Source organism: Eleginops maclovinus, chromosome 18 (assembly GCF_036324505.1).
Source record: "Eleginops maclovinus isolate JMC-PN-2008 ecotype Puerto Natales chromosome 18, JC_Emac_rtc_rv5, whole genome shotgun sequence".
Taxonomy (NCBI): domain Eukaryota; kingdom Metazoa; phylum Chordata; class Actinopteri; order Perciformes; family Eleginopidae; genus Eleginops; species Eleginops maclovinus.
Genome location: NC_086366.1, coordinates 11878064 through 12020926, shown reverse-complemented (window position 1 = coordinate 12020926; position 142863 = coordinate 11878064). Strand labels below are relative to the sequence as shown.

General features: G+C 40.5%; 9 protein-coding genes, 1 long non-coding RNA gene and 2 other non-coding genes across 14 annotated transcripts; 4 read left to right on the top strand and 8 right to left on the bottom strand.

The window, feature by feature from the left end:
• Positions 1-21193: 21193 nt before the first annotated feature.
• On the bottom strand, positions 21194-25486 carry c1qtnf5 (C1q and TNF related 5). Its single transcript, XM_063906267.1, has 3 exons — positions 25385-25486; positions 22761-23005; positions 21194-22101 (listed from the first exon to the last, which is right to left on the bottom strand). The coding sequence occupies exons 2-3, from the start codon at positions 22990-22992 to the stop codon at positions 21581-21583; spliced, it is 753 nt and encodes a 250-aa protein (XP_063762337.1). The 5' UTR covers positions 22993-23005; positions 25385-25486; the 3' UTR covers positions 21194-21580.
• A 2794-nt stretch (positions 25487-28280) lies between these two features.
• kmt2a (lysine (K)-specific methyltransferase 2A) lies at positions 28281-65086 on the bottom strand. The gene is given in 36 exon segments (XM_063906433.1): positions 28281-32815; positions 32920-33049; positions 33249-33329; positions 33494-33601; positions 33950-34124; positions 34210-34284; positions 34508-34734; positions 34818-34889; positions 35676-38177; positions 38406-41034; positions 41156-41302; positions 41423-41583; positions 41744-41822; positions 41917-42028; positions 42177-42335; positions 42418-42555; positions 42640-42734; positions 42831-43045; positions 44944-45014; positions 45633-45743; positions 45995-46171; positions 46437-46621; positions 46803-46916; positions 47757-47877; positions 48180-48278; positions 49358-49504; positions 49626-49862; positions 50006-50079; positions 50183-50735; positions 50737-50926; positions 51056-51284; positions 52170-52347; positions 52940-53622; positions 53625-56261; positions 56369-56441; positions 64841-65086. Coding segments are annotated over 36 exon segments (13506 nt in total). The 3' UTR covers positions 28281-32539.
• Positions 65087-67083: 1997 nt separating this feature from the next.
• Positions 67084-80033, bottom strand: ube4a (ubiquitination factor E4A (UFD2 homolog, yeast)). Of its 3 annotated transcripts, none has more exons than XM_063907209.1 (20): positions 79948-80033; positions 78574-78737; positions 78221-78397; positions 75347-75459; positions 75057-75209; positions 74771-74930; positions 74479-74681; positions 74127-74318; positions 73709-74042; positions 73410-73536; positions 72943-73250; positions 72299-72431; positions 71976-72166; positions 71654-71754; positions 70937-71050; positions 70449-70623; positions 70166-70346; positions 69888-70035; positions 69129-69286; positions 67084-68926 (listed from the first exon to the last, which is right to left on the bottom strand). In XM_063907209.1, the coding sequence occupies exons 2-20, from the start codon at positions 78695-78697 to the stop codon at positions 68791-68793; spliced, it is 3228 nt and encodes a 1075-aa protein (XP_063763279.1). In that variant the 5' UTR covers positions 78698-78737; positions 79948-80033; the 3' UTR covers positions 67084-68790. The 3 variants fall into 3 exon arrangements, with proteins under 3 accessions (XP_063763279.1, XP_063763280.1, XP_063763281.1); XM_063907210.1 differs by lacking the exon at positions 79948-80033 and adding an exon at positions 79711-79859; XM_063907211.1 differs by lacking the exon at positions 79948-80033 and adding an exon at positions 79536-79653.
• Positions 80034-81553: 1520 nt separating this feature from the next.
• Positions 81554-96325, bottom strand: si:ch211-235m3.5 (BICD family-like cargo adapter 1). Its single transcript, XM_063907836.1, has 10 exons — positions 95825-96325; positions 94132-94347; positions 88772-88891; positions 87857-88003; positions 87195-87377; positions 85629-85793; positions 84535-84612; positions 83849-83961; positions 83419-83539; positions 81554-82575 (listed from the first exon to the last, which is right to left on the bottom strand). Exons 1-10 carry the CDS (start codon positions 96068-96070, stop codon positions 82366-82368), a joined length of 1599 nt encoding a protein of 532 aa, XP_063763906.1. The 5' UTR covers positions 96071-96325; the 3' UTR covers positions 81554-82365.
• A 3294-nt stretch (positions 96326-99619) lies between these two features.
• im:7138535 (uncharacterized protein LOC797998 homolog) lies at positions 99620-102380 on the top strand. The gene is made up of 8 exons (XM_063906324.1): positions 99620-99788; positions 99890-99996; positions 100549-100674; positions 100788-101038; positions 101126-101206; positions 101299-101415; positions 101672-101818; positions 101919-102380. The coding sequence occupies exons 1-8, from the start codon at positions 99745-99747 to the stop codon at positions 102069-102071; spliced, it is 1026 nt and encodes a 341-aa protein (XP_063762394.1). The 5' UTR covers positions 99620-99744; the 3' UTR covers positions 102072-102380.
• Positions 102381-102683: 303 nt separating this feature from the next.
• chchd2 (coiled-coil-helix-coiled-coil-helix domain containing 2) lies at positions 102684-106075 on the top strand. The gene is made up of 4 exons (XM_063907870.1): positions 102684-102877; positions 103747-104029; positions 104571-104769; positions 105729-106075. Exons 1-4 carry the CDS (start codon positions 102834-102836, stop codon positions 105737-105739), a joined length of 537 nt encoding a protein of 178 aa, XP_063763940.1. The 5' UTR covers positions 102684-102833; the 3' UTR covers positions 105740-106075.
• Positions 106076-106260: 185 nt separating this feature from the next.
• On the top strand, positions 106261-115310 carry LOC134880704 (phosphorylase b kinase gamma catalytic chain, skeletal muscle/heart isoform-like). Its single transcript, XM_063907732.1, has 10 exons — positions 106261-106520; positions 107272-107411; positions 108974-109152; positions 109347-109401; positions 109488-109553; positions 109659-109822; positions 111030-111120; positions 113317-113470; positions 113557-113682; positions 114230-115310. The coding sequence occupies exons 2-10, from the start codon at positions 107329-107331 to the stop codon at positions 114494-114496; spliced, it is 1185 nt and encodes a 394-aa protein (XP_063763802.1). The 5' UTR covers positions 106261-106520; positions 107272-107328; the 3' UTR covers positions 114497-115310.
• A 318-nt stretch (positions 115311-115628) lies between these two features.
• Positions 115629-117567, bottom strand: LOC134880705 (uncharacterized). Its single transcript, XR_010167958.1, has 5 exons — positions 117383-117567; positions 116964-117036; positions 116644-116704; positions 116273-116385; positions 115629-115930 (listed from the first exon to the last, which is right to left on the bottom strand). It is a non-coding gene; the product is annotated as an uncharacterized LOC134880705 (long non-coding RNA).
• LOC134880865 (small nucleolar RNA SNORA15) lies at positions 116093-116229 on the bottom strand. The gene has a single exon (XR_010167978.1). It is a non-coding gene; the product is annotated as a small nucleolar RNA SNORA15 (small nucleolar RNA).
• Positions 116465-116601, bottom strand: LOC134880864 (small nucleolar RNA SNORA15). The gene has a single exon (XR_010167977.1). It is a non-coding gene; the product is annotated as a small nucleolar RNA SNORA15 (small nucleolar RNA).
• A 962-nt stretch (positions 117568-118529) lies between the features above and the next one.
• psph (phosphoserine phosphatase) lies at positions 118530-122514 on the top strand. The gene is made up of 6 exons (XM_063907006.1): positions 118530-118664; positions 119413-119556; positions 119680-119814; positions 120590-120735; positions 120958-121106; positions 121205-122514. The coding sequence occupies exons 1-6, from the start codon at positions 118621-118623 to the stop codon at positions 121313-121315; spliced, it is 729 nt and encodes a 242-aa protein (XP_063763076.1). The 5' UTR covers positions 118530-118620; the 3' UTR covers positions 121316-122514.
• Positions 121736-128706, bottom strand: LOC134880221 (protein NipSnap homolog 2-like). Its single transcript, XM_063907005.1, has 10 exons — positions 128564-128706; positions 127392-127531; positions 127267-127312; positions 126793-126887; positions 126151-126221; positions 125889-126029; positions 124746-124777; positions 123516-123610; positions 123161-123244; positions 121736-122797 (listed from the first exon to the last, which is right to left on the bottom strand). The coding sequence occupies exons 1-10, from the start codon at positions 128653-128655 to the stop codon at positions 122733-122735; spliced, it is 861 nt and encodes a 286-aa protein (XP_063763075.1). The 5' UTR covers positions 128656-128706; the 3' UTR covers positions 121736-122732.
• Between the last annotated feature and the right edge of the window lie 14157 nt (positions 128707-142863).

Sequence of the window (142863 nt, the reverse complement as noted above, 5' to 3'; positions counted from 1 at the left end):
ACGGAGGAGGATCAGCTAATCGAACTATCCACTGACAGTACGTTCAGACACATATATGACACAAAACCACTCACCCAGTTCTGGATCTCTTGCCAGAAAGACTTTCCGCAATTGGCAGGAAAAGCCATGATGAGCCTTTTGCCCTTTGCCACAACCTATCTTTGCGAAAGTGGATTTCCCTCACTGACTTACTTGAAAAACAAATACAGGTCAAGGCTGCAGCCTGAGGCCCTCTGCCTGACAACCTCCATCCATCCAAGGCTGGATCAGCTGTGTGCTGCTCATCAGGGTCAGACATCTCACTGATGTGAGAGTACGTGTGCCATCCACAGATGGTTTGAGGATTCATTGTCCCATCTACATGCATGTTTAGTGTTAAAATCTCATAGCTCAGTGTTTGTTTATAAATGACAGTGGCACAGCCACTCTGCACCTTGCACTTGTTTAAAGTTCAAACTTTTATTGTGATTTATTTTAATAGCCCTGTGTTGTGTGCAAGATATATGTTCATAAATGGCAGTGGTACGGCCACACTGTACCTTGCACTTGTTTAAAATAAAAACATGAATATATTAACCTGTGTATTATTTGAATAGCTTAGTATTGAATGTACAATAACAGTATCTATGTTTACACACTGCACTAGGCCCCGTTTAATATAAAACACAATTGTATGCCATATTAATAGTAGGGGGTCCCTGCTCCAACTCTCCATCAGTTTGGGGGTCCCTGGCCTGAAAAACGTTGAAGACCCCTGCTGTAGAGGGATTCTTCTACAGAAACTCAGAAGAAGCATATCAGGGGGCTTTAAAGGTCCTGGAAGAGAGGTACGGAAACCCCTTCATTGTGCAAAGGGCCTTTAGAGACAAGCTCATGAAATGGCCCAAAGTTGGTACCTGTGATCCTGCTGCACTTCGAGAGTTTGCTGACTTCCTGAGAGGAGGCGTGGAGGCAATGCCTCATGTGAAAGGATTGGCCATCTTGGACGACTTTGAAGAGAACCACAAGCTGCTGAAGAAATTACCGGACTGCATCACACGAAGATGGAGCAGAGTCGTCTGTGAAAGGTTAGACGAATCTGGGGATTACCCAAGCTTCTCCTGTTTCACAAGGTTCATCAAAAAGGAAGCTCGGATAGCCTGTAACCCTGTCGTCTCTCCACTTCTGATCCAGGCCACAGACGACAGGCAGCCCAAGAGAGCTAGAGCACTTCACAGGAACACTAAAGGGAACAATCCCACGGAAAGGGTCGAGAAAGCGTTGAGCACCAAGTCAAGGCCACCTTGTCCTATCTGCAAGGATGAAACGCACAACGTCGCAAGGTGCCCCAGCTTTGCAGCAAAATCTCTGGAAGACAAGAAGGCCTTCATACGGGAAAATAATTTGTGCTACGGATGTTTGAGAAAGGGACACAGCAGTAAGGATTGCAGAACACGACACACCTGTGGCACATGCGACAGACGTCACCCCACCTGCCTACATGAAGAGAGAGAGAACCGATCTGTGGAAGCAAAAGAGAAACAGTCCACTTCCACAGATAAAGGCACTAGTCAGGAGGAGATCAAAGTGACGTCCCACGCAGTGACGCAGCGCGCCTCTGCCACATCAAGCATCGTCCCTGTTTTCATGTCATCTGCAAGTGTACCCCAGAAAGAAGTCCTAACATATCGTCACCTTCTTAAAATAATCTCCTAAGTCACTTTTTCAGATTGTTCAGGAAACACAAAAAACTGAACCATTTGTTGAATATATGATATTTACCAACAATTTGAATCAAAACAGTTATAACAACAGATGTCTATTGACATACAAACAACAAGGTCAGTCAAACATGGAACATGACAGAAATAAGTGACTTAGGCAAATTTTTTCGAACATGCCTTTGTGACTTAGGCAATTTTAAACCTTCTACTCTGTCAGGAATAAAGCATAACTGACAAACTAACTAAACATAATGCTGAGGAGGCATGTGCATTTCTTCACTTCTCCTTCCAGCTCTTCTTTGCTGGGTTCTTGACTGATGCCTATTAGTGTGGCAAATTGTCAAAGAAGTGATGATACTCGACAGGCATGATGGGTTTCATTGACTGGAGGTCCTGGAATTTTCTCTCCTTGATTGGCAGAGCACATGGAAACAATCATATCCATGCCATTGGCCCATTTGGCACCTGTACCCTTTGTGGCAGTTCTTCCCACACAGAGGCTTCTGAGAAGGACAGTTTGAAATGGACCTTGCCTTCACTGCTAAACTGAAGAGCCCGCAAGTCATGCACAGTCGGGTCTCCAGCTTTTTTGCCTGGTCTGATGCTACAGAAGTAGGTTCCATTCAGTTTCAGGAACTCATCGTGCTTGAGCACTTTCACATGGTAAGGTGATGGCCTGATTCTTGCAGTCTGGAATATAATGACATAGTCTCTTGGGGTGAAGATATCTGCAACTATTTTGCGTTCAATAGCATGCTGTCACACTCCATTTGTGTATGACCTGCAACAAGGTATTTCTGTGTTATTAGTACCCCATATTTCCTTGCAAGCTCAGAGTATGCATTCGCCACACATGCATTGCGATTCTGATAACCACAACCGTCGCTCTACACTATGATCTCCTTGAGTTCTGGATGGCCTTTGATCACACCTTCAAAATGATGATACTGAAGATGTGCAAATACCCCGCTACACAGGTCACCTTCTGATTCGTCCCAAACATAGCAGTAGCCTTCCTTTGATCTCAAGTTGAAAGGGGTAAAGTTATGGACCTGCAGTTTTGTTCTGTAATACAGGCTGCTGGCTTGGGTTTTTGGACACAGTAGCACAGCTTGCAAGTCCATTGTCCAAACGGACTTCTCTTCATTAGCATAATCCTTGTCGCAGGATTTCTCTTGCCTCGCTTCATCCTTCTTGGTGACATGTGCGTCATATTCAGCCTTACTGATATTCCCATGTTTGATTCATCATTTGATATCTCCTCTTCATGGTGTGGATGTGGATCATCCATGGGAGCTGATGCTGCATCATTATCAACATGCTGCATCATCTCTTTAATGAAGGTCTCATTGTCATCCTCAGTTAGATGAGGACAGACTAGTGTCATCATTGTCAAGTGCATCTCCTACCAAAAAGGAAAAAAAAATATTTAAACCCTTCAAAAATGTGTGATCATTCTGAGAAACATGAACTGCCTTGTGGTCAATTGTATTAAGCTACATCTAGGAGTCACAAAATGGTTTGCAAGTTGCCTCTAGACACAGCAGAACAGGCATACTATAATACCAGTCAAATCATGTTATGATTACTCATATTATGTTTAACTGAAATTTTCATTAGTTAAAAGCACAAAAGTAAAGAGGGTCCTTTGTGATTTTTTTCTAGATTGTAGATTACAATACAGTATTGAAATATTTCTTAATTAGATGATGTACTGTGGAGAAAATTAGACAAAAAACAATACTGTTTGTTCAAATATTGTTTGATAAGACATAAAAGAGTTAACAGAAAGCTTATCACTTGTAAAAGCCATAGATTCTGGAGCCTTTCCACTTTTTGTGCTTTTAGCTAATTCCTAGCTTTTTAGCTAGTTCCTAGCTTAACTGATTTTAACTAAAAAGACTGAATAAAAACATGAAACATCTTAACCTACCAATATGGGAAGAGCCCTGAATCATGTAAATAACTTCAGCATCTGTGTAGAATTGTCTTCTTCTTGTATCAGCCGCCATCTTGAAAAGCTTGTAAAATTGCCTAAGTCACATTGTCTTGTGACTTAGGCAAAATAAAACTGCCTAAGTCGCACTCTTGACATAGGCAATTATACTAAAGGGATAGAATGGCATGATCTGTTTAACTGAGGATGTAGGCAATTTTACCAGAGGTGGCCAGCATCATGAGGAGATGATTTAGGCAAAAAAAACATTTTTGTAAAGAAATGACGATATGCTCTTGTGGATACGCAGAGCGATTTGACATTCGTCTTGGAAGACCCACTCGAAGAGCTGAACGTAGAGAGTAAACCAGTACAGCTCAAACTGAGCACCATGACAGCTGTTGACACACCCATAGCAAGTAAAAGTGTCCACGGCCTACAAGTTCTACAGGACTACAGTCTGAAAAACAGATTCAGCTACGCCAAGCCTACACTCGTGACTTCATCCCAGTCGACAAGTCCTACATCCCGACTTTCAAAAAAGCGCTGCAGTGGCCTCATCTAAAGCATCTAGCAAACAAACTTCCACTGCTGATGGACTGTGAAGTGGGACTGTTAATCGGAAGTGACTGCCCACTGGTGTTAGCCCCCCTGGAAGTCGTCACAGGAGGTGAAAATGATCCATTCGCCCAGAGAACGGAACTCGGCTGGAGCATCGTAGGCTCATCCAACCCACATCTGGATCGCCAGGGAAACCAGAGGTACGTCCATCGAGTGACAGTGAAAGAAATACCAGCGCCATCAACCACTGATGTGCTGAAGGTCTTGGAATCAGACTTTAATGAAAGGAAGTATGCAGACAAAGACAATTCCTGAGTGACAACATAACTCAAAAGGAAGATGGACACTATGAAATGCCCCTCCCTTTCCAGAGCACAGAGCCTCCTCTGCTGCCAAACAATAAGAAGCTGGCTACAGTTCGACTGCAGCACCTAAAGAAAAGATTGAAGAATAACGAGCAGTATAAAGAACAGTACAAGGCCTTCATGAAGGATATGATAAAGAAAGGCGATGCAGAGCCAGCCTCTCCTGCGACAGGAGAGCAGACTACGTGGTACATACCACACCACGGGGTATTCCACCCCAAGAAGCCAGAGAAGCTAAGAGTCGTCTTTGACTGTTCAGCGAAGTTCCGTGGTCTCTCACTAAACGATACGCTGCTAACAGGTCCGGACCTGATCAACTCCCTCCTTGGAGTGCTCTGTCGTTTCAGGAAAGAAACCGTAGCCATCATATGCGACATCAAGAAAATGTGCCATCAGTTTTATGTTTCTCCTGAACTGCGGAACTACTTACGGTTTCTCTGGTGGGAGGATGGAGACCTCGAAGCAGAGCCTCAAGAGTATCAAATGGCTGTCCACCTTTTCGGCGCGGCTTCGTCACCCGGATGTGCCAACTTCGGTCTGAAGTATTTGGCACGCCAACATAAAGAAGAGTACCCATCAGCGTCAGCCTTCGTCGAAAGGAACTTCTAGGTGGATGATGGACTTATCAGCGTCCCCTCCGTAGAAGAAGCAAAGGAGCTGGTTGCTGAAACACGAGAGTTGTGCAAGAGAGGATGTCTGCGTCTACACAAGTTCAACTCAAACGAAAGGTCAGTTCTGGACTCTGTGGACCCAAATGAGAGAGCAGTCACATCTGAACCCCTCAATCTCGATCTAAATGCAACTCCAGCGGAACGTGCTCTCGGTATCCAATGGTCCCTCGAACATGACACCTTCAGCTTCAACGTGAACCTACAGACCAAGCCCTCCACACGTCGCGGCATCCTATCAGTTATTGCTTCTTTGTACGATCCAGTCGGACTTGTGGCTCCGTTTATCCTAACTGGAAAGTACATCCTTCAGGAGCTATGCCGTCGAGGCATCGGATGGGATGACCCACTCCCCGAAGACTTAAGCCCACGGTGGGAGAAATGGAAGAGCGGCCTACAAAGGCTGAAGGAAGTCACAATACCGAGATGCTACCAACCACAAGGCTTCTGCAAAACTGTCACAAGGGAACTTCACCACTTCTCGGATGCCAGCAATATAGGATATGGCTCGTGCTCCTATCTGAGAAGCAAGAACGAAGATGGTAAAGTTCACTGCAGTCTTGTGATGGCAAAGGCTAGAGTTGCACCTACAAAACTCACAAGCATTCCAAGATTAGAACTTTCAGCAGCGGTGGTCGCTGCAAGATCAAGTGTCATGCTGAGAAACGAGCTCGAAATGCCGATCCATGGAGAGTTTTTCTGGACTGACTCCCAAGTTGTCCTGGCTTACATCAACAATGAAGCAAGAAGATTTCATGTCTTCGTTGCCAATCGTGTGCAAATGATCAGAGAACACACCAACCCCAGCCAGTGGCACTACATAGACACAACAGAAAACCCTGCTGACCACGCGTTGAGAGGTCTCAATGCAGCAGACATCTCCTCAACGAACTGGCTACCAGGACCCAAGTTCCTGTGGCAACAAGAAATACATTCAGAGTCTCACCTCACTCCAGAGTTGCTCGTCGGTGATCCTGAGGTCAAGTCAACGCAGGTGTTTGCAACCAAAGTTGAACCTTCCCAACCAAACATTCTTACCCGTCTGAATCGATTCTCCTCCTGGTCAAAACTCCTGAAAGTCGTTGCAAGAATCAAGAGGCTGAATTCAAAGCAAACCCATTCCGGCAAACCTGTGAGCGTGGAAGAACGCGAGAGAGCTGCCGAATCAGTGATGAGGCTTGCACAAGAAGAAGCGTTCTCCCAAGAGATGAAGACACTTCAAAAGGGAGAAAGTCTTCAAAACTCTAGCCCTCTGTTTCGCTTGGATCCCATCTTAGAAGGAGGTGCACTTCGTGTCGGCGGGAGACTGGATCGGTCATCCCTAAGCCTAGAAGTCAAACACCCCTTGATTCTACCCGAAGAAGGACATATTACCAAGCTGATCTTGACCCACTGCCACGAGAATATCTGTCACCAAGGACGAAATCAAACTCTAACAGAACTTAGAGCCAATGGGTTTTGGGTCATTGGTGGAAGTAAATCAGTTGCTAAACTGATACACAGATGTGTGAAGTGCAGAAGACGCAGTCGGCCAGCAGAAGAACAACGCATGGCTGAGCTTCCTAAAGAGCGCATAGAAGTCTCTGCTCCCTTCAGATACTGCGGCATCGATTGCTTCGGCCCATTCATCACAAAGAAAAGCCCGCAAAGAGCAAAAGCGGTATGGCTTAATCTTCACCTGTCTCGCCTCTCGAGCTGTACACATTGAGATGCTTGAGGACTTATCCACAGATGCATTTATCAATGCCTTAAGATGCTTCATCAGTCTCAGAGGAGCCGTTCGTCAACTCCATTGCGATCAAGGAACCAATTTCGTGGGAGCTAGAAATGAGTTTGAAAAGGCACTGAAGCAATGTGACACCAAAACGATCGAGAGCTTCCTCACAGAAGAGCAATGTGAGTTCATCTTCAATGCTCCCTCAGCAAGTCACGCTGGCGGCGCCTGGGAGCGCCAGATTCGGACCGTTCGTAATGTCCTAAATGCCACACTCCATCAATACCCAGGCAGACTCGACGACTCTTCCCTTCAAACTCTGTTCTATGAAGCTATGGCCATTGTGAACAGCCGTCCGTTAACTGTAAACGGGGTGAATGATCCTACCTCACTCGAGCCATTAACTCCGAACCATCTCATACTGATGAAGTCCAAGATTGCCCTTCCACCGCCTGGCAAATTTGAGAAGGAGGATGTCTATTCAACTAAAAGGTGGCGAAGAGTCCAGTACCTCGTCGAACAGTTCTGGAGCCGATGGAAGAGAGAATATCTCATGAACATCTCCACACGGCAACAGTGGCACACGACTCGGCGCAACATTAAGGTAGATGACTTAGTCATTATAAAGGAAGAAACCCCTAGAAATCAGTGGCACCTGTACGACGGAGTATTAGGGCCACATATGAAGAAAAAAAATATTTTTGCCGTGACGAGATTAAAGTCGACACGGCGACTTTAAAGTCAACATGTCGACATTAAACTCGAAATGTCGAGAATAAAGTTGAAATGTCATGTCGACTTTAATCTCGACATGTCGAGATTAAACTCGAAATATCGAGAATATAGTTGAAATTAGTTGGGAGACATAGCAACCGCTCCCACAGGTCCTGCACTGAATCCGAAATGGCTTGTGTAGATCATTTGGTCAAATTATACTTCCGAATTGGATTTAACAATAAAGAGATCCTCGCTGTTTTAGCGCAGAACCACAGTGTGGTGATTAGTGTAAGAACGCTGAAAAGGTTGTGCAGAAAACTTCGTCTGTTCAGGAGGAGGAATCATACAAACCTGGAAGAAGTGGCAGCGTTCTTGCAAACTGAGCTGGCTGGAACTGGGCAGACGCAAGGATACAGATGGTTGCACCTCCGTGCAATACATAAGGTTATGTTGTGCCGCAAAATACAGTAAGACAATTGATTAAATTGCTGGATCCTGAGGGTGTGGAGCAAAGGCGTGCCCGGCGTCTGAGGCGCAGGCAATATCGTAGCAAAGGTCCGAATGCACTCTGGCATATGGATGGGTACGATAAACTGAAGCCATACGGCATTGCCATCAGTGGTTGCATTGACGGTTTTAGTCGCTATATTGTTTGGCTGGAGGCATACACCACTAACAATGACCCCAGGGTTATTGCCGACTACTTCGTGTCATCCGCTGCACGCTTGGGAGGATGCCCGGAGCGTATGCGTGCTGACAGAGGGACGGAAAATGGACACGTCGAAAACATGCTCATCTTCCTGCGCAGGAATCACTCAGACTCTTTTGCGAGAGACCAAAGTTTCCTTTATGGCCGCAGCACTGCAAACCAGCGGATTGAATCCTGGTGGGGGATCTTGAGAAGACAGAGCATACAGTTTTGGATCGACCTCTTCCGAACCCTTCAGCGCGACGGGCACTTCTCGGGTGATTTCTTGGACAAGAGTCTGATCCAATTCTGCTTCTTAAATCTTGTTTAGGTGAGCACGAACACTTTGCCCACACAATTCCACCAACCCCCCACAACACAACAACGCTACAACAATACTGTGACGTGGGCAACATATAAACTAATGCTGATTGGCTCTCTTGTGTTTGTTTGTGTGTGTGTGCGTGCGTCAGCTCTTTCTGATTGCTGCCTATGCAGTTGCTGCGCCTATAATTTGGCAGCTTTTGGGTCTCCTTCATGTTGTTATATCTTATTTTCATCTCAACTTCTTTTTGCTTCAAGTTTGTTTTTTCATATATTTTGTTTTAATGCAGGCTGAACTGGATGAAGTCGTGCAAACCTGGAATTCACACAAGTTGACAGTAAAGGCAGGCCAGGGTGTGACTGGAGGTCGCCCTATTTTGATGTACACTCTCCCACAGATTTATGGTGGTGAGGACCATCTCAAGACAATTGACATGGAAGAGCTGGCCCTTTGTAAGGAGGACTGCACCCCCAAAAGGCAATACCCATGCGATGAGACTGTATTTGAGCTCTGCTGTTTTCTAATGCAGGAAAATGGATGGGATGCTCCAAGAGATGCATTTTTAGCTGCTGAACTGTACACTTCATTGAGAACAGAAATACATTTGAATATTTAAGGGTGGGTCATAATTTCTGCACCATGGAGGGTTGTTGATAGGCTTTGTTATATTATGAGAAATGGCATCCACCAGAGAACAGTCTCAGTTTTATTATATCCTTTATTTAATGCATGCCATATGAATTTTTAGAACAAATTAAACAAAAACGAACCCCCTCAAGTATAGTATTGTAAAATCAGTAACTGCCTAACCCTAACCGTTGAGTGAATCTTGCCCTTTGTATCAGTTTTGACTGTGAAATTATTAACTTGTTGACCTACCACCCATTCAGCACAGAGCAGCTGCTGGAATAGGAAATAAAGGAACTACAATTTTGTACTAGCATTGTCTCCTCCTGATATCAACACCTCATACCCATTAACTTAAGGTACAGATAAAAAAAACAACTCAGATGAAATTGATGAACTTTAATATGAAATCATGAACATGACTACACATGAGCATTTGTAATAACTTGATCACCAATTAATAAAAGTGCGTATATGCCTGTGGTGAATAGAAAAGACAAATTGGTACAAAATTATACATTTCTATAAAATCACAAAAATAAAAAAGCAAATCCTGTGTTTGTTTGGCTACCTCAAAATCCATTTTGGTCAACACATATTTCAGAGAAAATGTAGCTTATTCAAATGCAGTAACTCAAATGGACATGTGCAATTACTGTAACAGTCATGAACAACACTACTTGTGAGAAACTCTAGCTCATTAAAACTTTTCAATACAAAAATACATCATCTTCAAAGCAGCACCTCAAATGTAAACAAGTAACATAGTTCATGAACACAACATACTGTACTTGTGAGAAACTGTAGCTTATCAAAACATTTCAATACAAAAATATATCCTCTTCAAAGCAGTACATCAAATGTAAAAAAGCAAATATTGTAAATAAAATAGTTCACAAAAACTGTATTTGAAGTGGCCTATACAGAGAATTTGAGAAATATCATAACATCAGATAACTGCACAATGTATTGACCTGTTAGATACTCTATGAAAACAGGGGACTTGAAGACAAACTACCTTTAAATGGCTTTGAAAGTGGAAGAACAATAGCACTGCTTTTTTTTTGTGTCAGTGAAGAATAACCCGTGGTCCTTATGTACATTTTGGAAATAGCATAGGCACAATCTTGTCTGAGGTGCCACATATTGGGCTACACTATGTCCATCACCCAGACATTGCTCTTGAGGACGTCATTGAATTCAGCACGAAAGACTGGGAAACTTTCATAGGAGTCAGATAGCTCTAGGAACATTCCACATGTCCGAGCAACTGGCCGTCTTGTGAAATCAGACATCACTGTAAACTCAACAGTGAGACAGTCAGACACAATCAGATTGGATCCTGTGCAGAATCTCAGAAACTTACAGAGTTCTTCTTCATCCAGTTCTCTGATATACCTTCGCAGATGATGTTCCACCTCTTTTTGCTTTGCTGTCATATCTGCTGGGAACTTCAACAGCTTCAACACCTTCTTAGTTGTTGCTTTAAGATCAGCATACATCTGTGTTAGCTTCTCATAATTCAGAGAGATGTTTGGAGTTGTGATTTCCCTCCAACAATCAATAACAAACATCGGCTTTTGCACAAGTTCTTTGTGGGCAATTTCTGTCAGGATTGTTGGAAGATTGTCGGCTGAGATTCTTCTTCTGCATTCATAGTTGTCAAGAGTCTCCACAAGGTCATCCATTTCAACAGACGAGAAATCCTGTAAAGCTTGCTTGAGGATCTCTCGGTCTTGACCGCTGACAAACTGCAGAAAGCTTTCTGTCAGGTCACTGTACACAGCTCCAAATAGCATCTCCTCCACAAAAGCAGATGCAAGCTTGATAGGAAGGTAGTGGCAATCTTGGTATCCTCTCACAAAAATTCTGCCGATGGCTTTCCAGGTTTCAGCATTGAAATCATGTCTGATAAAGGGTACTTTAATTGTTGTTCCCAGTGTGCAACGATCATAGAAATCTAGCCAAAAAGCACTTAGGACATCTCTTAGAACTCCTGACCCAACGCCAGCTTCCTCTTTTTTATCTGGAAGAATTCTCTTCACTACCAGTGGTCTGGTCAGAGTGTCTGGGTCAGAAAATGCTTGAATCATGTCATTGAGGGAATTTGAATAGTGGATAGTTATTGTTTTTGCTGGAGTTGTGTGGTCAGGTGTTTCGACTTCATAAATCAGTGTGTCATTCAAATCGAATTCAGCATCTGGTTGTGGGCCAAATGTAATTTCGGGATCAGAGATATATGGGTTATCTGATACTAAGACATAGCTTTGCAGAAGAACATCCTCCTGTAATACTTCTGGTAGAAGAAAATTGATCTCTGACAGCACTGGGATGTCTGTGTTGACTGAGTGATTAGCAGTTGAACCATCTGTGGTACCTGGGTGAGGACGACTAACCTGGTCTTCTTCTGAGCAACTGGACACCAGAGACGGGGATTCGCTGTCTGAAACTTCAATAATTTCATTTTGGCCCTCACATTTGCCTTCTGAATCATAGGTAGAGGCGTCTTCATCTGAGTGTGGTTTAGGCCGAGTGGCAATATAGAAACGCAGCTTGGCTAGTTTGACAGTGTCGTATATTGCAGCAATTGAGACATGATCAGTGAAAGGGTTTTGTTTGAAATCCCACACATCAAATGTAAAGTCTGATTCGGGGCCTTTATTTGAAATGCCATTAGGGAAAAAAAGGTTTTTCCCCTCTTTCAGGATTTCATTGTATCCACCACTGATGTCCATCACAACCTTTCTAGTGCCCCCTCCTTGTTTTGCTCTAACCTGTTTAGCTTCACCATCCTCTTTGTTGATCCAACCTATCTCCACGCTGCGTTTAGTTGTCCTTTTTACCGGTCTGGATGTTGTAGGCATCTTCCCATCGTCTTTGGTTTCCTTTTCACTGTTGCTGGCTTCCTCGTCTGTTTCTTTGGATTCTGTCTTTAGCTTCATTTTCTTCCTGAGCTTTTCAAATAGACCCATTTTTCGCTTTGAGAGAGGGGCTTGATTTTTGCAAAAATTAAAAAGTGCAATTCTGTCTCCATATGAAGGAATATATTTGGCCAAAGCTGCATCATCCATAAGCATGACAACGTCTTTGTCAATCTGTGGAGCAAAGAACAACAATGATAAGGGTAAAATATCACATCACTTCAGTATTTTCATGCATGTTCCCTTGAAATACAAAAATGCAATATAAGATAAATAAGATAATAAGGTTCAACTTTATTGTCATTGCACAGAGTACAAGTACTAGGACAACGAAATGCGGTCTCTGCATTTGACCCATCCTAGTGTTAGGAGCAGTGGGCTGCCATTATGTACGGCGCCCGGGGAGCAGTGTAGGTAATCAGTGTCTTGCTCAGGGACACCACGGTGGCACTTGGTCTTTCGGGGACTTGAACTGGTGACCTTCCAGTTCCCAGGCCAAGCCCCTATGGACTTCGCCACCACCGCCACCAATATAGTGACTTCAACAAGCAATTCACAGGGACACTTAGTATTTACTGTCTACAAACTAAAATATAATTCATGGAATTGAGCAAACCTCAGCAAGTAAACTATGGGGAGCACCTGTTCCCAAGCTTTGAGTGAGGAGAGGCCCACAGTCTCAGACTTTGTAAATCCATGTAGGCCCATTATCAAATTACTAGCCTAGAAAGGTGTACATACAAGCTACTAAACCCTTGTGGTAAAAAAAAGCTACTATGTTACAAATGCAGCTCTCCTTTCAATTAGACAGGAGTGCTTGAATTTGAACTTTTGCGGTTCACAAGTTCTTCTTCATCTCTTGATGAAGAAATGCACTGATGGGTCTTGAAAAAGGCAGCCACATATTGACATGCAAGTAGTTAAACTAGGGTTATATGTAGACTACAAAAGTCATGGACACCAGTGCTATCTGCTGAACTCTCATTTAATAATAATAGCATAATTCTACATCTGAGAAAGTGAGGACAAAGCATGTGTAGCATGTGAGCGTGAGATAATGGTCATAGGCTACACATTCAGGCCTATTTAAGTGTAGCGCCCCAATGCCGCTTCTCATTAAAGAAAACGTTTTAACTAACTTAATAATTCCCAGGACAGGTAGACATTGTTTTAACATTACTAATATTTTAAAGTCAAATTTTAAACATTATGAATTTGCATTTTAATTGAAATCAAAGAAAATAAAAACATGAATTTACACCCAAAATCCCATTGGGCTACAAGTCCAAATTGTGTCGAGGTTACTGTACTACAGAAATACATATCATTCATCATTTCACCAGGTGAATCAAGGAGTTAAATTATGCTCCAGATGCACAGATGATGGATTAACCTAGCCTAATGGTTAAGACATAGGCCTATTAATCAAACAAAAAGTTATAGGGTCTACATGGGTGGATAACGATTTGCAACCATTTTACTTTTTACCATGTTTCACCGACGCTTTGCATCGAATTAATGGAAGTAATAGCCTTGACTAAAAGAGGACTATTCGTGGATGCTTCAGTGGAACGCCAGCCAGCTTAATACTCAGAAAACGTCTTTAAACATCTCAGATGACGTTCAATGCAATGGATTTATCAGGGTTACAAGAAGGGTAGGATACGTAATTTAATTGTGAACTGTTGTTGAGCTCTGCCAATGTGTGATCAAGCTAGGCTCATGGGAGATGCATGGCATTACATTAGAAGTCCACACTCGATGCAACGACTGGCACTGAGTGATTTATGAACTTTATGCGAAAATAAAAACATTATTTACGATAGCGTATGGCTGATATGCTATGAAATGCTTTGTTTAATACGGAGTAGTTTACTATGTGTTGGCTAGCCAAGTAGCCTATACTAGGCTACGTCGTCCTAGCTAGCTAAATTAAGCAGGCTACGGTAACTTTTACGATACCCCCTTATCAATATCCCAAAAATGACAATTACTATTTTTCGACCAAAGATGAAGTTGCGGCATTTTGTCTTTATTAGGAATGAGGAGTCACGTGCCGATTCGGCCATGTTGGCAGCAGACGCTATTCTATGTCTATGGGCAAGCTAGCCATGATAGGTCTCGCTAGCATGTTAATGAGGCTAGCTAGCTGCCTCTCATAGAAATATACACCGGCATCCTGCCAACATGGCGGGGCTCAACAACTATGACGACAACTCCTCATTCCTATATCAGGGATCACAACTTACCTTCTCCTTCCATTAGTGAGAGGGCTTCTTGGGGGACACCCCGGCCTCGTAGAAAAGCTGTCACGCTGACTGACATTCTTTCAAGTCCAAAAACTGCGCGGATGGTAAAAGAAAGAGACTTTACGTCATTGATCTTGTAAACTACCGCTTCCAGTGAAAATACAGAGCAGCACATAGACATGGAGCAGCACGTCTGACTTACCTTCACATAAAGATGTTCCACCGATAGGCCAACCATGCGTGACTCAAACTGCACCTGTGGAGCGGTTGCTTTCTCTCTGAATAGTTTTCAGTGTCAATTGACATAAAGTCGAGATTATTCTCGACATGTCGAGATTAAACTCGACATAACATTTCAACTTTATTCTCGACATTTCGAGTTTAATGTCGACATGTTGACTTTAAAGTCGCGGTGTCGACTTTAATCTCGTCACGGCAAAAATATTTTTTTTCTTCATATGTGGCCCTAATACTCCGTCGTATATTTATCCCCTCCTTATGACATAGGCTACCTTTTCTTAGTTATTACGTAGTACTCACCTGCACATTTCTAGAAAGACTGATACAGACATAGGACTCAAGTGTGAGCCGTTCAGTCAGGTTGATCCATGTCTTCACACTTCATAACATGAGTGGTGGGAGTGTAAATGACCACTAGCAGTGTTTTATTTGGATTATTATTTTCTGTGCTTTATCTCATGAGACCTTTATTTTGACATCGGGTTGTCCGCAGGATGGACTAGTCTCAACGCGCCCACGCTCGTTCACTTAAAAACAGAAGAAGGCACGTTACGTAAGACGATACGTGTGTAGAGCCAGAGACCGAAAATATAATTGTAATTAGTACCTAAAGTGTTTTTTGTGAACTGTTATACCACTTTGTTTGTTTAACAGCATTCCTGGTCACCCCTTTTTAGTCGGTGCTTGATTTGTTTGACAGTGGTACTTTGAGTAGTTCGTAGAGTCGCTAGCGCGCTCACTCACGTCTAAGTTGAGATAATGGCGGCAGCCTTCCCTGGATCCCCCCTTTAGCCCCCTTTGATACGCGGAGCGAGGTATGTAATTCATGTAATGTGTTATTTCATACAAATGCATTTCTTGCGTTTGTGTAAATAATAATGAGATTCATTTCATGTAATTGTTGTTGCCTGCTATTGCCGTTGTCAATGTGTGACGCTAGCATGCTAAAGCACATTTGTCTAAGGACTATTTTGTATGCGGCTAAATTGCCTTTGTTATTTTCCTTTCAGTTTTCACAGTGTTGGTGCTATGCACACTCATCTGAATTAAAAGTACACCCGTATGGAAACACTCCAAGCCTGTTTATTCAACATTGAGGGGCCGCTACACCCACATTTCCAAGATGCATTCACAAACATATTTTACTAATGCTCAGCTTTGGCCGCTCGCTGCATCTTTTACCAAATTTGGTTTTTCTCATGACGTCCACACAGGCTACTTTATGCCCCGGGGGGATTTCCTATGTTGAGGGCGATGCAGATTTTTACAACTGGAGTACAGTGGTAAGTATTTATATAGGGGCTTGACACACAAGATTGCAGATTCCTTTCTCTAGTCGACGCTGCATGTGAAAGCAGAGATAATGCAAATGTTGAGTCCAGGGATCAACTTTCATGTGTTGCATTTGTGAAGATAAAGGGGTTTTTAGGGGGGCTTCAGCAGGGGTTAGAGGAATGGGCCCCTTATAGTCACATAGGACCACTTCCACCACCATATGAGTATTCTCCAGAGCCTTGTGGTTTACATCTTCAATCCCGTTCCCAATGTCCTCTCTAAAAATATCCCCTGCTTCATACCAGACTTCTGCTGAGATAAGACAATGCGCTCAATGACACTAATCTGCAATATATTTTGAAATAATAGAGAGATTTTAGCTAAGTTGTGAGCAATAAGGGCATCTTTTAATTGTTGTTGATCCTCTGATTTACAGGTAATGACGTCATGTATGTCTCGTTAGGAAAGAGGAAATCTTATCTTAATATCTGAGAGGTGTGCACGGGTCTTAACTTGACGACCACAAACTAAACTCTCATTAGCGATTAGGAAACAAATCAAGAGGTTGTTTATTGTCTCCTGATCCCAGAGTCCAGCCTCAGCACTGTTTACGTGTTTGTTGTAAGAGAGGCTGGTGTTAACAGAGGATAGGAAGTTTAATGTCAGGGGAAGAGCAGGGAGGGGTAAACCAAGGAGAGCTTTACACTCCAGGGATTCGACCTCTTCATTTAGACTCCCTTGCTGGAAACAGTGTGGGAAAATGTCAGACTCCAGTGAACTCTTCCCTTTCTCACTCAGGCTCTACTTTTTATGTTTACGATCTCTGTCCCTGAGTATTTATTTCTCCTTCATCTCTAAACTGTTTGCTTTACTCCTGGTGTCTTAATGAGTGGGAAAAAATCTTCAAAACCAGAGGGGTTCATGCCATCATAACAGTGAGCATCTACCATGCTTAAGTGTCAAAGATGGTGAATTTACACAAGTTTCAAACAGTCGCCCTGACCTCTAACCTCCCTTAAGGGGCTCGCAAACCATAAGAGAATCTGGGTTAAAGTTTCTATTTCTGAAGCCTGACATTACATGACATGATGCAAAGACAAACGCTCAATAAAGAAAACAAATGCATAAATAGAGGATAAAGCAAAAAGGAGAAGACAAAATAGGGAGGAAATGATGTTGTCAGAGTGAGATAGTAAACACCAGTGTGACAGTAATGTGAAGAGATAAAGAAGGGGAGAAAGGGAGCTCATTAGCCCCGGCCAGCACCCAACTCTGACTGCAGCGTAATCAAGAGGTTTGCTGTAATTAATCCAGATAATCCTGACAGTTTTGAACAAATGCAGGATGTTATGTATGTGTTTCACTGTGATTAAAGCTGGATGATAGCCATTAGGTTAATGGGTCGATTATAAGAGCCCCCAGTGGTACTTGAACCTTCACCTTCGGACTGAGAGGGAGAGAGATTAGAATCAGTGAAATGTGCCACTGTTTCAACACAGGAAGAACGATGGCGAGGGCTAAACGAGTACTTAAACTTAACTCTAAATTATACTCACTGATTTAAATAGAGTCCCTATCAAAGGTTTTCAGGTTGTATCTTGTTTTTAACAAAGCAACATGCAACTTAATTCAAATCTAGTCTATAAAGCCCAATGGGACAAGAAAATAAAACAGTGGAAAATACAAATGAAATTCACAGCAGCAGAGGAAACAGATGTGTTTCAGCACTAGTTTCTTCAGTGTTTCTGAGACAATTGTGGGTGTGACCTCTCTTCATCCTCTTTCCTTTTGTTGTATATCATTCATTCAAAGGCGATTTAATGTGGCTTTTTAAAACCAACATTAGAAAGCAACGTTTGAAATGTTATTCACACGGATTATAAAGTCACCTACCGTTCATAGAGTATGCCTAAATAATCATTGTTAATAGATCATTGGTTTGAGAAGTCACATATTTAGTTAAATGAAGATCATCTGGGTAAGAAGATTTTGTATACATTCCCCTGCATTTGGTACTTGAGTCTGTACTGTGGGAAAACCAAACCATGACATCAATACTTTATATGTGTACTGTTTCACTCAAGAAGAATGAAAAAGAAAGTTGCCCAACAAAAGAAACAGCTTTTTTTTAGCTGTTTTAATTATCTTAGTAACTATGTGCCGTATAAGAGGCCGGAAAAACACCTTCTGAATACGAGAACACTTCAATGACACTCCGCAAAGGCTGATGTTTTCCTTTTAAAATTCATATCAGAGATGACCTTATAAGGGAAACAAAGTTTAAATAATAACACTTGTGCAAGTATTTGTTTAGTACAATACTTAAGTAAAAATGTATTCCTATGACAATTTGTTATCTCAAATTCCAATCGCAACAAAAACATGCAAAAGTTATCAGTCATAGTAAGGATGCGATTACATACTTTTTAAGTCTTGAGTACCTCCTCAGGATTGTGAAAACTAGTATGTATTATGATAATGATTGAGAATATATCAAAGTTTAAACATATATGAAACAATCCTCAACATGTAATGCAAAGTCACAGTCGTACTGTAGTTCTAATGAAACCCTTTCTCGGTTGAATTAAGTTATTCATATTGCATGTAGATCTGCTGACAGTTAGAAAATCCATTACGTATTCACGGCTTTTAAAGTAAAGTGCCCACCAGCTTTCATACATTTATAATACAGAGAAAAGTGCACAGTGAATCAGTTTAATTTACACATGTGGTTTAATTTGATGACAATTATTCATCTGGTTTAGCTTTTACCCATTTTAGTAATAATAAACCAATAAAATAATAAATAAAGTGGATTTTGTCCTCTTAAATGCCACTTATTGGTCAGTTAAGGCCTTAAAATGATCAGTTAATCAAGTACACATATATTTCTTATTCCCATACATTTTGTGTTGATCTCTTGAGAGCAGCTGTTTTTGATGTTTAACATCTGAACTGGAAAGAAAACCATTTCTTGCCCTAGCTTGTAAATTGAGATGAATGACATTATGAATAATAAATAATAGAGCTCATTTGTAGCCAAAAGGTGTTGATCTAATAATATCCCAATGTGTTACATTCCTGGGTGACTTCTTTCTGACTCACAGCCAGTGTTGCTCTCATCACAAAGGCACCTCAGGGCTCACAGGCTTTGCTTACAGATGGGTGAAATGATCTGTCCTGCCCACGCATGTGAAGCACAGAGTGATGATAGATGATCCTCCTCTGATGTCCCTGCAGACACTCAGCTGTTGCAGTGATCCACCACTGCCTCCTGCTGGTCAAAGCAGGGCTTCCAATTACAGCTGAACAATCTGATGGCGGTCATGCCAAAAACAGAGGGATAAATAGTTGGTAAAAGCATATTGCTTATTGTTTGTAGTTGTATGTCTCCCTGTGTTTATCACAAACGTTTCGGCTCTAGTTTTTTTTTTTGTTTGTTCTCTTATTGAGTACGATGATGTCGTGTAGTGTTTCCTGTATTGTGATGGTTTTTGCAACCTGAAAGAAGATGTTTACCGTGAGAAATTACACGTTTACACTGAATGTCTTTCAATTTGATTTCTAATCATTGAATCTAATTTAGTACTAAACCATTTGTGGTGATTGTAACAAAAGTGCAGTTTATTTTAATAAGCCTACATGAGACGCATGAAGGGGAGACAAATCTAAATGGCGTGTTGAATCCCATGTTTTCTGACCAAGGCAGCCATCAATCAACTGACTGGGTTGTCTTAATTCTACTTTTCTTTTCTTTTTTTGGTATGCAGGCACTCCAGATACCCACACACATTTGTTTTCATAATTGGGCCCCCTTTGAACATAAAGGTTCCACCAGCATGTCATTAGCTTAGCTTAGCCTACCAAATAGGGGAGACAATAAAATAGTTCAAAAATAAAGAACTCGTATCTTGCTTGACCTAAAAACATTGTGCAGGGTTATAAAGGTACACACAATTCAACTTCAATCAATTATTAAGAAGAAAAAAGTACAGAATCTTTGAGGCATCTTCACAGCCAGTAAATTATATTTGACAGTGGATTGCCATGAATATGTTGTATGCTCACTTGTGTCTCACTATTTCCCTTACCTGCAGCATTAAAGCTTTAATCCAGACATATAACTCTTGCCCTCCTTCATCGCTGACACTGCTGACCAATGAGAGCTCAATATTTAAGCAGGTTTTGTCACTGCTTAGCCATCAGCTTCCAGCAGAGCGATTCACAGGCCGGGAAATTATGGAAATAACTGAGGGGAAGATTGATTAACTCCCAGCTTCACTCATTCTACCCGAGAAGGAAAGTTATGAGGACATAGTCGACACCTAATTATGTGTAGTATTCTCAGGGAGTGAAGGGAAAAATAACATTTCCTCATGAGGGAAGCAGCATACTGGACAAACACAGAAAGACTTTCCTAGGTTTCCATCTTGTCAGTGTTTACCTTCTAGAATAAACAAGCCCGACTCAAGAAAGATGTCAGGAGACACACTGAGAGACTCAGCTCAGTAAACTGGGAAACTAAAACATGTTATTATTATTTTAAGATATCACCAAGAAGATAGAAATGACTTACATGAAGCAGCTCTCGGTGTTGAAGTGAAGCTGGAGACGCTGACAGCGTTTGGTGAAACCATTAGGCTGAGTTTAAAGTGTAAATCCAGTGGAAATAATGATTCTCCGGGCTTTTTCATCATGGTATTTACTTTGATCGTGCTTTGCCTTTGGAAAAGAAACCAGGGAGTTGGATGTATCGGATCAGATTTAAAATATTATAATTATTGGACTTAATATGTTTGTAAAAATCAGCACCACCTCAAACCCCAAGTGCAACAGTAAAATGCCTTTCCCACAAAGAAAGTGTAGCTATTTCTTAATATATCACCAAAAGGGAACATTTTTCTCCAGAAAAACTACTTTCATTTTTAAGCTACAGGCTTATACCGAGTATCTGATAATGTATCTCTACATAAACTTAAGTAGGGATTCGCAGGACTTGTATTTTTACACTGTTTCATTACTTTTAATATGGTAAAGGATCTGAGTTCCTTTTCTCCAAACTACATGTCATGTAATAAAACAGATGTGTGCACAGGCAGGCAGTAAATATAAAGTTAAACAATTGAATCTCATATTGTAGATCTCTCTTACTATCAGTCTAAAGTGTGCATTGGTATTTATGGTAAAACAAATATATAAGTCACTTTTAGAAACACAATGATTTTTATGTTTGTTGTGCAGATACTGAGTGCAATACAAAACATAAAAGCGGTTTAAACTTGTAGGCTGTTTTTGGCTGGAGGCCATTGTCAAACATCTGTTACAAGATTGAAGTGATACAGCAGTTTCAAGGCTGCAGATTAAGAACAGTCACTGAATAAACAGCGCATATGCCTCAGACTTCACCAGTAAGGCATATGCCGTTAAAGTAACAAAGTTTGGAGTGTTTTATACTTATTACACAAATACAGATGTACCAAGTCACTGCCTATCCAGAACTATTCAATTAGAAAACTGAAAAAGGAAAATAAAAGCCAGGTTGTGTCATTTCCCAAAGTAGAATATGACTTTGTTTTGTTCATAGGCACGTGTCATGCAAACACAGCAGAGTTTTTCCAGTCTGAGTACACCAGGAAGCCAGTGAAGGTGCTGTCTGTCTTTGTGCTGGAGTACAATCCATTGTACTCCGAGAGAGCCATCTGGATCCACACCTGGTCCCCAGGGATGAGGTGGAGCAGGGAGCCGCCCGACAGAGACGCCGGTTTAGGCCAGTTGCCATAGAACTGAAAATAAGATGCGACAGTGTGTGCATTCTTCATCAGATCAAACTGCAAGCTGGCTCGGTACACTGTGGCGTGGACTGCAAAGTAGTAAACTCCTGGCACTTTGCAGGTGAAGCGTCCCGTCTCCGTGTTGTAGTCGCCCTGTTCATTGATCACGACCTGGTCAAAGTGGACCACATTGCCCACAGTGAGAGGTAAAGCGTGACCCTCAGAGACTTTAACAGTAAAGGCTGATTTTGGGGCCACTGCACACTGTCCTGCCTGACCCCTCTCCCCCTTTTCTCCAGTGTCACCTCTGTCCCCAGCCAGGCCTCGCACTCCTGTCTGACCTGGAGGAGCACAGACATCAGAATCAAGGGAATACGCATCACATAACAGAGGTTTGACCAAGTCACAAGAAGTGCTCTCAATTTCGATGTCAAGACAGACAAGTCCCAATTCCTAAACATTGAGTTTTAAATCCTTAACAAGTCACAAAGCACTTAAATAAGCTTTTGAAAGAAGTTTGTCCTTCTTGTTCAGTGTAGTAGTAACCATATGGTTAAATGACATTGAAGCTTTTGATACGACATGAGACCTCTTAAAACAGAAACTGCTAAATATCTATAACAATATTCAGGTAAAATGAGAAAAGCACTAAAATCCTATAAAAAGAGGTAGGTATTTTTGGCACAGTGTAGTTATAATGGTTAGTATGGACTGAGTCAATGGTTCACATGAAAGGGAAGCTGTTGAAAAAAAGGAGACTTTAATTAAAAAAAAATCCCTTCATTCAAAATGAAGGGAGGTTAATTAAATTGTGTACCCTTGTTTTAATGTTCTGACTTAGGGGAAATGATCAGGTCTTAAGCCTCAAGTCCAAGTGAAGTCACAGGTCATTGGTGTAAAAGTCTAAGTCAAGTTACAGGTCTTTACATTTGTGACTTCAGTCAGACTGGAGTCCACACCTCTGTTACACACTTGCACATAAATAAATAAAATAAAGCACCTGGGTCTCCAATGTCCCCTTTCTGTCCCTTCTCCCCAGAAGCAGCATCTCTCCCGTCCCTCCCATCTCTCCCTGGCTGACCCGGACTGCCATGGGCTCCAGGAGAGCCGGGGATACCGGGGTGACCAGTGCACAAACTGGGAGGGATCTTGTTGTCTTCTAACTGGTTGGAGAGATGAATATGGAGGAGAAGGAGGGAGTGCAACAAAGGCAACAGCCGGAGCGAGGACATTGCAGGGTTAGGGCTGAGGGACAAAAGAGAAAAAGGGTTTAGACTTGCAAAGATAAAGGAAACATGATGGTTTACAAACAAGTCTGTGGAAGAGAAACACCAAAGTTTAGAATGTACGACATACAATGGGAAAATAAGTATGTGTTTAAGCTAAAGAGCACCACAAATGGCACTATAAACATCACCTCAAATCCACTTCATCAGTTCACAGAAGCTGGGAAAGCACATGTAAATATTGAAATGGCAGCGTACTTAATCACACTGAAATTAGAGTTTATCCACATAATTTAAGGACTCAGTTTACCTCTTTGTGTCAATCACTCTGTGGCATAGGATTACAAAACCTATATTTCAGATGCAGTAAAGGAAATGGATCAAATGAATGTAAATTATTATAATACTATCTCATATAGTTTTCATGAAATGCCTGGGGCAGAAGGAGGTCAACGTGAAACTGGAGTTACTTTATTATATTACTGAGCCGGCATTACTCATTATATTTCAGTACTGCCAAAACTCATAGGAAACCAGTAATTTAAAACAGATGACTTGTGAAAGTGTCTTTCTCCACTCAGGTATCTTAATCAAGTCTATCAGCTTTAAAAATATTAAAAAACACTTCTAATTGAAGATTATTACTAGGATTTCACTGTAAAACACTGACATGGACTTTATGTTTGTTATCACAGGTATATTTGTGTCTTCCTGTGATAAAAGGTTGAGAGTTATGATAGTGATGACAGCATGCTCTGTTTCAGGGAAGCCTTTGGCGGGATGTGATGGGCAGAAAAATTCAATAAAATAGACCAGAAATGGAATTCAATTCAACCAAAATAGATTTTTCCATCATTCATACGGCCAAATGTGTTTTACTTTTTACGTCAGAAACTCATTCTTTTAAAATGATGTAGAACGTTATCCCACTATATTACACATTGGTGTAATTGCAGAGTACAAAGTTGAGAGTTAATACAGTTTTCTATAACTGACATTATGAAATATGTCAAAAAAGAGGATAAAACAATGCTTTTTATGTCTTTAAAAACAAATCAGGGCACTCTTGGTTTCTAAGCAGCAGATTTCACTGGTAAAAATGTGATGTGATGTTGAATACCAGACAGAGTTCTCAGAAACAGTTACACATAAAAGTTTACATAAGTATCCTTAAATAGTCTCTCTTTCCATCTGCTTCTGTTTCCTGTTTGTGTATCATCAATTCCCAGATGAATCAGACAGTAAGAGACATGAACTGCAGTGTTACCTAACCTGTATCTAATCAGTATCTGGTTTCACAGCCCCTTCAGTATTTTCCTGCATGGATTTTGTTTATCTCGCCTTCACTGTGGCCCTGTCCGGCCGACTGTCTGGCAGCAAGGCCGGCGTCATAGGACCATAAAGAGAACTGATGAGCTGAGCAGGAGCTCACAGCTGTCTGGTACCAGCTCTCTCATGGACTCCATGTTTATGGTTAAAACCCACTGTTTGCGGTCTTTGACAATCATGAGAGCAGTAAAGAGTGTTTTGTCATCTATCTGGAGGTCCACTTATTGGTATTGAGAGGCTACAACCACAACAGCTGCAACATAATAGAGAGAGGCAGGAGGAGAGCAACAAGAAACAGAAAGAAACAATAAGAAAAAAAAGAAGGGAGAAAGAAATGCATGTCAGCGTTCCTGGCAGAAAAAGAGAGCAGACAGAGGACAAATACTGGAGAGTCTGAACAGCTGTCTGCAACGACTGCTTTACACAATTGGAAGCATAAATGTATGCAGAAAACAAACAACAGATACATTTATGTTTAGGTGGAAGACAGTAGGAACTGTAGTAGGTCATCCTATTGTCTGTATTCAATGTAGATTTAAGATGAGCTCTTTAATCAGTTATGACTTTGTTTTATTATTTTTTTACTTTGTACCACCTGGAAGTTGGGTGTTTACTTGAGTACTGTATTGTCCAATTTTTAAGCCATTTATTTAGTTTTTAAACAACACATTTCAGAGAAATTGTACTTTTTACTCACCCATTTAACTCGCAGCTTTAGTGGCCTGCATACAGTATTGAGATTCTTAGATTATAATAAGGGCTCATGAATAGGATGGATTGTTTTAAGAAACAATTCAATGCAAACGTGTACAAAAGGAGTGCTTCTTCCTCTGCTGGCTTAATGTTTTAAACATTATGCAGCAGTCAGTCTACACTGCGCAATGATGCACTTTCTGGTAATTTAGTTCTTACTGGTTGCTCTGAGGGAAGGCAAAAAGATGCCAGTACTTCTGTTACCAACATTAAAGCCTTCAGGCATATCTCAACTCTGCACATGTGTAGATCAGATGTGAGCCCAGAAATGCCAACATAATAATACCTCAGGCAGATATAACAAAATCGGACTTACCAGATGATGTAGTGTGAAGTCTTAGGGAGCTGCTGCTGAAGTGTGAGAGTCCAGGAGAGCAGTGAAAGTAGTCCCTCCCTCCTCGACTCTGGCTGGGAAAAACTGGAAGGAATGGTAATGAAATCCAATTAGAAACTGGGGTGGGTGGGAAAGGAGGAATTGAGGGTGGAGGAGAGAAAACAGGGTGGAAACAGAGGAAAATATGTGATGGTAATCCAGCACAAATAGAAGAGAAAGCTCTGAAACAAACGTGTTACAAAATCAATATGAGAAGGGGATAAGGAGGTGATGTTTAGGAAATTGCCTTTGCATACCATTGTTTGAGAAACTCTCCAAGACTTAACCACAGAAAGTTCAGAGGGCTGTGGTCAGAAAAAGGAAAATGTTCCCAATGCTAAACACAGCTGAGAAAGAGCTTGCTTTGTAACAAACTGTAATGTAAAAGTAAGACTGTGAGGGATGAATACAGATATATACAAAAGACAAACAGACACAATCACATGTTCTTCTCTCCCTGTGTTTTTCTTAATCTGACTACAGGATGAGGCAGTTTGCTTCTTCAAGATAACATTTTACTTTACTATCAGTCTTCCACTCAGGCAAGTCTTTTTGACAGTAATCCTCTACTCCGTGAAATCCTTCAGTGGCCGTGTTAAATTGATAAAGCCGGAGCTCTTAATATCTTTTTGGCAAGGAAGCCAAACTTGAGCTGTTAAATTCAGCGGCTCCCTTCAATTCAGGCCAATGAAAACATGTTTCGACTGTGATCGCACAGCAGTGACCCAAAGCAAACCAAAACTGTGCCAAACCCGTCAAATCTCTGAGGAAGAATAGAATGCGGACAATAAATGGGATGAACTCTTGTGTAGTAATTTACAGGGGGCAGACATTACGTGTGGGTAAGTAAATTACAATTGACTTATTGCATGTTTGTTTTTACATTACATCCAGCTATCCCTTTTTTGAGGACAGCCTTGGTCAGCTTACACTTTGGTCCAGAAAAAAATATCTGAAACTCTTTTATGGAGTAAATAAAAGACATTTGTGGTTCTTAAAGAATGAATATGTATTGATCCCCTGATTTAAGCATCACCATGAGGTTGGCATTGGTGGTTTAAGTGGTTAGTGAAATTTCTCTACTACTATTTCATGGATACAGACATTTTTGTTGTTTTTAGGATCAATTAAAACACTTATGTTGGTCCCATATTCTTTCATGTACAGCCATCATGTAGAAAAAAGGAATTTTAAAAGCAGCAGTTATTTATGTTTTGCACTAATTGGCAAATGTAAGCATGCTAACACACTTAATTAAGATAAACACGCTGAACATTATATTTGGTTAACTTTAGCATGTTAGCATTGACACTGTGAGTGTGTTGGTATCATGATGTTAGCATTTAGCTCAAATCTAGCCTCAGAGCCACAACACTTTATTCAGTAAGTTTACACTTATGACTTAACTGTCATTAATTATCCGTCTAATTATTCTGCTAGGTAAATTGGACTGAAACACCATGTGGTATTTGAGAAGCTTGGTGAAGGAACAAGGTAGTTTGCATATACTGCCAAAGTGTGGGCAGTATAAGATGTTGCATGGATTTATATGAGGCTTGTAAATCACAGAAAAAACTTCAAAACTAAAAAACGTTATCTTTTCTCAGGGGAGCAACGTCTTAGGGGTGGATGTCCGAGCTGTGGTTATAGTTTAGAAACTACACAGTAAATCATTGCATTTACATCAATTCATCTTTAAGTGTTATTGAGACATCCTGTATTGAGGCAATTTGAACTCTATAATATTGTGAAAATGAGCACACACCCTACAGTTTGTTTCATACGTTTCCCTGAGAGTAAAGAGTGAAACTACCCGTACTGAACACATGGGTCTGATTAGTGTTTAACGTTAAAACGCTGGTTTTATGGGAAAGAGATGAATGGGAAGGAGGAGGATAGGGGGGGTCAGAGGCTCCTTTAAACAAGAGCATGACTTTCCTTTGAATTTGACTCACCAGGCTGTTGTGAGGAGGGGATTCAGCGAGCTCCTGTGGAGGCATTGAGCCACGCAGCAGAATGAAAACATGTTTTTAATTACCAGACTCAGCACATTCTGGGACAGCTACATTAATTTCCTGTAAGAATCCATAAACTGCTGCTCTGAGGATTTACTGTTAATACAGACCACTTGGCAAGCCTTCATTTTAAAATTATAACTCATGGATGGTGGTGATGGTGATGACGTCCTAGCAAACATGATTGGGTTAACTGAATAACAACAAGGCAGTTTTAGTATGGCTTGACATAAAAAAAGTATTTCCCACAACATCTAAATTAAAAACTTTAAAAACACATTAGAACCCAGAGAAAACGGTCTCTAATAAAAGAAACATATCAATTAATTGAATGAAATGTGTCTTGATGTAGAAAACTGGTGTGTGCGGCTCAAGGTTAATTCTTGACCTGGAAACGGCTCTTAAGAAATAGGTCCAGCTCCTGTTTGGTCTTTGATGCATATTTCGGTCCTTTTCTAAAAGCTTTTTAAGGATTTCTCATATGTGTTGGCTAATGAAGATCATGTGTGTTCAATCCCTCCAGAAGAGCGATCACAGGTTCCTATTATCGTTTTCTAAGCCCAGTTCAAGAGACAAGGAACAAGGACAGGGGCAAATTGATCAAAGGTTGCAAATGAACTCTTGCAATGTCTTGCTTTTTTGAGACATTGGGGTAATAGACCTTCATAAAGCAGACTCATGTTTCCAGCATCCAGAGAGCAGAGATTTGATCAAAGTCTAGCACCTAAACATTTCAATTAAATATATTTGTTAGATTAGCTAGACATTGTGTCGGAATTTTTAAAGATACAAGTATTAATCATTAAACGAAGCAAGAGACCAAAAAGAGTACAGGAGACATGTTTATTATTTAAACTATCACTTAAATAAAAAAGTGCATAGAAAATAAACATGATTAGAAACTTTTCTTTTTACACGTATGTACAACTTTGTTTCCTAATTATACATTCAACCAAGTAGTTTGTGGTCTATTTTTACTGTGGTAGTCATCCTTCATTTCGTTGATGTCTATTGAAAGAACACTTTTTAAACGGGAAAAGATATGAATGCTGAAATCATGAATACCGTTATTACGGAGAGCAGGAGAAATATTGATAAGACAAAGGTATATTCAAGGCATAAGAAACAAGCCTGTTCATGACCCATGATCCCTCTCTTTCGCACGTCCTACTGCCCGCTCGCTCTGTGACACCACATCCCATCGTAGGCTGATAACTTCTATACACAAGAAACAATTAGAAAATTACAAATACATGTTACGTCCTCGTCCGACCTCTCCCAAACCTTGACTTGTAAGAGAACAATTCAGCGTGGATGTTGCACAAAATAAATAAATTAAATGTTTTCAACATCAGCATTATGACTTTCTATTAAAAAAAAAAAACAGTACATGATAAGTACAACCAAAGCTTCGGAGGAGAGAGAGGTGGGAGACATGAGAGGTTTTCCAAAATGGAAAAACTGCATTTTGGTAAGATCTTTAAAACTTCTGGTCAGTCTCCACTGAACCAAACTCTTAATTTATACCACATCAAGTAAGCCGTCTAAAAAGTCCCTGTTAAAACTTACAAAGAAAAATAAAACATTCACTACAACAACCAGAGGGGGAAAAAACAAAATGGCTGACCTCAAGAAGTTTACAACCACATTAATACAGTTACATTTCTCATCACATAAAAACCGATCCTTTCCAGAAACAAAAGTGAAAAGAAAAACTGCAGTGCTCCTCGTGATGGAGGAACATTCGCAGGCACAGCAAAATTGGTACTGGATATCAAGATACGAAATAATGATGCACGTTAGTTTCTGATAGTACTGTAACACAAAACCATTATAGAGTACATTGAAACATTGCTATTAACCATTATAAATCTGCTGTTGCTACTGTAACTAAGTTTGTCTGTCCATTCCATATATTGTATAGATACTAAAGTACAAGAAATTACTATGCATGTTTCCGTATAATATTGTTATTTATTTATACTATAATTACAGATAATGAAGGAGAAGGGCCACTGGTGTGGCGTGGTAAAATGAAGTCCAGAGAAACAACAAACACCATTTCCTTATTGTATATATGCTGTTAAACAGTGGAGTAAATGACTTATTGTTCACTGAAGTGGATCTCGAGAAGTGAGAGCCGTACAGAGCCCTTGGCATCAGTTAACGTGTTTGTATCACCGATGCTGGCGAGAAGTGTTGAGCTAACCCAGTGAGAACATGTTGTCCCACAGACAGAAACGCAACTGCTGTTCACACTTTATTATTATTCCCAGTGCTGAAATTAAACTGCTGCTGCCGCCCAGTTTGAGGTCATATCTACATATCGTCCATATGTACCAGGGTTGTTGACAAAAGAACTGAAAACAAATGTAGCTGACAAAGTATCACAAGTCTGGTGTTGTGGAGGAGGATATACATTCATTGTTGACCTTAGCAGCTGATCCCAGCAAGCCCGATGGAGGTGCAGCTGTACAACCACAGGGCCGACACGTCAGTCACCTCATGACCTGATCTGTGGCCCTAAATGGAAAAGCCCAGCCGAGGTTTGTACACACTGCACCTTCAGGAAGGAAGGGCTGCTGGAGTGGTCCCTGCCTTCACTTTGTTGCAGAAAAAGAGTCAAGTGCACTTTGCTCAAGCCTCAAACGCTTATCATCAAGACCAATCCAAACTCAGTTTTTAAATCACGGCCTGATGCACAAATTAGTATGCTCAGTGACTATCTGTGCTTGTGGTTTAGCATTGGAGTTGCATTGTCTGTCGGAGAGAGGGTTGTCCTATGTGTGTTCAGTGCCCGTGTCACAGCTAAAGTGCAAACCGTGTGGATCATACTTTTGTTTCAGGGAGCAGTGTGGGAGGAACTGGTAACGGCCTTTAGGTGATAACAAAGTCAGCATGAATAGCGGACAACAATAAATTAGTTAAGAAGGGACAAAAACAAAGACTTTAGTCACATAGTGGAACCAGTCAGTCTAAACAGTCTGATCAGATATTCGGTCCGGGACATGAAGGCTTGTAAGAGAGACGAGGCATGCTCATTTTCAACTAAGGCAAACCACAGGGAGAGTGAAAGAGAAGTGGTTTCTTTAATAAACAGATTGGTTCGACAGGGTTTTTGTGAATGGTGTTGGTAGCATTAAAATAAAGGCACCTCTTTGTTATGAGTCTGCAGAGGGACAAAACAGTTTGATGGGACTTTTGTTTTACACGTGCCAAAGTGACAGGAGAAACATTTTGTTAGGACTGCCTTGGAGCGGCCTGTAAGTGGACCTGATTCTTGGTGTGGTGTGGTGTGGTGACAATAAGGCTGGAGAGAGGAGATATCTGCTATGGATCAACAATCTTTGCTCTCTCAAGTGCATAATAATAGTTCACGACGGCCATACTGCCAGCTAGAACTGGGACACTGAAAATAACCGTCAGCTCTGAACAAACTGCCCGCGATAGATAAGAGAGCTACTGGTGGACTGAACTCAACGGGACCAAGCCACAGACCAGTGTCAGTCTTTGGAATCAAAGAAAACATTCAGGCTACAAATAAAACAAAGTAAAAACGAAATTACAACAAAAACAACTTTGAAAAGGCAGCGGAATAAAAAACATAGAGACCGAGCATTAGTGTCTGTAAACCTCTATTTCCTACAAAAATGGCAACAAAATAAATACGATTTTTAAAAAATATAAATACCATCATTAAGTGCTATTCACTAGTGAGTGCTTTTTAAGTCTTTTTTTTTGTAGAAAAATATACATTATTTACATTTGTTTTTTAAAAGCAAGCATGATATTTTCATGTCCATAATAAAAAAGACAAGATAAACAGACAAGAGTTGAAAAGACGTAATACAAATTAAAAAAAACATTTTCCATAGTATTGGTTATCACAACAGGCCAAGAAGAAATCCAGCTGTGTGAAAATTCAATTCAAGGGCGTGATGTTTGGTTCTCTCTGCTGCTGTAATTTGGAACGTGACTCGAAAGTCAGAGCTTATATAATAATTACCAAAAACACGTTTGATAATAACAACAGCATGGATCTGTATGTTTCTGTAAGATCTGCTCCAAAAGATTTTAAATACGTCTACTAAAGCACATCAGTAGGGTTCTCCAGTCCCTTGGCTGTCAGTCCACCAGAATCTCTAGCTGCCTCGCTCTGTCATGCCAGAGGCTTAATCCCACCGATAACACGTCTACATAGCTGTCAGACTAAAGTCAATTTAAGTACAACGGATGCTATCAACCTCAGATATCATCCTATACACGAACGGCCAAAAATAACCTCTTCTCTTTCTTTTAAACAAATCTACATTTCTACCCCCCCTTGTCTCTTTTTTCTCTCTTTCTTTCTGTGGCCACAGCTCCCCCTGCTGTTTCCATCTGTTCAGCTCCTGTCAGGCTGCTTACTTAAAAGCAGCTCCTATTTACAGTGATAAATGTACACCTACAAGCTTTCGTTAAAAAAAAGCTAGGGGAAGGTTCCTGTAAATCACAACAGCTCTGAAGGCATCGGCACATATTCAGACGGGGAGATGTGCATTAATAACATCCGACTGCGATAAAAAAAAAGAACACGATTTGAACAATTTATTCTTTCTAGTAAAATAACTCTTCCAAGTCCCTTCAACAAATTGCACTTTGGTGTAAAACGGAACCAAGTTCTTTGAATTTTTTCACATCTCAACATTAGTGGACCGTAACATATCTTTTTATAAAATTAAGGAGGATGGGCCAATGTAAAAAGGGGTAACTTTATCATCCAAATGTAAATTAAAGTTAATATTGCAATGCTGTGAAGGCTGTTTCATGACTCACCTCTGAAGGTGAAACTCCCCGTGCCAACTGTAAATGAGACAAAAGGAGGCACAATATGTTGGAATCTCTACAAGTGGCCCCTCCTCCAAAATGGCCCTTCCCATTTCTACAGTACGACCCCGGCCGCTGCCAGTGCTGTTTTCTGCCAATGCAAGCAGCAACACTCTCAAAGCTTGCGCCCTGTTGGCAGCGGTCCTATGCAGGCCAGACCCAGGAAATCAGCCAGAACAGTCAGAACATTTCCAGTCCTATTTAAGTCGTTAAGAGTTCAGTTGAGGGACTTGCGACACTTCTTCGCACCGCAGTTGCAGGGCAGCTTGTTGCTGACATCCTCGATCGGGAACTTGTAGTCGTAGGTGAGCTCTTCTCCACAGTAGATGCGCCGAGAGGCAAAGATGACGATGTGTTTCTGGCCGTCCACAGTGATGACCCGGGAGTAGCAGTTGGGCTCACAGGAGTGGTTGATGAAGCGGGCTGCGTTGCCATGCACAGTTGCATCCACCACCTCGTAGTCATCGATGCGGAACATGTAACAGCCAATCCCCTTTGAGGGAAAAAAACAGAGGTTCAAGTTATTATGAATGATATTTCGCACTCCCCATTCTTTATGTCAAAACAAACTGATAATCTACAAATCAAAGGCCTCACCTTTCCATCGTAATATTTCTCCCGTTTGTCAGTGAGCACAGACCGGATGACATTTCCAGAATATTCAATGATCATCTCCGCTGCATCGATGGTTTTTTTACAGAAAAGACCTCGGCCATGGATGGGAGACCTGCAGAGAGTTACAGTTAATGACAGTAATGTTTTAAGACTGCGTTTTCAAATATCGGAGTTTTTTTTTTTTTTGTGTCATCTGCTTATTTAAACCCCCAAATTTATCAAGACTTTCCATAAGTTGTCGTGATGAACACTTACTGGGTTACCTACATCTTTTACAACTTCTGAATCAACCTGAATGGTATTATGATTACCTGTAGACTCCAACAGTTTCCCTAGATGTGTCCTTGAGCTGTTTGAATCTCACAGCCAGCGGTAGCTCCATGGAGGCACGCCTGCAACAGCAACATGAAAAATAAATGCTGTGGTCTTATGTGACATAACGGTCTAAAACTTTTATTGATCCTTTAGGGGAGACATTGAGGTGTAGCAGTGGCACAGAGACAGGCTGTGTATACTGTGAATACATAACAGAGATATTTTGTTTGCTGAAACTGACCTGGCTGTCCGGAGCTGCCCTTCATCATCATCGTCTTCTTGCGGCCTGTACTCAGGAGGCTGGCGGTGTTTTGATGCCAAGAAATTGAACATGTCAAATATAGACCTCCTAAAGGGGAAGCAGGTGGGAGAGACAGCAGTCAGAAACACAAACGCACAAGATACAGAACAGGTGTTTGTGTAAGACAAAGGGTTCTTGATTATCCTGGTCAGGTCAAGTTAAGTGAAAGTGTATAATAGCCCAATATCACAAAGCATGCCTCAAAGGGCTGTTAATATAATAAAGACAGCAATGACAAAGATAAGCAAAACACCCCAAAACATATAAAAACAAAGAACTAGACATTACACAAACAGAAGCAGCATTAGCAAAATATAAAACACATACGAAAGTGTACTTTTGGCAGACCGTCTACATATACAGTATGTGTGTGTGCAGGGGCATGTGTGTCTTTACCTGTGGTTGATCTCTGCACGAGCCGACCCGTGAGGGTTGATGGGAGGTTCCTCGGTTTCCTCGGGTTTATGGAAGCGGAAGCGGTAGCTGCGACAGTGTCTGGAGCCGTAAAGCTGCTCGAGCAGGAAGACCACAGCCTCGTGCACGACTCCCAGCATCTTCAAACCATTCACACCTGGGAGGAACAAAGAAAACCGTTGACAATGAATCAAAGACTTATCTGTTCTTTGTTTTATTGTAAAGTTAGAGTGATGCCTCACCTTCAAAGGAAAGCTCATTGAGCCGTGCGTTGGAGCGAGCTTCCTGCACCTTATCGGTAAGGGATTTCCAAGCCTCTGTAGAGGGAAAGGCCGTTCAGTATTTCAGTTCTATGTTTTACACTCACTTATTACATTTGTAAAGTGCATTTGGCAAAAACAGTCATGAATTGTTTTAAAACATGGGGTAAAGCATCAGTTCTTTGTGAGAACAAACAGCCCTGTGGACTGTATATCAGCAACAAGCTCATTATTGCTGAATACATTTTTAAGACGGTGAATGTGGAGTACTTTTTTTCACCTTCAATACTCTCACAGCGGATGTGGAAGCCGTCCTCGCTGCAGATTTCAAAGATGATGCCCTTCTTGGGTTTGCTGTCCAGGCCGGTGTCCCTGCTGTTGCCGTCTTCGTCAGGTGCTGAAGCCACAGGAAGAGACGCGGCTCCCCCTGCTGCTGATGGTTTGTCTTTCCCCACTACTTTCCCCGGTACCACAGGACCTTCAGATGTCTTCTTTTTACCAAGCACACTAAAAAAAAGTTTACGGCAAGCATTATAGTTATTCTTTATATTCAGTAAGACAATGGGCACCTAGAAGGGACGACTGCATACCTCTTGTTGGTTGCCTTGTCAGCGGGCTTGCCTGTGTCCATGGGTTCGGGGTAGTTCTGCTCTTTGGAACTGCTGGAAAAGAAGATGGGAATATATTTTATGCATAGTACTTATGGGGACAATTAATAGTTGAAGATTCATTCAAGATTCAGAAATAATTTCAACTATCCATTCCAATGTTTTCACTATTCTGCAGCACCGCTGTTAGGTCATGAATGAGTGTAAGAGTGGTAAGTACTATGAGCCTGCCACATCAGTTGAACAAATTAAGTGGAACTGACATTGTTGGTAGCATAAACAGGCCGAAATATTTGGTTAAAACAGTAAATGTTCTATGTTTGCTGCAGTGAAGTCCCTGTGTCTGTATATAGCGAGTAAGCTCTGTGCCAGACTTAAAATGAGCCATATCGCTTGTCAGCAACAGGTAATTTTGAGGCTTGAGAAGCATTTTAGCCTTTTGTGCTCTCTGACTAATTTGACCTTCAGTTAAAACACCAGTCATAACGCTGAACTCAACTCCTGGCATTATTCCTGGTCTTTTCCATCACTGTTTCTGAAAAGGGAAATAATGGGAGTAACAGGCCTATAGACGTATTTTCTTCTTAATACGTGTGGTGCTTTGGATATCATTTATGGGAATGTAAATGATGGTTTATGTGCATTTAAAAAAATATATTATGAAAATGTGCCAGGGCAAAACTTTTACCAAAAAAGAAAGAAGCGTTTTGTATATTACTCAATGTCACATTCTTTATGCAGAACCCTACTTGTTACTGACAATTCCTCCCATTTGTTGATGTGAATAGAAACAAACCAAAAACACAATACATCTCCAGTCATAAATAATAACTGTCTCACCTCGGGTTTGAGCGATGTCGTCCTGCGGGGTTGCTGTGAGGCTCCTCTGCCTGCGCCGCCTTGAGCTTCTTCACGCTGGTTGAGTCTGAACTCTGCCTGCTCCTCTTTGTTTTCTGCTTGCCTTTCTCTGCTCCTGAAGTGCAGGAGTTAGGCGGCCTTTGCTCTGATGATCTGGAGATGGGAGTTGTTCTTCTGCTTTGGGAGTGTGCGGAGGTTTGTGTGTTGGTAAACACTCCAACAACACGGCCCTTGGCTGGGCTTAGAGAGGTGGCTAGAGTGACATTGGTGTGGTGACTGGAGTCCATAGTCTGGGCTCTGTTGATGGGCTGGGGCTGTAAGTGGACATTACTAACTTCTGTCTTTCCTTGCTGGTTGACAGCCATGCTGATAGTCTGTTGGGAGGGCAGTACGCAGATGCTGCTGGCTATAGATGTCTGCATCAGAGGACCGCCTGCTGATTGAAGGACCATTGGTTGATCTGACAGGCTTAAGCTGTGAGGATTTGCCTTGAACAGGATGTTGCTAATTGGCCCTGTGATCTCAGTGGAGCCGAGCATAGGGGTGGAGAGGGAGACTGTTCCTGATGCAAGAAGGCCAGCAGCACCACTAGAGGGCACAGACACAACATTCAGCACTGACTGACTGGGGTTCAGCCCAGAGACTGTGCAAGGTATGAGGTGAGTGGAGGAATCGTGGCCCAGGAGGCCAGGCTGGGCGGTACCGGGAATCCTTTGCTGAAGGAGGGTAGTGGGATCCAAGTACATAACCCCGCTTGATTTTGGTCTCTTGATAATATTTGGGACCTTGCGCTGAGACGTGTAGAGGGTGCCAGGAATGGTAGCAGTTATCTGAGGGGAAGACAGGTTGATTAGGGTCATGTTGGGAGGGCCAACTTCAGATGGGGCCAGGGTGGGCTGGCTACGAGAGGCCAGTTTTTTTCGTCGAGGACGAGAGATGGGCCTCTTTTTGCCGTGAGCTGAGGCGAGTACAGCCGGGGATGAAGTGAGAGAGGAGGGACTGGACACTATGGCAACACTGTGACTCCGACCAGCTTCTGAAACCAGAATCTGGGGCTCATGGGGCAACCCGATGAGAAGCCCTGAAGTGGTGCTAGGGATTCCCGTCTGGAAGGCCGCCTGTGTGGCTCCTGTAAAGGTGTGAATCTGGGAGGGGTGAGTCATGGTGCCCAGGACTTTGCCTCCAGCAGGAAATATTGGCTTGCCCGTGGATATGGCAGTATTCAAACCTGTGGTAAGTGTCATAGTGTCCATCACTCCTGTGCCAATTTTTTGGGCAACACCATTAGGGACTGTCTGAAGAACGTAGAGGGGCTGGAACTGCTGATTGACCACGATGAGCTTGTCGGGGCCCGGTTTGATGACTGCTGCGCTGGAAACCTGAGCCTGGGATGGTCCTGGGCCAAGTACTGGACTGGGGCTGCCTGAGCCTGCAGCAGAAGTAGGGATGTACTTTTGACCCTGAAGAGGTAGAGAGGGTGAACTTGGCAAACCAGGGGTACCAGAGCTCCTGGGTACATCCTGGTTCCCTTGGGGTTCAACCACCTGACCAATGGCAGGGCTGGGAATGAACTGCTCAGGAGTCATGTGACCCTCTGTGCCCTGTGTGTCCCTGTTTCCCAAAGTTGTAGTGTCATGCTGCTTCACTGACGGTGACACACTCGGCCCGGCTCTTTTCTTGCTCCCACTCTTTTCTCCCCTGATGGTCTCTGAGTCGGAGGTCAAGCCCAGCATTGTGCGGTCTGAGGTATCAGAGATGAGACTCCCAGCAGTGTGGTTCTGACCGGTGCTGACGGAAGGGCTGCGTGTTGTCAGGACCGAGAGGTCAGAAGGCAGCTCCAAAGGAAGATATGGCTCCTCTACAGATATGGAGCTACTCACACTACTCTCCACTACCCCTCCGCTCTCAGCACTGGGCAGCTGCTGGGAAAAGTCTTCAAACAGAATATCTTTGGGTCGGTTGACATCCACTCCAACATAGCTCTCATCCAGGAGCAGCTCTGAGGAGGACGGCTCAGACTGCTGACCCAGAGCCTGCATTGACATTGAAGGTGTGTTGAGGACAAATTCCATGATGTCAGAGGGCAAAATGTTACCACAGTCATCACTGTTGTTGTTGTCAGAGTCAGATTTAAGCAGGTCTGTGCTGAGGGATAGTTGGGCCTCGAGAGGATCCTGACCCTGAGGCTGGGACTTGACCCCGCCTCCGAGAGGAAGACAGTTTTCTTTCTGGTTCTTTCTGCCTTCTCGCAGGTTGCCACTTGCGGCTCCCCCGCTGTTGTCAGCGTCCTTGCTAGAATCATGGGGGTCAGCTTTCTCAGTGTGCCTTTCTCTGCCCCTTCTCCTAGGAGTGCTCTTTTGTGGCGTGGAAGAGGAGGTGGCTTTAGTCGTGGTGGTGGTGGTGCTGGTGGTGCAGATGCTGGTATCACTCTCTGATCCATCGTCCACGCCATCGAGCTGGCCAATATGCTGCTTGCCTAAGGTCCTGTGAAACAAGGCAAAGACAATATATCTTATTATCAGAGATAAACAAAGGACTGTCTCAAGCACACACTGCAGGAGAGACACATCACACAGCAGAACGTGGCCTGTTTACTAGCGTTAAGAACTTTTGAAAACTTTTAAGGCCTTGACCTCCTACCCTTTTTATAGACTTTCAAGGACCCTTTGGTACCAAAGTATTCATTGTATCAAAATAATTGTGTGTACTTACAGAGCACTCAGCATGTCCTCTTCAGCTTTCCCTTGAGCCATTTGCTGCTGCTGCTCCTCATCTTTAAGAAAGCGCTGCAGCTGGGATCCCCTTCCCAGACACTGGTCTATCCCTTCTATGGATGGTAGACCTTCACCAGGATTAATTATTGTTCGGGTGAAATTGTAGTAGTAAGGGTCTTTACCCCTCTGTTTCATTTCACTGTCATCATCGTCGCCGCTGTCCACTGACGAAGAGGAGGTGCTCATATCATCTGCTCCATCCACCTGCCCCTCAGCCGACTTCTTTCGGCCACCGCTCCTCCTCTTAACCACGCCCCCAGTTCCATCCCCACTGCCGTAGAAAGGAAGGTCCTCTTCTCCGTATGAGCGGACCCCATAGAAAGGCGTGAGGCCGAAGAACATGTTTGAGCGTGCGCGGGCACTGCGTCGAGGGTAGCGCCGCTTGGCCGACCCCGACCCATCACTGTCGTCCTCGTGATGTTTTTCATCTTGGTCATCTTCTGGGCCATCCCCCTCATCTTCTGTGCCTTGAGTGAGGAGGCTGTGGTGGTCTTGGAGCTCGCTGTGTGAGAGCTCCTTGCGCAAATCCTCTTCCTCTGTCGGAGTCTGGGTGTCAGATTCAGAACTGTCACTGCTGCTGGCAGAGGGCGAGGAGAAGAGGGCGGAGCGAGCAGAGCGACGGGTCCCGTGGCCGGCAGAGACGGTGGAGGTAGTGGTCGTGGGACAGGAGGAAGAAATACTACCCACATTGCTGGTCCCATTAGGGTCAGTCTTGATATCCGTCTTTAGTGCAGTTACGGTAGGGGGTTTAACAGATCTCTTTTTCTCTTTAGAGGACAACGGCAGCTGGTTAGTTGTTGGTTTGGTTTGAGATTCAGAGGAGGTCTTCACTCCTTTCTCCGGAGCTAATCCCCCCTGCTGCAGCTGCTGTACGTTCTCCAGACTGGAGCTGTTCTTCTTCTCAGGACAGGAGTAATTTTCTCTGCCCTTCGAGGATGACCTGTCCCCTCCTGGGTTATCAAGCTTCTCCCCCTGAGCCTTCCCGTGGGCTTTGGTGCTGTTTCCAAACACTGGAGCTTTGCTATTGCTGCTGTTGTGGGAGCCGGGGTTTGTGGCAGCATGTGCGGTGGTGCTGCCTGTTGCTTTAGTATTATTGTTCAGAAGGGGAGTTTTGTTGCTGCTGCTGTTGCTGTTTTGAAGAGTCTTTTCTCTTTCACGGTCTTTGGACACCTCTCTGCTGCCTGTAGTCTTAACTTTGGGGTGTTTGTCTTTGGCAGCTGGGGCTGCAGCCGGTAAGGCTAGGTGCATGGAGCCTCGCTTGACAACGTCATCTTCTGCTGGTGTCCTTGAAGACCAAACAGGCTTCATAGGTGCTGTTGCGGTTGGACCTGATGAGTGATCATTTGATTTCCTTGAATTGGACTTCTGGAATGAAGATTGTGGGGAGCCGGATTTCCCAACAACGGAGTCCTTGTGGAATGCAGCTGGCAATACATTTCCAGTGGCACTACTACTCTCTTTCCCTGAGCTGAGCCTGTCCTTAGACTGGGGGATGCTGGAGGTGGGGGTGGCCCGGTGACGAGGCATCAAACCTGCAGAAATCTCCTGTTCTTTGCCTCCGTGTTTCCCTTGCTTGTCCGTCTGCTTGGCACTGCCAACTCTCTGCTGACAGGTGAGAGCAGCGGCGCCCACAGGAGGGGAGGACTGGCCTGAGCTTGCAGGGGCCAGTCTGGGGCTCTTACCCTCACCTCCAGCCTGTTTGGACTGACTGCCAGGGTTACTATCTTTCCCTGAGGCAGAGTCTTTGTTTTTCTCCAAACTTCTATAACTGGAATCTCTAGAGGAAGGTCTAGCCTTATCAGAGTCTCTGCTTGACGGTCTATCTTTACCTTGACCTGAGTCTTTTCCTGTTTCCCTGCTATGTTGTCTATGTTTCTCAGAGTCCCTTAGCCCTGCATCTCTACTGAGAGACTTAGATTTATCAGTATCCTTATAGCTGGAATCTCTAGAGGAGGATTTGCTTTTATCGGTTTCTCTATTGCTTGACTCTCTGCTTGCCTGTCTCCCCTTCTCAGAGTCTCTGTTAACTGGTCTCCCCTTTTCTGAATCTCTTAAGGGATCTCTACTAGGAGGTCGCCCCCTCTCTGAGTCTCTGCTTAACGTTCTCCTCTTTTCTGGCTCTTTTGCTGGTATTTCACTGTTGTCAGAGTCTTTTTGCCCTGTTTCTCTGGATGATCTGTTTTTGTCAGAATCCTTAGAAGCTTGGTCTTGACTTGAAACCCTCCCCTTGTCTGCGTCTCTAGATGCTTGCTGCCTGTATCTGTCTGTGGGGAACGTTCTACATCTTTCATTTTCTCTCTGGACTGGACTCTTAGCTGAGTCTTTGCTGATGTGTCTGGATTTTTCAGGGTCTCTGGCAGGGGAGGGGATGAGGGGAGGGGGAGAGGTAAGGGGTCGTGACACAATGTGAGGTGGGGAGGTCACCCCTCTGTGTCTGTTCAGCTGGTGCGGAGAAGGAGAGAGCGAAGGGGAGCTGTGGCGACGTGAATCAATATTCCGCATGCCGGGGTTCACCAAGGAGTCTCCTACTGTCACAATCTCATGGCTTTGGGGATGAGAAGTGCCTCCTAAAAAAAAAGAAATGGAAATTAAAATGGACACGTTCAAATGAAATTCATTTCTACAACAAATATCAAAATTACTGTATTTAACTAACTTATTCTTCTTCAAAAAGGAATGTATTTTTACCAGGAGAGGGCATGGGCCTGGGGCCTATAAAGCGCTGACAAGGGGGGTAGCTGGGGTGTCGGTTCCTGGTGTAAACCCTGAGCTTGGGGGTGTTGGTGGGGGAAAGGGTGTCAGAGCGCCTTGGAGATTCAAATGGATCTGGGAAGTCTTGATATGAAAGAAGAAGAATTTCACACAGAACACAATTTAGATCAAGACCGTAGCACAATTGGTTCATCATACTTTAAAACATTCAAACCTGAACTTGATCAAGTCAGAATAGTTTACCTGCTATGTGAGGTGGGCTGTGTGCTATCGTGCGATTCTCCTCAGGAGCCATCATGCTTTTGAGGTCAGACTCTAAGACTGTCGGGTGACAAACTATTATTCTACAGGTGTACACACAGCGTTTCCTGGCATCCAAAGTACTCCAGTACACCCTCGAACATCTGGAGAAAAGATAATAATATATTCAGTTAGGGTTGGGGTTATCAATTTAAACGTCCTCCAGCAGATGTGCATTAATTGAAGGGATAATAATGGGGTTGCAAAAAAATAGCTAGGAAAGACTTTCAAAGAAATGAATAGGTAAAAAAAAAGTAAACTCACTGGTATCCTACAGGGAAGAGTTTGCGTTTGCAGTCTGAGAGTTCAGTCAGTATCCCCAAACAATCAATAGTCATGGATCCTGCAATGACAGTTTATAAATAAGCATTGAGACACTAGGAGTAAATCAAGGAAATGGACTTTTATCCACCAACATTTGCCATTGATCAACCTACCTATCATCATGTGAACATTTTCGGGCTCCAGTCCTGCCAGCCACTTCCTCCTGAAGCTAATGCCCTCCAGGTCCACCAGGATCCTGCGGGTCACCTCAAACCCAGACACCACCTGGAGAGAAAACACAAACATAGGAAAGGTAAATTATTATTATTAATTATTATTATTTATGACAAAGTTGTGAAAACGCGATCCTACTTTTAAGGTGGCTGCCATCTAAATGTATTTATGAACTTTTGAACTAAGGAGTTTCTCTTACTTCTCCCTTAATGAGGTCCCTGTGCTTTGGACAATAGACTTTCTTGTCCTCCAGGAAGACGCAGTGGCACTGGCGGGCGCACATGAAGTGGTAGTTGCTGGTGCAAGAGGTGAGGCAGCAGCCAACTGTGGCCCCTGGCTTTTGACACTTCTCACAATGCTGAATAAAAAGAACAACAGGTTTTAAATGTCTGGCCAAGAAATCAATAAAGAAAAGAGATGTGATTGACCAAATGTCTTACCAGCTGTTTTCCCCTGAGAACAGCCATGTGAACATTCTTCAGCGAGCCGTCGTCGTCTTCAAAAACCTCGGCGGACCACAGTGCGCAGTTCACATGCGTCCACTCATTCTGACCAATGTACAACAGCCTGCCACCCTCCTGAAACAAACAGGCATGTTATACAAGTGACACAGAGTCATTGTTATGTTTGTCAAAGAGAGTTCAAATAGCTTCTTGACTCACATTAGTGTTTTCATCCCCATACTTGAGACACAAAACACATTTCCTGTTATCACTGACGCCTGGCGGAGGAGGAAGCTCTGGGCTGTCTTCACGATCTGGGGAAAATAATTCATTAAAAAAACCTATAAGTGACAAAATGTGCAAAAAGCATGCATGTAAGTATTTGTACATATATCTGCATAATAGCTTACCAGGTAGAAGTGGGGGTGGTGGGGGTAGAGATAAAGGGAGAGGAGGAGGGGATGCTGGAGAATCTGGTTCACCGGGGGTTTTGGGCCGAGGAGCTGGGATGATCTTTTTCATGAGGTGGGGGAGCTCAGCGCGGGAAAGCTCCTGTCTCTCCTGCCACTGGGCGTAGTTGTGGTCCAGGGACGGAGGAAGCACAGCGTTGGGGAGAAGCCCGCTGCTGGAGAACAATGGCAAACAGAGACAGGCAACATTAATAAGGTCCCTGGCATTAACAATGATTGGATCATTTGCAAAGTTGTGATTGCTTATTGTCTGTTATAACTGTTTGATTTGCCAGCAAGCAGCCAAATAAGATATCCCTTAATGCAGACAGAATTTAAAATAAATAAAAATAAAGATTTCGAGGGTGTTAGAGAGAGAGAGATAAAAGATTTTAAAGCACTAAGAGTCTTTAATCTATCTACTATTATACAGATTACTGCAAGCATCTCAAGGCTTTTACCAAGAAGCCATAACAGCCATATGATTATTAGGTGAGCAGTTACCAAGTCAAGCAGTGCTGGTTAATTGGTGTCTTGTGAAGTCTCATACTTAATAAGACGGCTGAGGCAGATAAACAGGCATTTAAAGCTGGATCACTAATACTCAAATACACCACAAATATGTATGAAAGAGTCTTCAAGTGAAATGTGAAGCTTTTATGGTTTCCCTCCCACAATGCCTGGAGGACAGGCAGAGTAAATGGTCTGGGAAAGCTGATATCTACAGTATATAAGTAAGCGAGTGAATGAGAGAGTTAGTAAATGTGTGTGAGTGTGTGTGTGTGTGTGTGTGTGTGTGTGTGTGTGTGTGGGTGTACAGGAAACATCCAATATGCAGAACGGTTAAACAGAATCAATTAAAGAAGGTTCACATAGCCACAACGCATTGACTATGAGCTTTGATTAATTCCTTCAGATAATATACAATGATAACCCAGTCATCCCTGTAAACAGCATCAATTATTCATTGTGATAATTTCATTCTTCATCATAGATGTGAAGGCATGTGCATTAATCAATAGTGCTGCTGGCCTCCGTGAATACGTTTGAGACTACTGTTCAGACACTTAAATAAACTGAACTGACTGGGGAGATGGTTTCATTGACCTATTCTCTTGTCAATAAAGAAACACATTTGGACTTTGTCTCTGTTGATATCTTTAAAAATGACATCAATCAGAATGTATAGGTGTCCTGTGGTCTATTACCAACTTCCCTGCTCGCACCTCTCCATGCGTCTTGTGACCACTTGTGATTGGATCTCACTCCGTGATAAAAGGTTCCCGAGCCGAAATTCTGTTGATTATTCTAGCACTCTAGTAATATGAAGCCGTCAGCACACAAATGAGTCAACCATGAATGGTTTAATGTAGCCCAGGATTAAAAACTAAAAAACCGACAGACTTGTTGATTTCCGTAATCACTCTAAAAGATAAAGAGATGATCAGTTGAATTCCTGATCCTCTTTATTTCCAGTCCCTAATACAGATTTTTTTGGATAGACAGCCCCACATTGTATAAATATTAGTTCACTGCTTTCTGGTTTTCTCCTCTATACAGATGATGGTGCAGCTTCTCCCAGAAAACCACATCTTACTCCTCATTTCAATAATTATAGAGCCAAAGTTCTTGAAAAGTGCTGTTTTCCAACAAGCTCTTTGGAATGGGTTCATAGTACAGGAGTATTATATTTAAATGTTCCTCTCTGTTATTACAATTATAACTGTCGCTACAGGTTTGGAAAATTACAGCACACAACTCTATTTAAATGAAGAGCATTGGGGGCCCTTGCTTTAAATTTCAAATTTCAAAATGTCAGTTTGAGCTTTCTTTTATTGTTCAGTACCTTTGCCTGATTGTATGGCTTTCTTTCAACCCCTTTAAATAAATTGTAGAATATACCTGATTTCCAGAAACCTCAAAGCCTAACACTGTAAAGAAAAATTCTAGAAGCAAGCAACTTGTGAAGACAAATTATGGTGTGCATAACTGTGGTGTGTAACAGTTGCATACTGCACTGGAACCTCAGATATCAGTACAACTTCTTGAACTGACTACAGTGGCAGACACTCACTTGGAGACTTTTTGCCGTTCCCAGAGCCTGGACTCTTTCACTTTGAACCAAGGGAAGATTCGGTCCATTTGCTGAAACACAAAACATTTAATGAAGTTTGCACATCAGCTTCATGAAGCACTAGAAATGCATGTGTGGCAAGATGTTGGCTATCTTAATGTTTCCATACTCCATGAACAAGATGAGGGTTAGGGTGATCGCCAACCCCATATTTACTCTTGTTTTGGGAAAAGCACAGAGTGTTGCCTAGTTAAATGATGAGCATCCTGTCAGTTTCCTTAAATTTGTGCCTACGATCTAGCACCTGGTTGCTAGGTTTTAGTATACACCGCCACACACTTTCAGTGGGTCTGTACAATGTTTTTTTCTTTTTAAATCCCACACAATTGGCATTTAACCTATCCTATCATTTAACCTGGGCCCCCCAATCAGAGGATAAAGACAATAAATATGTACATCTTCTAAAACATCAAACATCTGCATGTAGGCATGTGGGTAAAATACACATCTGAAAATGTGATGAGGTGATACAAAACTTAAACTGCCTGACATGACCTAATGTGTCCAACTGTTTTCCATTGTTGAATTTGACAGACCTTGTGACCTGCACTTTCATTTTGATTTGTTTTTGTTTCTGTTGACAGGACTGACATGATCCATATGACCTAGAGTGGATTTGAGGTTCTTACCCTAATGAAAAAGGATTTGACCATGCTGTTGGCTTTCCTGCTCTCAGGCTGGCCACCATCACTGTTGATGGCCGTCTGAATGATTCTCGCAATGTCATCACTGAACTCCAACTGTGGGTGAAATGAAGACACACACACACACACACACACACACACACACACACACACACACACACACACACACACACACACACACACACACACACACAGTGAGGATGAATACTGGTTAAAGGTCATAGCTGCTGAAGCTTTTGATGTTGATACTTGAAGTAATTCAACACCTCTTATATGTTCTCTTGAAGAAGCAAAAGGTCCGGTTCGACCAAACAGCAGAGATGCTGCTCAAACAATACCATGCTTACCACTGAATTGTAGCGACCTTGATCCATCTTTTTCTCAACAGACTCCAGATCTGCAGGGGAGTCACTGGGAGGTGTGGAGGTGACTTCTGTCAGGACTGGAGGATCTGGTCCCTCTGGGGACCGACGTGATGGAAGACTCTCCTCTGTTTCTGGGTTTAGCTCCGGAGGCTTCACCGCCTGTGCCAAAGCCAGAGCGTTAAGAGGAGTTAATATCTCACCATTACATTCATTTATAAAAGATACACAGTAAGGCCAAACAAAGAGAAAGAAATATATAAGAACCGTTACAGAGAAAAAAATAATAAGACGTGTCAATACGAAGAAATGCAAATGAAATTATAAAGAAAACCAAAGGACATCACTTAAAATCCATCAAAGTAAACAACTAATAAAAAGGTGTACTGGAACCACAGAAGAAGAAACATCAGTGTGTGTATCTTACCTGTCTGTAGCGTAACAGGTGTGAGGATGTGCGTGAGTTGAGCAGTGCAGTGAGGACATGGCGAACGCAACCCTGAAGCTCCCTCTCCAACACCGTCCTCCACTCAGCCGGATGGCGCTCGGTGCATTTCATGCAGGTGTAGACAACACTCTCTGGCAGCTTTGATAGCAACTCGTACATTTCATCTGGGGGACAGAGACAGAAGATTGGTTATTATTGCTCCCATTATTGGGTGAGATCACTCACAGGATGGCTGCCAGTCAGCTGCAGAGACACTGACAACTGACGAGACAAATGAAGTGCAACACATGCTGCTGAATACCAAAGACAGCCCTCTGCTTGTGAAGCAACGGTGTGTTTTAATACCTGTCAGATTTTCACACTTGGCATGGACCCAATGGTTGCATCGGCTACACTCCATCATCTTGCTGTCGTAGTCATCATCATCATAGCACTTATCACACAGTGGGCAGAAGTTTCCTGAGAGAGAAGATGGCACAGTGAGTTAAAACCACTCAAATATCATTCTTTCATTGGCTGTCACCTTCCTCAAGTTACAGAAAGACTCTTCAAAATACAGGTCAGATTCTTAGGATATCCTTCTCTTTAATCTCAGAATGAATCCCAGGTGGTGTATATGTTCTGTCTCCTTAAAGCTGGGGTAGCAAGTTATTATGAAAAGTAAAATAAACACCATGGTTTAAAAACACAGCCCTTCCCTGCAGTTCTCTCTCTTGCTGCTCAGTACTCCATCCCATCCAGCCAGCTGAACATGGGCACATGCACACGCATCATACTGTAAGTGAGCTACTTATTAATTTCAATCATCCCGATTGTGATTGTCATCCTGATGCCATTAAAAAGAGAAATACTGTCCTGTTTACTCCCAAAACTTGAGGGCCTGTGCCATGACAAAACTGTGATTTGAGGCTCTAGCTAGCTACATAGCAATAGCTCCTTTCCTATAGTTAGAAAGAGGCTTATCTATTCACAACATTTTCTGTCAATCTCTGAAATGCTTTGCCAATATTGACACATGTTTTATTGTTATTATCAGACTTTGGTTTTGCCTCAAGGATTGTTGGACACTGTTGTACCAGGAATTCAGGGAGGAATTGTCTTTTAAAGGACCTGTAATTGGTCAAAGTTCCTGTCACAGACAAGAATTCCTAATGCGTGAAGACAGAGCTAAGAGGAGGCGCAGAAGTCTAGTTTTCTCACAGACCTCTTGAATTGCACTATAGTGAAAGGTTGACAAATAAAACCACAAAAACTGCCCACCCCAGCTTTAAGCCTGGGCTCTGCATGTTTGTCACTTACCTTTAGCAAAGAGTTTGGCACAGTCATGACACATGGAGAAGTCATGTGACCACTGGGCATCCGAGGATTTCCCAGGTTTAGTGGCTCCACAACTCTTACAACGCACACACTTGGTGCACACCTGTAAAGAGAGAACACATAAACAAGGTGGTGACAACACGGACAAATCCTGCAAGCAGTTGTGTAAAGACCAGGAATTGTGTGAAATTGACACTGTGAGGAGTAAAATGTTTTCATAGACGCTGCCTGTGAGAGGGTGCCATGAATGTAAGTAACACTGTTGTGAGAGTTGGGAGAAATGTGTGAACAAAAGGAGAGGTAAGATAGAAATGTGTGAGCATACTGCAAACGTTTGGTCAGACACCGGTGAAACTGTTACAGTTACATAAAGATGAGAGGGTGAAGAGTGTCGTGTTTCCATACCCAGACTTTCTTCTTCTTGGTAGGTCTGGTAGGGTGGTTGGGACCCAGGCACTCCGGGTGATAGCTGTTACGGCACTTATCACACTCTAGCAGCTGCTGCTATAATGACAGAGGCCAAAAGTGAGATGGGATTGTAAAAATAGCAAATGAGGCAACATTTTACCGTCCATGAACAACAAACAAAACAGTTCTGGTAACAGGAATTAGATCCAAATATGTCAACTTTTACTGACCTGGAATGGTAGCATTCACCATAGCAAATCAGCGGTGTTATGAGCAATAATCACCATAACAATGTTCTCAAAAGAGAATGAGGGTATCATAATAATGTGGTAATATGATATTCAGAGATCTAACTATGTGTTTATTGAGGGGCACATTCATAAGCGGACTTCATGGACCATCAGATATCTATTGTCTAAGGCTTTAGGAGGCAGCTTAAGTGGGAACTGTATACAACTTGTCAGGTTTTTGACAGCCATACAAGTGCAATCATGTTTTTGGCTTTGGGTCGACACAATTAGCGACACACAGCTTTTTTCTTTTCCACTACCACACAAATACCCATCATAGCATACTAAAATTAAAAAGACATGGACAGGTGTACAGCTGTTTCATGAGAATCTCTCTCAATGAAACAAAACAATTGTGCTTAATATGTGAGGCACATTAAAAGTGTCCCTGTTGAGTTTTGTTGATTAGCCCTATGTAGCAATATTCTTTTAAGTGCAGTTCCTGGATTTTTTGGAACGCTTGTGCACTTGCATCTACAGGCAGTTGACACAATACACATCCTGCCAATGGTTTCACACCACTTCCCTGATGTGCAGGTGGCTGTAACGTGCAGAGAAACACAGCAACGCACCAGCAAAGTCAGGAAATGCCCCTTTGTCCCTCTGTGCTGTATAATGTTAAAATAACATAGACAGCTAAGGGAGAAACTCCACAGGGCTACTTCAAATGGGACTTCAAAGATCATCTCACATCAGGCAGAAATTACACAGTACTTGAATTTAATGATAAAATCATGGCAGGAATCAAATAAGCTGATTAAGTGCTGACTTTGGCCAGGCTAGCAGGTTTCTTTCTAGGGAAGATTGTCCAGGCTTTACACACTCTCACTTATACCTTTTCAGTGTATACCTTTTGAGACAACAGCACTGAACAGAAGGGCTTACTTTAGTTTTCTGATGCTGGCGTCCACAGGCCTGGCAGAACCTGCACCGTCGACAACACCAGTTCTCAAACTGCTCCTGGAGAGGGCGCTCTGACTCCCCCAGGCAAAAGAGATGGAACGGCTCACAGCATACCTGGCAGAAGACAAACTATAGAGAAAGAGAGAGAAATAACAAATAGTAAAAGGATGGGTGAAGAATACAGAGACTGTTAGGATACAGGTTTAATCATTAGCATTAGCAAATACTTCAAGACGAGAGTGTTGTTTACCTCAACGTTTCCGCTGCTTGCACATAAGAAGCAGAGCACCCGGGGTGTGACAGGCACAGAGCTGAGTAGGCTGAGGCCACCAGCCTCCCACACCTTCTCCACATCATGGTCCCTTTTGAAATCCACTCTGATACGATGCACTCCGTCGCAGGGCGCTCTAGACTTCGCCTGGCCCCTAGTCGAGGGAGTGCTTAGCCAGTTTAAAGTACTGCTGCTGGTGGGTTTAGTGGTCAGCGGCTTCTCGTGTTCATAGACAAGAGGAGAGTGATAGAGGAGGGTGAATATCCGAGATTATAGGTGAGCACTCCAAGTGTTTATGAGAAATATGAGAAAAATTAAAATACAGTTGGATAAAAGCTGACCAAGTGACGACTATTTACCTTGTCTTTTGGTCTCTGTTTAGGCGACGGAGGAATAGGTCGAGAAGTTAGCTTCTTCAACTGCTTTGATTCAACTATGCAAAAGAAACAGGGCATAAGTATAAGAATACAGTTAAGTATAAATGATATATTTATTTCACCTTTAATATGGGACATAAAGGTGCATATTTTATTCACCTGTATCTGAAATGGTTGTAGTTGAGCTGTGCTGTTGCGATGATTGCGGCTGAGGCTTCTTCTTGGACTCACTCAGAGGAATCTTGGGTGAAGCCTCTCTTTTTGAAGGAGCCTGACTGGTGATAGGCCGTTGCTGTTGCTGCTGTTGTTGTTGCTGTTGTTGCTGTTGTTGCTGTTGTTGTTGTTGTGACGGTTGATGAGATTGCGTCGACTGGGAGGGGGAATTCTGGGCTGAAGATGACGACGAAGAAGATGATGAGGATGAAGAAGATGATGAAGTGGAAGAGGAGGATGACGATGACGAGGAGGAAGAGGTTGGTACAGACTGCTGTGGTTTGTTTCCCTTCTTGGTGGTGACGCTGCTCGTGACCGAGGGCGGTTTGGCGTCTGGTGTCGGGGCTGGAGACTGGGACTGGGCTGCGACTGTGCTGAGTGCCTGGGGGGGGTCGCCCGGGGCAGGGGAAGATGCGAGAGCTGGAGAGGACTGCTTCGACAACGACTGCTGTCTTGATTTCTCCTCTCCCAGCTTGAGTGGCGGAGTTTCACTCTTTTTTGCGCGGAGGTTCCTCCTTTGGTGGTGCAGGGGGGGGTTTGGGTCCAGAATCAGAGATCGGACCTTTCACCGGATTGAGAGCCTCCTTCTTCTCAGACAATTTGTTCTTTTTCTTGTCTTTCTTTCCTTTGCCTTGCTTCGGAAGGATCATCTTCGAGGGCATCCACTGCAAGTTCTGACACTTCCTCATCCTGGAGAAAGTGACAACATTTGACTTTTAATTTCTTAAAAATGTAATTCTAAATCAATTGGTTTTAAAAAAACATGGTCAAATGTTTTAATAATCTATTGTGACAAACAGCTCATCGACCATGACTCACTTGCAGCACTGCTTTTTGATGTTTCGTCCTCCAAACTTAGGCTTGTCGAGACAGTTGGTACAGACACCACAATCTTCTGGAACTTGGCAGCCTGAGCATTGGCCACAGCGTCGCGACCGGCGGCCCTTCTTGGGAGGAGCTTCTTGAACCGCCTTCTGCCGTGTCTCCCGTGGCTTTATGGGAGGGGACTGCGGCTCTGCCTCCTCGGAGCCTGCTACTGATGACTTGTCTATGATAAAGGAAAGATCCCAAATAGAACATTATTACTGACATAAGAATGAACAGGATATACTATACTCAGAAGGGATTAGATACTGAAAAGAAGACCTGGTTAGAAAAAGCAAAGAAGAATAATTATTTCTACGATATTGCTCAGTACATATAAGCATGACAATTTTACAATTAGGAAAAACATATCTGATTCATCTGGAAATTTAACAATTCCTATCAATAGAATGCTCTTCCCATTTTCAATCATTTCCTTTAGGATACACTGTTATCCTTGGTCAATGGACACTTCATTGGCTAAATCTAAATTAAGATAAACAAATGAGGCTTTTATGTTTGTTTTTCTTTCAGTTGTGTGAAAAGCAGTCGATAGCAAAAGTTTCAAAGATTAAAAAAATGTCAATGTAAAAAGTATTATTTAATGCATCCTCTTTGTCACACAAAATGTATTACAATAATGTAACTGAGCTATTGATATGTCTCTGACATCAGGTCCTCTGGCCTGACAGCATTTCACATGTTCCTACATGGCATGAAAGCAGTCAAAATAACAGGAACGAGGCCGCTCCATCACCACTTCACTGTGTACTTGTGCTCTGATTGATGAATGCTCTGCTCTTGTGATTAGCCCGTCATCACTGCATGATGCACAATGTTTCAGAACTCACGCAGGTGTTGTTTCTTATATAACAAACACTCAACTCAGACCGTTCTGTAAGTCAATAATCGTTTAAAAACACCACAATACCAAATCCCCTAATAACTATGTAAAGTAAAGTCCTGGTAATGTGTAGTTTGATTTTCAATGTCATAAAATTGTTTAAATTCTGATAAATGTGCTGTCATTATATGAAGTGTCTCAAGAATGAAGTTGAGTGTGCCTCACCATCATTCCCCATGGAAGATAGGATCTTCTCTCTCTCCTCCCAGGGCAAGGCACTAAGTGTGGGCATGTCGTCAGGGAACACTGCCCGGTTACGGCCAAGAGCCACAGCTGCACGACGACATACATGCTTGATGCGTGGACCCCGGACTGAGGCCTCTGAAGAGTCACTCTCTTGACTCTGCACAAAAGCAGCACAAAAATAGTAAGAAGCTTCATCATAGTAACAAATACAGAGACACATACCACCACAAAAGTACAATGTAACAATACGACATTTTAGGATTCTGTTTATGTCCTTAGGATGTCAATATAATTAGTTTTGATGTTTCACCTAACTGAATAAAACTCTTTCTCAATAATGAGGATGATGAGGATGATGAGTTGACCGAGGCCATACATAGAAGAGGCCATGAGTCAACTGGGACAGGAAATTTTTATTTTCTTTAAAAAAAGGGCAAATACTGCCTATAATCATCATGTTTAGAATAGATGAGTATATTCTGGAAAATACTTTCAAAAGATCAGCCCATGCTGCTTTCTGCATAATGTATGAGGCTACAGAATTCCCCTTCAGTAACCCCCTCTGTGGGACTTTCCTGTTATCAAGTTTCACGTTGAGTACAAACACAGATTTCTATTTGGAGCAATTATTCATTGCATCGTGTAAAAGTCAGTTGCTTTTGGTGTTAAGATGAAAATGAGATAAACAGAGAAGCTTTGCTGAGGAGACACAATCATTATGACAGCAAAACATGAACAGAAAAACTGACCTGGCCCTTCATCTGCTCTGCAGGCTTCAGCTTACTCTTCTTTATCTCGAAGAGCTGAGCTTTGGCCTCTCTTAGCAGTCTAACTACACGCTTGTCGGTCACAGGCTGTTTCTCTGCTTGTGCCAACATTGATCCTAGAGAGGAGACAGGGAGCTGTTGTCTGCCTGGCTGCCCTGGAAGGTTTGCTGTCTGCTGGCTAGGAGCGCTTTGTTTCTCTTTCTCCTTATCCTCTTCCTCCACCTCTACTCCTTTCTCAGAGGGTCTGACTTTCTTGGATAGACGTCCTTTAGCGCTGGATATAGGAACAGAGGAATGGTGCACACGCATCTCTGAGGAAGTAGTGTCAGAAACCGTGTCAACTGACGTTGATTTTTTTCTACCTGGAGCCTTTTTTGGAGCAATATATAAAAGAGCATCTTCGTCCCTCCCATCAACAGTAAACAGGCTGGAAGGTGCATTGGGGGAGCCATCTGGTGAAGAAGCCTTAGTTCTCTTCTCCAAATCCTTTCTCCCTTCCCTCTTATTTTCTTTCTCCTTCTCTCGGTTTTTCTCAGATTCCCTTTCTTTGTCCTTTGAAGCAGGTTCCTGGGGAGCAGAAATACATTTTTCTTTACCTCCTTTCCCAGCTCCTCGCCCTGTGTCCTGGGCACTGGAGGGAAAGTGAGGGAAAAGTGGAGGTGGGTTCCGGCAGCCCCTCTCCTGGTATCAGGTGTCCCTTGTGGGGCCAGACCCATGGATACTGTGGAGAAGGTGCTGAAAGGAGGAGGAGTTAAGGCACTAGTGGATAGTGGACTTGCAGAAACCCCTGGCAAAGAGCTGGGGTTACTACAGGAGACAGAGCCTGACAGCGCAGACATCTCAGAGGAACCTTTCCCCAATGATATCGGGCCTCCACTTTGGCTGCTGCGTCTGGTCATTGAGTGGGAAGGAGAGCGTGGGTGACCACGTGGTGTAACAGAGACAAGCCGCCTCCTGCGCCGCGAGCTTCTGTGGGAGCTCGAGGACGTCTGGTGTGGGGAGAGAGAGCCAGGGCTGCTTCCAGAAGATGAGTGAAGGGTAACAGACTCAAATATTCGAGAGTGGGCCTCGCTGGGTGTGAACCGTGGAGCACGAAGCAACGGGCTCCGCTTATGGTGTGGAGCATCAAAGCGGGATGAAGAGGGGTGTTGGTGGTGGCCGTGTGAGTGATGAGGGGCAAATAGTCGAGTCCCTGTTCCTGCTCCGCCGCCCTGTGCAGGGAACACCACTGGGGCAGCTCCCCCTGCTCCACTCACACCTTGGGGCAACAGCCCTACATCTTCAAGTGTGAGAGGTGGGGGACGGAAGTTGTCAAATATGGGCTTGCGGATGAGGCCTTCCTTGGCATATTTAGCGGAGGAAAAGTACTGCTGTTCAGGGTGGGACAGGGACGTCCAGCGGAAGGTGGGTTCTCTCAGAATTGAGCGATTTCGTTTGTCTGACAAGCTGGACAGCACTGACGGTCCAGACAGGAATTGAGGCATGGGGTGAGTCATCCAGGGGGACTGCGAGTGGTGTTCACTGATTGCAGCTGTATTGGAGGAAGTTGACTGGGGAGGCTGTGGAGGGGAGAGGAGAGGGGGAGGCGGAGGTGAAGAAGACGAGGAGGCTGTGGATGAGGCTTGCTGGGAATTTACAAGTGTAGAAGGGGACATCAGCACTCCTGTCGGTGGGCTGATGATGGGTTTTTTAGCCCCAGCGGTTAGAGGCTCTCTCAACCTCTGGCTCTGATTTCCCCGGCCCATCAGCTGTCCTCTCCGTCCTCGCCGACTCCTCTCTATCAACACTCGCTCTCGCTCCGGCTCAGAGGGTGGAGAGGGAGGCCGGGAGCTGTGTAAACGGTTGGCCTCTCTCTCGCCCTGGGAGGACGGAGAGTGATCCTCTTGCTCTGACAAAGCCTGTGTGGCCTCAGAAGCCTGGGAGTCGCACGATGAATCATCCAAGCTGGGACTACTGGACCTGGAAGACTCTGCAGAGGAGAGCTGGGAGGAGTGCTGCGACACGGCACTTGAGCCGCAAGACGCCGCACTGCTGCTAAATCGCCCATTGGCGCCATTGTTGGTGTTGCTGTTGAGCAGACTAGCAGATGCTGACGGAACTGCAGGGATCGGGGCAGGAGGTGGAGGAGGGGGGAGGGAGTCAATGGGAGCATTGGTGCCAGTGCTCGTAGAAGCAGGTGTGGGGGAGACCAGTGCAGGAGACGGTGAGGAGGAGGTGGTGGAGGTGGGTTGGGCAGAGGTGGAGACAGATGAGGCGGCTGCTTCTAACCGTGCTATCTTCATTTGGGGTGGTGGGGTTCCAAAGTTGCCCTCATCTTCAATGAAGCGCTTTGGGGTTTTGATGATGCGAAGAGAGACGGTGCTGACCACAGGCATGATGAACTGCCTAATGTTCTTCAGTTGCGTCTTCCTGATGCCAGTGTCAATAGTTCCTGCCCCATTCCCCCCGATGGTTACAGCTTCTTTCTCCAGCCGCTTCTGCGCTCCTTTCTTTGCGCGTTGCAGCAGCTGTTTGGCGATGGTTGCATCAGTGCGTTTTGAGGAGGGGACAATTCGGACAGGCTTTCTATGGCGAGGGCTTTTTCTGAGGCCCACTGTCCTGCCTGGCTTGGAGGGAGACGGGGAGGCAGGTGGATTGGAAGAGTCCTGGTCCTCAGCATCATCCACATTCCTCAGCATGGGCTCCTGAGGAGTGTGTGTTTCTGTGCCTCTATCCGCCCCTCTGACTCTGAATGCCTTCGGTTTCCCTTCCCCACATTCAATGGAGGTAGACAGCTGTGCAGCAGCAGCAGCTGCTTCAGCTTTCAGACGCTCAGCTGACGGCGGTCGCCCGCGTCTGCGTCTTGGTACACCAGGCAAAGTCTTTAGCCGTGACTTGAGAGGGGCAAGTTTGGTTGCTCTCAGCCTCTTCAGGTTGGTAACTTTGGATTCACCCCGCCCACCTTTTGGGAGGTTTGCCTCTGTGTCATGTGGCTGAGCAGAGCTCTTTCTATCCTTCTCCTCCTCTGTGTCCATGCCCAGCTCAGACCCAGCTGCTCTGCTGTCCTCCCCTGCTGCATGGCCGCCTGCACTCCAAGCTTTCTTGCTACTTGAAGACGGAGGTCGGCCCCTTCTCTTTTCCCCAGTCCCAGGTGGCCTCCCAGGCAGCCTTTTTACCTTCTCAGCTGGCCTTTCAGGGCCATCAGGTTTCGCCTGTGTGGGAGAGGGAAGGGATGAGGGGGAAGGTAGACTTGCAGCACATTTTAGGGTAGACAGGGCCCGTGGGGGACGTCCTCTAGGCTTCTTTTCCTGTATGGGTGGGGTATCTGATAAAACAAGAGAACAAACAGAGGCCATTTAGTAAGCATGCAACCTATAAATAACCTGTTCATGCATAGGTATCTTAAGAGAAGACAGTAGAGAGTCACTTTACCTGAGGGGGTTGTTGAAGGACTCTGTATTCTTTCCTGCTCAGCCACCAGTGCAAATCCTCCAAATGCTTCTTCCTGCAAATAAAAAAGAAAATGATGAATGTTTAGTGACCATATAATTTTGCTAAAATACAGGGAAGAAGCAATGTTCGTTAACAGGTCAAATTTACACATCGATCATGGCACATAGTTGTAAGTTGGCCTACATATGCAACGGTTGAGTCATTTTTGAAGTGACTCAAATGAAGACCACACTAAAGGCTATAATGATGTCCTAAATCTCATTTTCACCTGCTGGGTTTCTCTGCTGCTCTAACATTTACCTGGCTTTTGAGATGACATGCTTGCAGTTGAAGGAAGCTCAAACCACAACAGACCAGATAAATCTTACTTGGTGTCAAACATGTTGCATTTTGTTCCAGCTATTCTACCTATATTCTTACACTAGAGCAGTCTTGTGAGGGTTTAATACTTATTACATATCAGCATATGTGCCTTCCACTAGCAAGGCCACACATGTAAGGCTAGAGGATGGCACCAGAGGTAAGGAAACACTGTTGCATAAATATAAAGGGTTTATCCTATGTGCGCAACTTGGATGGACAAACTGTAAAAACTAAGACTTGGTTAAATTTAAATTTGTCTCAGCTTTGACAACCTGTAAAAGCAACTACACCTAACTGTTACTTTGGTAAGTTAGTATCCTAACATTACCCCAACTGTTTATCTCCAAGAAATTGAGAGGACGTTGTTCATTAGTTCTAGATTTTTTCAGACTGAAGGAAATGACTGGCGTGTTCGTAAAGTTATCTGAAAGGACATGCGGAGTCATGCTTCAGTCACCATGAAGGTCTTTACCATATGTCATTCAGTTCATTCCTCAAATAGTTGGCAAGATTTTATACTTTAGTTACTATATTTTGACAGTTTGACCTTTTATGACTCACTCATGTCAATGTTTTCTACTGAAACACACCAGGTTTAAAGATTCCCTCATAAATGTGTCTCTGGGTGAATGGGATCTTAGCTGTTATCACCTCGGTGCAATAAAATATGTTTAAAAAAACATCAACAAAGCCTAATCAGCCATCTGTCCAGCCCTAGGTTCTAATCGTGGGTCAAACATGGCTGATTTTAAAGGATGTGTAATCAATGAAGTGCCATGTTCATTCACAACCAACACATACTATTCTCCAGAAACAAATGTATGCAAATACAACAGGAGTTGCACATGTAACTTTCTAAAATACTGAATTAAATGTATTATTGTACCTTTTGACCTAATTTTGAATGAAATTTGAACTGTAAAAGTGGTATGTACAGTGTCTGTACATCAATCGTTCCTCTCATATCTCAGTAAAGCTTTGAAATATGCAACAGAGAAACCACTGGAGGAAGATTAAAAATCTTCAGCATGCTGATCCGGGCCACTCCTTCTTGCAATCAGTGTGTGTTTAAGAGTGGAGGTGAGCATGTCATTTCATCATCTTTATTTATAGCAGCGTGTGGGGATGCAGTCGAGGTCTCGTTGGCCCAGTTTGTAGAGCAGCTGCTATCTAAAGTGTAGTCCATGTAATGTGTGCACATGCGAACTGATTTGTACCAGCTATGAGTCATACAATATATAACTGATCTTAAATGTGTCTGAAACACGCTCACTTTGGAATCTAATTAATATTAAAACCAATAATGTGTGCTACAGAGCTGCCTCTTTCATCTGTTACATATCAACAAACAACAATAACAGACAGTCCATACTGCTGGTTATCCTGGCAGGCAGTACTGATGTCAGCATCCACCACTCCTCATCTCCTAAGGCTTCTCTCTCTCCTCTTCCCCTCTCATCAGTATATTAGGAGCGTCCCCTCCTCTCTGAGCAAGGCTTTGCTCTTGGTGTTGTTGCAGAGCAGAGGGGGGCGGAGTACCAATGGCCAGCTCTGACTCGCTGTAATAGTGCGAGTAACCGTCAATGACATCACAGCATGTATTGAGCGGGCTGCACAGGTCCGTGTGCACACACTCTGATACATGCGCACATGTACCTCCTGAATCTGTCAACGGCACGTGCCACGCGGTTGGAGGAAGAAAAAAAGCATGCATACCCTGCGCGTGAACTGCACAGCAAGATGTAAACAAGCAGAACACAGAAGCGAGGATGCGGGGGAGGGGAGCACAGGCGAGGCAAGCAAGCAAACATGAGTGAAAAAAAGGAGGACCGTGGGAGGAGGTTGACGAGGAGAGGAGGAAAAAAGACAAGGAAGCAGCATCTTGACCACATGCACCATCAACAACAGAGGGAGCGCAGTCGTCTCCTGGGAGTATTGAGGATGAAAGGGGTTTGGGGTTTCAACGGTTTCAACATGCTCATGCAGAAGCTTGCCAAATCCCAATCTAAACAGGCCTCCCACACACTACAAGCCTCCTCTCTCCTTCCCTGCCATGCTCCCAAACACATATTCAGTCAGTCACTCATTGCTCGCTCGTTTGCATCCCGCCCACTGGCTGCTGAGCACAGAGCAGCAGCGTGTGAAACACCAGGCTCACCATGAGCACAGTAGTAGGGCAGACACAGGGAGGTAACTTTAAGAAGTAAACAAACACTGTAGTACACTAGCAAGGTATGGTTCACATACTACCTTTCTTTGCCAGATGCGGGCGGTAAAAAGGTTACTGGAAGGACCAGAGCTTCTCTTTGCTCCTTTCTATTTGATAAGCTGAAGAGTTCACAAAAATACAATTTCTTCTTCTGAATTTTCTGGCTTTTGCTGTCAGTCTCAGTTTCACATCTCATGTTACTTATCAATGTAAAAAATACTTTATTGGAATCACTAAAACATGGGAGAAAAAATATACCAGTCTGAGTCATTGCAGAAGCCACATTAGCATTTGTTGAGATGATGACTGGGACTGTCCCTGAAGGTTTGAGACGGATGTGAATTTGGTTGGCGGGTACATCTATACAACATTTTGCTGCTTTGTCTCACTCTGAGTATGCTTACAGGACTTTTACTGTCTTTCAAGACAACATTTAGGAGAACTCAAACTGGTCATAGGTAATGGGTACAAGTTGTTTTCAGAAATGCAACTTAATAATTAAGGAATATAAGCATTGATTAACATTCATTTTAACAACCACAGCGAGTCCTCATTAGGGAAAGTTTGTGCACACAGCTCTAACCTGCATATGCTCATAAAAGCTGTATTGACATAAAGCCTATACATTTTCGGAGTCAGAGGATTAAAAACAAACCAAATACCGGAAGCCGATAAGATCAAGTTTATAAACCAAAAAAAAACTGAAGCGGAAACAGCTGACCATGTCTGCAAATGATCTTGCAGTGCAAAAATGGTGGATTAACATTTAAACCTTATATATTTGGGCAACATCAGTTACTCCTAATGGCTTTATCCACACATCCTGAGATTGGTTCAACTTAGTAACTATAAAAAAAATAAAAACTGAAGTATACCTGTGAGTCCTATCTTATCTTAGTTTGATAAACAGATAAAAATATAAGATTCTTTCAAGGATCAATTTAACACTACTTTTAACTCAGTCACTCAGTTTGTTGTTATGTTGTACTCTTTGGTACTTTTTATAAAAACTCCACAACACCTAAATCTACTTGTCCTAAAGGGAACAGTGACAGTCAAACCACAATCTATACTTAACCCCCACCCACTCACCCAAAAATACATTTTATTCTTACGCCTTGTTTCCAAATAGATCTCTTTAAGTATTGCCTCATATTTGTTGAAAAGTTGCTTGGTGTTGATAGTCAAATTGTGTTAATGTATAAACAAACGTAAACACTTTCCTTAAGAGTAATGTTTGCATAACCCCCTTATTAACCGCATGATACAGAGTGTGCAACTTTTAAGTGAACATTTATGAATCAACATCCCAATTATCTCTTTGTATTAGCAAGAAAGTATATTCAATAATCATTTTTTTAAATATAATTTGAAGTAAACTATAATATAATTAAGACCTTTAATGCATAAATCTTAGTAAAAGAAAGTTACCTTTTTTATGCAAACAGAACCGTGGGATCTGCATTTTCATTAACATTCCCCAACATTAAAACATAACACAAAATGAACTACTGTGATGGGATATTATTTTACAGTAAAACAAAAGGGCTAAATTGATTTAAAAAGTTGAAGTTTTAACTTTGAGACAGGTTGACAACAAAACAGGGGAAGGAAAGGGATGAGTTGAATGTGACTGAGTGGAGGGATGTAAGAGAACACATCGTAAGATATCCCTTGTAGTCTGAAAACAACGTTTTCCGTACACAATCCTGGAAGATTACACACTGATGCATCATCCCTTCCTGTAAAGGCAAATTGGCGATGAGCTCATACTCCTATATGACCCTCCGATGACACATTTCTAAAAAAGGCCACAGAGGACATCCAATAATCACTCTAACTAGATACTACCAAGTATACAAATAAGCAAATATGAGTAATACTAAAAGGCATGTGTGTGAAAGACACTTCTCAGAAAATGTTGTTTCCTCTAACAGATGAAACACACTTTGCACTGCTTTGTAAGCCCTGTCAGCCCCAAGCAAAAGGTGGACATTTGTTTTTTCAAGTGTCCAAACAGTAAGTGTAACTGTTTCACATTTGTTCAACAGCACACAGACCAAAACAAACACCCTCCAGGGCAAGATGACTCCTCCTGCTATCCCTCACACCTAAGGACAGTCAACGGACAAAGACAACATAGATTGGCATGTGCTCACGGTTTCTCTTTAGTTCTCACGCACACACACACACACACACACACACACACACACACACACACACACACACACACACACACACACACACACACACACAGTAACACTCACAGGGGCTGGCAGAAACACACACACTCAACCCCTCCTACCCACCCATGCAAGCAGCTTGAATTTAAGTTCTAATCAAACTAAAGACAAAAAAGACACGCCTACTCCTGAGTGCAATAAGGGGCATAAAGTCTGAGGGACACCCCTACCCCTACCACCTTACACACACACATACACAAAGAGTAAGAAAGACAACACAATTGCCGCCTTTCTCCCAGTCAGGCAACTCCTAAAGCATTCTGCTGTTGCCGAATAAAGCCATGGATGGGAGGGTCTGTGACTAATTCTCCTCCCAGCGTTGTCCCGTTGGGAAGAGGGGGGTCGCCCCGCACTCTTTGATATCCCTGCCTGTGCTCTTTCAGCCGCCCGCACTTTGTGAGAGCTAGAATAAAAGCAGACACAAAGCTTCCTGCTCCAATCCACACGCTGTCTCGGGGATGGGTAAGCGGGGGGGGGGGGGGGGGGTTCCATTTAAATAGGCCAAACACCTGCTGGACTGAAGCCCCTTCCGCTCAAACACACTATTTCTCTCAAACCAGTGAAGCACAGAGATGATTGGGTTTAAACATCTATTCAGCAGCACTTTTGTATGAGCGATTAAACATTGGTAATGATCTGTGAGTGGAATGCATGCAGCAGAAGGCATGATATAAAAAAGGGGAAAAAAGGGAAATGATGCAGTCTGATGATGTGGACAGTGAGTTGAGGTTTCGATGGTAGGGGTGATAAGGTCACGTCTGCAACAAAAATATCTACATCGACTTCATGCAGCACCAAAAAAGCCGGATCAAGAAAATTAATTCCCTACACACATACAAAAGCTAACAAATGATTTCATTTAGACAGCTACAGCTGACAAGCACCCTTTTGAGCCACCCCAATAGGCTTAGTAATCCATTCCAAAGTGGCAGCTGTCAGAAGAAAAGTTGCTCTGCTTCTCAGACGGGGTTGTGTTTGTCTGAAGTGGATTTGGGTCTTTCTTCCTGGATGGAAGAAGGAGGGGTGGCCAAGTGTCCGGCTGGCGCTCTGTTCAGGGTTGCCCTATGGGCTCAGCAGGCTGCAGTGAGCCTGAACAATCCTGCTCTGCTCTGGCCAGACAGACACCACACTGCCCATCAATAAAATCACCATGCTGTGTCTGCAACTCCCATAGGTTTCAGGCTCCATGGGGATTCAATGGCCCAGTCGGTCTTCATACATCCCAAATACTGCTTAACTCTCATTCACCGGAGGATAAGAAGGCAGCACTCTTTAGAAATTTAAAAAGCAATTTGCTTAAACAGGCTAGTTTCACGTCACATTAATGTTTCTCTGAAATATCATGGGATGTTAAGTACACATGTATGCATTTAAAAATAAAGGAAGTCCCCACACTGCGTATGACATTTTGAAATCATTGAAGTTGCAATGGATTGTAATGTCTGTGTATACACACATCCCAACTACTGTTAATCTCAATCATTTTCAGTCTTTCAAAGAAGATAGTGTAGGAGGGACTTTATTTAAACACACAATTGATATATCAAGTAAAACTTGTATCAACTAAATCAACATGCTGTTTCCACAATCTGCACGCTCCTATATAATTCTAGTTCCATACATTTATTGTTGCCTACAAACATCCAAATACAGATGTGTTGCCATTATTGACAGTATTGATCATTAAGGGGTTGGAATGACTCATAGAATAGTTACTTAAGAATTGATTGGCTCATATATATGATATTCTAAAAAAAAAAAAATGTTTCTCAAGCATAGTGTAAAAAATGATTTGAATACATCCAAAATGTGTTTAAATAATCTACTACCAAGCTATAATATGTTTTATTATACTCTCAAAACAATTATTCAAAACCCGTTTTCTAATATTCACAATATATAAAATGGAATATCTAACTAGTAAGCATGCAAATACTGCTGCGCTACAACCAAATAAGCAGTCTGTGGAGCAGTGGAGTTACTGGTAAACATCACCACACAGTGTACTCCCACTGCAATGAACGCATGCTGCTCATCATGGAAGAGGAAGATGGTAGTTCGCTAAGGCGAACACACCCCCACATCACACGGCCCGTCAAGAAGGGGCTCGTTGTTATTGTAGACAGCCCTGCATGCGCTCTGTCACTAGAAAGTCTCGTTTCTCTAATAAAAACGAGGCGATTCACACACTAAACCCTGCCGATATACTCTAAGTTTAGCATCGCAACACATAAGATAGTGGTTTTGAGAATCTGGCAGTGTATCTGATGGCTTCTCCAAGCATGATAAAACCGATATTATTTTGGTAATAGCTCCGTACTGGCTGTGTAGAGAAGGGGAAAACATGTCCACCTCCCATTTTCCTATGCATCAGCAATAGCCCGAATGGCTAGCGTGGCGGAGTGCGTAGCATGGTAGCTGTCCTAGCTTAACACCAAACAGCAATGGTAATGATTTAGTTTTGTGCATGATATCCGCCAACTTTGGCTACGATACGTTAACCCGCTACGTAGCAAAATGCAGACCGGGGGTAAACACAGCAACCTCCCGAGCAAACCTGCAACTTTAACACCGCTTACGACAGCATAATAATGGTGTAGTTGTAGCTATGTGGAGACAGCTAGCCTGCGAGCTAACCAATCAGCTATGTTAGCCAAGCTTCGCTATAAGGTTGACACCTCAATGCAAACAGCCAGCATTTCAGTTCTTGTTGTTAATACTAAGATATTTTTATTTGGCTAAAATGTTTTAACATGAAAACCAAAACAAGTAGTGGTTAATTAAAAACACTTTCTGGGGTTACGTTGCAGACAGACGCTAAATTCACGTTAGCTTTTTACAAACCACAATTGTGGACCTCCTTAAAGTTGACATATCTTGTTTTCAAACATATTACACGTTATCTTGAAGGACCCGTGCTATAACACCACAATGAACCCTCGTTATTACACATACACCGATGTTTATTTCATATTTCACTGTAAAAAACAATATTATTGCTAAAACGGGATGATAACTTTCACTGTGTTGATGTACATGAATTACAAGGGGAACATGCTCAGCCTTAAAGGCTTCACGTCAAGCTAATGTCAAGAAACTAACTAGTACACCATTTGTAACAGCTCAGTTACATACTTAGTGTTGGTCATATATAATAGCCTATAATGTGTTAGGTGTTTATTGTATTGCATGTTTTAATTAAGTAGATAACACCAGTGTTTCTCTACAGTGTTTTGGTCGGGTTAGCAGACCAACGTTAGCACCAGTCCAATAAGCTGTGTGGATGTAGCCTGTCCTCACACTCCTCTGAGGGGAAGAAAACTTTATTTCCAGTAGGACCGTTGAGACTATACATCTGAGAACCATTGGGTGTTTGTGTTGTAACCAAAGTCAACGTTATAACGCCTTACTGTAGAGTTTAAGGCCACACAACCAACTCAAAGTTAACTGAGCATCCTGGAAATGACAAGTTTGCTCACAGTCACACTTAACGTTATGAGGAGGAAAGATGGTCAACGGTTGGGCAGAGTAACCGTTAGCCGTTCATCTGAAATGGGCTCTCTGTATAACCCGTGCCCGGCATTGGTCTAACCGATGCTCCCGGGTTACAATGATGCTGTCCGGTCCTGTGCTTACCTCCCCGCTGCTCGAGTCACTCGATTCCCCCAAAACATCCCGAAATTTCTGCAGGTTGCTCCCGATAACCGAAGAGACCTGTAGTGCAGCATCAAACCCGGGTCCGAGCCCAGCTGCGATAGGGTGGGCTCCAGAGACATTCCGCAGAGAGGCAGTAACCCTAATTCGGCCCGCTCTCCTCCCGGTACCGGAGTTGCAGCTCCCTCCGGGCCGAGCGGGGAACCGCCACCGACAGCTGTGCGCCATTTTACACTCTCTGCCTGTCTGCCCTGCGATCAGAGATACCTCGGTGGGCGGAACCCTAACCCAGCACTCCACATAAACAACCTCTACCACAGCGCTGCGCTCTCACTGGCCGACACGTCGTTATGCAGGTTGCGGGGCGGAACTGAAGTAACCCCGACAATGCATTTTCTCAGTGGCCCTGTTCAGACTCTGCATGTGTGAATCCAAATCAGGTTTAGGGGCTTTGCCCGGGAAAGGAGCCTCGCACTTGAATCGCAAACAAGAACAAGACCGTTAGCTTACTATGTTGTTTCCTAAACAAGGATATTAAAACGCTTTTTCATGAAATGCAGACAAACAATACCGCAACAGAAGAAAACTATATTATATGCATTATAATAGTTACCTGTATTAAACCAGGGGCGTTGCAATAAATCCTTCATCCCATGGAAGAGTATTGCTCTGCTCCTCCAATCCCTTAAACACCATCACACTTGGTATTTTTAAGAATAGAAGTTTTCTCTCTTTTTAAATCTGCTCTGAAATGCATGAAGCTAGAAAAAGTCTGTGACCTGGTGCCTGCAGCCCCAGCCAGGGTTTATGGACATGGCCCCAGGTGTGATCCTTCACAAAGTCACAATTCACTTGAACTTCATTTCTGACAGGTAGCTCAATATCAGTATACAATTGATAATAAAAACAAGAAAAACGTTGCAGATTACACATCCACAGTGGTTAACACAGGATGTTAAAGACGTTAGTTTCAATGTTTCTAATTGAAGAGCAATACTGGGTCCCTTTCGTAAGCTTAGTTAGTGTCATTATATTTTTGAAAATATTAATTATCACATACATTTGAACACAAAATTCCCAAGCAAGGAATAAAAGATGAGATTAATATAGACACAAATATACAACGAGCACTTGAGGAATTTGAGCTTGAGTGAGTTTCTCTATGCATCAAGCTTTTTTATTTTTTATTTTCAATCAAGCCAAAAGTGTTTCTCGATTGTAATTAATAGGGATTGTTAGGTTAAATGTTCAAGTTTATGATGTTAACTACAATAGAAAGTTACAACCAGGAGCAGCTCCAAGCACTAATATAGAGGACAAGAGTGGCTCAAAAGAAATTAGATTGAGCTCTTAAAGATGTGAGAATTGTTAGTACATACAGAACAAGGGTGGCCCTGGCTCTGAAAAATGTCACACATACTTAAATGCTTAAATTTCCTGACATATAGCCATCACTACTATACAAGCTGTTTGGAAATAACCTGGAGACATTATATAGTAAGTTAAGGACCCTCAAACCTGAGACCCAGTTGGTATTATTGAAAGATTAAATATTCTCATAATATTACCTCAACATTGTTCTTAACTAACGACATGTACTAAATAAAACTATACTACTAAATCATCTATATTTATATTTAATATTTTGAATTAATCTTTTGATCTTGTCTGATAGCAAAAACACACACAAGTATGTCGCAATGTATTTGTACTATATCCAAAGGAGAGCATTGCAACGTTTTATATAACGCACATTAGTTTTATTTATTAATCATAATGTACATCCAAAATAAACATTTTATAGTCACAATTAAAACAAAAATATTGCATTATAATTTAACCTATGTTATCATTCAGGTGGTAGATATTCAACATACAGTATGAGGGCATGCCAACAAATACATAGTCTTTCTGACCTTTTGCCATTTTTTACAGCCACACTCGATTTTAAATTAAAACCCTTTAATTGAAAAAGTTACTAAAAAAAAGTCATCTTATTCTGTTCCTTCTCCAATATTCTACCCATAGCTCCCTGTCGCCCTAAAGAAACAAACTCGTAATTATTTCTCTTTAGTATGAAATAAGTCAGATCCTCATTCACTGACAATAACTGCAAGGCTCTTGGTTTTAGGCACCGATCTGTTATTGACCCATTGATCTTTGTTTGCCCATATGTTAAAATAAATGAGTAAATTAGTTCAAAATGAAAGATCAGGATGAATCAGTTAATCTGGTGAATGTTTATTCAAAGAGTGATAATAATGAATAAATACACTGCCAGTCAAAGATTATTGAACACCCTATTACTTAGCTTTTTTTATAGGTTTTGATCCAAATAAGTGATCATTGTAACAACCTTAAAATCAACAAAATTAAGGGTTGTGAGTGAATTTAGAAAATATTGGGATCTTTAAACATATTTGTAATAAACTAGCTGAATATCATTTCATAAATGTATGTTTCGCCTCTGTGAAGCAACATCAGCAAATGTCGAGTCTTGCTGTGTCTCTACATTATTATTAAAACTAGGCTTTGGAGATGTATTTTTAAGCATATTTCTGCAACTGCATGGCTTCTTTTTTTTTACATTTGTCTGACTTTGTGGGCAGTTTAGGTTCATTTGATGACATTTTAAAAACAGTTTCCAAGTTTGAACAAGTCCAATTTGAATTTGAAATCATTGTTTTGATACTTTTCTTGCCTTTTTGTGCTAGTTATATTGTGGCCCGGATAACTGTGACTCTCCAAATGGCACTTCAGAGATTTTACACAAGGAGGAGTTTAATGTCCTGAAGAGTACTCAGTGAAATGAATTGTATTATGTCTCTTGTTGCTCTGAAGGGAGCTTTCTAAAGTCTGAGACAATTTTTACTTACAAATTGCGAGCAAAAATGTGTTATCCAAGAACTAACACACTCTTTGTTTGCATTCTAAGGGTGCCCATCTCAACAATGTTAATTAGTATTAGTTTGTGGGATTTTAGTTAGACTGGCCCCCAATAGAACATAGGTTTTAAATTAGTATGATTACTGTGTAACTTAAACACAGTTTAAATCCTTATCCAACAACCCATTAGGAAGCAAGCTCTCAGATCCTAATGAGATCTGTAATTACGGCTTGATTAAAGGCAGGTACACTTGAAGATGCAAAGACACTTAGATATATAGGTTAAAATACAGAAACGTTGTACACTGTATGGTTTTGTGCTTTGGTGTGCGTATTATAGTGAACAGGATTTGAAATATCTCCATCTTAATTTATATTATCTCCACTAAAGTAACAGTCACACAAATCTTTAGTTTTATCTTTGCTGTTGCCTTTAATTGCTGATTTTATTTACAATGCTGCTTGAGACTTAACTAGATACGATGAAACATTGGGTGTTCAAGAACTTTAAGAGGCAGTGCTTTTTTTCATGAAGTTGAAATCAAGTTGAAATAATAACAATTCCAGCCATGTTCTGCCTTAAGAGTTCCCAGAAATACTTACCTTGCAGTATAAAATCTGGTTAGGGCCAGCTGGTCAGCCAGGAGTTCATATAGGACATTCAACAAGTCCTGTTGAAACTGATGCTTCTGGCTACAGTTCTGATTGTAATAATAAGCTAATTAATACACAGTATTCAGGGAGAGAGATCAGCGGGTGCATCATGGTACCATGGGGCATCATGGGATCAAACAGCTACTGCGTGGATTGGTATGGATTTTGAAGTCGTCACCAGCCTGTGGGCTACAGTTTGCCTGGACAGTTTTTCACAGAGGGAATCCACGGAGCGTGAAGGCTGCATGTAAAGGCTAATGCAATGTTAGTCTGAAGAAATCCACAGAGGCAAGCACAACATGGATTAGCCAAGAAGCAGAGGAGCACGCTAGATGTAAGCTGTGAAGGAAAACAGGGATGCAGTCATTGTTTATCACAGCAAGGTTTCGCAGCTAGCCACTGGGTCCCAGCTGCTGCCTCTCCTGCTTATGCTTATCCAGCCACTGTAAGATCTGCTGCTTGAGTTCCTCGTTTGGCCTGATCTGGTCCATGGTCAGAGGACTGCGGTTGAAAGGGTCTGTCTGGTCACTGCGAGGAGGACATGTGTACAAATGAATGGCCATGTATTTGACTCGTGCGTACCAAAGTTTCCTTTTAAGTTTACAGTAATCGTTAAAAGCGATGCACCAGATAACAATTAAGATATACAGTAACAATTTCACAGCATACAGGAAGACAAATAAAGACAATCATTTCAGGTAATTCTTGTGCTTTGTAGGAAGTAACCTACCTGAGGAGATGCCTTGCTATAGTTGAGCGGTCAACTGTGACACTGGAGGAAGGGAGGAGGACCGGGTCGAGCATCAGCGTGGACATGATGGGATCCAGGAACTCATCAGGGGCATCTGCATACGTCTCTTCTTCCTGCTGCTGTCTGTCTGCATGGGGCTGAAAGAGAGGTACAATGACAATGAATATTTTGTAGGGTTTAACCTCTCTTTAGCACAGTGAACATTGCAAAGAGTCATAAAAAAAGTCTGAGTCTGGGTTCCCAATTCTTTTCTAGGCGTTATTTTCCAGGCCTAACATACATTTGAAACCATTTCTTCCAGTCAAAGATAAATAACCAACCTACAACTATAGCTATATATAGCCTACTAAACAAGTAGCAAGCAGGTTAACTTTACAACTGAACCATACCTGCTCAACAATTTTACTGTTTGAAACAAGTTAGAAAGAAAGCTTGTCATGTAATGTCATCCAACCTGCATGACTGGGCTTGAGGAAGGGTTCACAGCGTTTCAACAACAAGTGAGAGTAGCCTGTTCAAAAATACTCCTGTCCATAAACCAAACGTTGGATCTGATGTGATCCTGAACATAACATAGACCATTAGGATGCGAATCGTATGGCTTTGTTACCCTTAATTAATTAGTTCTTAACTTAAAATATTCAAATTTTGAAATCATTTTCAACCATCTTTTTCAATGACTGGAAATTGGGCAATAGTTTTCCAGTATCTGGGGTGACCCTGCAAGTCAAAAGACACCTTTATTTTATCAGCAAGGAGTCCAAACGCCACGATCATGTCCCCTGGCTTGTTAATTTTCTTCAGCACCCTCACTGTTTGGGAGAAGAGGGTGGCAGAGTACGATCGTCCATCCTTTGGGACTGTAGCACAGAAATTCTCCTCATCACTGCCAAAGACAAACAAAAATGTATTTACAAATGAATTGGAAACCACAATAATGATCACACTCAGCGATGTGCCACAGTATTAAGGTTACGACAATAAACAAGACAATATTTACAGTGTGTACTACATACCCCAGATTCAGGTAGATGGTGCAGATGTCAGAAACAAGCTGCTGGGGCTTGAAGTCAAACTCGCTGAAGTCCTTGACTTTAAGGGCCCCCATCTTAGGGCCCACCAGGTGCTGCAGAAAATAATTCAGCATGGAGATGATCCTCTCAGCCAGGAAGGGGTGCACAAAGATACCCTTGATGTCTGGAAATGAGAACATCGTTAAAAGCAAAACACACAAGGGAGGGGTGAAGACAAACTTTAAATGGATGAATCCTGGACATGAAGAATGGAGTCTTCTCTGACCTGAGGTGAGGAAGGCCAGTGTGCCGATGGTCTCATTAGACATGATGTTGTGGAAGCGTCCCAGCTGTCCGAACATCTGCAGGCTCGACTCCTTCTCTCTCCGGGCATCGGGGGCCAGGCCTTCCCACTCTCCTCTATCCCGCTCCAACTGAAGGACCTTGATTTTACTCAAGTACTATGAGATAAGATATGTTTTTTTAAGCTAATGAAAAACTAAATAATAAGCAAGTTATTAGTCATTCATTAACATTTTCGTGGACTAAGTTATATGGCCATAATCGACAAATTCTGTGCAATATTTTGTCCTTGTGCACAGTACTTTGTGATTTGTTTTTATGCAAAGCTAACCTTAACAACAAAGTAAATGCAAAGTAAGCACAGCAAAAGATTCAATAAACACCAGACAAAAATACCATAATAGTACTTGACTATAAACAACACAATAGTAATGTAATGAAGAAGTTAATTGCGCATTTGAATGATCTTACCTGAATAGCCTCATCCAGTAAGAAGATGGCATCATTCATCAGTAGATTAAGGTACCTGAGGAACAGAGGGGGGTTCATGGCCTCCAGGTTTTCAGATGCATAGTGCGCCAAGTGCTGAAACAAGAGATGTCCAACGAAATAAAGAGCAAATTTAGATCAATCTGCTCTACAAACTACAATTTTTCAACACATAAAATCCCCTGGTGATAAACGATAGATGCCTGTTTCAGCCCTCACACTCTCCCCTGTTTTCACTCTGTCATGAATCAAGAGACCAAAGCCAATCTCTGCATTCATTGAGTGAAACAAAATGACACATCCTTGACAGTTTACCCAGGCTATTTAAGGCCGGTTTCTTTCCTCACTTCTCCTCTAGCAATAGATACAATTGTGTGACTAGTTTTTTGTTGTTCACCTTAAATCTATGTCTGCTTTTGATGATTGTCCGATCGTAAACTCTGCCAACCTGCCGATACTGGTCTTTTACCAACATTGTAATACATCGTTCCTTATTATGCCTTGAGTTGGATTTCTACCTATTTGGACAGTATGCAACATGATTAAAACAGGATTAGATAGTTTGAGAGCTCACACAAAATACATTTAAATAATTAAACCTGTGAGCCTGTATGGCCGTTAAAATAACAGACAACTATAATAAACATTGAAAGCAGTTTACTTGGATGGAAAACCACAAAGTCTCCATTTCTGTGTTACCTTGATACTCTCTCTGTAGCTCTCTTTGCCCCACATGTACTTGAGGATGGGATACATGGGTCTCCTGTAGTTGAATTTCTGTTCAAATTGATGAGGGTCACCTAATAAAAGGACCGGTAAAATAAAAGAAATCAAACATTGCTACTTTCTTTTTTCTTCAATTTCTCATTTGGATGTTAGTTTTCATCATAGGCGGCCTTGAATAAATGCATTTTTACTAGATGATTGTACTTGTGACAGCACCTGAACTGGACTTCTGAACGGGACTTTATCCAAAGCAGTTCGATGCTGCTTGCATCACTACGACTGAGGAATACAATACCTGTGAACTCGATGTCGACAAACACAGAGATGAGGGCCTCGGCCAGATGAGCTGCGTGTCTATAGGAGCAGAAGACTCTCTCTCTCTGGAACACGATTGGCTGAATAGCACCAGAAGCCACCGGCTCCATGTGGGGCATCACCGCCTCCAGGACCTCCGCGAGCTTTGCTCTTAAATGAGGGTTCTTCATCCTGTTGTTCATGCAGGACAGAAGGGATTGAAACAAATGCTCTATGGTAGTCTGCACCATTTAAAACCCATTGGATATCGATTCATCCTTTCAACTGACAACAATCGCTGATATAGTAGATGTAGTTATGTACCTCTCTATGTTTCCCATGAAGACGGTGATGAAGTTAAGAATCTGCTCCAGATTTTCTGCAGACGTCTCCAAAACATCGTCAGCAAATCGGCGCAGGAAGACGAAAAAATCTCCTAGGTTTTCTGCAAAAAACTCTGACAGAAAAGGCATACAGAAGTGATGAGTATGTTCAAAAGGAATGTTCAGCATCAATGAATCATTTTTATTTTCGTGACTAATCCCTTCCTGGCATTCACAGCTTTATTTATTTATAGATAAAATCTTGAAGTATCACCTGCATACAACCAAGAGTTAAAGGTTGTAATGCAATGGTCCTAAAATATTTGAACTGACATCTCTTTCTGAGCCTGAACCCGACAGTGAAAAAAAATATATACATTTTGAAATTAAATCTGTGTGAAATTTTAATAATTTTACATTGCAAGGTGTCGTAATTTCCTAAAGAAAGGTATTTCTATCAACCATTTTTGTTGTTGCAGGGTTTACAGAACATACTGTTTAACATGCTCCAATTAAGAGATAAAACATAAAACATGAAACAACCTGAAGAAATTCAAGCATGAAAAATTTATAGAAATTGAATTTCAGCCTCCCCTGAACCCACTGATCAATCTCAAGTCAAGTTTGAGCAGCTTTCTGACCTACCTGGTACATAGCAGAGCACAGTGTTCTGTAGGGGGGGCAGGGGAAAACTGAGTGCTACATGTTCAGGCCCCTGGTTCCCCAAACCAAGCTGAACGAGCAGGGCAGCCGTGGAAGCTTGGAGGTTAAGGCAGCATTGCAGCATGGCGGGCTGTGTGGTGGCAGCTTTGCTAGACAGGTAAACAATCATCAGACGCTCAAACTGCTCCAGGAGCTGTTCCGACATCGGGTTGCCTGATCGCTGGGCATCCTGCCATGTCACCTGGAGCCGGTGGAGAGACTGGTTCATCTTCACCATCTGCTCGTGGAGTCTGCATCGCCACAGAAGCATGGACACAAACAGAAAGAGACAGTACGGGTTAACGCTGACATATGGTGTGAACATGAGGAACACATAGGTATAATACATTTTTGCGGGGTGTGCAAAACAGTTTCTTAATGTACTTATGGAGGTTTTTGAAGGTATGTACCTATGGAAGCCAAGATGCATGGTGAGTTGTGTGAGGATGAGGTTTTCAGTCAGCAGGCTGTAGGACTGCGCAGACTCCACCGGCTGCTGAGGGGGCAGAGGGATCAGACAGGTTTCCTTGTCGAGACCTACCGTTAGAGATTGGGAATTGGGAAATGATCACTTTTTAATATGCTATAAACCTGCTATAAGCCCATTTAAGAAGACAATACACACACCAGAGCAGCTGCACTAATACTTTAATATGATGACACAATATATTTGAAATTGTAAAAGTAATATAATAATACGTATAATAACCTCTTGCGTGCACATTGCGATTCCGCCTCTCTTCCTCACTCAGCTCTTTGAGGGCGCAGTAGGTCGGGTTAAAGGTGAGCAGTTTGGGTGACCGCGGCCTACAGAAGGGCTGGCAGAGCTTCAGCAGTGCTGCACCCAAGTTTAAGAAGAATGCATCCGAAGCGTACATCTGGAAGAAAATCTCTGGCATCTGATTGGCCCATATCTTGGCCCGGCCAGCATTAGCCTGCAGACAGCCGCCCAACCACGACAGCAGCAAGTGACGCGTCTCACTAGATCGCTGGAGCAGGTTTTTCAAAATCTGGTGAAGCTTTTCATGAAACTGACCCATAAACTGTAACCAGGAGAGAAAACATTGTGAGACAATGACATGGTAGCAAATCTGACAGCAACGTCAAGCTGAACCGAGTCTCTTTACCTGGTGGATGTTGGCCTCCTGGACCTTTGTCTCCTGGGCGCTGGAGCGGGAGGGGTTCAGGAAGTAGCCATGTCCCTCCACCACACCTGGGGTTCTCAACAAGCAGGAGATACTCAACACTGTTCCCAGTAGGGTCTTCTGGTACTGCAAACCATTAGCTGGGTCTTTGGGCTGAATGTGTTCCACCAACACCTTAAAAAACAGAAAAACTGAGTGAAATGAGTCTGTTTATCTGAATATGATTATTTGATTGACCATAACTATGGTATATTACTCGCTTGGTGGTGGGCAATGAACTTTGTAGTTCTTCATTTATGGTAACATTTTTAAACATCCCTTTGTTTCTCCTGACCTTGGCAATATCTTTATGGTGGCTGAAGTAAAGCAGGACATCTAGGTAGGAGTAGAGGAGAGGCTGGCACAGATCCAGGTCTTTGATGCGTCCTTGGAAGATATCCAACACCGGTACTATCACCTCCCCGAAGGTACGTACCTCCTGGTCAGAGAGCAGGCCAGCAATGATCTCCTCCAAAAACTCAAGCACCTCTTCTGGCTCTGAAACACATCGTCTTTGTAAGGAACAGAGAAGAGTAAACTCAAGGCAAAGCTTTACCGAGGTAGGAAAGAAACAGTCGTGAACCTACGTGCTCCACGGAAACCTTCCAGCAACAAGTCCAGAAGCTGTTCGTAGATATTCTGTGTGACATAGATCTCCGGGGTGAGCAGAACTGTCCGTGTGTTGGAAACTGTCAGGTTCTTACAGCGTACAGCAAACGACAGCAACTTCTCTGGCACCTTGGTCACCTAATGCAGAGATATTCAAGTCACTGAATTATGAAAGAGCACAGGTTCTTTATCTGTTCGAATTAATGAAAGTATTTACATCTAGTAAAGTGCTACGATAACAAGTTCTGTAGGAAAAACTCGCACCTCTTCTTTGGCTCTCTGGAAACAAGCAAAGAGGTAACGGATGGCACACTTGTCTCCAGCGTCACGGTCAGCAGACAGGTTGACAGCGCTGCATGACGTCATGTAGATGAGGTGGTTCCCCGGCTCTAGCACCAGCAGACGGTTAAACAGAGCCTAAGGACACAAATCAGTCAACTTATTCACCCATACATTTTTTTTTAACATCCTTAAAATATAGAATTCCCCAGATTCTAACATTTAGTAGAAACAGGATGTGGGAAAAACACAGTGATGACATATAAAGGTCTGACCTGTTCTATGTTATCCATGTCCAGCCAGTCCTGTCCATCCAGATCTGCAGCCATCTCCTCCAGGTAAACACAGCGAGGGGGGATCCCATTACCTCCTCTCAAACTGGGGTCGCCTAGGGGTGAGAACCAGGGTCCTTAAAATAAAGTCTGCACAAATCATATTACACATAACAACTGATGAAGCTTAAAGGAACAGTTGACCATAAAAATCCAGTTTACATGTCCGCAGACACAAACAGACTCCACAGGGAGAACAATCCCAGCGTCGCTGTCACAGATGGTAATAAGACACAAAGCGATTAAATGTTTTTACCGGTTTACATCAGATTGAGGTTCACCAGAATTCATTCATGTGGAAACAGGGGGACTTTTAGCATGCATTTGCTGATCACCATGACACTCCCTAAGGTGGTCTCAGTGTTGGAGAGTCAGCAGCAAGACTTCACTGTGCAAGGATTTTGCTTTGTCTTAAAGAACGATGAGTAATTTGTTGCAGAGTTTACGGGAAATTAAACTTTCAAGTCGCTGAAGGACTGAAAATAGGACGACAGGGCAGAATTTACATGATCAGACACCTTCCTGTCTGTCTGTCTGTCTAATGTCCCTTCCACAATAGAGTAAATACTGCAGGGAAAAGTGATGAACTGGAAATGTGAAAAAGTCAATGAGGATTATCTGACTTGATTCTACAACATCGGTTCACGGCCAGAGATTCACATGGACCTCAAACTGTCATCTTTGGCATTAAAGGGAAAATAAAGCTGGGGTATGCCATCGTGATATTGCCGAAAGTACTAGTAACTACAGCGACATATCTAACCATAGTTTGACACTCTCACAGGAGTCCAACCAACGTCTAAGTTTTGTCTATTTACAGTGGGGCAAAAAAGTATTTAGTCAGCCACCAATTGTGCAAGTTCTCCCATTTAAAAAGATGAGAGAGGCCTGTAATTTTTATCATAGGTATACCTCAACTATGAGAGACAGAATGAGAAAAAAAATCCAGGAAATCACATTGTAGGATTTTTAATGAATTAATTGGTAAATTCCTCGGTAAAATAAGTATTTGGTCACCTACAAACAAGCAAGATTTCTGGCTCTCACAGACCTGTAACTTCTTCTTTAAGAGGCTCCTCTGTCCTCCACTCGTTACCTGTATTAATGGCACCTTTTTGAACTCGTTATCAGTATAAAAGACACCTGTCCACAACCTCAAACAGTCATACTCCAAACTCCACTATGGCCAAGACCAAAGAGCTGTCAAAGGAGACCAGAGACAAAATTGTAGACCTGCACCAGGCTGGGAAAACTGAATCTGCAATAGGTAAGCAGCTTGGTGTGAAGAAATCAACTGTGGGAGCAATTATTAGAAAATGGAAGACATGCAAGACCACTGCTAATCTCCCTCGATCTGGGGCTCCACGCAAGATCTCACCCCGTGGGGTCAAAATGATCACAAGAACGGTGAGCAAAAATCCCAGAACCACACGGGGGGACCTAGTGAATGACCTGCAGAGAGCTGGGACCAAAGTAACAGAGGCTACCGTCAGTAACACACTACGCCGCCAGGGACTTAAATCCTGCAGTTCCAGACGTGTCCCCCTGCTTAAGCCAGTACATGTCCAGGCCCGTCTGAAGTTTGCTAGAGGGCATTTGGATGATCCAGAAGAGGATTGGGAGAATGTCATATGGTCAGATGAAACCAAATAGAACTTTTTGGTAAAAACTCAACTCGTCGTGTTTGGAGGAGAAAGAATGCAGAGTTGCATCCAAAGAACACCATACCTACTGTGAAGCATGGGGGTGGAAACATCATGCTTTGGGGCGGTTTTTCTGCAAAGGGACCAGGACGACTGATCCGTGTAAAGGAAAGAATGAATGGGGCCATGTATCGTGAGATTTTGAGTGAAAACCTCCTTCCATCAGCAAGGGCACTGAAGATGAAGCGTGGCTGGGTCTTTCAGCATGACAATGATCCCAAACACACCGCCAGGGCAACGAAGGAGTGGCTTCGTAAGAAGCATTTCAAGGTCCTGGAGTGGCCTAGCCAGTCTCCAGATCTCAACCCCATAGAAAATCTTTGGAGGGAGTTGAAAGTCTGTGTTGCCCAGCGACAGCCCCAAAACATCACTGCTTTAGAGGAGATCTGCATGGAGGAATGGGCCAAAATACCAGCAACAGTGTGTGAAAACCTTGTGAAGACTTACAGAAAACGTTTGACCTCTGTCATTGCCAACAAAGGGTATATAACAAAGTATTGAGATGAACTTTTGTTATTGACCAAATACTTATTTTCCACAATAATTTGAAAATAAATTCATTAAAAATCCTACAATGTGATTTCCTGGATTTTCTTTTCTCATTCTGTCTCTCATAGTTAAGGTATACCTATGATGAAAATTACAGGCCTCTCTCATCTTTTTAAATGGGAGAACTTGCACAATTGGTGGCTGACTAAATACTTTTTTGCCCCACTGTATATGGGTCACAACCCTGATATGGATTGGATCTAACTTGAAAGTTTCCTGACATGAGACTAATGTTTAAATGTAACTAAAAACAAAAGTGAGAGAAAGCTCATTTAAAAAGCGAAAGAGGGAAGGCGATCTTTAAAAGCAAAAGTGAATCTTATAGAAGAGGAGGAAGTTAAACTGAAACGTTTTTTGTTGTTATTTTACAACATAATTCAATTTATATCAGTAACTTCAATGCAGACCATAGTCTCTGCTAACTCAACTAACCAGAATTGAAGCAATGACAGCTGTTGGATAGTATTTTGTCCATCATGTAGTCAATGGAACTTATGCACAGATTTTCTTTGAAAGGAGTATATGTTAAAGATCAAAGACTTGTTACTTTCCTCCTTGTACTTACTGTTGTCCAGAGTGATGAGAAATATCCTCTGGATCATGTGATTGACATTGAGCTGCTCACACAGCTCCTGCCGGGACCGGAAGGAGCGACTGATCTCTGCAACGGAGTCGTCATTTTCATCAACACTGTCCGAAACAGAGTTTTCTGACTCTGACTGGCTCTCTCCTGAGTCCTCCACTGTTGTACCAGAGACAGAGGGTAGGTATGAAAAACCATGTGGATACAATTGAGCCAAATGTTGACATGACCTTTACTTCAGTGAAATGATGTTATAAATGTGTTTATGTGTATGCATCCCTCAAAACACTGACAATATGTCTCAATCAGAGGATTGCTCGAATAACTCTACCCACGTGGTTCAGCAGACTGTTCGGGTTTCTGGCCAGATGCAAATTGCTTGGCATCAGCCAGTGAGCTGAAGAGAGCAGCGAAGGGGTTGCGGGAGATATTCTGGTTGTTGTTGCCCTGGTCAGTCATCTCATTGGGGCTCAACACTTACTCCATCCAAGATCCCGGCCTTAAGGAGCGATGCAGACAAAAAAAACTGAATGTCAATAGTACAAAGAGATTCAATTTCAGAGCAAAGGATACGGGAGCATGCAGAGAGACTAAAGAAATTCTTATGTTTTCATCAGTTTTGTTGATTTTCTTGTCAGAACACTTAAACTGAGATTCCCACAAATAATCATTCAGAAGCACCACTTTTTTTTACCAGAAAAGTGTATCTCTCTTTAAGAGTCAAGGGCCAATACGTTTACCACAGTGGGGGGCAGCCTTAAAATTAATTATCTTGATTATAGTCCAACCTGGACCTGTAAATCAGTAAAATACAAAACTGCACAACATCGGAACCTTATCATTAACAGCATGGTCCTTTTTAACCAAATTAACTGGAACTTTTGTCCCCAGCAAACCGCCTAACATTTTTACCAAATTAGGGTCACATATGCCTTTCTGCAAACATTTCCGGTCTCGGTACGTCATATTTCCTGTCTCTATTTAGGACATACTATGGTCACAATAAAATGCTGTTTTTTATCGCCTTATTTTGTGCAAGATCTTGTTTTAATTCAATTATTTGAAACGCGACAACATAATCAAGAATCAAACATATGGAAGTATAATAGTGTCAACTGCAAGGTTATCTTTCGTTAGCAGGAGCTTTAAGGAATCATAGACTAAAAACACTTTTCATATACTGTGGTAAAAGGCAAATAATACATTACAGAGATGCATTTCAACCCTGCGCAGTTCCTTCGGACGCGATTATATACTCTCATTGATGACATTCAGACGGAAGGGAATCAAAACACACCTGCTTCAACTGACAGCTAACCGAGCAGAGAACATATGTTGATCAGTGCTTTACGGCGCAACGTGTTGTCACGGTTACCCATCACCTCAAGCAGCAGCTTACAATTTAAACCAGTCCACCTTCGTGGAACTAGCTTTACAAATAGCCAGTATGATGCTTTTTCATAACATGTCACCTGTTAAACCATTTCTTAGCATTATGAGCTTCTTGGCGGTAGTTAGCTATCCAGCTAGCAGAGTTAGCTAGCAGCCCTGACCGTCCTGCATCAGTTAGCTGGTTAGCTAGTTAGCAAGCTAAGCTGTCATGGGGTCACCACGACTCTATTTCAGCACCAATAAGATAAACTGATACACGGATTCCGCTTAGTTCCTGTTTGTATAATGAATACAAACGATGACGCGGGCTGTCCTACCTGTTTGACGGGAAGAAGCGTGTTTCTGATATTAAAGAAATCGCCTCTACGAAACCAGACAGCTCCTCAGTAAACTGAAACTGTACACGTCATCAGAATGAGACGGAGCGTCTTTTGTGCTTAGTAACTTTTTACTAAACATGAATACATGATTAAAGACTCATGAATTGAATTGTTTATTTTCTGTTTCATTTACAATGCTTTACTCAATTTATTTTAAGTTTTCCCTGTGTTGTTTTAGATATTTATTTAGTTTACTACTCTGACACCCTGACAATTTTAGTATTCAACCTGCCTCCTCGCATTAGCCTTCTTCTAAAAATGAATTGTTCAATTTCAAAGACTGTGGCATGAATTGGTCTGTTTTATTTTGTATAATAATAATAATAATAATAATAATGTCATATTCCCACATTTAAAACCTTAACCCTCATGTTCGAATATTAAAGAGATTGTTTGGGTCTGTCGATAACACTTGACTTTAACTTGTCCTTGTGTATATAGAAAATAATTGGTTGCATTGTATTCACAGATAAGTAAGTGTGATTTTTAGATACATTTCACTTTTTGCTTTCTTTACTTCATCTGCATGTTGTGTGCTGTGTCTGTGATGTGTGCTCACCGTCAGCAGAGGGCATTAGCGGACTGTCTCTCTGAACAAACCATATCAAAGCCTCTTTAAATTGGCAGATGTGTCTTCGTAATAGTAAAGTTTAATGGTTAAACATCAACCTGTAATAAAGATAAAATAAGTCAAATACATACTGAAAGGCCGTCTGACTTATTTGTGACCTTAGTTAACTCTTTTTTTGTATTAACCTTTTATATATTCTAATAATTGTGTCTGATTCTTTCAATAAAGAAGACATAATATATTTGATTTGGAATATGGAGAACAATGTCCTCCTGCACGTCATATACTGTGGTTTAGATTAAATGAGAAGAAATTCACAAGAAATTTAAAAAGTATTATATAACGTATATGATAGCATAACTTAAAGAGACAACCAGTCAAAGTATCATGTTTGAGCATTCGTTAGTATGTTCCTGTGATGTAAAATCACAGGGGAGATTTGCCTGTGTGGAAAGTGTCTTCAAATACTTGTTGTAAATGGAATTCAAGTTCATTCTAGGCTTTGTATCTATTTGGGAGATTCGAAAAACCAGGGCATAGGCTATGTACTATATTCCACCTCTAGTATGTGTACAAATTGCTTTGACGCTGGGACACAATTTATACATTTTCATCAAACAATTTCAGTTTATGGTCACCCTGGGATGTATGCTGCATTTGATATTGTACAGGTGAAAATGTGTTGTTAAATCAAAGTTTAGAAATATATTTAATTTCTCTTATCTATTGTGTTTTGTTGAACAGATAGAAGACAGCTCTTCCAACCAAAAGTAGGGCAGTAGTGTGATAAACAACTACTTCACTACAACTAGTCAACCTTGAGGGAATGATTGTAGCTCCCAGTAGTTTCATGATTCATATATGTTTTTTGTTTGAACACTTTTAACACCAATAATAATAATAATAAACCCTTCTTTAGTTTATCATATTAACATTTTGAACAAGAGCATTCAAGAACAGAAACTGGAAAAGTATAATTTGATGTTTTATGAAACAATTCGGCCACTATTCCAGATGTGGTGAAGACGAAGTTTACACGTATCAAACAACCCAGACTGTACTGAGCAGCTTTAATATTAAACACTGAAACACATAATCACCATACTTGTGTTTGCTGCACAAAGACTCATACAACAAAAAGTCATCATTCAGGGAACAAAAACAATCATAAAAAAGATAACAGTTATCTCAGTGTACATAAAAACATACAGTGTTTCTGATACAATTGACATTTTTGACATATTGAGCTTTAGAGCATATCCGACAGTAAAAAAGTAATTTCTCACATTAAACTTGCTTTGTAAAGACACAAGTCAGCACCATTGTAAATTAATTGTTCGATCGTTTTTATATCCTGACTTGTTTCCCTCTTTGATCTGTGACCTTAAATAATCTGAACAAATACTCTCAGTGATCTACACCTAATATGTAAACCATATAAAGTTTCAGACATAGGGAACGTTACAATAATATAAAATAAGGCTCAATATTTACAGTCCAGGCAAACCTTCTAATGTAATTCTGTGATGGAAAGAAAACGATTAGTGTTCCAGGTTGTCACAGTTTAGATTTATATGAAGGCTCAGCCTCTCATTGAAATGTATAAGTAAGTGCCTATCTGGCAAGTCTTTGTCCGCAGTGGCTCTGCGGTTCATCACCAAATTAAAAGTGTCTTTATGGCTTCTTTTCACCACACATGATGCACTTGAAGCTACACTTAAGACTTTCCTTTGTCCTGTCCTCAGGGTGCATCCTCTCCTTAGTATTCAGGGAGTAAGTGTAGCTCACTGTCCATTATTTGCCCCTTTTCCTCGTCTTAACCAGTCTCTCCAGGGGGATTCTGTTTTGCCTTGATTAGCATCCGAACTCCAGGCAGAGGCCGTCCTGCTGGGCCTGCGGAAGAAGGACATGCCATTGGAAGTGGACTTCTTCTGAGGAAGCTCCAACTGGTGCTGGGACTGAAGCTGCTGGTTGATGATGGTCTGGATGTCGTCCTTAAGGAAAGATGGACAGAAAGAGGAAATGAGCAGGAAATCTGGGCAGCAGGGACTCAACACTGTTGGCACTGCCCTCATTTCATTCAAACTCAGCATATAGTACATCAATCTGACTGTATTAGATTTAAACCACATAGACTGCTTTGGTGTGGGTTGCCAAGTGTATTGGCGTTAAAGATGTCTCCTTTCTCTGAAAGATAATGTTTTTCCTATTTCCTGTAATTGTGTGTACAATTCACAGTTATGAAATAAGACACTTAATTGTGGACTAGTTGATTCCAGTATGAAACTAGACATACAAATATTTGTATTTGAAAAACTCTGTTCATGTTTTATTTGTGATTTATATTTTAAGGGAATATTTTTCACAGATTGTTTTCATCATCATATTATTGAGGATCATCATGCACTTCTGCTGATAAACATGGATTTTCCACTCTAAATTATGATCTTCTTTATCTTTACCAAAACGTGGAGGGCAGACCCAGCAGCAGATGGCTGTGGTTGGCATAGTGACTCAGCAGCAGGAGGAGTCACTGACAGAAACACCTGCCGCTCATTTTCCTCCAAACTGACCGAGCTGAGGGGGAAAATGGCTGCGTCTTTCACTGACCTCCCACTGAGGACATCAGGGGTCTGTTTACGTATGATGTAGATCTTAAAAGGTGTACATTTACTGTACTCATATTTATGCTTTTCATAATCAGGAGTTTTTCTGACAGATTTCAAGGTAGTAGATGAGAAAAAGAGGCTGAGAAAGAGATGGTTTCAATACTCTTATGGGTAGAGTGGACTGAATGGGATGGACAAGAGAGTTTGACAGAGGTAAAGGGATCTCACCTGCCAGGCCTCCAGCTCCTGCGACAGCTCCAGTTTACGTTGGATGGCTTCTAATAACTGGTTGTTCAGACACATCATGTCATTTTTACTTCTGATCAACTCTGCCTCCATCAGGTTTTTCCTATAAAGAATAATAACAATAATAATAATGAAACCCATTCAGTGGCATCGCAGTTACCTTCAAAAATCAATTCAAGAGCAGCTTTCTATAAGAAAACTTTGAATAATGTCTCTCTTTTTGTTTCAAAACACACATTTGCCTGGCAAAAATTCATTGATTTGATGTGATTGTTCAAACCAAACTTTGCAGAATTATATAGGCAAATAAAATAGCTGTTCTTGTAAACTATACACCTGCTGTTAAAGGCATTAGCAAATATTGGATTTCTTATTATTTTCATTACGAATATTCCGGGAGAAAATGTTTTACCTGGCTATGGCTTCATCTCTGTCTTTGATGGCCTGCTGGACAAATTCAGTCTGCTCCTGCACGCTCTGCAGCCTCTGCCTCAGCTCAGAGTTTTCCTGCTGCAGCTGGACGTTCTGCAGGGGGAAGAAAGGAGCAGTGTTAAGACCACAGTGTGAAATTCAGAGCATTCATCAAAGTGTTTTTCTGCATATAACACAATAAAGGCATTGTTGTTGCATTAAATGTAATGTTATTTTATTTTATTAAATCTAATCTTTTGATGACTTTTGAGCTCACACATAGCCAATTTGGACTTTTCCTAATGTTTAAAGGTAATGTTTCATAGCATTATAACAGCTTGAAGTGTTTTGAAAAGGAAAATTATTGTACTCAGGTGACAATGACTTTATTTGCAATGTGTAACACAAAAAATGACTTGAATTTGTTTTAAACCAAAGCACGTTGATGGAATTTGTTAACATCCTTGTTTTAGGGCTAGCAAAAAAAACAAAGCGAGGAGTTTAAAACTTTAACTTTGATTTAAGTTGTGCCTTCAAAATGTAGCTCTACAAAAGTCACTATTTGTCTATGAAACTAGGATGGATTACAGTGACTGCAGCAAGGTCAGTATAACCAAATCCTAAAATAATGAGCTGCTATGTGTGCTGCTCCTCCCTGACAGACGCGTTTGTTCATCACGGCGTTACCTGATCCCTCAGCTCCTCTGCTGCGCTCGGATTCCCACACTGATCGCCGGTCCTCGCGACAAAAGCTTGATTCAGCTCCTGGGACAGAGACATTAACAGAGAGATCAGGTGTCGTTCGAGTCGTGCATTTCACAGAGATTTATACCAAAAAGGAGCTTCTGTAGTGTTGGCCTATTTTGAAAGGTGCTCCGAGGGAGGAAGGGGATGGGCAGGGATATTTAGTTACAGAGGTAAATGCCTGTTAGAGGTCTGAACACCATTAAACACAACTGGACAACTGTGTATGCTTGCTTGTGGCAAATACAGGCTTAGCAAAGCACATGAGATATCAATTGCAACAATTCATTGGCATCTATTGCATTAACAAGGACACAGTTCCTCAGCCTGGTTCAGTGTGAGGACACTAGGGTGCCTCTTACAACCACTAGGGGGCAGATAGACTGATAGTGAAAGTGGTATTTGAGAGGACTTTTCTCAATGGTTTATTCTTTAATTTAATCTATTTTTAATCGGTCTAACTGGGATGAGGATCAATTTTATAAGAGGGACCACAAGAATAAGAAATATTTACAAGAATACAAACCATCAACACAATTACATAATAAAGGAATAGAAAAATAATGAATATTATCAGATACTAAAGATATAAAATCACCCTTTGAAATGCACAACTGTAGTTTTAGAGCATATACAACACATATACACACAAAAAAAAAAGGTGGAAAGGTTAACCATTTTAAGTTCAGTTGTCATTTTATTAACTATGAAATCCTACATTTTAGATGTGCCAAGATGGTCTCCCAACAATAGTGAACATATGTGAATAACCGATGTTTAAAAAGCTAGAAAAAGGCTGCTCTGTCTAATAAAAACACACCTGTGTGGTTTGGCTTTATCCATCTAGCGTATTCATCAACACTACAGACTTTCGCGCTTTAGGTATGCGCATATATTGAATACTGATTTATAAGTCAAATATTTAGAATACAATACACCACAGTGTTTAATCGAGTCCTCCTTTGATTTCAATCAAAAAGGTCAGCCTTTTGTTTTGCATTTCCTCTCCTCCTCCACCTGCTCATTCAGGCTCTCACCTGTGTGCTGGATAACTGTGCGAGGTTTTGGGCCACTGCCTTCAGCTGGTGCAGCGTGGACTTCAGATCCTCCTGCTGATCTACGACCTCTGGCCCCCCCGAGCTGTTCAGGTCCTGGGTCAGGGGGAGTAGTAACTGAAGGATGGACCCCATTTCTTGCATTATCTAAGTTAAACAAGACAGGAAACATGTTGATTTGTATTAATTATGACATTAAAGAGTAAACTTTACTTTCTGTTTTTGGTTTGAGTTAATTTATTCAGAAAAACACAAACAAATGTGTCATAGTTTATTTTGTCTATTTTATTTGTTTATGTTGCTGGGTTTTTTACCTGCCTAGGGAAATGAAATTTACCTTTTTGCTAAATAAGGCATGTTTACATGTTTATAACTATCCCTATCAAATAAACAAATAAATAGATACAGTAAATACAAAAACAGTTATTGTTTTAAGGCTGCTGCTGTATATGGCCTACATTAAAAGAGCTAAGAATAGTTTATTTTCTTTCCCCCTTTCCTTTCAGCGTGACAGAGAGACATCAAGTATTTACATAGAGGGAGGTGCTAACATTACCTCACCTCTTTATTTAACTTCCGTGAGTCAAGTATATCACATGATGAAACTGATGTCAATAAATATCATCTTGAGGTTTCACCCCTTCCGCTTTCATACAGCAAAAGGCGTCGTTGTTCTATGATAGACAGACTGTTAATGTGCACTGAAAGCAGTTAAACAAGGAAACTCTCCTACACTGTGGCTATGACAAACAGGAAGTGTAGAAAATGACTCATGAGGGCAGTGAAACATCAGATTCTCCTTCTGGAAACACAGCGGGGCAGAAAGACAGTGTTCCCACCAAGACATGATCAAAGCAACAAGTCTGATCTAATATATTGTGATGTGTTCAATCAAAAAATGACAATGTCGCACCTCCTGTTTGTCCATCAAACACAATTCCTACTGTCACGAAGAGCTTGCACAAACTGTCCTGTAATTAGTCGTCTCTATGCAATGACATGTATACATGTTTCCTAAACATTCCACAAGATTTTCTGTTGCCATTATGCTGTTGTGTAATTTTGCCGGAAAGACTTTGTTTAGTATTCTTGTTTCCAGTCATCACAGGAAAACAATTTCCCCCTCAAAACAGACATAAATCGGTGTGGGAAAGACTACAAAAGCATGAGCACAAAAGAAACTCTTGCCAACCACATTATGGAGAGAATGTCGGTTCAGTCAGTCCGAAACTAAACTCTTCTGCTGTTTCTGGCAGTCAAAATACTAAGTCTGATAAACCACCTCTCCACCTCTGAGACAAAACTGTTGTGCTATTCAGATAAACTGAGAAACAGTTTCCACCATGTTAATGGTCATGAAGAAATATGTCAGCCACTGCACGGTTTGGGGTTTTTTCATGGGATTTGTTGACTATAAGAAATATGTAGAGCATATATCAATCTTTTTTTTCCTCGGTTTAATTTCAATGACCAGATGTTTTCCACCAAATATTTCTCCTCGTTTGGTGGTTTAAAACACTGTAGTTGGACTTTAATCTGCTTAAGTACCTCTTCTCTGCTGACTCCCAGCCCGGCCGTCTCCAGGCTGCTCTCCAGCTCGGACAGCAGGGAGGCTTCTCCGTGGCTCCTGCCTTCCTGCAGGGACACCTCCTCCTGAAGCTCCTCCACCTGGGCCTGCAGCTGCTGTGAGCGACCCTGCGCCACCTCCACCTCCTGCCATGCCTCAGCTAGCTAAAATCACACAGAGGTGCATACACATTCAGTTCTTAGACAAAGAGACAAAACACACAGGCACAATAGGGAATTTTAGGTACGAAAGATTTGCAATCTTAAGGTTATATTCATGAAAACAGATATAAGTATATGATTGCACAAAAGTTATTTATCTAAGGCCATGTGTGCTTTTTAAAAAGCCACCATAAGACTTGTTTCTGCTAATGTTCAGCGCCAGAGAAATCCTGACCTGCCAGATTCCAGCCTGCAGCCTCACATGAAACTAAACCAACATGTGAGGAATCCAGAAGTGTGAGGGAAAGACACAATGACGGGGATGATGTGATTGTTTAGCAATGCTCTCAACCATCCTGCCGAAACCCAGGCTGCCAGGCAGGGAGCAGAAAATCCCTTTGTTATCGAATGCTCTTTCATTCATACACCGACCGCACTGAGCTGCTTTGTGTTACCCCGGCTGTGTGTATTCGTTTATGTACCTGCTGGCTGTGCTGCTGTTTGAGTTGGCCGTGCAGAGCCAGGCGTGTTTGTAAAGAGGCCAAACTCGCCCTCAGCTCTGCGTTTTCTTGACACACACTCTCTATACGCTCCTCCAGCACCTGCTCCTTCTGGGTGAGACGCAGCACCTGAAAGCACACAAACAGAGATCTTAAATATGTAATCTCTGCCAGGAAAACTCTCACTAACTCCTACTACACTCTTGCATCACTGTATATCAACAAACCAATGTTGAAATATGGGATTGTTTTTTAAAAAGGTGCCAAAATTCTCTGGAAATGTATCTTTCTGAATGTGTTTTCCCTGAAGAGGCCAAAGGTGGCTGCTTTCCATCGTTTACTGTGAGAATCTCACTTTTGTTTCTCTATTTTGGAAACAAGTAACCAAAATTTGATGAGTGTTGGCATTAAACATCACTGGGGTCTCATTCATTGTTTACTGTAGACAGGTCTCTTCCAACAGTATCTAAACAAGAAGGTGGATTAGCAATTTCAGGTCTTTGGAGGATGGTTCTTTGTCATTTAAGAGCCAGATTAAGTGTGACAACTGATATGATCTCTTTTGAATCTGTTATTATTATAATAATATTATTATGTTCTTTATGTAAAGGAAAGGTTTTAAAACTGAAATGACAACCCTAAACGTAAATGTGACGAGGTAAAGCAAAAGGAATCAGCAGCTGGTAACATAATCACCACTTTGACAGGAAATAAAGTATGAGAACACACAGACCCGCTGGTGCAGTGTGTTCTGGTCGTCGTGTCTCTGTGAGAACACGATGCTCCGAGCACCGAAAACAGTTTAACTGACCATCTTCCAGCATCCATTTAACATTGAGGATTAGTTTTGTTGTGGTTGCAGTATTTCAAAGTATATATATTGTTCGAGGAAGTTACCTGCTCCCTCATGGCACTGATGAGCTCCTCGTCCTGCGGCCTGTTGTTGCTTCCTTTTTGTTGGAGCTCCTGTTTCAGAGCTTGCAGCTCACCGGACATGGCTCTCTCCACCTCCATCGCCTACACAAAAATACATGGGACACATGAGAATCAAAAAAGGAAAAGATATGTGGCTTTTGAATTCTCAGAATAGCCTCCGTTCTAATTTTAGACACAATCAGGGATCCAAACTTTTTTAGAAAAGCTTGCCTGAGGGATGAGCTTTAAGAGACTTGAGGCCACAATCTTAAATCTTAAAATAACCAAATATATAGCAGAGTTCTAAATCCTGTAATCTAGACCCAGATGAGAAGGAGTACAATATGATATCTGGCAGAAAGCAGGGGATTAGGTGACTCAAATTGAACATGTGTTTGGTATGTTTTTTGCTGCGGGCCAACCAAGAAAATGAGAGCTGGTTTTCTTTACTGCTCATGGTAACAATATTCCCAGCTTGGGAACCCAGTGACCCCCAGAGATGTATAAAGATACAATCGGAAGGGGTCATAAGATCATTTAAGGGTTAAGAAAGATAGAATGTGTTGTTTTTTTTGTTTTCTGTTCAGATGTCTAAAACTCCTTCAAATAAAGCTATTTGAAAAGATATATTTTTTTATTGAACAGCTCATAACAGAAACATTAAAATCATGACCTGTGATGAAGGGTATCGTGTGCAATGTTATGTTTGTATTACACACACGAGTAAAAAGGCGCAGCAAAGCAATCTACAATCCTTTAACACGTCACAAGCCAAAAAGACTTGAAACTACAAAACAAAACACAACCTGACTCCTGTGATCACTCATGCATCCTGATTACAAAAATGATTAGCCAGTCATTGACAAACCACATGTTATATTAAGTGTTAAATAATTTGTTGTCATTGTTCTAGGTGTTTATCAGGAAATCAGCTACTTCCTCAACACTTCTCTCAGACACAAGATTTTGAAACGTAAAAAAACAAGTAAAAAAGTGGGATCTTGACGGGTCTGAAGCCCCGGTGAACACCAGCCCGTCGCCCCCCCACCCTCTCAGTTCCCCTTACTCAGCAGTCTGGCGGGCCCCTGTCAGGCCTCATTGCCACATAATACAAGATGAAAGGCCGGCTTCCACAGCAGATGGAGCAGAGGGCATCTTGGTCTCGTCTGTGACATCACCATGCCACATTAGACAAAAGTGTGGCGGAGGGCAAACTTGGACATCATGAGGGTGAAGTGGAGGGGGCAGCTTGTGTGTACGTGTTTGCAAGAGTGTACGGAGGAACTGAGGCAGGCGTGAGGGCTAAAATTAGCGGGAAGACAAGAGTAAATCCAGCACTGATGGAGAAAAAGAAAACATTGCATGCAGACACAGTTTGAGGAGGACGAGGGTAAACGAGGGGGGGGGCTTAATGAACATTTGTGTCCATGAGTGAGTCGTCATTAACGCTGCCTCATCTCGTCAACACGGGGCCCCTTCTCCACAATAGAGGCAGCGACCTACTGAGAATCACCAAAACAGGAGTGGAAGGAGGACGCTCCATTTGGTAGAGACACAGAGATGACATCCCCTCACATGGCCCCCCAAGCCTCCAGCGATCCAAACTCTGAGGTATCCAACAGCTGACTACCCTGGCTACAGCCTAGGCCCTCAGGGAGCACACAGAAAAGATGGCTCTCCCCTGGGATGATGGGATGTTTGGGTAAGAGGGGCAACATCAAAGGAGCAAATGAAAGATGTATATCTCTCCCCAATGTATATTGTCTTTCCCTTTTTGTCTGTGAGCTGCGCTGTGCTAGTGAGGGAGCAGAGGTCAAGGGGGCTCGCCTCAATTCAAGCATCTCTCTTTACAATAACGGAAATCTCACAGCATGGGATTTGTCACAGTCGTCCAATAACTCACTGTGATCCACTGAGAGCCAGGGGAGGTGATGCAAGGTCATGAGGTCATGTAACACTAGGTGGAAAACAGGAGGTGGAAAGGTAATGTGTTTCTCATCTGTTTATTACATAAATACTAAATCACCAACTGTTTCCTTTACACCCAGTTTGCCCTCGTTTTAAGGAAAACGCAGTGGACTAAATATTTTACCTTCAGCTAAAATTATATTTATTATCTGCCCATTCTCTTTTCAATCATCAATGAATAATTTGGAATTTGAAATCTCAATAAATAGCAGAGATGCATAGTTTAGTCAATTACTCCATCATCCTTTTTTTAAAGATTGAAATGAACTATTTCCAGCTTCCTAAATGGGGATAATTCATTAACTTCATACAGGTCCTGACCGATGTCCTCCCGGATATGTTATCAAATACTTGCCCAGGAAAAGTTGCAAGTAATTTCCAGTTTATCATCGAATAACCATACTCCCATTCCAGACTGGCATTTCATATCCAGCCAATTGGTTGATATCCTCGTTTCGGAGGAACATTTTTCTTGCGCAAGAGCGCAACTAAAGTCTTAATCTCCCCTTTCTTCCAATCCAAGTCAATAATGTCATAACTTACTAGCTCCTCGGAATCAGATTTGCTACATTTCCTTGTTAAACATTCACTGAATCAGGTGATGGATCAAAAAAGACGTGAATCAAACTCATTTGAGCTTGCCTTAGTGTTCTCACATTGTGTGTCTGTTACAGTAACTATAACATGTGTTATCTGAAGACAAACACCCTGACATCACTCAACATTCTGATATTTTAACACCTACTTTGCTCTGTCTAAACAGTCAGCACTGACCCATGTGACAATCTGGCACACTTCAACATTGTTTTTAAGCAGCTGCTTCCTCAAATGTACCAGAATGAAAAGTCACGGCAAACCGTTCCTCTCAGCTCAGAGCTTTGCTTTGCTGTTGCTGGTAAACATGACGATTTCTTTCTCGCTCAGGTTTCTTGGTGCGATTTTCAGATAAATGCCCTCCTCCAGATTCATGTCATGCTCTGGTTACACTCTCACAGTTAGGATATAGTATGTCAAGCCCTCTGAAACCTGTTACAGTTTCATTATGTATAGACTCACAACCCATATGGGAAATAGTTAAGACGGAAATTATTTAAATTGTATATTTCAATGAATATTCACAGGTTCTAACATTGTCTTCTGGTTCTAAATGTGAATATTTACTATAATTGATGAATAATATGAGTTTGCTGTTTGTATAAAAATAGACATTTGAAGACGTCATGTGGGCATTTATTTGTACTTTTCTCCACCCTATCGTAAAGAAAACGATCAATCAATATTAACCCTAATCTGCAATCCAATCAGGACATACATAATACATTTCCCTGCTCCAATGGTTACTTTGGGAACGCCTGTTCAAACACACAGATATACAGACACAACTCACCACGGCAGAAGCAACAGCTCGTTCCACCACGTCCGGTAATAACACGTCAGACATGGAGCTTCTTTACTCTCTTTCTTTCTTTAACACATTCACTCTTTCCTCTGTCTGTTTACAACCACATTGAGTCCAGAGTTACCCATGTATGATGCCAAATAAAACTTTTTTCCACTTCCTTCTCCGCAACAGAGATAGCATCTTTTATCTAAATTGACTTTTTCCTGAACTTTTAGGGAGTCTCTTTTCCTCAGTAAGTGCTTCAGCCCTGACTCAGATGGGGGCAAGACGTTCATAGCACCTTATTCTGCAGACCTTGACTCATGGGAGGGTTGTTCAGTGTTGTTTGGATTCATTTTTAATTTTTGCCAGCTCAGGTCTGCCTTTCACTTTTAAACGACACTAAGAACCACTCTACTAGCAGGGCGTAACGCAGCACGTCACGACTGTAATGTTTAGTGAAATGGCTGTAAAAACACTGCAGGTTATCCAGCTGTGGGATCGAATCAGCTCCTCCATGTTCACTGATAAGAGGCAGTAAAATATGTCACCAGTTTGATTCTCCAAAGGTTTCCAAAGGATTTTACACCGAAGATCATTAATGTTTGACTTGAAGACGCATGAGCTGATAATGATTTGAATCAGCTGTATGTTGCCAAGTATTTTTTCCATTACGTAGTACAGGTACCCAAAAACATTGTTAATAGATGACTTTGTGTTATATTAACTGGATCAGGTTAAATAGATAACAATGTTCTCGTGTAGGGCAGTAACTAATGATTCTTTTAAATAAATTATTACATGAAAAGACAGTTATTCATGCCTCTCACTGTTTACTTAAGCCTATGGTTGAGTCTTAAGGTGGAAAACTTAGAGATAATCAGATATATTGTGTTTACCATGATATAAAAACAAAGAAAATCTGAATTCATTCAGAATTAAGATTCCTGAAAAACAAATTGTTTGACCTTTTTGCTCAAAAAGTGACGTAAGATTAACAAACATTATGTGTTTTAGTCCGTCCTCCTTCTGTCCTAGATCTAACTCAAAATCATGGCACTACCTTCCTCTCTCTTTGTAGTTTACATATCGCTTCCCTTCTAAACCACCGATCAGATCATTTGCCTGAAGCCATCAACTTTGTTTAGTAACTATTGATGGACCAACAACTTCTGCCTTTCCCGCCCAGATGAAAATGTTGCTTCTTATCAAAGTAAGCACTGCTCAGTGTGTGAACAGTTTGAGAGTTTGGCCTTGCTTTAGAGCAGATTAGACTCAGACTGATACCTGAGCAGTTTGCACAGAACACTTTGTTTCAGTGCGAGGATAAAGTGACAGCTCCTCTTATCTGGTTTGACGCAGAAGGTCGGCAGCTTTGGATCCACTGCTCAGGTGTTTGTTTCTCAGAGGCTCGGGTACCTGTTCCAGCCAGGGAATGTTCTTTGAAACAAAATCTATAGATATATGTATTCTTCAGTCAGTCGTGGAATGTAACTAAATACATGTACTCAAGTATTGTACCAAAGAGGTACTTTTTCATATCACTTTATACGTCTACCCTACTGAAAATCAAAGGAAAATATTGTGCTTTTCACCTGAATACAGTTTTCTTACAGATTTAGTTACTTTAACAGATTAAGAATAAAATTAATTGATGAAATATGATGAAATGTTTTGTTACGACTAAAATTTGCCAATTGTTTATACAAGAATAGCTTACTTGATAAATCTACTAGAGATATTTATTTCTCATCTATAATCATTTAAGTCATTTTCAAATGTATTCTATTTTCATTTTATGGATGTTTTTTTTTAAATTATTTTAGATTTTTCTGCATTGAGCACTTTCCTATTTAATACTTTAACTGAATATACTTACTTTTTTAAAAGTACAATTTAAAGGAGAACAGAGGATCTCAATTCCCCTTTTACCACTGTCTACAGTTCAGACAGAATAACACACATTACACACGCACACTATCTTGGGACTCACAGTGTTGAGCTGCTCTCTGAGTCGCTGTGTGTGCTCGCTGTGCTCCAGCTCAGCTCGACTCTTGTCCCGCTCGGCCTCGCCGAGGGCCCCAGTCAGCCGCTCCACCTGGGCGCTCAGCTCCCTCACATCCCTCTCCAGGTCACCGACCTGGCTCTCCCACTGGGACTGGCTGCCCTCCAGCTTCTGCCGCAGCTCATGCCTGCCCTGCTCCAGCTCCTACACAGAGAGATTCATAATGTCAGTTAACTTCACATAGGCAGTTTATACTTTACATAGGTCTGAAATTAGAATGCTTCTAAAATGTCCTTATCAGCAACAGGATGTCATAATAATAATGTTTTGTTTTGAAAATAAATCTGAGTGACAGAATGTACCAGCAGGCTTCATTTTGAGCTGTGAAGGATCATGAAAATGTATTATTGCTGTATATTTGTATTAATAAAAAAACATTAAATGATGTGCTGAGATGTACAGCACCTAATGCACTCTGTGACAATCTAATGCATGTCCTAATGCACTCTGTGACAATCTTTTTTCATATACTTTATTATAGATGAAACTATTATTCATGTTCTAGACAGATACCTTTTTGCCACATCTTTATTGCACTTTGTAAACTACAGGGCTGATTTAAGTCCTAGTCATCGCTGATAAGATTTGGGTTTAAACATCTGAAGGGCCAATCAGCATTGACCTTGAGAAAATCAGACCATTATTTAGTCTGTTGTAAAGCTCAGGTGTGTGATGCTGTGCAACACCTTAACAACAAAGATAAACACAAGTGAAAATCTGCAGACAACTACACTTCACTAGCTGTCTCTTACTTCTAAGCTGTTCGATGTTGTCCTGAAGACATTTATTGAATTTGGAGAATTATCTCTGATCTGTTTCAAGAGTGTTCTGGATCTCCCAGTAAATATGTGGGACCTGCTGCAGTTCGCTTGTTATAGATGTACTAGCCTATGATGTTTAATAAAAGGAATTTGAGTCACACAAGTTTGCTTCCTCTCCAGCAGGATGACAAATTGTTTCACTACCTGTAAAAAAAGCTTGCTGAAAAATATTTCTGAAAATATATTTTTGTACTCAATTGAGCAACACAAAAGGTGTATTAGTAGATGTATTCAAATCAGTATCCTAACGATATCGTATTCATGTTGATTAACAATGGATGTCGGAATAATACAGCCTGCTATAGATCATACAGAATGGTGTCTATTGTCTCTCAAAAGTGTAGGCTATTTCATTTTTTTTACAATTATTTGTCATATCTTGGTTTTTATTATCACAACTGATGTTTAAAGTTGTCATTTGGAGATATAACAATATAAAAACTGCCGAATGAATGTACTTCTCTTACATGTATGATTTTGTATATGAACACAAACAAATATACAATCTATGGTCTGCATAATTTCTAATACAGTCTTCAATAAAAATAATACAAATTGTATTATACTCCGAGATATATTTTGTAGAGGTAATATTTTTTTATCTTTATTAATTTTGTTACTAAAGTGGCTCTACTGTGTGTGCGTTTCGATGTGTTTATCCTATAAACATTTCATTTTCACTCTCCCACTAAAAGCATCAACCACATTGTTGTTAATAAACATATTTGAACACAAAGCATGTATTAGCCTATATAACATATTCAAGCAGTTTTTGTGAAATAAAAGCATGCAAGTCTTACCTCCAGCTTGTCTGCGTATTGTTCATGAAGTTTGTCGCTCCGCTCTTTCAACTCACGGTTTTCCAGCAGCAATGCGTTTCCCAGTTGGGCTGCCAAAATAACCTCTTCCTCCTTTTGTTTCAATGCAGCCACAAGTTCACTGGGGTCTTGATAATCTGTCATTTCCTCTGCTCCGTAGTCGAAGAAGAAATCCTCCTCCAGGTCCATTTTTTTGGTCTTGAAGCTCCAATCATCCAGGCGATCCATAATTACAAAACCGAGAGTTGACTTAAACTAAACTTTCCGAGTTAATAGTGTTTTAAAGACACAGAAATACGCTAAAATAGAGTCGCACAGGACACAGAAGTAAGCTAAAATAGAATCGCACAGGTGGGAATAAATCCGTCCATAACACGTGTGTTTCTTTCTGTCTGCCTGTCTGTCTGTGTTTCTGTGAGATCTGCTAACGCTTTGAGCTCCTCAGTGAGAGCTGGTTGCTCCGTCTGTCAGCAGCACATGACATAGTCTCGGGGGGGTGTGGCTTCCTTCTGTCACCTGGGCAACTGTTACCAACCAGACACCTGTGCGGCCGCTAAAGGCTCACGGTGCAGCTGGCTTATAGTGGTAAATTACCACAAAGCTGAGAGAAAAACTAAGTTTAAAGAAGAAGACTACTTAGATATCTTACGTCAGGTAGCACAGAGTAACCTTAAAGCACAACTGTGTCAATTAAGCCCTGTATTAAATATGTTAATTAAGTTGTTGTTGTTGTTGTTGCAAGGGTGTGGCTAGGATCTAGTATCATGGGGGGCTTGGATCAAAAGAGTATCCAAAAAATACACAATATAACATATAAATAATAAATGAAAACTCTGTATAGTAGATCTACTACAAAAATAGAAACATTATGGACATAGGTTGCTATATAATAAGTGTGCAGATGTATACTGTGCATGTTAAAATGTGAGGGTGGAATTCATATCACCTTCTCCTCCTCCCTTAGGTATGATCTGTATGAGAAATGAATAGATCCTATTTTTTAAAATATTCTTTATGATGCAAAAATAATAAATAAAGGAATATATGAATACCCCCGGATGCCCAGGCCTGACAATGCCATTAAGAACTAGGCCTACTTTATATAGTTTGATTATTCTAAAAGCTCTTGACTCATACTATACATAAATTAATTTCATTATTGTATGGAAAATATTGACTGACTTTCAATATGATTGCAACAAGCAATTCCTTTTAAACTGTAAACCAAATCAAAATGTTTTTAAGGGTTATCATTTTTATTATTATTATTATTAATAATAATAATAATAATAATTTAAACTTCACTTTTTTATACAGTAAAACAAAGTTACAGACTGGTTTACAAAAGCAATCATGATTAAGCCTGCCTGACAAGAAATGTTAAGCAGATCATGTTTTGATTTGCAATAAGCCAACATTTTGGAATCTGATTTTTTTTACATGCCCAGAATATATCATATTTATATGTATATTAGTGATAATGACTGAGGGAATCCCTGTTTCCTTCATCCATCCACCCAACAAGTGCTCAACAGGACCACCATGTGGGGAGGGTCTGCTGCTTCCCTGAGGTCAAAGCTCAGCCCCCGCAGGGCTTAATGCAGAAGGGGGGCAGTGTCAGGGGAATAGAAGAGACGCAGCATCCTGACGCATGGCAGAGCTTTTGTGGTTGGGGGCGGCACGGCTTCTGTACATATGGCAGGAGGGGCCAAACAAATGTAGAAGACTCTGTCCTGAAGTAAGCTGCCGCTGTCTCCATTGTTCCTCCTCAGTTTAAAGGGGGGTGATGAAGGGGCTTGATGCTGCAAGTGTGACCCTTGTGGCCAAGCAGTGCTCACAAAGAACAGACACATCCAGACAAAGCTAATGAGGCACATCAGTTGTCTGTCTGTCAGAAGTATGGGGCAGTACTAGGTTCAAGATAACACTATAACAAAAATGAACATCAGCTGCTCCCTACCCTTATTAGAGAAATATAATAATGATAACTTAAACTTTTATAGCGCCTTTCATGGTACCCAAAGTCGCTTTACAAATAGGGAGGGGAAAAGGGGAGTGGGGGTTTAAGGATCAAAGTGCAGAGAAATTACTTAGTGCAGAGAAATGAAATATGTGTGACCTCCTTCCAAAGTGAGTCCTTCTTCAACATGTTTTCAATCAAGGTTTTCTGCTGAATAGCTTTTGCTGTAGGTGTGAAGAAGTAAGCTGACATAAAAACAAGTTGAAGTTTTCAACCAAGGAAATAATACTGTATTTTACACTCTCAGTGTGCACAACCAGCTCAATTGAAGCAAAACCTGCATCAGCTCGTATTGAGACTGCTGAGTGTGACCATTTTATCCCTCTGGGTGTGCACACAGAAACATTACAAATATTGATCATAATGAGGATGAATTTAGCAGAAACAAATCAAGTTAAATAAGTCTACATAGTATGCTCTAGTCAGGAAACATCACCTCCAATAAATAAGAACCCAAAAACATATCCATGAACAGATGATGGATGTAAATACTTTGACAGAGCAGCGCAATTGATACAATTATTATTATTATCAATGTTTTTGATGGAAAGCTGTTATAACGTTGCATTATTGACGAACAGTGGTTGAATTTTATGAAGTATACAGTACATTTCACAACAGGCCCTTTTGCTGTGAAAAAACAAATTTAAAGTAGATTTATTAACATTTGATGTTGAAGAATCGCCTACTCATATATAATTTGTAATGAAGCATTAATGTGTTAGTGGAGCTGATAACAACTTTATTCAGTGCGTCATAAAAAAAAGCACAAGATGTCACAAAAGCTTTTAAATGAATGTGGTGCAGTGTAAGTAATACTAATATAATATTTCAAAAATAATTATAATATTTCCCCCTAAAATGTAGGGACTTGGACGTATAAAGTAACATAAAATGGAAATACTCAAGTAATAGAAGCACCTTAAAAATGTACTTAAACTTGAGAAAATGTACTTGAATGTACTGTCCACCTTTGAAGGCCGGATGTAACGGAAATGTAAGTGTTATTATTAGTTTACATAATTTCAGTCCAGCATAGACCTCAGTGGCCCCTGGTGGACAAAAGAGTAAAACACATTACTATCAGAATCAGAATAGAAATTTACATTGTTACAGCAAAAGTGAAGATAGAGACAAAAAAAAAAAAAAAGCAATAAAATAAAACACTATTTAGTAAAAAGGCATGCACAAAAAATATAGAATTAAAAATGACAAAAAATGTACTCAAATCTACAACTTAACATTCTAAGTAGATTTTAACAATCTACACATTGCACATAGGCCTAAGTTGAATTCCGTAACAGTGGTGTCATAGTCTTGTTCGGTATATTATTGCACGTTAGTGTAATTACACAACAATGGTGTCATAGTCTGAAGTTGTGTGAGTGTAAGTGTGGGGGTCTACCAGGGGCCATGCTGGTTGTAAAGTCTTGGTTACTTTTACCATGCAAGTAACGCACTGATTTTTATATTTGTGATTACCATTGCGTTCGTGTTGCTTGTCATTATATATATATATTTGTTTTAATGTTTTAATTTTAACATACTTAATATATGTCAATGTACAGCATATTGTCTATCGCACATATCTTTTTCATTTTTATACATTTCTACATAAGTTATTAGACTTTAATATCATTTTACTCTTTTGTGTATATTGGTTTACTTTCTTCCTTGTAGTTGTTATATTTCAGTTTAGCGTTGTGTGAGTTGTTATTATAACAACCTCCAGCCAGCAGGAGGCAGTGTGTTGCCTTCCACTGAAAACTGTAAAAGGAGGAAGCACACTTTGAACAGCAGTTTATATTAAACACGTTTGAACTTTCCTAAGTTGTGTGGAGCTCGAATACTGAAACATATTTATATCACATTAAAAGTGATTATGGAGAGGAGCACAGGGACGGTGTCAGCCATTAAAGCTCTTGGGTGAGTAACATTTACCTGCTACATGTTTTCTGCGTAGGCTCTCAGTTTGCTGGGCTGCAGCAGCAGATCTGTCTCACCTGTCGAGTTTACTTCCTGTTCAGGTACCCGGGAAGCCGCTGCCTCTCTCGGTGTGAATGCGATGAACTCCCCTGCCCGCTGCTCACCTGGCTGACTGCAGAGCTGAGGACTCTCTGTCCTGAGCTGCAAGGTGTTTTTTTTAATCAGAAACCATACGTGTTTCAACGTGGCATCTATGGCATTGATTATTATTATTATTATTTATTATTTTTTCATCATAGAAGATACACAATAAACAAGGAAACCCCTAACTTGACGTAGGCTTTTATTTAACACAAAGAATAACACAAGAGAAATGTCGTAGAAAGATTTAAGACATTCTTTAAACAATATGTTCACTTTCATAAAACAATCAATAAAACAAATTATATCAAAAATAAATACATATTTCCTTTGAATTTAAATCAAATGATCTGAAAACGTTCCACAATATTTTGTACAGTTACACTTTTTAGGTAATCAGGTTGTGTTGTTGTTCCAATAATGTGAAATAAAGGTTTTTAAAAAATACTAAAGTAAAGATGAAAGTTGCAAATTGTGGTACAATGCACGAGGAACATTGGGTGCGATGTATTATATTCCACTGTGCAGCATGGCATTAACTGTACTTGTTCCCTTTTGCTGCATCAATATTTATATTCATATGTATACATGAAATTGCCCTGTCTTCCTTTTTACTTAGACTCAAACAGGACAGGAGACGTCTTGCTGGTGGGAGAGTTGAGAACTTTACTGTCAAACATTGTGTCTCCACTCACTGTGCTGGCCTCAGACGTGATGGGGCCGTCCATCCTCAACAAAGTCACTGGTGAGAAATTAGAGTTGTTTGCTTAAGGTAATAACAGAGGATTGTAGTGCCAATGTATTGAAAATGTCATGCACAACTTTTTATGATCTTAAAATCATTTTTCAATTCTTTAGAGTCCCTTGTGACAGAATTGCAAGCAGCTCAAATATTGAAGTACAAAGAATTGTATCCAGAGGACAAAACCACAGACGAGGAGTCTGAAAAAGAGCAACGAGTTGAATTAGGACTGACTGAGTATTGTCAGGAATATGAAGAGGATGCTGACAAAGACAGAAGGAAGGCAGAAATGGAGGCAGAGTGGATATTACTGCTGCATGCGCTCAACATGGATTCCTCCTCTCAATTTACAGATGTGTTGAGTGAGGTATGTCTGATATAATGAGACTGAAATGTGTATTTCATGGCTTGAAACTGAAAAACACAGAAATATTTTTTTCAAATGTTATTGCAGGTGGAGTCGAGGCTTACTCGTCTACCTGATGGAGAAATGACAAAACCGCTTCTCAACAGTAGCCTCAGCTCAGAGCAGTGGGTATGTTGCCAGGACTGTTCCTTTTTCATTATACATTATATGTTACTCTTACATGAGCATTTCAACGTTTTATTTTCCTTTCTGCTTCAAAGGTGCAAATAAAAAAGATCAATCAAATTCTGTCAGAGGACTATCAGTGTCGGTGCCAAATGATGATCAAACGCTTTCAGGTTACTCTTGAATCGTTCACATGGGGAGACAGACAAAAGGTAGGCATATCAAATCACTGCATCAGTTGGAACTAAGTGGTGTTTTATTGAATGGGTTTTGCCCTTACGATGAATATGCATGCACAGTTATGAAGAAAGCTAAACACACTTCCAATAATTCTCAATAACTTGTTTTTTAACAATGCCCTTTACAATTGTGTTTCTGTTTTTTGTACAAGTCTCTGCATAAGATTAAATATTGATTATTTTTCTGATAACAACAAACATTAAAGTTAAGTTGGTCCTTTATTTACAGGAGCGAGTTGAAGCACTTGCCTCAGTGCCTCCTCTTTCATCACTCAGCGGCTCCTCTCAGGTGTCCCCATCTCTTCTGATGGCCACCAGAGAAGATCAGTCCTTCATTGAGATAATCAAGGCTGCAACAAGCACCCTCGTCTACAAGGTACAACAGTAAACAATTACAAACGATATCTGTGATTCTCAGTGAGACATCTGCAGCAGCAAATAAAGATGATTTTCTAATTCTCCTTACGTCTCACTAGACGTTGATGGGCAGTGTTCCAGACAGAGGTGGACGACCAGGAGAAATTGAGCCACCGATGCCAGTGTGGGAAGGTCGAAGAGCGAAAGGACGGGGAGGCGGACCGAATCGACAAAGATTTTCAGATAAAAAGAAAAAAGGGAAAAAAGAGTAGCATGTATTTCTCTTACTGACTAATTTGAGAAATAAGTAATTATCTTTCTTTCTTTACATTTTTTAAAATTATTAAATGAAATATGGCTGTCGAATGCTGCATTTGATATAATTTCATGTTTAGAAACAAGTGCATAATTGTTATTTGTTGTACATATATAAACCCGACAGTGTACTTAAAAAGTTCCTATGGCTGCAATTGGTTTACAAACAAATACTTTTGTTGAGAAAAATTATTTGATTCTTTTTATGTTGGCTTTGCACATTAATATTTAGGTTTGTTTGACAAAGAATAAACCTATTAATCAGACATGTATTGTTATTTTTGCTCAATTTATTGTTCACTGTTAGTAATGCGTTGATGCTTAAGACAGCCTGGCAATCACTTTGATTTGATTACCAATTATGTATAGCTCTTTTTTTTTTTTATATAATTTTAAAAAATGTGTTGTTTATATTGCAATTAGTTATTTATACAACATCTAATCCTATATAAGTGTAGTACTTAATGAACAAATGACCATATGTGTGTCCTTATTTAGTCTCTCATTAATAGCCTGTATATTTTACATAATACCTAACCTAGATTCTGTGGCTGATGAAAGCACCTTTGTTGTTTCCGTCATACCGGAAGTTACCCGACAGACAATAACTGTAACACACAGAAAGTTCCAGCAGAGCGTTTTGGTTCCAGTTAAAGGTCGACTTGATAGTCGTCTGTCCTTTTCAGCCAGAAAACCCACGATATACAATTAATTTCAAAATGCCGAGAGGAAGCAGATCATCACGGATGGCGCCTCCAGCCAGGTAACATTTGGTGTATAATGTTTGGATAAAAGTCGTTAAAGCCTGAATGCTAACTGCTAGCGAGATTAGCTTGATGGCTTCACAGTTACGTATGTTAGCGCTAGAGCTAATCATGGACCTTACCTATTAGATTAGCAGCTTTTACTCACTTATAATGATTCGTTTTGTACATCAAAAATTGATTGATGTCTTCCTTTTCTACCAAGAAACTGGTGATTGCTCAGTAATTATTGATGGATAATGAAGGTCATAGTGTACTTCAATCTGCTCATGATCTTATAATAATTAAAGCAGAGGATCTTAACCTTACAGTCAGCTTCTCTTTGACCTGCCACTAAAGTTAGATTACACTCGAGCCTTTATTTTGTCAAGCCACATTTCGGGGCTAAATCTAGTTGATACCGTATTGGGATATTTTAATGTATAATAACATTGATACATCTTAAATATTTGTGTATGAATCTTATGGATTCGTTATATTTTGTTAGTTTTTATAATAGTTTTAGGCAAACAGTTGTGTATCATATCAATGATCTCAAGTGACAACATGATGCGCCACAGTTCTCGTGCTGACATGTTTTACTTTGTATGAGATTCATATTGCTAAGATGTGTTCTTTATATATGTATGTTCTTTTTTTTTAATCTCAGTTATTTTTCTTTTATATAAGCTCTTAGTTGGCATGATTTTCTCAACTTATTGATTAGATTAGAATCTGTAACACTGGGTTTTTTCACAAATAGTTTGCTTTAAAATGTTCACTAAGATCAAAGTGAACTATCTTACTAGTGGGGTGACGCTTATACCAGCACACACAGGTGTTGTCAGATGAATTGGAATTTTGATTTTAAATGGTTTTCTCTTTGCAGACGGGCTCCATCACCACAGCCAATGTCTAGGGCTCCACCTCCTATGGCCAGAGCTGCACCCCCTCCCTCCTATGCCCCAGCTCCAGTGCACGCTCCGCCATCTGCTGTGGGTGCTCCAGCTGCAGCACCCAGGCAGCCTGGTATGTTTGCCCAGATGGCGACTACAGCAGCTGGAGTGGCAGTGGGCTCTGCAGTAGGACACACCATCGGCCATGCAATGACCGGAGGCTTTGGTGGAGGAAAGTCTGAGTCAGAGTCTGCCAGGCCTGACGTTACATATCAGGTAAATAAACCCTGGTTCAGCCGGTCATAGGACTGGAATAGCCTTGAGGTAGATCAGATTAAGGTGTCTAGCATCTGTTAGGTACCAGTGACAAAAACAAGTGTGGGTGTGTGGGGGTTGATTTAAAGAGGCAAAGTAATGACGAACGAACCAACTTATTATTGGGTTATCGGGAAGGTCAGGTTTATGTGAATTATGAATATAATCAAATTATTACTTCTACCTTGCTATATAATAAGTATGTATTGTTGTCTATCCCTGTGCTCTACTTCTTGCCTTTTTTAAATAAATGAAAAAACCTCAAGGGAAACGTGTGCAGTTTCACCACGTCTTATATCTTGGCATGTGAGACCTTTTCATTGACATATCACCATGTTAGGCGTTTCAATATTATGTGGATGAATGTGTGGATATTTTAAGGTAGTATTGACAATAAGAGGTTGCTTTTTTGACATTGAGTTTCATATTAAAACAAACTCTCTGGATCTTATGCGTACAGTAGATGTGTGAATGATCCCGTCATCTGCCTTGTGTCTTTCAGGAGCAGACCCAGCAGTACCCGGCTCAGCCCATGTACCAGCAGCAGCCACAGTCCATGATGTACCAGCAGGAGGCCCCTCAGCAGCAGCAGGCCTGCTCCTATGAGCTTAAACAGTTCATCGACTGTGCCCAAAACCAGCGCGACTACTCGCTCTGCGAGGGCTTCAGCGATGTGCTCAAACAGTGCAAGTCATCCTATGGTGAGTTGTATGGATTAGATCAAACGTGGATTAAATGCTTGTTGATAAGTGTGTATGGCATAGGGATTGGGCAATATAGGATTTCAACGTGGACCAGGATAAAATACACATTCACTGATTGATGTGTTTTTTTCAGTATCAGGATAATCTTCAGTAACATTACATGAGTGACTGGAAAAAGCTGTGTAACTCACTGTCATAGTAAAGAAGTAAAAAATAGAATAGTTTCTAAAAATTCACAAGTTACTGTATCACGTAAGGAAGACCCGAATTACCCAATAGGCTGATATATTCTACTTATTTTTACTTTACGTATGCAAGCAGAACTTATGATTTAAGACCACTCTATTCAAGTTTTTTAAGAAAGAATTGTGGGACAAATCCGTGATGCAATAAAAGTATACATGTTTCTTCAAAGAGAGAAAGATGAAAAAATTGACTTAAGTAACATTTTTAGGGTTTTAACAATATTTGTATTTTTGGGATAATACTGTGAATAAAGTTATTTTGGGAAGGATAAAGCTGACATGACATTTAAGGTTGTCCAATGATGCTTTAATCTTATGTTATTGTAGCATTATAATTTCTTTAATCTGCTCTGAAAGACTGACATTATTATATAACAAAATGATGGATCATTTTTCATTGTGCTCAGTCCAATGAAAATCTGGTTTCCATCAAAGCAATGTTTTGTTTCTGCATCCTTTGTTATTCGCTGTATTTTTTTATACTTAAGTTAACACTGCCAAAATAGGAGGCATTACATACGCACTTCACATCCAGACCTCATAGCCAAATAACTTAGCATCATGTGTTAGGTAATGTGCTGCAATACACAGTGTGGCCAAAGGAGGAGTATGTTCCTGTTCTGTGGTATACCTGTCAAATTGTTATTATTATTATTATTAAGGGCAGAAATGATGATAACTTGTCTAAATAAACCTTTCTTTTCTCCACAGGTCTGTCGTGAGACTGCGATAAAATCCTGGAGAGTGAAGAGCGCACAAAAACTCAAATAAGCAGTCATGCTTGATCAATAGTACTAGGGTGTTGATTCTTAAGATATCAATAAAAATGCTTCATTTTGACAGTTGATTAATATTGTGTTCATTCTCAGGACAATGCTGCAGAGTTAGAAGTAACAGTGGTATAAATAATGTTTATATATTGTGCTGCATGTTGATTTCAGTTGTGAGTGTTTTTCAATAGCTTTAGTGCTTTTATTTTAAATTGCTGAACTGCATTTCTGGATGATGGAAGTCTGCGGTTTAGGTTTCAAAACAATAAAGCGCTTGAATTAAAAAAAACAATTATTTCCATGCCTGTTTATTTTTATTCTGGACTTTCTAAGAAACATTTTTGTACCCAGTTTCTTTAAATAGATGCCACAGGGATTTCACACGTGTCATCTCACTGCAGTCAGTCTCAGTGTAAATCCACAAGTTAGATGTTGCATTAGGAGCTGTTAGTAATGTAGGACAGCCCTCTCTCTCTCTCTAAATGTCTCACGGTGAGGGTAGGAGCTGCAGGGTGTTATTTCGTGGCTCTGTTTTGTGCGATCAGAGCGTGCTGCTGCTGCTTTAGAAGCAACTATTTATTTTTGGCATCTGACATTAAGGCTCACCCTTTGCAATGGCAGCAGTCCCACACAGCACCAGGGTCTGACTGGAGCTCCGTGTGCGTCCTTGTGAACAGACCCAGTGACAATAATGGATCTCATTTATAACAGGGATTAACCGGCCCAGGAAACGGTGAGTGATCGAGCGATTTTATAATTTACTTTATTATTACTGGAGGCAGCTAAAGGTCAAATAGTGACAGCAGATTAAATGAGATGTATTTCACTCGTGGCATTTGGCGTTATCAGTCGACACACCACGTGAAATGTCAGATTTGACATTAAGGATCCTTAACAGTTGTTTAGTTTAGCCGATCGACATGGGTGACACAGCTGTAGTTTAAACATTTTACTTCACTTTAATAATAAATCCTCAAGAAAGGCTTGTTTGTCTCCAAAGGTTTGTTGGATTATTTATTTTTTGGCAGGTTTGTCTAGAGGCATAATGATCATATGAAATGTCAAAAATAAATCTGCAATCTCTCAGAGCCCAGAGTGACATCTAGCGTCCAGGAGTTCAATGTGCAAACCATTTACATGAGAAAATATCATATTTAAAGTACATAAATCATATTTATTGTTATATAAACATGAAAACACCAGCAAATCCTCACATTTGAGAAGATACAACAACCAAATACTTGCATCATGTGACGGATACTATCCCTTAACACAGTAGCAGATTCATTTTCTGTTATTTAACTAATTGATTAATCAACCATTTATTTTTTACAATAAGTGTTGCAGCTCAGGAGTTAAAAGAGCCTTACTGTGACCTTTAAACAACATCTAAGGGCTTTTTGTACATAAATGAGTTCGAAATGTTCATTCATGTAAAAAACATAATATGAGATATTCTGCATTCTGTATTTCGTCTCTGATAGAACTGTCACAGCTTAAAGTGTTTTGAGCCTCGGAGGTGAAGCAGCAATACCAACATAATGACCAAAGATGAGGAGGTCCCCGACTGGGTGGGAGCCCAGGAATTCTACAACAAGTACGAATCCAAGGAGATTCTGGGCAGGTTTGTAAAGTCTTAAATTACCTTGCAGCAGGAGGTCCCCACCTGAGGGTCAGTACCATAGACTGGGCTTGCAGTTCAATATTGATCTTATACTTTTCGTCTTTTCTTATGAGTTGCTGGATAATTTTATATTTTTGGGAACCTAGAAGTATCCAAATAAATCAAAAAAAAGTCATGGTCACAAAATGCATTGTAAACATGCATATGCTCCATAAAGTTACATTTTGCGAGTCAGATGGTAAAGATGGTCTGTACTCTAAGAAGTTTTTTCCTTAATAGTGCCAAAATAGGATGCATTGCATACGCCCTTAGTCATTCAGATGCATAGCCAAATAACTTAGCATCATGTGTGTGATGTAATGTGTTGCAATGCTCATTGAACTGTAGTCAGTGGTGTAAAGTAACTAAGTAGATTTACTCAAGTACTGAACTTAAGTACAATTTTGAGATACTTGTTCTTTACAAATATTTCCATTTTATGATTATTTATACTTCTACTCCACTACAATTCAGAGGTAAATTGTGTATTTTTACTCCACTACATTTATTTAATACCTTTAGTTACTATGCAGATTTGGATTAATCATGTGAAATATAATCAACACTTAAATAACACTTTAGTTACAACTGAAGTCAATTTACAAGGTACCCTGCAGCACACAAAGTCAATAAAACGAGCCTCACCTTTACCAGTGAAACATATGATATATATTATTCCGAAATAGGCCAATCTGCATAATGAGTAATTTTAATGTTGGTACTTTAAGAATATTTTGATGCTAATGCTATTGTATTTATACTTGAGTAACATTTTGAATGCAGGGCTTTTACTTGTAGTATTCCTAAAAAATGATACTTCTACTTCTACTCAGGTACAAGATCTGAGTACTTTACCAACCTCTGACTGTAGTAATGTGATTTGGTTGGGACAAAGTTGTTGAGGACACTTAGAACACAAGCCAAAAGGTTTCCCAGAATTTTCCCGGAAGTCCCAGAGTAATGTCAGCAGTGCCAGAGCTCTCTTTCTGTCTTTTTGTAACCCCTTCCCCCATCGGTTGTGTTACTGTTACATAACACACACAGTGTTGGAAGAGGCTTCATTCATTAACTTTGATTTGGGATTGAGGGCACTCTGTTAGATTATGTAATTTTACTCTCTTTCACACATGTCATGAGGTCATGTGAGCAAAGTGAGTTCAGTTACTCTAGTGCTCGTCATAAACATACAGCTTCACAAACGACAACGAGAGGGCTATAATCTCACTTTATGCTGATCACACCACAAAATAAAGCCTCTTTTGCATCGATTAGATTAGAGTAATAAATACGAAGAACATTTTGAGAACATAACAAAAACATTTTTATCAAGCAAACCTAAGACAAAATGTACCATTCATTCATGCTCATTTGTTTTTATCACAGAAACGTTTGGTTTGTTTTTGGAAATTTCTGAACAAAGCTCACAAACATGTTTTCTTCTAATGTAGCCGTACAAACACAAAGCTGTGAAGAAATAAGTAACCTGACAAATCTACAGATAATAAGCGTTCTTTCTTCCTCAGGGGAGTGAGCAGCGTGGTGCGTCGCTGCATCAACAAGCGGACGTCTCAGGAGTACGCTGTGAAGATCATCGACATCACCCCCTCGGACAAGATGACCCCAGAGGAGATGGAGGAGATCAGAGAGGCGACGATGAAGGAGATCGACATCCTGAAGAAAGTCTGCGGACAGGAGAACATCAGTAAGCACATTCATTCCCCTCACAGATTTCTATTAAAACTGGTTGCAATAATTAATGGTCTCATGAATCTCTCACAAAGCAAAAAGAGCTTGTTGGCCTTCCAGAGTTGTGCTCATTGCTTTCAAGTGATCCACCAACTGAGGGAATCATAGCCTCCTTTGTTTTTTTTACTCAAACATTTCTCTCCTCTCCAGTACAGCTCAAAGACTGCTATGAATCAAATGCCTTCTTCTTCCTGGTTTTCGACCTGTAAGTGTCAAATTTCAAGTTTTTCATGACTCAGTTTTAAACAAAAATCCCCCAAATCCTCAAATGTTTAAATGTATTTCCCGCAGGATGAAGAGAGGTGAACTTTTTGACTACCTCACAGAGAAAGTTACTCTGAGTGAGAAGGAAACCAGGTCAGTAAGAGATACATTTTTAAAACTATTTACCAAGACAAAAGCTGTGAATTATTTTAATTCTTTAGAAATAATCCTTATGAGTTCGGTGTGTGTTGGTTTAAGGAACATCATGCGTCCTCTGCTGAAGGTGGTCGAGTTCCTCCACAACCAGAACATCGTCCACCGTGACTTGAAGCCTGAGAACATTCTCTTAGACGACGAGATGAAAATCAAACTCACAGACTTTGGCTTTGCTGTGCAAGTCCAGCAGGGACAGAGACTCAAAGGTTGGTGAAAGCTTGAATGGAAACTAATCATGACCCTTTATTACAATTGCAGAATGCATTTAAGTTCATTTCAGAGTAACATGCAGGGTTGGACAGTGGCTATGTCCATTTACTGAAGTGCTTTACTTGAGTACAATTTTGAGGTATTTTAATATTTATATATATATATAAAATATTTAATACTTCTACTCCACTGCAATTACGAGGCAAATAATTTACACCCTCTTCTACTTAATTGCTTTTCAGATTAGTAGATAAAGTAGAAAATACTATCAACAAATTACTTTTCATGCATTATTTTAGGTTGTAATAAACTTTTTGTAGGTCCTTCGGTGAAATTCTCAAGCTACCCGGCAGTTTACTTTACCAGCTGCAACATTAACGTGGTGAACAGTTACTGCATCGAAAATTAAAATTAAATAATATAATATTTAGTTACTCTATAGACTGCGCTGCATAATGAGTCATTTCACTGCTAGGACATTAGGCACATTTGGCTGCTAATGATTTTGTACTGTTAGAAGTAAACTTAAAACTAAACTCTTGAACGCAGGACATTTACATGTAAACTAATATTTCTACATTTTGACACCACTGTGAAAGAAGTTCCAAAAGTGACCAAATGCTTCATACTGACATATTCAACGCAGTTACCGATATTGAGCATAATCACATGAACACAGCACACTACCCACACCAGCATACTCAGCCAAGGATACAGCAATGTCCTTCTCTATTAGAGTTACCCTGTCTACAACCTGCAGTGCAGTATCAGCAGCTGCTGACGGTTGGCAGAGGATCTGTGTCTGGTTTCACAACATGCTTCTTTCTCTCTGAGCTGCTCTCACAAAGGTTACGGTGCAACAGGACACTCAGATCTATTTGCTGAAGTCTCAGACACACAGTGACCTTTCAGATAAGACTCAGAAACCATCATTAGCAGTGGGAACTAGCAAGTCAAAAGAAACTAATACACATGATAATTATTATTTTATAAAGGTGGTTATGGTCAGGATTTGTTATTAAGTAAGACAGTTATTTACCACTGAAGTCTTTTGATATGAGTCGTTTTCAAATGTAATTCTACTGACTACCACTCCTTCCATCAACACACATCACATTAAAATGCGATCTCAGAAATAGTTTTTTTAAGCTTTGTTAATGTGGTTACTGTACATTCATGTGATGGACTTGTTTTGTGATGCAGAGGTGTGTGGCACCCCTGGATACCTGGCTCCTGAAATCATCCAGTGCTCCATGGACGGGGGGCATCAAGGATACGGTACCTCTGTGGATATGTGAGTGAGATGTCAGATGTAAAACAAAACAACCCAAGCAAGTTTTTACTAATATGAGCAAACCACTAAAACAATGCTAACACAAATTCTGCATCAGTGTGATCCTATTGTGCCGTATATGCAGTATATCGTGTAAGAGAAGTTACAACAAGCAAAGTCAAGTAATCCTATATACAGTGGGGCAAAAAAGTATTTAGTCAGCCACCAATTGTGCAAGTTCTCCCATTTAAAAAGATGAGAGAGGCCTGTAATTTTTATCATAGGTATACCTCAACTATGAGAAACAGAATGAGAAAAGAAAATCCAGGAAATCACATTGTAGGATTTTTAAAGAATTAATTGGTAAATTCCTCAGTAAAATAAGTATTTGGTCACCTACAAACAAGCAAGATTTCTGGCTCTCACAGACCTGTAACTTCTTCTTTAAGAGGCTCCTCTGTCCTCCACTCGTTACCTGTATTAATGGCACCTTTTTGAACTCGTTATCAGTATAAAAGACACCTGTCCACAACCTCAAACAGTCATACTCCAAACTCCACTATGGCCAAGACCAAAGAGCTGTCAAAGGAGACCAGAGACAAAATTGTAGACCTGCACCAGGCTGGGAAAACTGAATCTGCAATAGGTAAGCAGCTTGGTGTGAAGAAATCACCTGTGGGAGCAATTATTAGAAAATGGAAGACATACAAGACCCCAGCTAATCTCCCTCGATCTGGGGCTCCACGCAAGATCTCACCCCGTGGGGTCAAAATGATCACAAGTACAGTGAGCAAAAATCCCAGAACCACACGGGGGGACCTAGTGAATGACCTGCAGAGAGCTGGGACCAAAGTAACAGAGGCTACCATCAGTAACACACTACGCCGCCAGGGACTTAAATCCTGCAGTTCCAGACGTGTCCCCCCGCTTAAGCCAGTACATGTCCAGGCCTGTCTGAAATTTGCTAGAGGGCATTTGGATGATCCAGAAGAGGATTGGGAGAATGTCATATGGTCAGATGAAACCAAAATAGAACTTTTTGGTAAAAACTCAACTCGTCGTGTTTGGAGGAGAAAGAATGCAGAGTTGCATCCAAAGAACACCATACCTACTGTGAAGCATGGGGGTGGAAACATCATGCTTTGGGGCTGTTTTTCTGCAAAGGGACCAGGACGACTGATCCGTGTAAAGGAAAGAATGAATAGGGCCATGTATCGTGAGATTTTGAGTGAAAACCTCCTTCCATCAGCAAGGGCACTGAAGATGAAGTGTGGCTGGGTCTTTCAGCATGACAATGATCTCAAACACACCGCCAGGGCAACGAAGGAGTGGCTTCGTAAGAAGCATTTCAAGGTCCTGGAGTGGCCTAGCCAGTCTCCAGATCTCAACCCCATAGAAAATCTTTGGAGGGAGTTGAAAGTCTGTGTTGCCCAGCGACAGCCCCAAAACATCACTGCTTTAGAGGAGATCTGCATGGAGGAATGGGCCAAAATACCAGCAACAGTGTGTGGAAACCTTGTGAAGACTTACAGAAAACGTTTGACCTCTGTCATTGCCAACAAAGGGTATATAACAAAGTATTGAGATGAACTTTTGTTATTGACCAAATACTTATTTTCCACAATAATTTGAAATAAATTCATTAAAAATCCTACAATGTGATTTTCTGGATTTTTTTCCCCCATTTTGTCTCTCATAGTTGAGGTATACCTATGATAAAAATTACAGGCCTCTCTCATCTTTTTAAATGGGAGAACTTGCACAATTGGTGGCTGACTAAATACTTTTTTGCCCCACTGTAACTTGTCTTACACACCTTTACAGTTATGATCAGAATAATAAATTCATGTTAAAAGTAGGATACTTCTTGCTTAGTTTAAGGTAGTGATTATTTTCTTGAATCCTGAAAAAAAGTGAGTTTGGACTTAAGAGAATGTTATAGTTTTAGTTAGAAATGTTACTTTTTATATTTATCTTTAAGCAATCTGGATGTGTTGAACTCCTTAATGATCCCTGTTGCATTGTATTTATTTAGCTTTAGTCCTTCCCTTGTCTGCTGAAGTTAAGCCATACTCCACCACTGCCATACAGCAATTTAACAGTAAAATTGCTGGTCATACACTTTCACTTAATTAAACATAAAAGCTGTCTATTAGTCCGGTTTGTTTAGACTTTTAAAACCTTTTTGTTGGATTTTTTCCTTGTTTACGCCTGCAGATGGAGTTCAGGGGTGATCATGTACACGTTGCTCGCAGGCTCTCCGCCCTTCTGGCACAGGAAGCAGATGCTGATGCTGCGTATGATTTTATCTGGGAAATACGACTTCTCTTCTCCAGAGTGGGAAGACCGCTCAGACACTGTGAAAGATTTGGTAGGCAGTTTTTTTTCCACCTCTGCTTTTCCAGCTTGGATTGGGTAACAGTGTGTTTGACTAAGTGTTTATATTACTTCCCTCAGATCTCTCGGATGCTGGTGGTGGATCCAAAGCTGCGATACACAGCAACAGACGTCCTCAACCACTCATTCTTCTCACAGTATGTGGTGAATGAAGTACGACAGTTCACTCCATACAGGCGGTTCAAGGTGAGACGTAAATATTATCACTTGAAACCTCATTAACATTTATATAACTTACAATGAATGTTTATACGTGAATGCCCATATCATAATGTAACCACTAATTATTTTATAGCTTGACTGGAACAGTCAACAGTATGATGATCTTTTGAGGGATATTACTGATATTTATACCAGAGGTCCACTGTTAAACTGTGATTCAATATTTTTTGACTTTGATTAAATATAGGTATTATCCTAAACTATTAAACCCTAAAATGGCAGGCGGTCGCTTTCCATACAGTTACGTTTCAATATTTTAAAATTAGTCATTTTTTGCACAATTTCAAATACATTTTATTTATTATAATATTATTCTTTTATTGTGCACTGAATTCAATGAAAAGTGGAGCATCAATCACTTAAACATTTGTATTTTAGTCAACAACTATGAGTGTGTATGGGTTGTTGTCCCAAAACATGACTTCGGTGATGGGCAAGTTGACTTTGCCACATTTAATATACCCTAATACTTCTAGACACCAGTTAACTTCTCCAACACTTTCTCATTCAGGTCATTTGCATGACTGTCCTTGCCACGATGCGAATCTACTGCAACTACCGGCGTGCTAAACCTGTCACCAAGGAAGTGATCATGAGCGACCCATATGCAGTCAAGCCAATCCGCAAGCTTATAGACGCCTGTGCGTTCAAGATCTACGGCCACTGGGTTAAGAAGGGCCAAACTCAGAACAGAGCAGCACTTTTTGAGAACACTCCTAAAGCCATCCTGCTGTCGATGATTGCTGAGGCTGAAGAGCCCGTGCAACACATCTGGTGAAGAGCGCTCAACCCTCAGGACTGATCTACTGCAGAAGATCTAATCAGCTTGGCTTATTGTGCTCTTCTCTGTTGTATAAAGAGAAATTGACTGGTAAAACATCACTTTACAGGGTTAATTTAAGATGGTCTTTAATGTGGAGAGCATATTTTGCTTGTGAGTTCTGAAATGCAGCCTTATTTATTAGTCGGATTGATTTACCTCAGAACTGCTAAGTTTGGTAAACATCTGTCATACAAATGTAGATAGAAAATAATAAATGCACCTATTGTTAATTGTATAACCTGAGAATGTACTTGCATGTGCATGTCTTAAGAAAACTGAGCCAGCAGCCACCTCGTAATGTTATCAAAAGGAAATTGTTTATCACTGTGCATCAATCTTGATATTTCAAGCATGTACACAACAGATCCAGCTCATCTCTAAACCAATTTATGTTCAAGATCAGATTTTATACTTTACATTTGAATATAAACAGTGAAAGCTTTTTTTGGTTGTATAAATGAGTGTTTTTGTGAGTACAATGGATTGGTTAGAACGTGTCACTCAAAGCAGAAATCTGAAATAAACATGTGGCAGACTGGGATATTAAATGGTTAACCTGCCTATTTGAAAGGGCATGGACTTAGACACGCATGTACTGTGTGCATCTTTAATCATTATGCAGGATGTACTTAACTACTTGTCTGTACTTACAGCATCAAGGGAAATATATGTATTGCACTTTAAAATGTATGCTATGGATATATTTATTAATGGTGCATTTCATTTGCCTAAGTCTTGTTATTGAATAAAATGGGATTTGGTATTCTTAGGACAGGTGTGCCCAAACATTTTTCCATCAGGGCCACATAAAGCAGCATAAATAAAGGGCTGGGCCAGTCACTAAAGTTGAGGTATATTGCAACAATTTAAGTTATAAGTTAGCAAAAATCAAATCTAGGTAAATATTTCTTGATAATTGAACATGCTTAAAGGAAAAACTTAGATGCCAGCTGAATTTTTATTTTACCAGGAAAAACAAAAATATTAATCTCTTTTCCAAGAGAGTCCTGGCCCAAGATAGGCACAGTTCAAGACAACTAAACAGTCACAATCATAACCCAAGCAACGCCATAAGATCACCCAAAGCTTATACACAAAAAGAGTTTATTATTAAAAGTGACACATGAAATGGAATGTACTTATATAGAGCTTAATCCAGACTTTATGACCCCTCAAAGCACTTTAAATACTACAAGTCACCTATTAATTGCTTTGCTCAAGTAAGCTTACAATCATACAACACTTTCACACAACGTTAGCCATCGGGACCGACTCTGGGTTAAGCATCTTGCCCAAAGATACATCGACTGCACAGTGCTGGGCTCGAACTCCCATCCTTCTGATTGCATGAAAGATTTCTTGAAAGAGCACTGATTTCTTCTTGTGAAGCTGTGGGTAGGAAGAAACAAAAGCATTCAGAAATAAACCAATCACAGCATGAAATAATATTTTACTGGTTGTTTTTTGCAGAATTAAGATTACCAAAGAAAAAAAATCTAAACAACCACTAACAAGTATATTGGCAGCAGAATTTAGTGTTTCAAAGAGAATCATTGTACGGATTCCTGCACAGCTGGATGCGGCTAAAGGGAAGCACTCTTCCAGTCATAAGGCAGAAATCAGAAATGTTTTTGCATGGTGTCTGACTGTATCCACCACAGAACAGCTGGAACAGAATTCGTCCATGCCTTAGTGGGACTTTTGTATATACAATGTCATTACATAACATACCATCATCAGGCCTTCACAGTCGGGAGGTCAGCCATGTTTCATTGGGCTGGTGTGTGGTGATCAGTTGTAGGACCAAGCGTGCATTACTCCGCTTAACCGCCTCCTAAGAAATGCTGGAAGAGGAAAAAGGAATATTAGGGCTATGATAAATTTGTCTGGGTTCTCCGAGATTGATTTGAAATGCCTAAACGTTTCTGTATTCACTATGACATTAGAATAAGAACCATAGTTAGCATTCTTATCCTGCTAAGTCAGTGTGTGAAACAATACTTTTGCATGGTGTCTGACTGCATTTACTATTTAAAGAGTAAAACAGAATTCGTCCATGCGTTCAGCTCATTATCATACATGTATTAATAGGAACAGGTTACCTGTGCTGGTCTCTGCTCCTGGTGACATAAGGATCAGCAATCCAATCTCCAGACAAGGCATCTTTAGGAAAACACGCAAACTCAGTAAGATTAGAGAAATGTATCCTGTACCGGTGGGGAAAATAAATGTTATGTGCAACATGTCTGCAAACACTTTTTTGTTTAAGCCCTGAAGAAATCCTCACATCCTTAAATTCAATTACATTTAATAAATACATAAGGATATGTTTTAATGTTTAATGTTAATGTTTAATTTCCCAGTGTCTAATTCCCAGTCTTTAGCTAATAATTTATATTTTAAAAAAACTGCTCCTCCTCACCTCGGCCGCATGGTGTTTAGGTAATGGCACTCCTTTAGGGCGAGTCAGCTGAGGCCTTCTCCTCTCATGGATCCTGTGAAATCACCAAAAAATAAACCCGTTAACATCACTTGTCCCTGAATGTAATTCACAGTTTCATACACACCAAAGTTTGTTCTCTTAATTTAATATGCAAGTTTGAAGCATAATAAACAACTCAATAGACCCATATTTCACCATAACGCTAACGATTGGTATGAGTGTTTTAGTATCGTAGTGTTAAGAATATTGTACATTGGTCAAATCGAAATAAACAACTTTTCCCCAAAATACTTCCAGGTCCTATGCACGTGGCTAACGTTAGCTCACCACCATGTGCACCGAATGCTTTCCACATGGTCAGCCAAACCAATTTACCAGAATAAGCTGGATAGAATTACCTGTGCAAGGTTGAAGCTTCACATTGTTATTGATCCATTTGCACCTTTGTTCAACTTTATAGTAACCCATGGGGAAAGAGAGCGACATCTCAGGTTCACAAGAGTCGATGTGCTGCCACTGCTGCCGCTGTTTTTATTCGTCTTTTCCTTCCAGCATTTTTGCACGCTTTTATAGCAACAGCACAGCTCATTACCGCCACCGCCTGGACTGGAGGGTGGACGGGGAAACCACAGTCTGTTTTTAACCTATTGTTAAAACTAGAAAATAGTTATGAACCTGGTGTCTTTCAAGGATGCCCTCCTTTGCTTTTCTAGGTAAACCTTGTTTACCTAAGTAATCTGATCAACCATCAATGTGTTTTTTAAACCAGAGTTGTATTGTTTAAACAATAGACTGTAGATAATATATTTTTTTATGAACCACTTCGGAAGATGACACAAACATGCATTTACCTAAACAGGCAACAAATAAAAAAATGCAATATTTTCTTTAAAATTACATTTACCAGGAGTTCTGTTAACTTTACTGTCATTTAATCTACTCTGTGTGTTGAAAGCAAAAAAGTGTTGAACATTGACATTGTTACAGGAAAACATTTGTGAATCAATATAGGCATGCACACTTACGAGTTAGCTACACCTAATTCCCCAATCATTTTACAAAGGGATGTGTGTTGTAGATATATATTTTTTTTTACCCAGAATGGAATCCACAAATGAATTCACCAGGCCGAACTTGACTTTGTCAATGAAACAATGAAGCCTAAGTTAAATATTAAAAGCTAAATGAGAATTTAAACAAAAAATAACTGTAAATTACGTAAGCACATTAAATACAGTACTAAGCCATTACAATATTGAAGTGCTTAAGCATTTCCTTTATGCGTCACGTCTTGTCTGCATTTCAGAGGAAGGTTATTTTTTACTTAATAAACTAGCCTACACATTTTTGACTTTTTTTTAAGTCATGTTTTGAATCCAGGAATTTAACTTGTAAAGAGTGTTTCTACACCTTGGTTTGTAGTAGATGTATCTTCCACCCGTTAGATGTCCCTATACAGTGTTATACACATTTGTTTGTCTCTAGTTATCAAATGAGTGTTCAGAGGAACGTTGCTGTCGTCATGTAGCAAGTGCCAACGATAGTAGGCGGTCCTTCTCCGGCTTCCCTCTGATTGGTCGAGCTCTCAGCGTCTCTGCCTAGACTGTTCTTCTTTGGTGAGACCATTGAGGGGCTAATGCTGAAGCCGCTGTTAGTGCCTTGCCAACGCTGCTCCCGACAGTAAGTACGACACTACCTTTTAAAAGTTATTTTCAAATATATCTTTGTCAACAAGACATCAGTGTTGCACCTTGAGTAGTGCTCCGTCGACGTTGAGTGCAAGTGTGTGTTCACCGCACAGGTAACATCTCTGAACCATGGATGTATTTTAAAAAATACGCTATCGGTTGTAAGTAACGTAAATGCGTGAAGCATTTTAATGCAAGTCGAACGTTTGATTTACGCTAAATAAGCCCAATTGGTTGTTCGAAGGAGTCTCATCACCCTTCAATATATGTCGGTAGGTTTTGTATCGCAAGCCTAGTTCCACTGTAGTGTGCTTGGCTCGGGGTGATGCAATCCGTGCAGAGGATGTCCGTACATCCACTGGTATGGTTTGTTTAAGCAGACTGCCTTATGCAACCCATTGTTGCCGAGACACGTGTTTTATTTGAGATCATTCGCTGCAGAAACCTTTGCACATAGCTATTTCAATCAATGGATGTATTTGCTGATTATCTGGATATAAGACATCCAATGCATACTGGGCTTAGTTTAACAACACCAATCATGCAGCTGCAGGGGAAAATCACTAACCTTAGATTGAACCAACAATCTCTGCTCAGGCCCCTTCTAATGACATTAGTTTTCCACTCAGATGAATTCCTAAAATAGCCTGATCCACCTATGCCCTCATATGTAAGTCCTTTTCAAATACTGATGCTCCTGCTGTTAAAAAAAACAAACACATGTTGTATTTATTTTTCAGCATGATGGCAACACTTTCACAGATGAAGGAAGTCTTCCGGCGAGCAGATGCTGTCTGTTTCGATGTGGACAGCACAGTCATCAAGGAAGAAGGCATAGATGAACTTGCCAAATTTTGCGGTGTGGGAGATGCAGTCACTGAAATGTATGTTTATAAATGCAGTCAACATCACATTAACATGCACTGAAATGGCACCAAAAATTCAATTATTATTCCTAGATTTATTTAAAGAAATTATTGAAATATCTTTATTCTTTCACATTTTAGGACCCGCAAAGCTATGGGCGGCTCAATGACATTCCAAACAGCCCTGACTGAGCGTCTATCCATCATCCGATGTTCAAGAGAACAGGTGAACAAACTGATAACAGACCACCCACCTCAGCTGACTCCAGGCATCAGGTGAGTGTGTGAAGCTTTAATGTACATTAAATAACCACTTTTCATGATGTATGGTAAACAACCCTCTGTTAATAAGGTCTCAGCTTTTTTTGTTAGTCAAGACCATTTAGGTATAGATAAATAGGGTGTCGAAACATGCACACCTGAAATTGTTTTACACAAGAATAAGAGCAGTTTCTTTTAAGCTCCAAAACTGTTTAGACAGAAATGTGATCGTGCTTATGATGGGCTGTCTGTAATTAACAACCATAGTTGCTTACATGGCAGACAATTAAGTGGCGGTTTATACAACTTCTTTATCCTGCATATTAGTCTTTTCTGCTCGTTTGTGCATATGCATTGGTGCTTACTTTCCCTACTTAGCAACTCGTTGGTGTGTCTGTGTGGTTAATGTGTAAAACTGTTCGGCCACAGTTGATGTAAATCAGGTTACTTATTTAATTACTACCGCCCATTGTTCAAAAGTGTAAAAACTAGGGATGCACAATACTGTATGTATATCCAGGCAAATTATTTTCATTGGCTGGCTCATGTACAGGGAGATACCACGATTTTGAAGTACGAGTTAGTTGATCTGCTGTACTAAAACCATAAATAAGCATTTAAAGAGCCAGGACTATTTGTATTTGTTGTATCAACTTATATGATGTTAGATTTGTTTAGGTCAACACTATGGAAATTACAGAACTTAAAAATAGTCTTTGTTGTTACTACCTATAAACACTCCATCCTTTCTAATTTGAGTTTTGACAAACATCCATACATCTTCACCCAGTGAGCTTGTGGACCGCCTGCACCAGCGTAACATCAAGGTGTTCCTCATCTCAGGCGGCTTCCGCTGCATCGTTGAACACGTGGCCACTCAGCTCAACATTCCTCTTCATCATGTTTACGCCAACCGGCTCAAGTTTTACTTCAATGGTAAGAGCCACAGGTGACATTTCTTGTCTTTCAGAAGGTCTTAAAGAGAAACTGTATGAAATAACAATTACCATTTTACCCAATAGATATCGGCCTTGTTAAAAGTTTTTGTCATTTCAAATTTGACTCAAACCTTTTCTTAATTTGTGTCCCTATGCTCCTGTCAGCTTGTTGTAAGGGAGTCACTTTACATTACTAAACTAAATCCTGTGTGTTTTTTAGGAGAGTATGCTGGCTTTGATGAGAGCCAGCCCACAGCTGAGAGTGGTGGAAAAGGCAAAGTCATCAGTATGTTGAAGGAACAATATGGCTTTAAGAATGTGGTGATGATCGGAGATGGGGCCACAGATCTAGAGGCATGCCCTCCTGCTGTAAGTGAAAACTCTCACAGTGTCATGTGTGCCTGCCTGATTGGGGGTTGATGTTATTTTGAAAACATGTTGTGACTAGTGTTCTCTTTCATCCTCAGAATGCCTTCATTGGATTTGGTGGTAATGTCATTAGGCCGCAGGTTAAGGAGAAGTCCTTGTGGTACGTGACAAGTTTTGGGGAGCTGCTAAAGGAACTGGAAAAGATTTAAAGATGCTAAAAAGAGTACTGTAACTAATTTTAACTTTTTGTACTTGCACCCAAGGGTGGTGCTTCTGTTGGTTTTATCCCCTGCACATGTTCCTTCTACTCGATACGAGTTTTATATTGAATGAAAATGTTTACACTAGAAAGACCAATTTCACCTTCATGGGGATGCTACCCTATTGATTTTTATACTAGACACTAAAGGATTAACCAAACCCTTTATGAAGGTAAAATATCTTGTTATGCACTTTTTGCATTAAAGTCTTTAGTCAAGCTAACACCACTCGTGCATTTTATGAAATGTTTAATGAGTAATAGAAATGTTTTAGTTCTGTATGAAAATAATGAGCTGTAACTACATATGTCAATGTGTTAAATCCTGTAAAGAACATCAGCATTAAACACAAGCACATGCTGTCAAAAACATTGTTGAAACTGCTTTATTCTGTTTTGGCTGTCTCGTGTTGCCCTCTACACTGTTTCCTGTGAACTGAGTAACAAAAGACAAGATAAACATGCTTCCTTTAACAATAAAATCTGATATTACAATAACCAGCAGCTAGATTGCCTCAGCCACTGATAGATAACATTTGTTTCCAGAGTTTATCATACATGATAGCTATGCCCCGTTTAAACATGTTGGATAAAAACCATTTCTGAAACCAGACATGCAGTCTTCACATGAAATAAGCAATAGCTACAAACACAGCACCATGGAACCGCAACATTACCATAACAGAGAACCTAGGGACATCCTAAGCAGCAACAGAAAGGAGTAGTTTGCCAAAAATGTTTTTGATTTATAATGGACCTCAATTAACGTACATGTTACACTGTCATACTTTAGTTTTATCATGATATGCAACAGAAATACAGTTTTCTTGAAAGATGTTTTTGTGAAGATGATTTCACTTCACTCTGAAAAGTAATGGCTTGCATCAAAGTGCCAACAGCACGCTAAATTGACATTAAATAAATAAATAGCTCCTGCATTGTGCAGTGAGCTTCAGCAACAATATTCTTTCTATCTGTCGTCAACAAACGGCTGCATGTCTTTTTCAAGTAACTTTGGTTGTTTCTAAACTTAGAGATGAGCTCTCTGCACGGCCCAGATTTAATGTGGCACCAGACTTTGGACATCATGACCATCAGGAGGTTTAAATCAGCCAAATTTACTCATCCTGCACGAGAACTAAAAAAAGATGTTGTGCATCTGTCATAGGTTTTGAATATTTCAACGGCTGACAAATGGTGGGCATTGTTGCCTCCTGTCCTGGTAACATTTTTAAGTAATAAAGGAGGGACAAGAGAAGGGGCCATGTTCGGCAGCACTGGCGAGAGGTTGAAACCACGACAGTGATGCTCTGGATGGATGGAACATTCAAGGGGGGATGCCACCAGATTTCAGCTTCCATCTCACTTTACTTCAACGGGGAAGCCTTAGTCGGAATCATAATCCTGGAATCCATGTGTTGAATAAGAGGAACTGGAGAAAGGTGATACGATTTAAATCAGTTAGTGTGTCCACATAGTTTAAACAGGGTTCGTACAACTTAAAGCAAGCTAGAATAAATACTTTTTCCCCAATTATTTTAAAACATTTGAAAGATTTTAACTTTATAATAACAATTTTGGCCATAAAACTAATTAATTCAATGCCTTTAAACAATTTAAAAGTTTAAAGATCTACTGTTAAAGGTCATGTGATATTGATTAGGTTCAGCTAAATCTAAAAAGTCAATGTGTTTACACATGAAAAAAAAAACCAAAGCCACAAACATGGGAAGAAAAGCTGACAGACACACATTACGAGATTTCTTTGTTTGGTAAACAATTTCTTTTTGCTCACCTGTGTAATACACCACCTCGTCCCAGCCCTCCTGCTGCCAGGCGCCGTTCCTTGTGTCTTCTCTGGACTGAAGGTCTTTGTAAGCTGCAACAAACAAAGCAGTGATGAGTGCTTATAGTGACTGTCAAATCTGTAGCAGTGATGTTTTATTAAGGACTCGTATGGATTAATCTAGTATTTTTTAAATAGTTGAAGAACTGATTTTTCTTAAAACTAAACAAGAGATTAAAACACTATCGAGCTGAGAAGCTGCAGAATGGGGTGATAGTTAAAACAGGGTTTCTCATTAGAACTGAACATGTTTAAACGACACTGCCAGTGTGTAATTTCCCCTCAAGCTGGCGTGTGTCCATACCCCAGAGGTGATGAACCATGTAGAGGTTTCCGATCTGTGAGAAGAAGCCTCCCACAGCTTCACTGTTGTGCTGGCGGTATCCGATGGCTCTGGCCCTGCAGACAAAAACAACTTCTGTCAAAAAAAAGAAATCAAGGCTACATCTGGCATGACAACACCAGAACTGTAAGAGACATTTGATATCCAACACTGTCTTTGAATGCATTATGGACTGTTTTTACATGGTTGGATTAAGCCGCTTTTGTGAATGTATAGTATATGACACAAGTCTTCCTAGCTGTGATTAACCATTGCAAAATCACATCTTTTTAAAATCTTAAAGCTGGCCAAGTCCATTTGAAATAAGTGCATTGGTGTGAGTTGATATTTTAAATCCCCCCCCAAAAGCCAACATGTACTTATTTAAAAGATAATGACTATTTGGATACAGAACTTTAAAGCTTCAGTTCCTTATGTTGTTGTAACCTGAGGACGTTTAAGCCTTCAACTACACACATTATATTAAAATTGCCTTAAATTGCTTTAATGGCATAATCTTCTTGACTGTAGAGGTTTATTTAACTACAGCCTGGATAAATAAAAAGCAAAGGACAAGAAAAGCAGCTTTTGGAAAATATGACGATGTCCCAGCTTGATCTCTTGTCTTATGTTTATTTAAATCTGCTGTTATAGAACGAAAGGCAGAGTAAAGCCTCAGAGCTAGAAAGGCTGGATGATATTGAAGTGTTTCAAGTTATATTAACATATGAAATCACACAGACATAAGTTAACAATTACTTTAAATGTGTTAACTGGCAAAAGATTCAGACGATTTGAGGCGGACTGGCGAAACTGTGCAAAACAGGCAAGTAGATTTAGAAACAAGTGAAAACAAAATATGAAGTCAGACAAGTACAAGGACTAAGACAGAACTCAATAGTGGTCCAATCAGCTGGTAAAAAATGAAAACTAAGGCGTGTTCAGAAAGCTCACGTCCTTATTGAAATCAATTGCAATCAGCAGCATTGCTAGAACTGATGAATGTTGACCTTTTGGTCCGCTCAGGAAAATTATCATTTTTCTGTACAGAGAACTCCACCTGTATTTAAATATTGGCTTGAAAGCATGACAGTTCATCTTCAAAATTGTGCCTCCCTGTGGAATAACTTGTTTTAATGAGGAAGGTTTCATGTAGTGCAACTGCTCTGTAACTACAGTTCAGAGAATCAGATTGAATTCAAGCTGCCTTACCAGTAATTACCCCACTCGATCATGGTTCCTGGCTGAAAGAAAGAAAAAACACTATTCTTTATTACAATTAATCAACTTTCCAAACTACACATTGATGTCCCACCTGCTTCTGATCTCCAGAGCATGCACGTTATTACAAACAAATGGTAAAGCTGTATCAAAGGTACTTCATCATTGTGAAGATAAGCTGCAATAGCAACTACACCCAAAGGCTTCTTCAATCATATTTTGGAGCTTAAAGAAACAAAAGCCCTGCTGTTCCTCAGATGTAATCCCAGTCAGTGATGAGGGATAATAGCTTGCATTCATCACATGACACAGGGAGCGCTGTTCTGGAGTTATTGCTGTCAGATCAGGAAAACGACTTCATCTGCAGGGCGTGATGTGTGTCGAGCATAATGTGAGCCAAGACTGCTTTCAATTTAACCATTGAGACACTGGATTGCTGATTTGAACTGTGTATGTAAAAAGGTAGAAATCGTTTGGGAAAACAGCACAAATGGGGACTGATTGATCCCCACTCTCATCCTAAATGCTCAGGACACTACATGTTTTACAGAAGTTACTTGAATTCCAGGAGAAGCTTCTAGTGGTGACCATGTAAAAAGTGATTGTTACGTCTGGAGAAAAGCGGGTTATTAAGCTCAAGTAATTATTATAATGAAACCTTTTTTTTTCTGGGCTAAGGTCGTGTTAAGCGGACTTACCCGCACAAAGCTTTTTTTGTAAAAAGCAATCTTGCAGTTACAAATGCTATGTTTTTTTCTTTCTACTCTGCACACACAACATATGCTGTAATGCATGTCGTACTTAATAAGAATAATTACTCTTCTGTTGCACAACTTACTTTTCTTTTTTGTTTTATCTGCAGATTATTTATGTTATTATTAGTCTGTAACATGTCAGCATATTATATAAAATGTCCATCCCGGTTTCACATAAAGCCGGGATGGCAGTTGAAAACTCTTGAAAAGTTATTGAATGTAATAACAGCAGCAAATAATCAAGTAGCTGCTGATTATTTTTTCCTGTCCATCAAAACAGAAGTATATAACATCATCGGGTCAGACTGGGCTCACACTCTCTCCATCACAACATATTTAGCATATCTAAAGACGTGCTAAGCTCTCTGGTGTTACCCACCCTGAGCTGGTAGGACCTGAGCTCGTAGATGTTAGGGCCCTCTCGGGGAATGGGCTCGTTCCAGAAGCTGAACTCCAGCAGAAGCTGGTTTCTGCGAGACATCAGCATCTTACCCCGCTCCTTCCTGTACTCTGTGAATTCCTGACAACGAACAGACACCGATCGATAAGCTTTACTTCAACTGATGGCTATACTGGGTTATTAGCACATGAATAAAGCACTAAAGAGGGGACACACACACTAGATGCATCAGCATTTTTACCTTGTTCTGCTTCAGCTTGTTCATCACATCCGTTAGAGCCGGGTATCCACCTCTGTAACGCCACAGATGAACTGGGAAAAAGGCAGTAAAATATATAATGGGTACAAAGTAGGATCATTACATGATATGATTTAAAAAATAAACGTATAACATTTGAGATAGTTACGCACCCATTATTAAGTGTCAAAACTATACAGGAAGGGAGTTTTTAGAACTGTACATGTTTTTGTGAAAATGCCATATATTTCCATCAGTTTAAAATATAAATGAACACACTGCATCCTGATAATCAAAGATCATTAGCCAATAAAAATACACCAAATAAAACAAACGGTTTGTCCCTCTGTACAGGTTATATACTAATGGCAAATAATGGACTGAATTGTTGAATTATTTGACATTCTGTATTTTCACTACCATCAAGCCAGTAATTCAATATTGGAAAGTGCACAACCAAATTGAGACCCTGGAAAAGAGGAATGGGGAAGTTCTAGCGTCTCTAGGTTTAAAAACACAGTATACATACATACATGCATTCAAGAGTGGGGATCTGCAGTGTGACATGCCTGCTGATCTGCAAACTGTGCAGACCACAGACATGTGGCACTGCAAATGTCTGTGTGTTGATATTAATAATCCTACCAGCCTGGTCTTGTTCTCCATACCAAGTATTCCAGGTGCCCACCAGCTCACAGGGGTAGTACTTATCAGCGTGGATGGAGGGCAAAACCTCCTCACTGTAAGGAATAACAAACACCAATCAATACTGAAATACAGCTTAACTGAAGGCGAACATTTCATTTGAAATAATATATAAATTAAATAACAATTACATCTTATTATCTGGTCATGTGTCCTCTAATTAATGTCACAAGTCTAAAATTAGTCCCCATCTACAAGAAGACGGGCCACCACTCATCTAAGACATGAGCAAGGTTGGTCTTTAAAGAACTCAAGTCATGCCAGCTTGTCAATCACTGCAGGAATAGACTGCTCAGAGCTATTTTTAAAACAGTTTACTAGGTTGTCCCGGTCCATGTACTACTATTGCTGTCACCACTTTTGTTTAGTACAGTTATGAACAGTATGCAACTTGTAAATGAAAAGGCCACTCACCAGAGTTTGTTGTATGCATCAAGGCACTCTGGCTTGACATTATGGACTGAAAAAGAACATCATATTTAGAATAATTTCATCATTACTTCAGGATAATGTGTGCAAATATTGTTAAGTGAACTTACACTGAATTTTGTACAGGTTGCTTTCCTCATTTTTGGTCAGTAGGTTAGCGTGTGCATCTTTCCTGGGATCCACTTTCCTCACAAACAGTGATTTAAACCAGCTGTCCTGTCTGTCTCTGCTGCTTGTCGTTCCAAATCCCCTGCAAACACAGATGAGTCATGATGAACAGGATTACATATATGATTGCATGTTAGATTTGCATTCACATAAACACATTTTTTATCGAAGAGTATCCAGCAGGAAAGTAACTAAATACATTTAGGTAAAGTACATCAGTACAATTAGGAGGTGCTTCCATTTTCTGCTACATTATAATTATTCTCAGAGGCAAATATTGTACTCTTTACTCAACTACGTTTGTTTTATAGCTTTTTTATTATTTGTTACTTTGCAGATTGATACTAATAATACACAATAACATTTACAAATATGATGTGTTGTTATAAGCTCATATCAGATCATACTGTTTCGACTTGAATTCACAAGCGAGCAGCAAAGCAAGGCACGTTTATTTATATAGCACCTTTCAACACAAGGCAACAAGGTGATTTACAAAATGAAGAACAGCATATAAATAAATAAAGCTTCACCTATACCTGCTTCAACATGGAAGGTATTTACAAAGTAATGCATTAAAATATACACTGATCTCAAATGCGGCGTTCTGAAGTACAAGTACTTCTGGTACTTAGTATATTTTCATGCTACTCAAATATACAATGCATGATTTGCAACAGAGTATTTGCATTAACGTTATTATCAAGAGCTTGCATTGAGCCTTCGTTTATCGTATTTATTAGTACTACACACTGTTTAAAGGAGACCAGTGAGGCAGATATATCTCATGTTTACAACCAACTACTAAATTGACCTTGAGCGTTTGAGATGCTAAATAACAAAATATGACAGAAACTTGTATTATTTCCCCTTCACCTACAAACACACGCAGTTGCAGCGTTAAATACTCCGTAATAAACTATTTCAAAGGTGTTGTTGATGTCCTGTGAGTCACAGCTGAAGGCCACAGAGGACTGGCTAGCATTTAACGGGCTAGCTTGCCCAAGCTCATCGTCGCCACCACATGAGAAGACTAGATAAATAAATGACTCGACAGCTGACTACAGACACTCCACAGACGATGACTGAACATGTACACTGAAGGCTGCCCCACCTGCTCCACACGATGAGCTGTCCGGCCGAAGGTGCCGAGCTTTTAGCCCGACCCAGGCCCCCGCAGACTCTGTGAAGGACTCCAGTCGCCATCTTCAACTGTCCTCATGCACTAGGAGCTTCAGGTCCGGTGTCTCACCAGCAGGGGGCTCTGCAGCTCCACAGCCTCTGACACTTGCCATTATGACACAGAGACAGGTGCTGTGTAGATAGCAGTGAAGAAATTTTAAAATCCTAAGACTAGGCTCTGGAAACTGTTAACAGGCAGTAGTGCTGTAATGTAATACCGGCCCCATCAACAAGGCCCGGGACCCCCACTGACACTGGCTGTTACCCGCCCCACAAACATTAAGCATTACATTAATGCATATCATGAACATATTGCTCTTTTCCAAGAGCAATATATGTTCATTTCGAGCCGTGTTCATCTCTGAATATGTTTTACACATTTCTGCAGTGCACACATTTCTGCACAGCCCTCCACCTTAGTGATGAACATATAATACACTGCAGTTTGTCAAAACCAGTGAAAGTCATACATTCACTGTACTAAGCTTTTCGTTTATTAGATTCTGTTGTACATTTAGTGTAAGTACTTGCCTTTATTCTAATTTAATGTTGCATCGTTTTTTTTAAAAATATTTTCTTTTTATAATCATTATATTGTTATTTTTGACCTGCCCTTACAACTTATTTTTCTTATGTTGTTCATGTTCGCACCACTATTCACTAAAGCAAATTCCTTGTATGTGTAAACGTACCTGACAAAAAACTTGATTCTCAATTTGATTCTGAAGTCATTTAATGTACCGTAGTGTGTAGCAGATTCTTAAGTTAAATACTAATAATCAGTTGTTGAAGAAAATATTTTCCTAGGCCGATACCTTTGACCCAGTTTTTCACTTTCTACCTCCCTGGCTGAGCACAGGCCTCCGACCTTGGGTTGCAATAGAGTAGTTTTGTCTCCTTATTCCTGCCTGTTGGCACAAGTTGATACAGGATGTTTTACTGGCTCTAGGGACTTCTGGTAGCCATCTTATCAAATACGTCTCCCTCTTTTGGCATGCATTTTTTATTTAGAGATAGTGCTTTGCCTGTTTTGCCTGGTCATGCAGAATGTTGATTGTTCTCTCTGAACTAGCTAAATGCTTGGGACTGGGTGAGAAAGCTTCAGAATTGGTCATTGGCATGAGCTGTATCACTTTGTTGCTGCAGTAAATGTCTTTGTCAATTCTCCTGATAGATGGACAGTAACTAAGTAGGCATTCATGTACTGAAGAACTTTACTTAAAGCAATTTTGAGGTAATTATTCTTTACTTAAGGATTGTATTGCTAATACTTTAATCTTCTACTCCATTAAAATTCACAGGCAAATATTATACCTCATTCAACTACATTTATCTGTTAGTTACTTTGGAGAGTCTGATTGTTAATACAAAATAACCTTTTTAGGCTACTTAATTGATTTCTCCACTTACATCATTCGCAAACATTGCAGTTTTGACTTCATTTATTTGATTACTTTAGTTTAGTAATTTTCAACAATTAAATTATTAATACAAATACAAATTAATTTATATACTATGATGTATTGTTATGGCTTTAACTACTTATCAGTCCATTTGGAAATAAGAGCTCCACCTTTACCAGTTGCAATGTTAAGTTAATGCTTTCACATGAATGCATCTTTAATAATTATCAAGTTAAGTAATATTATATTCATTTTTCTAAAATGGTTCATTCTGCATTATGAGTACTTTTACTTTTGAAATTTTAAGTAGGCAATATTTAAATGGTAATCCTTTTGTAGTTGTATCTTAAAATTTTTTTTAAATACTAGACTTTTATTTGTAACATTACTTCATGACTGTTATGATCTGATTTTTGGAGTTATGTAGTTCGTTTTTGGTTATGTTTTTCCATTTCAACGGCTTATCTCTGTAGAAACCTGGATAAAGTTGCATGCAAACACCTCATCAAGGTTTCTGAATATTCTTAGTTGCTGCAGAACACAGTGTATGAGAGGGTGAGAAATCAAGACACATAAGACGCATGATAACAGTTATCCAATTACTGTTAAATATACATTGTTAAGAAAGAAAACCAGTCATGTTGCTGCTTTTGACTTTAGAGCAGATGTTTTCACTTGTCACATTAGAGGAAACACAGGTGTAATTCATATAAATAATGATGGCTCTTTTTTTATTCTGCCGATGAGCCAGCACAATACTATGGCCCTGGAGCTACAAAACAAAACACAAGTGAAACCTTTATTAAGGTAATTAATTACATATGTGTCATGACATGTCGAAATGTCTGTGCTGACAAAAGGCCTATTGTCTGTTTTAGTGAACATAATGAGAGGACAATCCTACATAATTTAGTGCATATATCCAACAGTAAAGTCCTCCTCAGCTGGCATGAATATAAAATAAATACCAAAGTGTCTCTGGTAGATACTGGGGCCATGAATATGAAGACAGGTTGGAACTAGTCTTTTACGGTTTTTCTACAAATACAATGCATTTACTATAACTTAAAGATACAAAAATAATAATAAAAATATATATAAAACAATAGTAATATTCCTTAAGATGTTAAGGAAATAAAATAACAAACTCTTTGAACATCCAAACAAATAATCAGTGGTTTGCAAATGTCAAACTCCTCTCTGAAATAGTAATATCATGGGAAAAGGGAAAATAAATATAAAATGTTCCAACTTTCATTTTACGTGAATGCACTGGTGGCCTGAGTGGTCAACTATTTCTAAAGTAAGTACACTGGTTGAACAGGTGGGGGCGCTACAATTCAATCCATAAACCATTAATTGAGATTTTTAGTGCACTGTCCGGATAGATCAGGAATGTCCACATTTTTTTCACCAAGGACCACATACAGAAATATATAGAAAGGGCTGGGCCCCTCTCTAGAGGTGACATATAGTGCCTCATAAGTTAAGTTATAACTTAGCAAAATCAATCAAATGTAGGAAAACGCTTTAAGAAAAAAAACCCAAAAAAAAAACGGCCTACATCCCAGCTCTCTGTAGGGTTTCATTAATCTTGTTGGCAGCTCATTCCTTAAAACAGAAGCCTCAGATTACTGATAATAAGGGGAAATATGGAGGGGTCTTTTTCAAGCTTACTATGCAAATAAGTTATTGTGCTTTTTTATCAACTCAGATTTGTTAGAAAATGTTTTCAACTTAAATTGATTGAATGCATTTGAAAAGTGGGCTTATTAATACATGAATACGGTGTAATATATGTTTGCATATATATTTAAGAAGTATAATATAAAACAAGCACAAGTTGCATTTGTGTGCCGTATTCCATTATAGTTTTAGAATTTGCTGAGGGCCGGTTCAAAATGGCCTGCGGGCCGTATTTGGCCCCCGGGCCGTAGTCTGCCCCCCCCTGGGATAGATAAACAGTATCATCACCATTACACTCCATCATTTATTTGGTCTTTGATATCTTATGAAATGTATCACACCATGCTCAAACTTCAAGCTAGACTTGTATCATTGCTTTATAAATCCCACTGGGTTTGTCAGTGTGTGACCTTTGACAATATGTGGCATATAGCTCATAAAAACCAGAAAATAAGATTCTGATTATTGTTGCAAAATTAGGTCCTTATGTTCTTTAGAACTGATGTTCTGTCAGTAGTGACTGGACTGAACTGTGTTAAAAGGCCTTCGGGAAGAGCACCTACTAACTGTGAATGATCTAGTTGTTCATCAATGATGGAGAGGGGGATTGGGGTCACAAACATGAAGGAATTCAGTAAAGATGAGATTGATTTATTATTTGACAGAGTGATGATGAAGCTAACAGAGACCATATTGCAAAAGCCTACTTGGCTTTGGGAGAAAGACTACTTACCACCACTGGAATTCAGAAACTATGGAGGGATTTGTTTTAAGTTCAAAGACATGAATCATAAGGGAGTGATTTCGCTGTGAAGCATTTTTGAACAACAAAAGGCAAAATGTAGATATGTCTGGGAATTTAAAGTATGATTGTAGCCACTGAAATGTTGCTCTTTTGTAAGGACATTCATTAAGGTGGTTTGTTTTGGGAAGGTTTTCACCTTACACTACCAACTCCAACATTTGTATGTGTTGGACGTTTTTACTGTTTTCACCAGCAGCCATGAACATAAGTAGGAATATAATGTTCACTAGTGCTTGTCCCCATTGGAAATCAATAAAGTTCCCATAATGTCAGTATTAATCTGTATTTTAATGATCTTAGTTGGATGTGGAATACTTTCACAAAGGGCATATTTTAATAATGGAAGAAATGAGATCACCTTTTTAACAACTCCAGCCTCACGATGCCAGGCATACATATATTTTTTAGAGTCTTATCACCATGTTGATTAAATGTTTGTGTGATTTTTCAAATACAGAAAATCTTAATTCTTTCCAGAAATAGCAGTGTTTCACAGGGTAGTTCCAGTATTTTTAAATAAGTATTTAAAAAAATGAACCGCCTCAGATCCTTATTCTTAAGAGCCTAATGTGTCATACATCTTGCTGTTATCACTGGAGCTCATATTCTTCTCATGTTGTATGCTTCACCTGAGCAAGATATTGTTTATTACTGCTAGCAATTAACACCTTATAATGTCATCCCACCAGTTAACAATTACCTGTGTTTATATATATCACCTTTTACAACATAAAATGCAGCTCAAAGTGCTTTACAAGAGAAACACATCATTGCTAATGTCACAGTTTGCATCAGCAAACTGGGTTCAGTTGTCATAGAGATACAGTAGATCCGTTGACAAACTTACTGAGTAACTTTTGAGTTTTCATGAAACTTTTGGGACTTCTTGTTTTTGTTGGCTTTCATAGTGAAGCATGGAAGTTCATTTGAAGTTCATTGAACTTTGGTATATAACTTTGAAAAAACAATCTCAGCTCAGGGTCCACTTGCTATTTACAAGTCTTTCCAAATTAATCAGATGGCAACAGAGCCATTGAACAGCTGTTGTATGAAATTTTCTGATCCATGCTCTTCATTCATATTGTACAACACCATGCTGGTACCGCTTTGGTGCTTCTCTGCATTCCTAAAATCACTAACACTATGCTCAGATTTCCTTTTTGGATACAATGAGTTTCTCTATACCAATGCTTGAGAATAACAGCTGTAAAAACAGCTGATACGAAACCTGCACTAATGCACCCGAAAACCATAGATGTTATTTATCAGGTTTAGAAAATGAAGAAAGGTTTAACCCTCTTGAACCCTCATGGATAAACCTCTCACTCCAGCCTCTTGTATGGGCATACAGTGATCTGACTGAATCTTCAGAAAATTAAATACCTCCAAACCAATTATCTCATTGGCTATCCTAGCAGTTTCCCTCTCCCCCTTATTATGTTTGGCTTCATAACAAATATTCAAGTTTTCCAAGAAATGCTGTCGGACTTGTGAGAAAATATTTTGGCCATATAGTCTTCACTCCTTATCTTTTCTTGAGCACAGCAGTGAGTGAAAGCAGAACTACTGCACACAGTGGCATTCAAACATTCATAATGGCTGATTTGAGCAGATTAATACCCCTGAATATGCTTGTGTTTTCAATAAACTGTGTAATATAGATAAGAAAGGGACTGCTGCTTGTGCCAAATCTAAAAACTTCTAGAGTTATACATGAGATTGATTGTTGATGAAGCACTGTGACTCAAGCTTTGAGCAACAATGGACAAAAAACTGGATCCCAACAAAGTTGTGTATTTAGGCAATGGTCCATTCAAGATTAAACACTGACAAATAAATATAATTTGATGGTCTACATTCATCAGTGCCTCACGGACCTACAGATGTGTCTCATGTTTAAGTCTAACAACACACTTTCAATTCTGAATGTTGTTAATATACTCTCTGGTTGTGCTACAGTATCAGGGGTGGAGAACGTACTCATATTCTTAATAATATAAATACTCCTGCTTTTGTCATTTTCTTATGACAGAAGATTGTCCTCAATGTCAAAAACTTAAATATCATATCAATGGATTATTATTACTGATGCACTAATGTGTGAGTAACATTTTTGTATTAAATCTTAAATAAGGCAAAAGTACATACAAGTTGTGCAGTACTTGAGTACATTTACTTACTTACATCCCACTATTTTACAGTAGATATACAAACTAATCATACAACAGTCCAATAGAGAAATGACGTAAAAAAGAAAAGAAAGGCTCAATTGAAATACACTTACAATTTAAGGTCAAGGTCACTTAATGTTAGATTAAACTTTGACAAGAGATTGAGCTACATCTGTTATCTTTATCTGCGATCTAATAAACATCTTTATACCCATTCCCAGTGGTAATAGACTACAGGATATTACAACTGCTGTGTTACTGCCCTGTGGTCCAGCTCTGCAAATTCATATGTTATCACAGCCAAGCCGGTTACTGAAAGACTGATATTATTTTACATAACTGAATAAGTGAGAAAAAGGGCCATTACTTATAAACTAAACTTTAGTTCAAGCACAGATGGGTGAATTATGATAAACAAAGTGCAAATTGAGATCAATTACTTGAGTTGCTGTAAATTACCATTCTGAGCCAAATGACCTTTTCCAATGCCTGGTCCTGTTCAAAGTGATGCTGTTCCATTTGTAAAGAAACCACAAAAACGTTCTTTAGTTCATAAGATGTATTACCAATATATTCATCATACCATTGTGAAAGGTAACTGAGGTTTAACCTTTGTATTGGACAGTCAAGCTACTCTGTCTGATATACAGTATGGGCCTGCACACTCTGGCTTGTCGATGCATTTTTTCATTCTAAATAATCCCTCAATCAGCCTTTGAGGATGGACAAAATAGGCCCTTGAGAAATAACAAAATCCTCTGCGCTTACTCTGGTATTTCATGACGTTGGTCTTTAATTCTTAAACATAAGGTCAGAGGTGTGAATGAAAAATTAAGTGTTCAGTGCTCATGGCATAAAAACAATATTTTTAAGTAGGCGGGAACATCCTTCAAGTACCGTAAAAATTGATCTGCACCTTTATCGGCTGTCAGATCTGTAAAATCATTCATTCATTTTCCATATATGAATTTTTTTACTCTCTAGGGTCACAGAGTGCTGAAGCCTATTACTTTTATTACTTAAATGACCTGCCTGATATCCCCATGTGGATAAGTATCCATCGGAACAAATAAACTATTTGGCAAAAGTTTCGTTATGCATATGGAAGGCTCATCATGTGATATTGAGACTTTCGAGTCGGTTATCTCATCCCACATCTTGCCACTTCCAACATTAAATGTTATGGACAAGTGATATTGATTTGCAGGGATTGCAGCAGACAAATGAATAACATTTAATAGTAGTGTTATCTGCAGCACAAAAAACTTCATTAACATCAATTTTTTTTACAGTATTCTTATGAAAGATAAATCCAATCCCAAACTTTGAAAACAACCACACAATCGCTGCTGTTTTAAATATCTGCCAGACACTTTAATCAGCTGGGATGGAACATTTTATGTCTATAGAGAATGATATTTTTTCTAATTGATCAATTTGGGGCATAAATAACTTAACTTCTTGCTTGTTTTGTATAGACAATACTTTCGGAAACACTTAAAGTGTATTAATATTATAAACAGTAAGAATATGCTTAGTTAATAAGCTCATGCTCTACACATCTGTTTTTGTAGATGCCCTGTCTGCTAACTTATTTTTTTACAGTACAGAGAAAGTTTTCTATCTTTTTCTGTTTTTCTTTTTTGTGTGCAGTTACCTTGTGGAATAACAAAGATCACTTGTTGTAATATATAAGTGCACCTGATAATGAAACGAAATATGAGCGGAAGAGAGGGACAACACTTCCGGTTGCCATGTTTAGCTCAACTGTCCATCAGTTAAGGAGCTGAAATGTTGCAGTGAGCGGCAGGGGTGAAATTGTACGTGTTGTGACGGGGAGAAGAAGAATGTATACAAAGCCTCGGTGAGTTTGTTTTGTATTTTTCTCTCAGATAAAGTTGATTTTTTTTGTGAGCAAACGCTTAGCTAGTTTACCTCAACGCTAGCTAGCATCACCGTATTTACTCGGTGTGAAATGCAAAGCTAACGGTGAACGTTTAACTTTAATTAGCCGCTGTCGGTTATTAAATGAAGAGCATTCATACTGATATGGACAGAGGTGAAAGAAGTACTCAGATCGTGTGATAAAGTGGAACTACCAGAGTGTAGCCTACTATGTTACTATTAAAAGTCCTGCACAAAATGTTATTCAAGTTAAAGTACATAAGTATTAGCATCAAAATATACTTAAAGTATTATAAGTAAAAGTATTCATTTTGCAGACTGGCCCTTTTCAGAATAACATATATTATATGTTTTGATTATAGTTATTTATTTAAGAGTTATCAAACACTATTTTACCTATCTGATTTATAGTGGGGGAAAGTATAACACATTGAAATACTCAAGTAAAGTACATCAACATTTTAGTTAAGTACAGTACTTGAGTAAATCTACTTAGTTACTTTACACCACTGGGTGTGGATGACTGTAATTACCAGTTTCAGATTATCATTCAATTTTTTAAAATTCAAATTAGACCAGCAGCAGTAAATGCCAGATGTTGACTTACCTTTGAGGTAAAAGATCCTATGCAACGCCTTGCATGACATAGCTTTGATCAGGGCACATAATTATGGAAGAGGCTAGCAGATCGGAGTGACTTACCAACAGAAAAACAATGGTATACTCTTTTGAGTGGCTGATAAAATGTAACATTCTGAAGCCATTTGGTCAGTGGATCAACAACTACATTTTGCATCCTGGCTGTGATGTTGCATTGGATCAGAGTTGGACTTCATAATTGGAAATTAGATTTTTTCATGCGGTCAAATCAGTAAATAAAAAGCAAATGAATGGCTGGTGATAAATAATTGTTAACCTAGAAGGCTATTTAAAAAAAAATATATAGGAATATCAGTATATGTCATGGAAATATCATCCACACATTTAGGATTGTAGTCACTAGTAATGTGAAATAAAAAAGAGTTAATGAATCTGGGAAATGTTTCAATTGATTTTCAATTAAAAACAGGTGCAAGGCATATTGGATGTTGGAACAAAATTGAGGGTCATGATGTTTATTGGTTATTAAACTGGTTTTATTGTTTTTCTCTTAGAAATGCCAACAACCTGATGCCAGCAACAAAGACACAGTGATCCTGAGAGGTGTGAATCAGTGGGAACTTTAGGTAAACAAGTATGACCACACATGTTACATGCACTCAGCTTGATACGGGATCATGGATAAGCTGTTAAGACAAGTTACTTAGACTCTTTAAATCACATTAGGTTAATAAAACTCTTTGCGGATTTTTTTCATGAAAAAGACTATTAGAAAGGCTTTAAATACTAAATGATCATACTGTGTGTGTCCATATCGGCTTTTATATGGTTACAGGTGTTAGGATACTGATGTAGGTTAAAATAAGCACAGAAATACTAAAATTATTCATTTTAAAATAACTGTTAAATTATAGTTAATGTTAACGGCTTTCAATGACAACAAGTAGTCACATCATATGAGTATGGTATTTTTGTGTATTATTTCGGTCCTTATTTCTCAGAACTAGCTAGTTAAAAACAATACATAAGCTAGGTCCAGTACCAGCTTATTATGCTCTGCATATATGGAGAAAATGTATTCTATGATTATTATTTTTCAAAAGTCACATTAGTACTGGACTAATCTCATTAACGTTCCATGATTAAAGTGTTTTTAATCCAACAAGAAAAAAAGCGAAATACTGAAAATGTTCGAGTAATATTCCAGCTGCAGAGTATTTGAGTCATCTTCTGTGAATTCCATCTGTAACCGCATTGCATCAACCTCTCTTGAGAGGACCTCAGTTTTGTACCATATGTGGCCATGAATGACATAACATGTAGCTCATAGTGGTTTCGGAGTAAAAAGAGAAACCCAACCTGTATGTGTGTCATACAGTGTAGAACTGGGTGATTTATTTAATCATTGTAGAGATAAAAATGCATGCTTTGTTTTGTCTATTATAAAACTAGTTGTGTCCTTATCGGTTACATGAATAGCTGAATTAGTTGTCAGTAATGTAATGGGATACTCTTATAAATACCATTTAGAGCAGTATTACACAACTTAAGGCCATTTTGGCTCAAGTTATATTTGGGACAATATAAATTATTGCTGATTATGATTACAAATGGGGTGCATAGAGGCTTTCACTAATTCCTAATTAAAAAATAAATTGATCACCAATCAATTTCTTTTTTACTTTCAAAGTTAATGAGATGAGCAAGTGGATACATAAAAAAAAATAGACTAATAGAGCTTGTTTATTGACAGTGGAGAATTTCCCATATTCCCCCTGACAGGGGTCTGAGGTAATCCCTAAATGTCTGATACCTATTTGCTAACTGGCCCGTGGCTTACTGTCATTTCACAAGTAAAGCAGGTTGAGATTTCTTGCTCAAGAGCTATAGTTGTAATAAACTGCAGACATCTGGTATGTGTGTGACTATTTTATACAACTGTATGTCCAGCACTTTTAGATACAGCATAGGGTCGAATGTTGGGATGACAAATACCTAATTCCGTGTTCCTTATAGTATGGAACATCAACTTTGATCAACATTTTCTTCAGACGGCATGTAACCTTTCATTTAGCCAAATGTTTTCAGTATTAGGTCACTTGCAGTAGGCTGTTCAAAAACATTGTGCCAGACTGCACATCTGAATATTATTATTATGAAACACTGTTTCCATGAATGAAATTTAAATGCATAGGCATAAGGTGGCATGTCAAGTTGCAATTTTAAACCAAAATCAAGTACATGTTTATCCTGGCAGCTTTAGAGGAAGATCAACGTTGATTCATACGCGGCAAATAATAAGGTTATCGCAAATATATTTTGTTATTCCAACTTAAATGAATGCTGGTACCAGACACAATGTTGTTTTCATAAAATGACAAAGATCAGACTGGATTTAAGCAAGTGTATTGGCCAAAGAGTTCAAAATATCTAACCAATGCCTCACATTTAATGTTGTCAGAGGGTCTATTCATTGTAGAAGATAAGAACAGATGGTTTTACTTGAAGGGGAAATCCTGTAGGGTTTATTTTTCTGCGGCTATGGACATTTTTGATACTATTCTCAGGGTGGTTAGTGTTTATTATGCAGATACACGCATCTCCAAACCAGCAGGGTGTTCCAGCTGAATTAGGAGAAGTTCCTCCAAAAGAGATGATTCTTTCAATATCATGGAAAGATATTTTGACAGAATGTGGCAAACATAGTCTCCATATGAGAGTGATTTCCTGCTTATGTTCCCAGTCAACAATGTCAGAAAAGAAAAATTCCCAAGAATACAATGAAATATGTTTTCCTCTCTGTGAAGTTGGAGTGTAGATTAGTAGAAATATGTCGAATTATGTCCTATGATTTTCGGCAGGTAAGACAAACCTTAAATTCACTGATTGGAACCAAGCTTTGAAAAACAGAAAACAGCGTCTGATGACCACATAGTTTGGAACCGCTCTAGTCTGTGCTTATAATTTACCTCATTGTTAACAGAGAATAATTGATAAAATATGATGTGCATGACACATCCAAGAGCGTATAAGTGTGTAAGTAAACCTAGATGCAGATGGTATGCATTAACAACTTTGTTACAAAACTTCTTTGTTCTTAAGATTGTTCCTGTTTCTTTTAACCATTTTTTTAACACTTTGTATTCTAGCAATTATGGAAAACACCAATTCCATGTTGGTGTTTTATGGGAAAGCTTAATCCCTGGCGATGATGTGCAGCATGTGTGTAGTTGCTCTGCCATAAATCAACATAGTTAATACTTAGGGAAAAAAGTCACTGAAGTGGCATTCAAGCTCTTTATGGCTGAAATTAGGGAAATCATCACTGCAGATCTTCCTAGAAGCGAAATTTAATTTGTAAAATAGTTTTCCAAAATTGTTATTTATTGGGCAAAAAGTAAAACCCATGGCTAGCAGTCCTGTTTAGTCTTCCCAGACTGTCAGTATTCCCTAGACAAAAAGATTTATGGCAACCACAAAGCCATGTTTTCTTTTATACTAATCTGCTGAATTCACGCACATTACACACATCTGACTGAGGCCTTGACCTGCGGCTTCAAAGATACTTTACTTTTTTTTTAGATGATGGAAAAACTTTCTTATATTTTTTATGAAAACTAATTTGGTCCGTGTCCCTGTGCCCACATAACGCCCTTTTCTGGCAGAAAGGTGCTGGCAAGGTGCTGGGCAGAGCCTCCTCACAGCCTTAGTGCCAGAAGATACTCCCACACTGAAGGGATGAGCCTTACCGCTCAGTTTGACAACTTTTGAGCCATGGAGGACTATATAGTATGTACGACATAATATTACAACACTTTCTGACCGATACATCCACAACATTTTTGGTCTTTGTTCTGAACGTTTTCTGATTCTCGAATTTCTAAAATGATCACTCGATCTTATCTGAAAATGTCTGAAATGTTTAACTTCAAGCACTCGGTGTGGCTGCAGAAAAACAGCGGAACGCTCAGGAAAAAATGACGCTGGATGCATTGGGAATATTTGAAAAAACTGTCTGCCCTGTCTGGACAAAGGCCCTAACTCTTGACAAAACTAGATAGATTGTAAATAACTCCTGAGTCCAGAAACTCACACCAACCAGGAAATGTATTTCATATTGAACCTTTCTGTTGTCATTTTAGTCATCAAAACGACCAATAGACGAGTGTAGCGTTGCAGTGTACCCATGTTGGGCTGCAATACTGGATCTGTAATCTTTCCATGACTGCAAACATAAGCACGAAGTTGCAGTGTGGTTTGTCAAAACATAACATTCTTTAGCCATACTGTTCCTGGATGTTATTTGACCGTGTATTGGGCATTAGACATTGCCAATCTGGCTTTGATGTCTCCAATGCAATTTCAACATCTGAAAGAACAAACACACTCAAACAGATGTAATCATTTGGTGCATTGTGTGCCAGCATGACCTTGAAATTAAGGAGGATTGATTCAGTCTTTTGAATTTTGATTCTACCCAGATGTGAATCATTTTTGTGGCAACAGGGCCTTAGTATTCACTAGAAAACACAGTTTGACATGAGCATGTTAGTCCGTATTCTCATTAACATGATGAATGGTTTTTTTATGTGTAGTTTTGCACAAAAAGTTAATTAGCTATTGTTTTTGGTATCAACATTTATTTTCATCATATTTAGTGTTATCCAGCAAACATGCAGATTTTATTCAGTGGATGAATTTATTGTAAACATTTAGACCTCTTTGGAATTTGTCTGGTTTTGTTTATGTATTTAATTAAGTCCTTTTCGGTGTCGAGATGTCAAAGTATGGTCTAAATTAGATTCAAGATTCAAGAAGCTGTATTTATCCCGAGGGAAATTGAGGTGCAACAGTTCAATACAAAGAAGGAAGGAGAAATATACACTCAATATAACTAAACTACTAAATATACACTAAATATACATCAATATTACTAAATATAAACTAAAATAACTAAGTATAAACTAAGTATAACTAAATATAAACTAAATGTATCAACAATAAGAGCAGCTTTGCAAATATGAAATAGTGAAATAGTTACAGTAACTACGTAGGTATATACAATATACAACAATACGTATAGTGCAAATGGCAGTACAGTAATAAGATAACTAATAAAACTAAGCTGAATACTAAATACTAAATACTAAATAAAGTGACATGTGAATAAAGTGACATGTGAAAGTGAAAGTAAAGTGAAATGACAGCATTGTGATGAAATAAAGTGTCACTGAGTCTCCAATGTTCCTCTAACGACCTGAGGTGGAGGAGTTAAAGAGTCCGATGGCCATAGGAAGAAAGGACTTCCTGTGGCGTTCTGTGGTACACCGGGGTGGAATGAGTCTATTGCCGAAGGTGCTTCTGTATGAGGTCAGCACCTGGTGGAGAGGGTGAGCGTTGTTGTCCATGATACTACGCAGCTTGCGCAGCATCCCCCTCTCAGACACCACCAGCAAAGAGTCCAGCTGGACCAAAAAATGTTTATTCAGAAAACTGTGTTTTCAAATTGACAAAATCAACACACAAGATATAAAAATCACAAGATCATAAAATAAATAAACCGGCTTTTAATGTGTGATTGTTGTTACACTGCTCAATTTTAATGTGACTTTAACTTTATTTATTTGGTGTCTTTCTTTTTATGTACCTTTTTGTAAAGCAA

Bases quoted from the DNA above. Each gene is read 5' to 3' on its own strand.
- c1qtnf5 (XM_063906267.1), bottom strand. From the start codon at position 22,992: ATGTCCTCGCTCCGGCTGTTGCCTTTGTTGCACTCCCTCCTTCTCCTC. The intron at 22,102-22,760 runs GTGCTTTATTTT...GTGCTCCTCCAG, and splicing joins AGGGGACATTGGAGACCCAG to GTCAGACAGGAGTGCGAGGC.
- ube4a (XM_063907209.1), bottom strand. From the start codon at position 78,697: ATGACTGACCAGGGCAACAACAACCAGAATATCTCCCGCAACCCCTTC. The intron at 74,319-74,478 runs GTCAGGAGAAAC...CTGTTTTTTAAG, and splicing joins ACCATAAAGATATTGCCAAG to GTGTTGGTGGAACACATTCA. The intron at 72,167-72,298 runs GTACATAACTAC...CATGAACAACAG, and splicing joins TTCATGGGAAACATAGAGAG to GATGAAGAACCCTCATTTAA.
- si:ch211-235m3.5 (XM_063907836.1), bottom strand. From the start codon at position 96,070: ATGGATCGCCTGGATGATTGGAGCTTCAAGACCAAAAAAATGGACCTG. The intron at 94,348-95,824 runs GTAAGACTTGCA...CTCTCTGTGTAG, and splicing joins AATACGCAGACAAGCTGGAG to GAGCTGGAGCAGGGCAGGCA. The intron at 85,794-87,194 runs GTACTTAAGCAG...TGTTTAACTTAG, and splicing joins TGGGAGTCAGCAGAGAAGAG to ATAATGCAAGAAATGGGGTC.
- im:7138535 (XM_063906324.1), top strand. From the start codon at position 99,745: ATGGAGAGGAGCACAGGGACGGTGTCAGCCATTAAAGCTCTTGG. The intron at 99,789-99,889 runs GTGAGTAACATT...CTTCCTGTTCAG, and splicing joins TCAGCCATTAAAGCTCTTGG to GTACCCGGGAAGCCGCTGCC. The intron at 101,039-101,125 runs GTATGTCTGATA...ATGTTATTGCAG, and splicing joins TTACAGATGTGTTGAGTGAG to GTGGAGTCGAGGCTTACTCG.
- chchd2 (XM_063907870.1), top strand. From the start codon at position 102,834: ATGCCGAGAGGAAGCAGATCATCACGGATGGCGCCTCCAGCCAG. The intron at 102,878-103,746 runs GTAACATTTGGT...TTCTCTTTGCAG, and splicing joins CGGATGGCGCCTCCAGCCAG to ACGGGCTCCATCACCACAGC. The intron at 104,030-104,570 runs GTAAATAAACCC...TGTGTCTTTCAG, and splicing joins GGCCTGACGTTACATATCAG to GAGCAGACCCAGCAGTACCC.
- LOC134880704 (XM_063907732.1), top strand. From the start codon at position 107,329: ATGACCAAAGATGAGGAGGTCCCCGACTGGGTGGGAGCCCAGGAATTC. The intron at 109,402-109,487 runs GTAAGTGTCAAA...TATTTCCCGCAG, and splicing joins TTCTTCCTGGTTTTCGACCT to GATGAAGAGAGGTGAACTTT. The intron at 111,121-113,316 runs GTGAGTGAGATG...TTACGCCTGCAG, and splicing joins TACGGTACCTCTGTGGATAT to ATGGAGTTCAGGGGTGATCA.
- psph (XM_063907006.1), top strand. From the start codon at position 118,621: ATGCTGAAGCCGCTGTTAGTGCCTTGCCAACGCTGCTCCCGACA. The intron at 118,665-119,412 runs GTAAGTACGACA...TTTATTTTTCAG, and splicing joins TGCCAACGCTGCTCCCGACA to CATGATGGCAACACTTTCAC. The intron at 121,107-121,204 runs GTAAGTGAAAAC...TTTCATCCTCAG, and splicing joins TAGAGGCATGCCCTCCTGCT to AATGCCTTCATTGGATTTGG.
- LOC134880221 (XM_063907005.1), bottom strand. From the start codon at position 128,655: ATGGCGACTGGAGTCCTTCACAGAGTCTGCGGGGGCCTGGGTCGGGCT. The intron at 126,030-126,150 runs GTAAAAATGCTG...GTTCGTTGTCAG, and splicing joins ACAAGCTGAAGCAGAACAAG to GAATTCACAGAGTACAGGAA. The intron at 123,245-123,515 runs GTATGGACACAC...TGTTTGTTGCAG, and splicing joins CATGGTTCATCACCTCTGGG to CTTACAAAGACCTTCAGTCC.